Source organism: Coffea arabica, chromosome 9c, assembly GCF_036785885.1.
Source record: "Coffea arabica cultivar ET-39 chromosome 9c, Coffea Arabica ET-39 HiFi, whole genome shotgun sequence".
NCBI lineage: Eukaryota > Viridiplantae > Streptophyta > Magnoliopsida > Gentianales > Rubiaceae > Coffea > Coffea arabica.
In genome coordinates, this window is record NC_092326.1 from 37,357,380 (window position 1) to 37,480,837 (window position 123,458).

At 35.8% G+C, this 123,458-nt stretch overlaps 15 protein-coding genes and 1 long non-coding RNA gene across 24 annotated transcripts; 10 read left to right on the plus strand and 6 right to left on the minus strand.

The window, feature by feature from the left end:
* Window positions 1-4,631: 4,631 nt before the first annotated feature.
* On the plus strand, window positions 4,632-14,994 carry LOC113720815 (uncharacterized). The gene is made up of 2 exons (XM_072065149.1): window positions 4,632-5,175; window positions 11,069-14,994. The coding sequence occupies exon 2, from the start codon at window positions 11,147-11,149 to the stop codon at window positions 14,657-14,659; it is 3,513 nt and encodes a 1,170-aa protein (XP_071921250.1). The 5' UTR covers window positions 4,632-5,175; window positions 11,069-11,146; the 3' UTR covers window positions 14,660-14,994.
* On the plus strand, window positions 5,175-10,841 carry LOC113720813 (uncharacterized). The gene is made up of 2 exons (XM_072065150.1): window positions 5,175-6,546; window positions 9,294-10,841. Exon 2 carries the CDS (start codon window positions 9,294-9,296, stop codon window positions 10,794-10,796), a length of 1,503 nt encoding a protein of 500 aa, XP_071921251.1. The 5' UTR covers window positions 5,175-6,546; the 3' UTR covers window positions 10,797-10,841.
* Window positions 14,995-28,203: 13,209 nt separating the features above from the next.
* Window positions 28,204-28,828, plus strand: LOC113708625 (uncharacterized). The gene has a single exon (XM_072065092.1). It carries the CDS (start codon window positions 28,269-28,271, stop codon window positions 28,581-28,583), a length of 315 nt encoding a protein of 104 aa, XP_071921193.1. The 5' UTR covers window positions 28,204-28,268; the 3' UTR covers window positions 28,584-28,828.
* Window positions 28,829-30,554: 1,726 nt separating this feature from the next.
* On the minus strand, window positions 30,555-32,744 carry LOC113708621 (uncharacterized). Its single transcript, XR_011821090.1, has 2 exons — window positions 32,451-32,744; window positions 30,555-31,219 (listed from the first exon to the last, which is right to left on the minus strand). It is a non-coding gene; the product is annotated as an uncharacterized lncRNA (long non-coding RNA).
* An 828-nt stretch (window positions 32,745-33,572) lies between these two features.
* LOC113708620 (uncharacterized) lies at window positions 33,573-37,079 on the minus strand. Of its 2 annotated transcripts, XM_072065222.1 has the most exons (7): window positions 36,917-37,079; window positions 35,056-35,286; window positions 34,805-34,981; window positions 34,490-34,714; window positions 34,255-34,383; window positions 34,111-34,146; window positions 33,573-33,957 (listed from the first exon to the last, which is right to left on the minus strand). In XM_072065222.1, exons 2-7 carry the CDS (start codon window positions 35,266-35,268, stop codon window positions 33,733-33,735), a joined length of 1,005 nt encoding a protein of 334 aa, XP_071921323.1. In that variant the 5' UTR covers window positions 35,269-35,286; window positions 36,917-37,079; the 3' UTR covers window positions 33,573-33,732. The 2 variants fall into 2 exon arrangements, with proteins under 2 accessions (XP_071921323.1, XP_027086947.1); XM_027231146.2 differs by lacking the exon at window positions 34,111-34,146 and having other exon boundaries at window positions 36,917-37,077.
* A 4,330-nt stretch (window positions 37,080-41,409) lies between these two features.
* Window positions 41,410-45,361, minus strand: LOC113708912 (uncharacterized). Its single transcript, XM_027231628.2, has 6 exons — window positions 45,202-45,361; window positions 44,008-44,232; window positions 43,753-43,929; window positions 43,437-43,661; window positions 43,199-43,327; window positions 41,410-41,951 (listed from the first exon to the last, which is right to left on the minus strand). Exons 1-6 carry the CDS (start codon window positions 45,304-45,306, stop codon window positions 41,718-41,720), a joined length of 1,095 nt encoding a protein of 364 aa, XP_027087429.1. The 5' UTR covers window positions 45,307-45,361; the 3' UTR covers window positions 41,410-41,717.
* Window positions 45,362-46,917: 1,556 nt separating this feature from the next.
* LOC140014069 (uncharacterized) lies at window positions 46,918-51,103 on the minus strand. Of its 6 annotated transcripts, none has more exons than XM_072064414.1 (5): window positions 48,801-51,103; window positions 48,477-48,684; window positions 48,056-48,184; window positions 47,643-47,699; window positions 46,918-47,447 (listed from the first exon to the last, which is right to left on the minus strand). In XM_072064414.1, the coding sequence occupies exons 1-2, from the start codon at window positions 50,863-50,865 to the stop codon at window positions 48,668-48,670; spliced, it is 2,082 nt and encodes a 693-aa protein (XP_071920515.1). In that variant the 5' UTR covers window positions 50,866-51,103; the 3' UTR covers window positions 46,918-47,447; window positions 47,643-47,699; window positions 48,056-48,184; window positions 48,477-48,667. The 6 variants fall into 6 exon arrangements, with proteins under 6 accessions (XP_071920515.1, XP_071920513.1, XP_071920514.1 ...); XM_072064412.1 differs by having other exon boundaries at window positions 47,643-47,977; XM_072064413.1 differs by having other exon boundaries at window positions 47,848-48,184.
* Window positions 51,104-52,716: 1,613 nt separating this feature from the next.
* On the plus strand, window positions 52,717-64,789 carry LOC113708037 (protein THYLAKOID ASSEMBLY 8-like, chloroplastic). Of its 2 annotated transcripts, none has more exons than XM_072064419.1 (3): window positions 52,717-53,277; window positions 54,928-55,318; window positions 64,756-64,789. In XM_072064419.1, exons 1-2 carry the CDS (start codon window positions 52,867-52,869, stop codon window positions 55,315-55,317), a joined length of 801 nt encoding a protein of 266 aa, XP_071920520.1. In that variant the 5' UTR covers window positions 52,717-52,866; the 3' UTR covers window position 55,318; window positions 64,756-64,789. The 2 variants fall into 2 exon arrangements, with proteins under 2 accessions (XP_071920520.1, XP_027086285.1); XM_027230484.2 differs by lacking the exon at window positions 64,756-64,789 and having other exon boundaries at window positions 52,717-52,909; window positions 52,985-53,277; window positions 54,928-55,521.
* Window positions 64,790-72,423: 7,634 nt separating this feature from the next.
* On the plus strand, window positions 72,424-77,028 carry LOC113718742 (probable L-gulonolactone oxidase 6). Its single transcript, XM_027243651.2, has 4 exons — window positions 72,424-73,146; window positions 73,859-74,114; window positions 74,469-74,570; window positions 76,192-77,028. The coding sequence occupies exons 1-4, from the start codon at window positions 72,454-72,456 to the stop codon at window positions 76,905-76,907; spliced, it is 1,767 nt and encodes a 588-aa protein (XP_027099452.1). The 5' UTR covers window positions 72,424-72,453; the 3' UTR covers window positions 76,908-77,028.
* A 2,322-nt stretch (window positions 77,029-79,350) lies between these two features.
* On the plus strand, window positions 79,351-81,734 carry LOC140014071 (vacuolar iron transporter 1-like). Its single transcript, XM_072064420.1, has 4 exons — window positions 79,351-79,865; window positions 80,398-80,483; window positions 80,579-80,693; window positions 81,574-81,734. Exons 1-4 carry the CDS (start codon window positions 79,645-79,647, stop codon window positions 81,653-81,655), a joined length of 504 nt encoding a protein of 167 aa, XP_071920521.1. The 5' UTR covers window positions 79,351-79,644; the 3' UTR covers window positions 81,656-81,734.
* Window positions 81,735-81,792: 58 nt separating this feature from the next.
* LOC140014070 (protein EXORDIUM-like 7) lies at window positions 81,793-83,145 on the plus strand. The gene has a single exon (XM_072064418.1). It carries the CDS (start codon window positions 81,934-81,936, stop codon window positions 82,939-82,941), a length of 1,008 nt encoding a protein of 335 aa, XP_071920519.1. The 5' UTR covers window positions 81,793-81,933; the 3' UTR covers window positions 82,942-83,145.
* A 2,654-nt stretch (window positions 83,146-85,799) lies between these two features.
* Window positions 85,800-89,970, plus strand: LOC140014068 (uncharacterized). The gene is made up of 3 exons (XM_072064407.1): window positions 85,800-87,003; window positions 87,141-89,144; window positions 89,287-89,970. Exons 1-3 carry the CDS (start codon window positions 86,100-86,102, stop codon window positions 89,643-89,645), a joined length of 3,267 nt encoding a protein of 1,088 aa, XP_071920508.1. The 5' UTR covers window positions 85,800-86,099; the 3' UTR covers window positions 89,646-89,970.
* Window positions 89,971-91,599: 1,629 nt separating this feature from the next.
* LOC140014223 (secreted RxLR effector protein 161-like) lies at window positions 91,600-92,334 on the minus strand. Its single transcript, XM_072064651.1, has 3 exons — window positions 92,144-92,334; window positions 91,804-92,035; window positions 91,600-91,698 (listed from the first exon to the last, which is right to left on the minus strand). The coding sequence occupies exons 1-3, from the start codon at window positions 92,332-92,334 to the stop codon at window positions 91,600-91,602; spliced, it is 522 nt and encodes a 173-aa protein (XP_071920752.1).
* A 7,153-nt stretch (window positions 92,335-99,487) lies between these two features.
* On the plus strand, window positions 99,488-100,186 carry LOC140014224 (probable LRR receptor-like serine/threonine-protein kinase At3g47570). The gene is made up of 3 exons (XM_072064652.1): window positions 99,488-99,632; window positions 99,737-99,799; window positions 99,939-100,186. The coding sequence occupies exons 1-3, from the start codon at window positions 99,488-99,490 to the stop codon at window positions 100,184-100,186; spliced, it is 456 nt and encodes a 151-aa protein (XP_071920753.1).
* A 2,364-nt stretch (window positions 100,187-102,550) lies between these two features.
* LOC113708155 (uncharacterized) lies at window positions 102,551-108,683 on the plus strand. 2 transcript variants are annotated; one of them, XM_072064408.1, is made up of 4 exons: window positions 102,551-102,814; window positions 104,017-105,718; window positions 105,994-107,997; window positions 108,134-108,683. In XM_072064408.1, exons 2-4 carry the CDS (start codon window positions 104,815-104,817, stop codon window positions 108,484-108,486), a joined length of 3,261 nt encoding a protein of 1,086 aa, XP_071920509.1. In that variant the 5' UTR covers window positions 102,551-102,814; window positions 104,017-104,814; the 3' UTR covers window positions 108,487-108,683. The 2 variants fall into 2 exon arrangements, with proteins under 2 accessions (XP_071920509.1, XP_071920510.1); XM_072064409.1 differs by having other exon boundaries at window positions 102,554-102,814; window positions 104,017-105,283.
* LOC113708552 (uncharacterized protein At4g19900) lies at window positions 108,612-114,789 on the minus strand. Its single transcript, XM_027231024.2, has 5 exons — window positions 113,306-114,789; window positions 112,825-112,974; window positions 112,285-112,419; window positions 111,113-111,307; window positions 108,612-109,337 (listed from the first exon to the last, which is right to left on the minus strand). The coding sequence occupies exons 1-5, from the start codon at window positions 114,688-114,690 to the stop codon at window positions 109,151-109,153; spliced, it is 2,052 nt and encodes a 683-aa protein (XP_027086825.1). The 5' UTR covers window positions 114,691-114,789; the 3' UTR covers window positions 108,612-109,150.
* Between the last annotated feature and the right edge of the window lie 8,669 nt (window positions 114,790-123,458).

Genomic DNA, 123,458 nt, shown 5'->3' on the forward strand with positions numbered 1-123,458 from the left:
TATGCCATTCATTTCATAAAATATTGCATCTCACAATATTTCAAATAGCCATACATGATCCATTTTACATATATTAAAATAATGCATTTAATTGAGAAATTTCATATTTAACACTTTGGACCATACATATTAGGACTACAATTACTACTATCTATTTCATGACCGTTTAGAGTTTTTCATAATATAAATTCACGTCACACGTCACATGCACATTTTTTTTATTTCATGAAAATATGCCATTCATTTCATAAAATATTGCATCTCACAATATTTCAAATAGCCATACATGATCCATTTTACATATATTAAAATAATGCATTTAATTGAGAAATTTCATATTTAACACTTTGGATAACATAGGGGGGTACGAACCACCTATATCTAAAACCGCTTGATTGAAAAGATTCTTAACATGTCTATGAACTCGCTTCAAACCTATGATTAGTGACATACATATATATATATATATATGCCTTAATCAATTCATATGTCCTGTTCTTAAAATGCTTATTTCTATCTTGAATAACCTTAGAAAGTATCATTTTTTTATAAGGTATAATAATTTGGTTATCCATGAAATAAGCATTATTTATTTATTTATTTATTCATTAACTTGTAGAAACGGTCCAGTCAAGATTGGGTTGGATTTGAATTCAGACTTGGCCCTAAAGTTAAACTCATCCATATAATAGGGTTCTTCTTATTTAAACTTGAGTTGGTAAATTAATTTGGACTTTTAGAACTATTCTTGGAATTATTTGTGTGAAATTGGTTAACATAATAAGTTTGGCCATGTTTAAACTATGATCACCATAATTTGGCCATTTCTTAAAATTTTGGCCATAACAAAGATGATCCATTTCCTGAAAATGGCTTGCCAGGAAATTCACATTCTAGTAAAGCCATTTTCTAGAAAACTTTGACATTGTATTATGAGATCAGTTTATTATTTGGCCATCCTGTAAATAGCTTGAATAATTTGGGTTTATAACTCACTATAGGTAATTATGTCTTAATTTTAGTTATAAAAGGGTCTTTCACCTAACTAGCTAACATGAAAGACGTTTGGAGACTTCTTGTCTTGTCTATAAAATTTGTGAAATTGGATTGACAAAGAAAATATTAAAGAATGATAACGTTTATTGTGAGCCAATTATAATTATTCCAAAGAAAGACATACACTACGTTCACAAATCCCTCAACTTCTTCCAATGCCCAATAAACTACACGTGTCCAAATCCAACAACAAGATTACTCACTTTTCCTATAAAATTCTAACCCAACCAAAGATTGTTCCCTTTTCTTTTCTTTTCCACAAAATCCCAATGTAGTCAAAATGGATTCTAGGCCACGGTGTAACCAAACAATATATAAAGGAATCTCTAGTAAAGCTTCCCCGGGCAACAATAATCGAGTGCATGGTCTCGGTCTCAAGTATTCGACCCAGAAACGGATATGCTATTATGCAATCAAAATAGAATAACTCAAATCTTAGGCTTTGTTCATACGTGGACAAAATGGGGAAGCAGACTAGTTTTATTTTTGGATTAATCTTTCCTACACTGACAATATATATGACAGTGTGTACACTGTTAGTCTTAGATGAATGATACTACGCAAAATTTCAATTTGAAATTCAACTGTTGCACATATGTCATGAATTTAACGGTAATAGTGTATACACTGTCAGTGTATGCAAACTCTCACTCGTTCTCATTGAGACAATTAGACTGTAGAATCAATCTTTCAGAGCAAATCTCTTCTAGGATCAGTTTTCCTCTCCTCATGGTATCAGTTTCCCTTCTAATCTTCTCATCTTCTGGGATCAGTTTACTATCACCGTTGCTCACAAGAACAGTTTATTAATACCAGTCAATATGAATGATATGTTTATGAGATTGAACTCCAAACATCACCACTAGTATTGGTAGTAGTTCGGTTGAAGTTTTCTAGTATAAATAATTACAGTAGTTGGATTAAGGCAGGTCATACATACAAAGTATCTCTTGGTAGACAATAAAAATTTATTATCTTATCAATACTATATATAAGAGTTGAGAAACGGGTTTGGAGTTAACATTTATTATCGCTTTATGAACTTATAAAAACTACTTTACTTTAACTATCTATAACTACTCGTGACTATTTTTATGTTTAACTATTTAAGTGTATGTTTTCAACGTAATTACCCCTAAACATTATAACTACTGATATAAAATTATTTTATGAATAGTATTTAAAAGATTAAATATATGACCATAAATAGTATTTAAAAATTTTATTTCAAATATATGACCATAAATATTATGTATTTTTTGATTGCCATTGCACACACATTAGGTGTGTATTGAGCACCAGTACATATAGTAACTGAAAAGAGTCAGAATGGTTATAACTTCCACCCAATTACTCATCCCACAACTCCTATATTACTTCCTATTTTTGTGGCAATGCTTTCAAACTGTGGAGGATTTATATATATATATATATTTTCCTATTCGGCCAAAAGAATGTTGATTATCACATTTTCAATATATTTTTAACAAACCAAAAGTTGACAATATGAAGAACTTCCCTTTGCCTTTAGGATTAAAAGACCTGTCCCTACTCTATGTCAATTTAAATGAGATTATACACTATTAGGATAGCATATACACATAATTGTCATCAATGATAAATCTTATGATTGATTCGACCTTTTCTGTCCAATTACACCGTATTCTAATTTCTAACCTTGTCCGCTGGCCCCCGCTTCACGTTTCAATTCAACTAAATGTTTCCCTCAATCTTTCAGTCGTAGCAAAAGGATTCTATGCTATACAATATCCTGATTTTCCAATCCCAAAAGAACACAACATGACTGTTAAGTTCATTTGTGTCAACAAGATACCATCATATTTCATCATCATGCATGTCAAAAAACCGGTTTCAAATCCTCTGTACTCAAAGTAGTCTATGTTCCTTTTTTCCCTCATTTGTACAGCTGTCATGTGTCTCTAGTCTTTTGTTAATCTAAACTCAAATAAACCGATAATAATTGGTTTATAAGTTTACTCAAAATCAACTAAAACAGATAATTCAATTTTTTTATTTTCTTTTTAACAAAAAAGAGTCTTGTTGATAATAAAAAAAAAGTTTTGAGTTATCTGTTTTAATTGATTTTGAGTAAACTTATAAATCGATTATTATATGTTTATTTGAGTTTGGATTAACAAAAGACTAGAGACATGTGACAGCTGTACAAATAAGGGATAAAGGAGACAAAGATTACTTTGGGAACAGAAAATTTGAAGCCCAAAAAACCACACTGACATTTTGTCATGCACACGCCATATTTTAAGGCATGGTTATATGCATTTGTCAAAAAAGAAATTGAAAGATGTATCAAATTAAGAGCAAAAGATATTTCGTTCTAAAACTTTAAAATTGCACAGCATACAATATGCCAACAAAAAAAAAAAAAAAAGAAGAATGGATGGACAGTAGAAGTACATTTAGATGTATAGCATAATATATATTGAAAAAGCTGCTTAAAATATTCCTCACATTTTGTCAAATGAATTTTTTCATCATTCACTTTTAAAATGTTAACTTTGCGTCCCTTACAAGTTTAAGTTAACAAAATTTAGTCGTAACCTAAATTTTTGATCACTTTTTAGTTTCAAATCACCACGTGACCAACATGCAATCATTTTTTATGTACAAAAGGCCAAATCCCACTCTTTTATTGGCAAAAATGGACATGAATTAGGTCAGATATCACTTTTTTAGAGAAAATTTTGAATACAGTTTGGCAGATTTTTCTTTTTCTAGGACAAAAAATGAATACGAATCGGTCCAAAAAAAAATGAATATGAATCAGGTCATTTGTTTAACTACAAATAAGATCCAACCTTTTTGTTTTGAAAAAATGACTATGTATGGGTCACGTAATAGATTTATAATTATTAAAAATCTATGTTGGAACCAAATTTTATTGACTATATTGTAAGGGACGTAAATTACCATTTTAAAAGTAAATGATGAAAAAATTTATTTGGTGAAATGTGTGAAATGTTTTGAATAATTTTTCTATATATCTAAGAAAAACTTTGAAATGGATAGGTGGATTCATTCAAGTACAACATAAACGGGCCAATTAGAAATTGAACTATAACTTGAAGGGAGGAAATTGTAATAAAAACTAAAAGCTTTATCAAGTAGTCCATAGAAAAACTGAAAATCATGTAGGGAACTGTTTTTACCTGATATAACAGGTAAAAACACTTTTAACGACCATTTGATTATCTGTTGTACTGGTCATCTAAATAAAACAGTATCTAAAATTTTGGTTAGTAAGTTTTACATAAAAAATAGTAAGTTAACTCAATAAATTAGTAACTTTTATGTCTCAAAAAGTAAATTTGAATAAATATGGAACTTATTTTTTTTTAAGTAAATTACTACTCTGTAGACACCAAATTTTTGTCAATTTTTAATGTTTTCCTGAATTTTTATCTATTTAATAAGTTATCTATTATTATTATTATTATTAATGTGTAATTTTCTCATTTTTGCAGGTTTATTTTAGAAAAGAAAAAGAGAGAAAAAAAAAACAACAAAACAAAAACAAACAAAAAAGGGAGAAAAGTTAAAAACAAAAAAAAAATCAAAAAATCAAAAAAATCAAAAATCAAATCAAAATCAAATTATTACTAAACTTACACATTTTCATCATTTTCTCTACCAAAACCCCTATTAACCCATTCTACACTCAACTCCCACGGGCTTTTCTTTTCATTTGGCAGAAGCCATCATTTGGAAAAAAACCAAATCCATTTGACTCCTTCTTAGCCATGAGTTTTTTGCTCTGCCAACACTCAACATTTGCAGAGGAGAAAACACGCACAAAAAGCTAATTTGGCGACCCATTTTACTCACTCGGCTCTCTCTGGAAAAATCAGACAGGCCACAAAGAAAAAAAATTCCCAACTCCCTCTCAATATACATCCCTCGGCCCTTTCTTTGACTCTCACCAGAAAACACACAAGAACAAAGCTCCCCATTTTGGCCTTCCTTAAGCTCTCAACGGACAGAAAAGGATAGACGAAGGAAACTTTGGGAGCCAGGGAGATACGCTCAAGGTGTGGAAATTGTATCAAACATTTTGGTTAAGGAACTACCACCTACATTGAGGTATTTTCTAGTTTTCTTTCTACCATATTACAATCCATGTTTCAATGTCTAGTTTCTCTTGTTTTGCTGTTTTATTATTATTATTATTATTGTTGTGGTTGCATATTAATTTTTCTTGTTTGCTGGTTTGTATTGTTGTTGTTGCATTGCTGAAATTTGGGAAAAGGCATGAACTAGATGAGGGAAAAGGAAATGATGTCTGTGAATGCATATTAATTGTTTGAAAAAATGCCAAAAAGATTTTTAGGGACTGTTTTGCCTTAATGTAGTCTTTTGTTATTGTTTTCTGGTTAGTTAAAATCATAGTTGTATTGTAGAGGTTATAAGGAGTATTGTAATATATTTTTTATGATTTTTGGTGAAAGATTTGGGTGTTTTGAAAAATAAAAACTGGACTGTATTTTTGACATTTTGGCCACTTTCAGACCATCTTTTGTAAAAACTAACTCCGAAAATGGAGTCTACTCGAAAAATCGAGTGAAGGGGTGTATTTTGAGAAATTTTGATCACCGGAAAGGTCGCCGGCGGTGGCGGTCCGGTGGCGGCGGCGCCACCGGCGGCCACCATGGCTGCCAGCTGAAGCTTCTTCGGTTAGCCGAAGAAGAAGGAAAGGAAACGTATGGGGAAGAAAAGAGAAAGAAAAGAAAGAAAAGAAAAGAAAGAAAAAAAGGGGATTGGGCTAATGTTTATTTTTCGTTGGGCCAAGAGCTAGTCTTGTTAGGTTTTGGGGCTGGGCTTTGGTTGATGTTTCTTTTGGGTTTCGGTTGGGCTAGGAGGTTGGAGCCCACGTGTTTTGGCTGGGTTTGAGTGATAGAAGACGGGCTGGCCTGTGTGTTTTGGCTTGGACTTTCGGATGGGCTTAGGTAGTTTTCGGCCCAAAGAAATAAATAATGGCCCAGTGGCCTGTTTTCTTAAGAAGATCTGATAACGAATTTGCATTTTAGCCCCTGATCTTTGGAGTAGTTTCGTTTCGGCCCATAACATTTTAAATTCTTTTCAACTCGGTCCTTATAGTAATTGCACTTTGGTCCCTGATTTTTATCTTTCATTTAATTTTGACCTCTAAACTTTGAAAAATACAATTTTTGTCCCTCAAAAGTTTTCAATTTTTGCAATTCAGTCCTTGACAAATTTTGACTCTTTTTTATTGTGATTGCTTCTTTTCTTTAAAAGCTAATGATGTTACTTTTGAATATATTTAACTTGCAATTTTTAGATGTTCTTAAATTTCTTTGCGTTTGACATGTTAATGTGAATTTAGTATTTTAACATTATTATCATTTGCAATTAAAGTGGTGCCATGATTCTTTTGTTCATTGTGAGTATAAATAGGATAATTTGACTCCACTTAGTCACCACTTCAAACGGGAGGTACTCCTATTTTATTATTTCAATGTCAATTACGTGTTCTTATGTGCTCCTATGTGCTCCTATGTGTTTATATATTTTTATATGCTTTATTTATTTGATTTAAATATTCATTCAAATTTTCTTATATATGTTTTAGTTAGTTTTTATAATGATTCGAGAGGTATTTAAATACCTCAAAAATGTAATAGATAGGATAATTAAATTTGTTTTATTATATTTTCCCTTCCTAGATTGTGGTTAGGCGCTCCTCGATGTAATAGATAGGTTGCGTGTTTATGTGGCTTATGTGTTAATTGTTTTATCCGCTTTTCTTAGGATTTTGGCATCTAGATATTATGCTTACGTGTTATGTGTTACGTGCTCTTATGTGTTTATTTGTTTTAATTTATGCTTTATTTGCTTCACTATGAATTGTTAATGCATAACGTCACCACACTAGTCCAACGCTAGTTGTGGTTTCTCTCTTCGCTTACTTGCTAGTCCAACGCTAGTAAGGACTATTAGAAATGGGCTAGTCCAACGCTAGACCCTTTAGGTTGTCTTGCGCTAGATTCATCTTTGTGTGCTATTCACTACATTTTCATGCAATATTTTCATTTTTAAGATCTTTTCTCATTTGCATGATATTCCCTATTATATTATCCCTTATTCTCTATATGTGTTAATCATATCATTTAGAATTGCATTTCATTTAGGACATTGTATAATAGGTTAGTTCATTTGCTTGTGCATATTAGGAGAATTATTTTTCAAACATGGGAAATGGGTGATTATAACTTTTTAGTTCAAATACCCCATTAATCCCTGTATAAGAAAATTATGTCACGAGTTTTTGCCTCCCATACCCTTTATGTTGTATTCCCTTTTTCTTTGATCACTTATATCTATGTATATAATTTAATTTACTTTCTTTACTTTTCTTTTTTTCATCATTTGCATACTCGTGACCCTTTCAAGGAAATATTTTGGCTTTCGCAATTAATGCGATTGTTTCAATTAAACCTTTGAATGGATATTTTGACCCTTTCGATATTTTATAAATTTAAATTTGCATTCATGTAGGAAACATCCAAATATGATAAAATTAAGGGTTAGATTAGGAAGATTTTGACTAAACCTCGCGACTAGCTTAGACTAGGTTGAAAGGGTGCCTTAGGTTTGAGTCAATTGAACCTTTGCCTTCCCTTTCTTCAACCGTGACTCCCGAACCCATTTTCTCTTGTTTTCAATGACCTGGAGTTGTCAAAAAAGGTTTTGATTTATTTTATTTTTGTCAAAAAATATTTTTGGGTGACTTGGTACACCAAAACACCATACCAAGTGGCGACTCCTATTTTTTCTAAAAAGCCCTTTTAGACTGAATTTTTGGACCCAAATTGTCGCATTCTTTTAAGTCCCATTCTAGGTCCTTTTTAATTTATTATTAATAAATCACATCTTTTTATAAAACTCTTTTTCTTTTCCATCGCGAAAAATGGGGCGCGACAACTTAGCGACTCCACTGGGGACCTAAGAGAGTCCAAGCACTTGGTTTAGTCGTCTTTTTCTCTTTTTAACCCTTATATTTATCATATTTGGATGTTTTAGGTTGCATTTTTCTCTTTTAGGATATTTTGCATTTCACCCTCGTATTCGTTTATCGTTCCTCGTATATGTGATGAATGATTTATTTATTTACTTTTGTTTATTTACTTATATGTATCGCGCTTTGCATTTGGGGGTGGGGAATATTACCCTAGAGCTTCGCATTGGTTATCGATCCCTCCCCTCCAAAATGAGCACTGGCATACGTGCATACGTTTTATTTTTTATCCCTTATTTATTTTTCTTTTAGTGGCTTGTCACGCCACTCCACCCTACTAGGATTTTAGGCGACCCACTTGGACATGTGATCGTATCACGACGTGTGCGTAGCATGATCCGAGGGGTCACTCGATCTTCCGCTTCAAACTTTAGGTTGATGACCTATTAGTTTTTAGTCGAAGGTTGAGGATTCTTTTTAGATTCGCCCAGACGGGTAGCCGTAACACGACGTGTGCGTAGCAACGTCTGGGGAATCGCTCGAGCCACCGACAAGGAACCTTGGGAGTGATGACCCTTGGTTTCTAAGTCTGAAGGCTCGGGGACCTATGACTTATCGAGTCTAGATGCATTAGTGAACCCTAACCTCATGCATCCATTTTAGCTTGCCTAGGGTAGAGTCGACCTTACCCTATTAGGGACACTATTCACGAGGGGAGGGGTCCAACCCTTTTCCTCTTTTTATTGCTTTATTTCCTTGTGTTGATTCCGTTGCTACAATGTGTTATGTGTATTTATCTGTTTAAACTAACTTTTCTTGGTTTTTGTGTCCCCATTGCATTCACAAACCCTTAGCAAATAAGAGGTCTGGCATGACCTTCTTTTAGAAGCCCACCCTTGTAGATAGGTTATCGCACGTTTGAAAATTGTGATGCATTTTGTTCATAAATTCATAATGTTATACCATTTTAGGCTTACCCTGGCAAACAAAGGGCTCCTTAGGTCACGTCTCATTTCAAATCGCATTTTTCCCTGCTTTGATAAGAATGGCATCATGCATAAGCCTTAGAAAGGGAATGCCTCTTAGGGAATCCCACATTAGGGACAGGCCAACCTAAATCCCGTGGGTATTTAACCCAATTTTTGGGATTTGCACGTTTAAATTCCTGTTAACCAGAGAAATGGGACCTGTAGGTAAGGTATTTAACTCCGGTTTTGGTTTCTAGATGGAAAGCCCTCGCCGAGTGCAACAGATGTTAGTAGTGCCGCCAGAGGTACAAAGATGGCCCACGTTACTCTCACCCAATGAGGTTAACCAAATAGCCGATCGATTAGGACACATCGGGGATTTCAAGAATATTAAGTCCGATGGATATTTGGTAGAAGCTTTGGTGCATCTATGGGACCCCACTTGTTCTGCTTTTAGATTTGGAAAAAGGGAGATGACCATAACGATTGAGGAAGTCGCCGGATTTCTCAATTTGCCGATTCAAGGAACTGCCGTGGTATTGCCACTAGCATCTAATAAAGTTGAATTTTGCCGTTTCACTGGGTTAAAGGAATCAGTACTACAAGGGGCAGACCAAAATATAGAGGCGAAGTTCTTATTTGATCGATTTGCGCTAAGAGATGGTTTTGAGAGGCATCGAGGGGACTTCTCGTTTACTTCCAAGGAAACGTGGAATCGAAAGAGAGTCTGGGTATACGGTTTAGTCATGACGGGAACCTTCTTTTTTCCTAGGAAAGATAAAAAGATAGCCTTCAAGCTCACTAGAATCCTGTATGACTTGTTTCTTGGAATTAATGATAGGCCGTGTTCCATTATTCCTACCATTTTGGCCGACATCTTCATAGCCTGCACTACCTGTCAGAAAGGGAAAAAGTTTTTTTGTGGTTCAAATTTGATCTTACATATATGGGGAATGGAGCATTTCATGAGACGACCGGCTATTTCATCAAGTCTACCAATGTTCGCATACAACTGGATAATCACACATCACAAGAGGATTAATAGAGACAGTCTGCCGTGCAATGCATCTGAGTTTGTGGATTTCTTGAAGAACGTGACTGATCAAAATATTAGATGGGTGTTGGATTGGACCGATTGTACTAAACCCGTTCTTCGCACCCAGGCATCCGAATTCATTCTCTTACTGGGTACTCAAGGGATTACTGCCTACGCCCCAAAAAGGTTTCTCAGACAATTAGGGCGTACCCAAGAAATACCACCCGTGCTTGACATGAGCGAAGTCACCATTATTTTTAACTGGGGAATGTGCCCAAATCAAATCCCTATGAAAGATCGGATTATTGACGCCTGGGTGACGCTATCTGATGACGTGAGTTTTAGATACATCCCAGAGCTCAAGCAGAAGGGTTTGACGACTTCACAATACGAAGACTGGGTAGGAGGATCCGCTGCGCAAGAAATTCAAGATGAGCCATCTGAGGAGGTGAAAAGGTTGAAAGCCATTATCGAAGCAAAGGATAAGGAAATTCTGCAGTTAAGTAAGTCTGCCGAAGCATACAAAGGGATGGCCGAGCAAAGCAAGCAATTGTATGAAAATGAACGAGGAAGGCGTCAAGAGCTGAAAAGGAAATGTGCAGAATTATATGACCAAACTGAATGTGTTAGAATTTCATATGCTAGGGAAACAAAGGACTCTGTATTAGATAGGTTCAGAAGCTTTGGCAATCTTGTACGGAATCGTCTTCGTGACATGATGTAAATATTGGCAAGTTTATCAATGAAAATGATTTTTCTTCTGCTCTCATTTTGGATTATTGTCAAAAACAGGTTTGTATTACGGGTCCCATTTCGAAGGTGTTGCATCATGCTAGGCCTACCCTTGGCACAAAAAGGGCTCCCCCATAGGACATGCATCCGAATTATTTAAATATTTACTAATTCGTGTTTTTTTTCTTTTCCTTTTTCTTGAATAAATTACAGCAATTTGACAGAGAATTCAATTCTAAATCAGTTTCTTTTCTCCACTATCAGGTATTTTTCACAATTGCTACCCAAAGAAGCCCCATCATCACCAGGTCCCGAAGTAGAGCCTTGAGACAGTCTGTAAACATGAGTTCAGTTCCTGAAGCTTCGGAAAGATCTGCTATGGTTACATCACCGGACTTCACAGCATTGGGAGCTCAGTTAAGTGAGGTACTTGGCAAGTTCAATGAATTAAGTGCTGAAATAGCCGCACAGAAGCGTGTAATTGATCAGTTGGTCGCAAGCAACAATGGTGGTGGTGTCCCAAACGACCAAGAACCTATCGATAATCACCCACCTGCACAAGACTATCAACCACCCCACACATCCAATACCCAAACACCTTTCTTTCCTCCTTTCGCTAACCCCGTTGAAAATACCTTTGCCCGATTAAACTCAGACTTTTCCTATATGCATCCGAATTATGTATTGGTGAACCCAACCAGTAGTCAAATCCCTCAAACTCATCCACAAACCAATCTGAACATTCCTCCCAACCCTCAGGGACCGCACCACCACATTCCGGAGCCTTTTGTAATGGATACGGCATCTCAAGGGAAGGCGGCAATAGAAGAACAACATACACCCGTTGATAAAGACCTGTTAAGAAGGTTGGATCGATTCGATGATTTTATGAGAAAGAATCAAGGATTGAGCAGGCATGGTGGGTTAGATTACGATGAATTGTGTCTTTTCCCGGATATTCAGCTACCATTGGGATTCAAAACCCCTAAATTCAGCAAGTATGATGGAACTGGAAATCCAAAGACGCACCTCAAGATGTTTGCCAACAAGTTAGGTAAACCTGTGGATGATGAGAATTTGCCTATGCGTCTATTTCCGGAAAGCTTGGAGGGAGATGCTCTAGATTGGTATTCAAATTTGAAGTCTGGAGAAGTCAAGACCTGGTTGGATCTATCAACTGCTTTTGTGAAGCAGTATGAATTTAACTGTGAGTTGGCACCAACACGAACCACACTGGAGGGTACGAAAAGAAAGCCGTCGGAAGATCACAAGACCTACGCAAAACGGTGGAGAAAGTTAGCTGCCAAAGTGGAGCCTCCTATGACTGAGGAGGAGATTGTTCGTACTTTCATCAAGGCTCACGATCCACCCTATTTTGAAGAGATCTTCCGCATGACTGGAAGTCCATTTGCTGCTATCATTAACAAATTGGAGGAGTATGATGAATTTGTCAAAGCAGGGAAAATTGTTAATGTGTCTGCATTAAAGTTGCAATTGGATGCTCTACAGAATCAAAACAACAATGGGAAAAGGCCCCAATTCAAGAAAAAAGAAAGTGATACTGCTTTTATATGGGATCAAGGCCCGTCTTTCAGACCCAGAAACCATCCCACCTATTCCTTTCCTTACCCGTATTACACCAATCCTCAACCAGTCTACCACACCACTACCCAATTCCATCATTCCCGGCCAAATCATTTGAATACCTCGCCCTTACCTCCAACTCCACAACCTGTTTTTCAAAATCACTCTCGTCCCATTTACCATTCCAGACCAATCCTGCAAAACAATAACCCTCCTCAAAATCCTTTGCAAACCAGTGGAATTCAAACTCAGAAGCAATTTCGAGCCTTCACCAACTTGGGCCGACCTATTGATCAGTTGTATGAGCAATTAAAAGCAGCTGGGAAAATTGGCACTGTTCCTCCCAAAATCTATCCCAGAGGTCCTCCTGCCGGTTATGATCCGCATGCAATCTGTGCTTATCATTCTGGAAGTCCAGGTCATACCACTGGCAATTGTTGGGCTTTAAAACATAAGATTCAGGACATGATTGACTCTGGAGACATCCTTCTCAGAAGAAAGGGAGAGCAGGGACCGAATGTTAGTAAGAATCCTCTACCTGAGCATGGGAGCACTGTGGGGGTTATCATCGCTGATGAAGATTTTATCGACCCCAGTCAGTACATCGTAGATGAAACTGAAGTGTTTGACGTGATAGAGACTGACCATGCAGAGATGAGGAAAATGCTGTCTGTTGAAAAGTCCATAACTAAGGATAATGCTGAGGAAAAGTTAAAATCTTTTGTGTTTGAGAAAGAGGAGCCGTTTATGATAGAAGGAGGGCCTTCCGAGGCCGACAATTCTGAAGTTCCTTTTATTTTGGATCTACCCTCTTTTGAATGGGATATATCAGAGCCTGCCATTCTCGAATTTCCAGAGCAAATGCCTGTCAATAACTTGCAAGAGGTACCATGGAACTACGAGGAGCCCAGTCTATTAATTGGAGGTAAAGATTGCCTGAAGGAAGATATATCTACTATTACTAGATCTGAAAAAATTGTGGGAAACTCCGATATTGATGTTCAATCCAGGGCCAAGGTTAAATCTCCGACACCCAAGCCTCGTGTGTCTGAAAATGAAGCTGTAGATTTTCTGAAGATGCTGAAAAGAAGCGAGTACAAAATAGTAGAGCAGTTGGATAGGACGCCTGCTCAGATTTCCTTTCTGAATCTTCTCCTGACTTCTGAGCTGCACAGAGAAGCATTGCTCAAAATTCTGAACGACGCTCAAGTCCCTAAAGATATTCCGGTGGATAAATTTTCCAACATTGTGGGGAACGTACTTGCTGCTAATCATATTATCTTCTCCGATGATGATCTGACTGCAGAAGGGATCGGGCATAACAGAGCTTTGTATATATCAGTCCGTTGCAATGGAAAGCTGTTGCCGAGGGTTTTAGTGGATAATGGGTCAGCGTTGAATATCTGTCCATGGAACACTCTCACCAAGCTTGGATTTCTTGATATTAAACTCCGTCCATCTGCAACTGTGGTTCGAGGATTTGATGGTTCAAGGAGGGAATCTATGGGTGAAGCAGATCTGGTATTGGAGATAGGCCCTGCTCAATTCCAAGTTACTTGCCAAGTCATGGACTTCTCCAGTGTTTACAACATTTTACTTGGAAGACCTTGGATACATGCTTCCAATTCAGTGCCATCTTCTCTGCATCAAATGTTGAGATTTATTGTGAATGATCAGCTCATTACTGTATTTGCTGAGGATGACTGTACCATGATCATTGATGCAAAATTCAAAGGTGAAGACAGAAAAGGGACTCCAATTTCATCTCATCATGTTGCTGACATAGTCTCTGTAGGATGGGCATCTAGGGATAAGTCGTTGACTCAATCAGATTTGCCAGAGGCCAGTATTATGATGGCGAGAGAGATGATCCGAGGCGGATATGAAATAGGAAGAGGTCTTGGGCGAGAATTGCAAGGAATTTTAGAGCCGATAGAGATCCCGACGCAAAACGATACATTTGGATTGGGATTTCATCCGACTGCTAAGGATAGGAGGGAAATGCAAGCTCGAAAACAAGCTGAAAAGAAGGGCAAGCAAAATCCCTTAAATGTCCCACCGCTGTATCACACCTTTCCTCGTCCAGCAGAGATGATTATGTCAGAAACAAAGAATCCTGTGGAGGAGATTGAACTGGACCTGTCTCAATTATTTGTCGGGGCCACTTGTGAGGAGGAGCCATCAGAGAATGCAGAATTTTTGCCAATTACCGAAGGAGCTATTCAGAATTGGACTGCTGATTATCTTCCCTCTCGAAGGGAATTTCGGTAAATTTAAGGGGATTGTCTTTTGTCTAGATCATATCCAGATAGGACAGTAGTCTGGATCTTTTGTTAAAAGAAATTGCTTTCATCTTTTAAACCTTTATTCTTGTTTCAGTTAATATAGCTTGCTTTGTTCAAGGAAATTGCTGAAACGAAAATAAAGGTTTGGGTTAAATATGTCTTTAAATAGCAATCATGTCTGTATATTTATCCTTTTGTGAAGTCTCGATGCATTTTGAATTTAATGAAATGAAAGACTTCTTTGGTATTTGCTATTTATTCATTACTTATGTTCTATTTTATTTTCAGATGGCCACAAATAAAATCCTTTGACCCTTTGGATGTCACCATTTTGGAATTCGATGGCTGCAATCTCGATATCTCTCATGAATTTGAAATCATGCAATCTGAAATTCAAAACGAGAGCGATACTGAGGAAGAATTTGAGTCTATTTCAAGGGATTTAAAACAGTATGAAGAGAAACCCAAACCCAACTTAGAAGAAACAGAAATCATCAATATTGGCACTAAGACGGAGGTTAAAGAAGTTAAAGTCAGCATTCATCTGAATAGGAAACAAAAGGAGGAAATGATTGAATTCTTAATGTTTTTTCAAGATGTGTTCGCATGGTCATACGATGATATGTCAGGGATCTCTACGGACATAGTGGTTCACAGGTTGCCAACCAATCCAAATTTTTTACCTGTAAAACAGAAACCACGTAAATTCAAACCAGAAATGAGTCTCAAAATAAAGGAACAAATTGTGAAGCAGCTCAATGCTAAGATAATCATGGTGTCTCATTATCCCATCTGGTTATCGAATCCTGTGCCAGTGCCTAAGAAATCTGGGGAGGTGCGAGTGTGTGTTGATTACAGAGATCTGAATAAGGCCAGTCCGAAAGACGATTTTCCTTTGCCAAACATTCATATTCTTTTGGACAATACTGCTGGACACGAAATTGAATCTTTTGGTGATTGTTTTGCTGGGTATCATCAAATTTTGATGGCAGAAGAAGACAGAGAGAAAACCTCTTTTATCACCCCATGGGGAACATTTTGTTATAGAGTGATGCCTTTCGGGTTGAAGAACGCTGGAGCCACTTATCAGAGGACCATGACTACCCTGTTCCATGACATGATTCACAAAGAGATGGAGGTTTATGTGGATGATATCATAATTAAATCCAAGAAGGTTGAGGACCATTTGGTTGATTTAAAGAAACTGTTTGAAAGATTGAGGAAGTATAATTTGAAGTTGAACCCTGCGAAATGTGCTTTTGGAGCTCCGGCTGGTAAATTATTGGGTTTTATTGTTAGTAAAAAGGGTATAGAGATAGATCCTGCAAAAATAGAAGCAATTCGAGATATGCCCATTCCAAAAAGTCAAAAAGATGTGAAGAGTTTTCTTGGAAAGATCAATTTTATTGGCCGATTCATTGCACAGTTAACCTCTACCTGTGAGCCTTTGTTCAAACTGTTGAAAAAGAATGCGCCGATGGATTGGAATGAAGATTGTCAGCTGGCTTTTGATAAGATCAAGAATTATTTGTTAAATCCTCCGGTCTTAGTGCCACCTCAGCCAGGGAGACCTCTGATTATGTATTTGTCTGTTCTTGATGAGGCTGTCGGATGCGTTCTGGGACAGCATGACGAGTCTGGAAGAAAGGAGCAAGCCATCTACTATCTGAGCAAGAAATTTACAGCATATGAGGCCAACTATTCTTTCCTCGAGAGAAGTTGTTGTGCTTTAGCATGGGCAGCTCAGAAGTTGAGACATTATTTGCTCGGTTATACCACTTACTTGATTTCCCGTTCTGATCCTCTAAAATACCTATTGGAAAAGTCGATGCCCACGGGACGTATGGCTAAGTGGCAAATGATCCTTTCCGAGTTCGATATTGTCTTCACAACACAAAAGGCAGTCAAGGGTCAAGCCATAGCAGATCATTTGGCAGAAAATCCAAGAGATGATGATTACCAGCCGTTGCATACCTACTTTCCTGATGAAGAAATTCTGTTCGTTGGAGCAGTTGAGGACATGAGTGAGCAGTATCCTGGATGGAGGTTATTTTTCGACGGTGCGTCAAACTCTTTTGGAGCTGGAATTGGAGCAGTTTTAGTGTCGCCTGAAGGGAAACATTATCCTGCTACCGCCAAATTACAGTTTCCTTGTACCAACAACATGGCTGAGTATGAAGCCTGTATTTTTGGATTGAAAATGGCATTGGACATGGAAATCAAGGACCTGATAGCATTCAGTGATTCTGATTTACTTGTGCACCAGACGCTTAAACAGTGGGTAACTCGGGATTCAAAAATTATGTTGTATCATTGTAACTTGCTTAGTTTGGCCAGCAAATTCAGGAATTTGGAACTCAGACATATTCCCCGCACTCGTAATGCCTTTGCTGATGCTTTAGCTACTCTGTCTTCAATGATCCAACATCCAGATGAGCTGGTGATTGAACCTATACAGATCCAACTTCAGAATGGGCCAGCGCATTGTCTGGTTACAGAAAGGGTCACTGATGGTCGCTCTTGGTACAAGGATGTTAAGGAATTCATGAAAACGGGATCCTACCCTCCTGATACTGATTCTGTTGCAAAAAGTTTCTTACGCAGAATGTCATCAAGATTCTTCTTGAATGGAGAAGTGCTATACAAGAAAACATCTGATTTGGGCCTTTTGAGATGCATCAATGAAGAGGAAGCCGATTATATGATGAAAGAAGTGCATAGTGGGGTCTGTGGGCCACACATGAATGGGCATCTACTGGCTAAGAAGATCATGAGAACAGGATATTTTTGGCTTACCATGGAGCATGACTGTGTAGATTTTGTTAGAAAGTGTGTTAAATGTCAAATGCATGGTGATGTTATACGTGCTCCTCCTACGGAATTGCATAGTATGACTGCCCCATGGCCATGTTCGATCTGGGGAATGGATGTGATCGGAACTATTGATCCTCCTGCTTCAAATGGGCATCGATTCATTTTAGTGGCGATTGAATATTTCACCAAGTGGGTTGAGGCCGCGTCCTATAAGCATGTGACTAAGAAAGTGGTGGCGGATTTTTTGAGAAATAATATCATCTGTCGTTTTGGGGTACCAGAAACGTTGATCACTGATAATGCCAAAAACCTCAACAATGATATGGTGGATGGATTATGTGAACAGTTCAAGATCAAACATCGAAATTCTGCCATTTATAGGCCTCAGATGAATGGAGCCGTTGAAGCCGCAAATAAAAATTTGAAAAAGATCATTCGTAAGATGACTGAAGCACACCGGGATTGGCATGAGAAGCTGCCTTACGCATTGATGGCCTACAGAACTACCATCAGAACTTCTACTGGTGCAACTCCTTACTCTCTTATGTATGGGATGGAAGCAGTACTACCTGCAGAAGTTGAAATTCCTTCCTTGCGCATTCTGATGGAAGCTCAGATAGAAGAAGCTGAATGGGTCAGAGAACGTCAAGAGCAGTTGTCTCTGATTGATGAAAAGAGGTTGAATGCCGTGTGTCATGGACAATGTTATCAGCAACGAATGGCTCGGGCTTACAACAAAAAAGTCAAACCCCGTTTGTTTGAAGTTGGAGATAAGGTTTTGAAACGGATTCTTCCAATGCAAGATGAGGCTAAAGGGAAGTTTGCTCCCAATTGGCAAGGACCATTCATTGTTAAGAAAGTGCTATCCGGAGGAGCACTTATTCTTATGGAAATGGACGGACAAGTTTTTCCCCAACCAATCAATGCAGACATGTGCAAAAAGTTTTTCATTTGAAAAAAAAAAAAAAAAAAAGAAGAAAAAAAGAAGAAAAAAATCTCTTAAAAAAAAAAAAATACTGCGAGAGATGGATTTCAGGCATGATTCCTCTCATTTTTCCATTTCAATATACTATCCCTAATTTTCCTTCTTTCCTTTTGACTCTTCATAACCATTTTCCTTTTCGCTTGGCTGTCCCTTAAGATCACTAACCCCATATTGGGGCAATTTGTTTCTAAAAAAAAAAAAAAAAAAAAAAAAACAGAAAATAGAAAAAAATATAGAAAAAGAGAGAGAGAAAATAGAGATTCTGTCAGAATTAAACTGGGGCAAATTTTATCTCTTTCTCACCCTAGATCGGGGTAAGTTTTGAAAGAATGCTATCTCAAATGATTGCAAACCCATCATATGATCCGCTGTCAAGCCTTTCAAGCCTTAACCTTTCCTTTGCTACTCTATCCGATCCTAATCACAAGAACCAAAATTGCCGAATTTCGTCTTTTGCAGTACTTTGAAAAGAAAAAAAAAAAAAGTTTCAACTGGCAAATGATGTAAATACAAACTTTTCTGAAACATGTCAGAGAAGATTGTCTCACTGATGCTACTCATTATCAGATTATGACTGCAATGATACAGTTGGGGTTAAACTTGTCTTGTCTATGTCTCTAGGTGAAAACCTGAAAAGGCACCTTCTAAAAAAAAAAAAAAAAAAAAAGTCAAAAAAGAGGAAAAAAAAAAAGAAAAAAAAAGAAAAAAAAAAGAAAGAAAAATGAAAAGGGTGGGGGTAACCTTAGTGAAAACCCGAAAGGGCGCTGAGGTAGGGTTTTGGAATACAAGAGAATCAGCAACAGAGAAGAAGATGTTGAGGTCTGAAAGCTGGTGACTATGTTGATTTGGGTCTCTTTCATACTGTTGTTCTTTTGCCGACAATAAATTCCAAAATGGATGACTACGAAAGGGTCAAATGGAGCATTTTTCCTCAGCAAAGGCCATCCTCTAAACACGAATCCAAATTTTGATCCTTGGGCCTATATTCAAAAACTCAACAATTTTGTTTTACTATTCTATTTGCTATTTCATTTATTTATTGTGTATCATTGTTTATTTCATATTAGCATTATTGCATGATGAATACTATTTTTTGCAATTGTTTATGTTTCCCATTTATTGGGTCTCATTCAAAAGACAATCCCCTATAATTTGTCCCAAAGGGGTCCTGAGATTGAGGATCTTATGGTAACAAAGTCTGGATGACTGACATTTGACGGTTACAAAGATTCTGAAGAGGTTGTCGACCGGACCTAAAGAAGCAGTTTATCGATATTGAAACTCATGTTTACACGGCTCTCAAGGCAAAGGGATCTCATGGTGGTGGCAGTGTTTTCATCACAGTTGTTTCTTTTCCTTTCTTTTCCTTTTTGCAGGAAAGGTTATGTGACATAATACTGGTTTAGTTGAGCATGATTCACACTGGGGCAAATGGTAGAAGGATTGAGCTCCAAGTTTTGCTGCACATTTTCGAAGAAAGAAAGAAAATCATAATTCCCTTTCTTTTAAAGTTCGAAAAAAAAAATTAATCAAGAAAGTTGTAAGTCCGCCAAGTACGTTTGTCTTGTTTTATTACTACTTGAGCAACATGCATTTTAATCTTTCAGTTTGATGGTTTTGAACTTGCATTTTCATTTCTTTCAGTGTTTAATTGGGCTCGGGTCAATCCCACCAATCTGTTAAAAAAAAAAAAAAAATCAATCAAAAAGATCAATTTAAATTCCTGTTGGTGAGTCTCAGCGTCCACCGCGCACCCTTCTACCTCCCCTTCTTGACAATTTAATTTTCTGTTGGTGAGTCTCAGCGTCCAAGCGTACCCTTCTATCTCCCCTTCTTGACAATTTAATTTCCTGTTGGAGCGTAATCGCGTTCCTCCGCGCATCTTTTTCCAAAAAGATCAATTTAAATTTCTGTTGGTGAGTTTCAGCGTCCACCGCGCACCCTTCTACCTCTTTTTTTTGACAATTTAAATTCCTGTTGGTGAGTCTCAGCGTCCACCGCGCACCCTTCTACCTTCCCTTCTTGACAATTTAATTTTCTGTTGGTGAGTCTCAGCGTCCACCGCGCACCCTTCTACCTCCCCTTCTTGACAATTTAAATTCCTGTTGGTGAGTTTCAGCGTCCACCGCGCACCCTTTTATCTCCCCTTCTTGACAATTTAAATTCCTGTTGGAGCGTAATCGCGTCCCTCCGCGCATCTTTTTCTAAAAAGATAAATTTAATTTTCTGTTGGTGAGTCTCAGCGTCCACCGCGCACCCTTCTACCCCCTTTCTTGGAGCGTAACCGCGTCCCTCCGCTCATCTTTTTTCTAGTTATGACAAGTTTCTTTTCCTGATTGTTTTGATTAATAATTGTGCTTTCTCATTCATTTTGTGAAGTTCTAAGAGTTCAGACTTTTTCGACTTTGCAAAGATCATAGTTGGTCAATGCACTTGTTTCATTGTGGAGGACTGTAGATTCGAACTACGTTTGACCTGATTCCCATAGTGGGATACGTAGGCAACTCTACATGGGTTCGGTCACATTTTCTGCAATATTATCGCATCATTTTGTCCAATAATTTCAGCCAAGTGTTGGCTTGTTTATTTTGGCTCGGGTACAGCTAGAAGAGATAGGTAAATAATTTGGTGTCTACGTCTTTGTCTTGAGTTTCTTTGAAACTCTAGACAAAGAGGGGCAAGCTGTAGACACCAAATTTTTGTCAATTTTTAATGTTTTCCTGAATTTTTATCTATTTAATAAGTTATCTATTATTATTATTATTATTAATGTGTAATTTTCTCATTTTTGCAGGTTTATTTTAGAAAAGAAAAAGAGAGAAAAAAAAAACAACAAAACAAAAACAAACAAAAAAGGGAGAAAAGTTAAAAACAAAAAAAAAATCAAAAAATCAAAAAAATCAAAAATCAAATCAAAATCAAATTATTACTAAACTTACACATTTTCATCATTTTCTCTACCAAAACCCCTATTAACCCATTCTACACTCAACTCCCACGGGCTTTTCTTTTCATTTGGCAGAAGCCATCATTTGGAAAAAAACCAAACCCATTTGACTCCTTCTTAGCCATGAGTTTTTTGCTCTGCCAACACTCAACATTTGCAGAGGAGAAAACACGCACAAAAAGCTAATTTGGCGACCCATTTTACTCACTCGGCTCTCTCTGGAAAAATCAGACAGGCCACAAAGAAAAAAAATTCCCAACTCCCTCTCAATATACATCCCTCGGCCCTTTCTTTGACTCTCACCAGAAAACACACAAGAACAAAGCTCCCCATTTTGGCCTTCCTTAAGCTCTCAACGGACAGAAAAGGATAGACGAAGGAAACTTTGGGAGCCAGGGAGATACGCTCAAGGTGTGGAAATTGTATCAAACATTTTGGTTAAGGAACTACCACCTACATTGAGGTATTTTCTAGTTTTCTTTCTACCATATTACAATCCATGTTTCAATGTCTAGTTTCTCTTGTTTTGCTGTTTTATTATTATTATTATTATTGTTGTGGTTGCATATTAATTTTTCTTGTTTGCTGGTTTGTATTGTTGTTGTTGCATTGCTGAAATTTGGGAAAAGGCATGAACTAGATGAGGGAAAAGGAAATGATGTCTGTGAATGCATATTAATTGTTTGAAAAAATGCCAAAAAGATTTTTAGGGACTGTTTTGCCTTAATGTAGTCTTTTGTTATTGTTTTCTGGTTAGTTAAAATCATAGTTGTATTGTAGAGGTTATAAGGAGTATTGTAATATATTTTTTATGATTTTTGGTGAAAGATTTGGGTGTTTTGAAAAATAAAAACTGGACTGTATTTTTGACATTTTGGCCACTTTCAGACCATCTTTTGTAAAAACTAACTCCGAAAATGGAGTCTACTCGAAAAATCGAGTGAAGGGGTGTATTTTGAGAAATTTTGATCACCATGGCTGCCAGCTGAAGCTTCTTCGGTTAGCCGAAGAAGAAGGAAAGGAAACGTATGGGGAAGAAAAGAGAAAGAAAAGAAAGAAAAGAAAAGAAAGAAAAAAAGGGGATTGGGCTAATGTTTATTTTTCGTTGGGCCAAGAGCTAGTCTTGTTAGGTTTTGGGGCTGGGCTTTGGTTGATGTTTCTTTTGGGTTTCGGTTGGGCTAGGAGGTTGGAGCCCACGTGTTTTGGCTGGGTTTGAGTGATAGAAGACGGGCTGGCCTGTGTGTTTTGGCTTGGACTTTCGGATGGGCTTAGGTAGTTTTCGGCCCAAAGAAATAAATAATGGCCCAGTGGCCTGTTTTCTTAAGAAGATCTGATAACGAATTTGCATTTTAGCCCCTGATCTTTGGAGTAGTTTCGTTTCGGCCCATAACATTTTAAATTCTTTTCAACTCGGTCCTTATAGTAATTGCACTTTGGTCCCTGATTTTTATCTTTCATTTAATTTTGACCTCTAAACTTTGAAAAATACAATTTTTGTCCCTCAAAAGTTTTCAATTTTTGCAATTCAGTCCTTGACAAATTTTGACTCTTTTTTATTGTGATTGCTTCTTTTCTTTAAAAGCTAATGATGTTACTTTTGAATATATTTAACTTGCAATTTTTAGATGTTCTTAAATTTCTTTGCGTTTGACATGTTAATGTGAATTTAGTATTTTAACATTATTATCATTTGCAATTAAAGTGGTGCCATGATTCTTTTGTTCATTGTGAGTATAAATAGGATAATTTGACTCCACTTAGTCACCACTTCAAACGGGAGGTACTCCTATTTTATTATTTCAATGTCAATTACGTGTTCTTATGTGCTCCTATGTGCTCCTATGTGTTTATATATTTTTATATGCTTTATTTATTTGATTTAAATATTCATTCAAATTTTCTTATATATGTTTTAGTTAGTTTTTATAATGATTCGAGAGGTATTTAAATACCTCAAAAATGTAATAGATAGGATAATTAGATTTGTTTTATTATATTTTCCCTTCCTAGATTGTGGTTAGGCGCTCCTCGATGTAATAGATAGGTTGCGTGTTTATGTGGCTTATGTGTTAATTGTTTTATCCGCTTTTCTTAGGATTTTGGCATCTAGATATTATGCTTACGTGTTATGTGTTACGTGCTCTTATGTGTTTATTTGTTTTAATTTATGCTTTATTTGCTTCACTATGAATTGTTAATGCATAACGTCACCACACTAGTCCAACGCTAGTTGTGGCTTCTCTCTTCGCTTACTTGCTAGTCCAACGCTAGTAAGGACTATTAGAAATGGGCTAGTCCAACGCTAGACCCTTTAGGTTGTCTTGCGCTAGATTCATCTTTGTGTGCTATTCACTACATTTTCATGCAATATTTTCATTTTTAAGATCTTTTCTCATTTGCATGATATTCCCTATTATATTATCCCTTATCCTCTATATGTGTTAATCATATCATTTAGAATTGCATTTCATTTAGGACATTGTATAATAGGTTAGTTCATTTGCTTGTGCATATTAGGAGAATTATTTTTCAAACATGGGAAATGGGTGATTATAACTTTTTAGTTCAAATACCCCATTAATCCCTGTATAAGAAAATTATGTCACGAGTTTTTGCCTCCCATACCCTTTATGTTGCATTCCCTTTTTCTTTGATCACTTATATCTATGTATATAATTTAATTTACTTTCTTTACTTTTCTTTTTTTCATCATTTGCATACTCGTGACCCTTTCAAGGAAATATTTTGGCTTTCGCAATTAATGCGATTGTTTCAATTAAACCTTTGAATGGATATTTTGACCCTTTCGATATTTTATAAATTTAAATTTGCATTCATGTAGGAAACATCCAAATATGATAAAATTAAGGGTTAGATTAGGAAGATTTTGACTAAACCTCGCGACTAGCTTAGACTAGGTTGAAAGGGTGCCTTAGGTTTGAGTCAATTGAACCTTTGCCTTCCCTTTCTTCAACCGTGACTCCCGAACCCATTTTCTCTTGTTTTCAATGACCTGGAGTTGTCAAAAAAGGTTTTGATTTATTTTATTTTTGTCAAAAAATATTTTTGGGTGACTTGGTACACCAAAACACCATACCAAGTGGCGACTCCTATTTTTTCTAAAAAGCCCTTTTAGACTGAATTTTTGGACCCAAATTGTCGCATTCTTTTAAGTCCCATTCTAGGTCCTTTTTAATTTATTATTAATAAATCACATCTTTTTATAAAACTCTTTTTCTTTTCCATCGCGAAAAATGGGGCGCGACATACTCTATATCCGAAACTTACTTTTTGGAGAGTAAGTTTAGTTCAAGTAATAGTAAGTTTTTATAGATTAATAGTAAATATTGTTGATAGAATAGTAAATTTAATTAATCATCAAAACTTACTAGTTTGTGGCATAAATTTACTATTTTACTTAAAGAAACTTATATGAAACAAGTATTAGGAAGTTTATTTGAAATAATGCTAAGATTTTTTTATTAATAATTGAAGCTTAGTATTATAGTTAGTAATTACTCGTAATGTAAATGTATGATACACAATTATACGTATCATTTATAAATGTTATATGTTTTAAGCATTTTAAATATACTATGAAAACGTTTTTTTTTTTTTTGCATAAGGCCTTATAAAATATGTAAGAATAATTTGTCATATTATAAATTTTGAATTATTTTTGAATTTGTGAAAGGTTAGAAAGTTTGGATGACAGTAACAACAAATCTTTCGAGTTATATATAGAATTGTACTTATCTATACATCACAATTTTCATACATTGACACCTATGAATATAATAAAATGGTACACAATTTTCATATATTAATGCCTATGAATTTAATAAAATGGAAAATCTTAATAAATTTATTTTCTGGGTCACAAGTATAAAAATTAAAGTTGTATTAACATAGCATAATCTTTGAAAATTATAGTAAAATTACCCATATGTTAGGTTCTGTGACTTTCAAACATACTTTGTATCATTTACATTATGGATTTGTATCCATATGTTTTCTATCAAACTATTTTTTTATTGGCAAATGGTATGTAAATTATTATAAAATGTCATTTTATAATCATCATAATTTTTTATAGATGAATCTTATGTAAACTGTTAAAATTATGAATTCACAAACGACTAAATCTAACTACTTTATGGCATATATTAGTCTAAATAACTAAAAAATTACTGTAATCATGTGCGCGTTGATTGTTGAATTGAAATTTCTTTTATTACTAGTACAAGTTCTTCTAATCAAAGCAAAATAAAATCAAATATCTTTTCCTTTTGTATGCAGTAGTTATGCTTAATAGAAAATTATTAACCAATTTTTACAATATATAATTTCTCCTAAAATTAGTAACATTTTCCATGACCTCTAACCTTGTCAATAATAATAACCACCGACATGTAGATAATCTTAAAAGCAAAAACCATCAATATGACAAAAAAAAGAATATTTTCATGATGAACGAAAAAAATTGCGATTTTATATAGAATCGAAGAAATTCATCATGAATGAGAATAAATTGCAAAGTTATCACATTTCTAATTTCATATGCATCCAGAATTTCATAGCAATAAAATGCCAATCCTCAGCTCAATGGAACTTCAATTATTGTTAACTTACTATTTTAGATGAGAAACTTACTTTCTTATTTTTAAGTGTTATCCTATTTAGGTGGATAGACCTATCAAATAATCAATGGTCGCTAAAAGTAAATCAAAAATAAATCAAAAAAGGTCATATAAGTGTTATCCTATTTATGTCTCAAAAAGTAAATCGAAATAAAAATGAAAGTTACTTTTAAAAAAAATAAATTACTACTTTATATTCGAAACTTAATTTTTGGAGATAAGTTTAGTTCAAGTAAAATTTTTATAGATTAATAGTAAATCTTGTTGATAGAATAGTAAATTTTGTTAATCATCAAAACTTACTAGTTTGTGGCATAAATTTACTATTTTACTTAAAAAAACTTATATGAAAATAGTATTAGGAAGTTCATTTAAAATAATGCTAAGATTTTTTTATTAATGATTTAAACTTAATATTATAGTTAGTAATTGTTGGTAACGTAAATGTATAATACATGATTGTATGTATCCTTCATAAATGTTTTGTGTTTTAAGCATTTTAATAAATGTATGTATCATTTACAAATGTTAAGTGTTTTAATAAATTTATTTTCTAGGTCACAAGTATAAAAGTTAAAGTTGTACTAATGTAGCATAATCTTTGAAAATTATAGTAAATTTACCCATATATTAAGTTTTGTGAGTTTCAAATATATTTTGTATCATTTACAATATGGATTTATATGCACATTTTTATCAAAATTATTTTTAATTGCAAATAGTATGTAAATTATTATAAAATGCCATTTTATAATAATCATAATTTTTATAGGTAAATGGTATATAAACTGCTAAAATTGTCAATTTATAATGAGTAAATCTTACTACTTTATGGTATATATTAGTCTGATCAACTAAAAAATATTACCTTAATTAAATGTACTTTGAAAGTTGCACCCCTGTCACTATTTCATTATTACTACCACAAGTTTTTCTAATCAAAGTAAAACAAAATCAAATATCTATTTCTTTTTATATGCAGTATTTATGTTTAGTAAAAAATTAATAAACCATGATTACATTTCATAATTTCTAATGAAATTAGTAACATTTTCTAAATAAATTAGAATAATTTGTAAAATATGTTATTTTTTTACCAATATAATCAAAAGAAATTTGCACTCTTAAAAAGCAAATGGGAAGAAAGGACGATGGCATAAGTATAAATGTGAGCAACTATATGCATATCACACCATGAGTTTAAGTTTGATTTGTTCAAAACAACAGTAATTTATTTGTTAGTATATATAAAATGCATATTATTTTTCTGCATATGGAAAATACAATTTCATATATACTAACCATTAACAAGATATGTAGTTTGAACACGATCAATTGAGCTCATATTTCATTTGTTTAGTTATCATTTATTTTGTTACTTAGGTTGAATATTTACATTTGAATAGAGTATTGATATCAGAGCTTCAATTATTCCCAATAACACTAATTTTATGTTGATAAAAGTTGGTCTAGACAATTAAGTGTCAATGACAACAATTGCTAGAATATATTTTTAAATTTTTTTTTGAAAAATGACAAAAAAATTACACTTTTTTTGTGAAAATATCAAATTGTTAATTCAATTCAAATTAATTTTATAATAAAAAATATTATTCCTCAAAGTAGTTGCTTTATTTGTATCTATGCCCGTACTAGTGTCGAATGGATAACTAAAATAGGAAACTGCAATAAAAAATAATGTTACAATAAAGGTGCAAATAGGTAGGACTTTTGCTAATTTTAACCCAAAATGATAAAAAAAAAGATAGGCTTTTTTGTTGTTTTGAATTCAAAAGTGTTGTGGTTGTGATAGAATTCTTTGTTAAAATTTGAAACGGTTCAGAATTTCAGAGATAAGTGACAAGGTGATTTTTTACTTAAATATGGAAATTTTTTACTTTTAGTATTAGTAAGTTTAATTTAAACAAAAGTAAATTTTATCAAATAATAAGTAAGTTAAATTACTCAAAGTGTAAATTTCTATTTTTGACTAAAACTTATCTTTCAGGCATATACTTACTAGTTTTAATTAAAAACTTATTAAAGTTAATATTAATTAATTTAATATAATATTTAAAAAATCGTTAAAAAATTTGATCTATCACTAAAGATAATAAAAATCTATAATAATAGGTTTCGTTACCATAACTATAGGCACCGAAGCATTGTCCGTAGAAGTATCAAGTACCAATTCGGACCCACGAGAAACATGTCGAGTAGAGGAGCCGACTCCCCGTCACCAGCCGATGACATTGGCATTGCTTTCCCGGAGTGCGACCGCCTCCACCGGGCCTTATCAGATTGCCACCGGCGGATGCCGGCGGGTCCATCTCGGCAGGCGGCATGCCGCCTCCTGAATCACTCTCTAGCCCAGTGTTTAGTAGCGGTAGCTTGTCCAAATGAATCAGAAGCCGTCCGAAACCTCTGCTCCAGCGGCGGCACCGCCCTCAAGCGCCACCAGTGCCGGCAGGCTCAGCAATCTCTCGCTGTCTGCCTCTCCTCGCGTCAGCTTCAAGAATCCTAACTTCCAAATTGAACTCTGCAGAATTCTCCATCTTCCATAATCGTCTTCTTAAGGTTACTGTTATTGAGCTTTCACATTTTCTAGAATGATTTTTGAGTTGTTGGTCATTTTTATCCATTCTTGAGGAAGAATTCAGTTTGATGTATCAGGTTATACTTGCAGTTTATGGTATCTATATGACGTAGTCTACAATTAAGGGTTGTCTTTTGGCTTGCCAAGATTGTTATGGACTTTGATATTTTTGAGCTCGTGTCTTGCCAATCTTCTTTTTAGTGTTATAGTTGCCTTATTACAACAGAAACTGCATTCCTTTCTTTTTTCTGGTCATCTGCCGATGAAGTTTACCACCTAAATGGTCTACCGCTACCAGTCTATGACAAACTATTAAGGGATGATAGCTCTGTATTGATTATTGAAGTTTGAGTTTGGAACTCGAGTTTCTTTTATCGTTTACAATGAAGAACTGGTGCCAACCTCGTTAGGATTTATCTGAACCTTTGAAACTGGAAGACGAGACTGGGAAGAATGTATTTGTGGATTAAGTTTGTCACTTTTTAAATATTTTCTTATTTTTGTTACCAGAATAGTGCTCTTTAAGAATTTCCGGGATTGAAATTTACTCTTGTTGTACCTTTGGTGATAGACATTCAAGTCATCTGAGGCTTTTAGTCTTCTATATTTCAGATATGGTTAACTATGCTCTCAATTTGGCTTGGTCAAATTAGTTGTACATGTGTGAATTCTACATTTATCCAATTTCTGCTCTCATTCTTATGGGATAATAATCTACAAGTTATGTGCATATAGCGCTTGATTATGTTGGTTCAGTGACCATTTTATTTGAGTATAAACTTTTACCTCGGTTATATTTGAGAAGATGATAGGCTTTGGTGTCACAGTGTTGTCTTGCAGTAGATAGTGGCGCTTGCTGCTGCTTAGATATACCTTGTCTTGGAGCAATAGACACTGATTTAGAGAGAATCTAGTCCTGCTGCATATTTCTGCAGGACATGAGGAAACTGATTCCAGCTATGTAACTGTTTTCTTTAGAGGATGTGTGCTTGTTTCCTCCTTGATTTAGTGGGAACAAGAGTATCTAAGTAGCTATCCTACAAGTCATTAATATGTAATGGAAGCATAATTTGCTTGTAAGTACCTGTTATACTAGAGCGGTATACTGGATGATGGTTATTTTGGAAAATGTATGTTGTCAGGTGAATGGATCACCTGCAACAGAATACTTGTGTGAGATGTCTTTATGACAAAGGTTATCCTGGAAGAGTTATACTTCTTCTGAGGAATGGATGCCCTTATGTAACCATCAACACATCTATAGATTTCATCTCTTTGATTAAGCTTGTCTACCCGTCCTTCTAATGGCTTTCAGAAGAGATTAACCATTATCAAATTTGAAGTTTTGCGTTGGCATTGCCATGTTTACAGTATAACACTGCAATGGCACAACATATAAGGATCATCAGGAGCATTGCTAACAATAGTCAAATTCATGAAGAAAAACTACAAAGAAGACAAGGAAAGGGTCGAAGGAATTAAGCATCATAACATAAAGAAAAAAAAATGAGAGAGTCTAAGGAAGCATAATAGCATCATTCACCACTTAACCACGGCGAATAACACCTCAAGGCCACCTCAATTTTTATTGATCAGTTGAAGCATTGTACTAGCAGAAATAGGGGATTGCATTTAGATTGTTTTGTTTGGGTATTTTTTGAAACTTATTATTTGGAATTTTACCTGCTGAAATATTTGGGAAAAAATCGTTTCGCTTGCTTATCTTCTAATGCATCTACTGACCTCCAAGGGAGTTGTAATAAGTGATCTTTGAGGAAGACTAGGCATACTGTACCAGTAATGCCATCATTCCCCCCATTGTCTAAACTAGTCCAAAATCAACACTTAACACCATCCACAAAAACTGCAAAACAGAAGAATTTACAGTACCACCAAAAGTTAACCACACATTGAATGCAAACATCACATAGCAGCTTAGTTTCATCGGCACCATAAAAGACCAAAACAAGGATCAGAACACCTTTTTTAAGTTTACATGAACCACTAATTCACAGCCAACTAACAAAAGGGTTAAAAAGAAACTGAACAGACAGTCACTAACAGTTGGATCACAATTCACAACCATAGCCACTCATTATCTACGAGCGTCGAGCCTTGGTCCTCCGCTCATGCTCTCCCCCACCATTTTGCCCTTTCTGGGTTCTTTCATTGTGATGCTCTTGTTGGTCCTCATCTTCTCCACCTTCTTCGTCTTCCATATTATTATTGTCCACCAGCTGCTGTTGCTTGAATATTTGGTACTGCTGCCGTTGAGATTCATCCATCAGCAGTGTAAGCCCATATTCCAAACGATCCATTTTTCGATTCATTGTCTGGAATTGGCGACCAAGCTCAACATGCAACTCTTGAAGCAACTCATAAATTCTAGCAGGCATATCAGCAGGCTCGAGAGGCTGAGATGAGGTACCCGTTTGAAACTGAGTCCGCCCAGTTACACAATTTTCCTTCTTTGGTACCCGTGCCGAAGATCTACGCCCTTCACCCATACTTTTGAGTCTTTGAAAGTCACTTGATAGTCTCCTTTCTTTGCATCGATCTTAAAGCTGGCATGGGGGCACAAGAAAGTTATGCAGATCAAGGAAATTTGTTGCTAAGTTGCCAGTCGAAATACCCAAAAGGTAGAAGATATGTAGTTCTAAACACACAAGTGAATGATTCATTCATCCTTAAAATGATTCATTCATCTTTAAAAGTAGATCATGGGACTCAATGAATACGAGAAACGGGACAATCAAGCACATAAGTAACTGATCATTCGCCCTTAAGCAGGTCATGGGAGTAGATGAATAGGTGAAACGGAACAATCAAGTGCACAAGTAAATGATTGATTCATCCTTATGGGAGTCGACAAGTAAATGAATGAATGATTGATTCATTATTATGGGAGTCGACGAATAGGTGAAACGGGACAATCAAGCGCATAAGTAAATGATCATTCATCCTAAGTAGATCATTTTTATTTTTATTTTATATTTTATTTGAATTATATACGTAACATAAAAATAAGAAATTCGTTTTGTTTGCCTAATTTGAAGAATTCAATCTTTTTCTTAATAGAGACTTCTTAATTAAAAAACCAGAAATATAAGTAAAAAAGAATTATCCATAACTTTTGAATCGTTCCACAATTCGAACTTATGTCACCAAAGAAAATTTCAATCTTCTTTCCTTTGATTCCGATAAACTAACTACTCGTTTATTACAAATAACAAATAATTGTTGAACTCAGTGCTTTGTTTCGTTTTGTTTCAAATGAACAAAAGCGTGGAACTAAAATAACTCGCTAAGAACGCTTTTTTAAAAGATTAGACGGTATGAGTAAGTCAAATAAACCCTTCTAGAATAAATATATTCAACGGCTTGTGAATCTTCATGTACTATTGTTTACTTCGTGAAACTAGGCAATCAAACGGTCGAAATTGATGATGGGTTTGGTGGTACAGGAAAAAAAAAAGTGTAAGTGAGAAATTTGCTTAAAAAAAAAAAGGTAATGGGAGTACCAAGTACCAACAGCCAACAGGGGAGCTACTAGCCTTAAGATTGCAGCAATTAACTACCGTACACACAAAATGTAAACTCTGCATAAACCGGAATTCCAAATATCTTCAGCCAACAATATAAAGAACAATAATCGAACAGAAATGAAAGAAATTAAAAAACTTAAAGAATTTAAAGGGCAACCGGAGAACAGAAATTAAAGAGCTCCAATAAGACTGAACGGAGACGCCAATTCTAGTACAAAAAAGGGGGGGATGGGGGTTGGAGGAAAGATACCTAAATGGAAGAACGCGCCGCCTACAACCCTAGTGGTAGCCAAGGTCGCTGCTTCACTTGAGATTCTTGACGAGCTCCGCCTGTACTAGACGATTCATTTCTGAAAAGGGATAATTTCACAAACCTCCCCTGAGGTTTCTGACACTTGCACTGAGACCCCTCCAGGTTTTAAAAATTTCACCTAGCTCCTTTGCTTTTCAAATTTGGTAACAATTCAGCCTGATTAGGATTAAAATATTACTATCATGATAGAGATGACATTTATATTCCATGAATACCCTCTTCCTCCCTGTATTAGTACAAGATTGCTTGTTGATAAAAAGGTAGAGATGATTATGGGTATTTTATTCTGAATTATTTAATTTATGTTAAATACATAAATATTTGCAAATAAAATTCAAAAGCCGTTACACATATATTTTTACGAAAGGAAAACTAAAATGTTTTAATATAAAACTGAATGGTAATTGGAATGGACGATTAGGATTATGTCATTTGTTGGTTTCTTTTGGATTATTATCATTTTGTGCCCTAACATTTTATTTATTTTTTTAAATGTTACACTTTAGTCACTTTGTCTCCAACACTAACAATCAAACGTGATTTGAGTTATTAATTCAAATGAAAAGACGTGTTTAATCTTTAACGTTATTATCAATCTATTCCCAAAAATTATGATAACTTTATTATCAGTTTACACTCTAATATTTTCTAGACACTTTAACCTACCATTCATCTTTTTTCTTTTTTTCTGCACCCACCATGCATCCAATTTAAGATGTTGAAATATTTTAAAACAATGTATCTTCATCACTTGTATAGTTAAACAATCAAAGCTTTGAAATTGTTATTCTCATTTTTTTGCCTTTTTAATATTAAGAAAAAAAGTCAAGAGTGTTCCTCTCTCTTTTTTTTTTCCCCTTGTGCTCTTATTTATAATAGTAGTATTAGTAGTAGTACTCATAAGAAAGAGAGATAATCAGTAGCAAAAAAAGTACTACAATTTTTTTAAAAAGTAGCAAAATAGGAAATCAGTAGTAGTAGCAAAATGGGAAATCAGTAGTACTTTTTATTTTTTAAAAAGTAGTAGTAGTAGTAGTAGTAGTAGCAGCAGCAAATCAGTAGCAAAATTCTAACTATCACCCAGGCTATCATCTTATGAGTAATCAGTAGCAAATTTGCTCTTCAAAAGTAGTACATTTTCAGCTCCAGGAAACTTGGATGAATTTTACAAACATGGGCTACTGCAGTGCAGACAGAAGACAATATGCAGCTTTTACGCTTAGAATCTTGATCTGTCATGCGGAGAGGAGTAGTCGATATCTGGACCGCAGGCGATGATTCCAGAAGGATTGTTAGATGAAAGACTTCCGTAGCCCTTCTTGATGAAATCCATCTTGACAGTGGAACTGATCCCAGGTAACTGGAAAATGTCCTTGGTGTAATTGAAAAGATTTGGATATTCTCGTAGTAGCTTCTTGTTGCACTTGAAGTACACTGCATAAGCCTGTAAAATGCAAGACAATTCAATACCTTCAGAGAAGTGTCAATGAAATTTCATTTTTAAAATGGTGTTTGATTCACCGCATTTGGAAGATAATCCCAAATGCATAAATCTTCCACTTAAGATGGTTTGAGTTTCCAATGGACTCGCACAAACCGAGGAAGAGGGGATGTGATTATCCAAGATTAGTTTCTGAAAAAAGACACAGGCAAAAACAGCTAATCTTTTGTTTTTATTGAGTCGTTAAACTTCAAACATATAATTTTAGCAGCCTAGTCTTCCTTCAGATAAGGCTCATACCTCATCAAACCTTATGAGGGTGACGAACAAACGAATGTCTGCTTCAGTCACAGTTCCACCACACAAGTATCTCTGCTTGCTGAGCATCTCCTCACATTTGTCCAGGGCTTCGTATAACTTTTTCACTGCCTGCAAAAAGGTCATCAAAGGAAAACCTTCAACTTCTGCCATATACTAAATTTGAAACCAAAATGTTTATCGGGATCTAGAAGAAAAGGAAATACAAAATACTTACCTCGTCGTAAGGTTCTTGCTTCCTTGCAAACCCACACTTGTATACTCCATTATTTATTTCCTCATAAATCCACCTGTTTATCTCATCAATTTGAGATTGCAAATGGGAAGGGTAGAGGTCCAACTCTGGATTCTCAGCTAGATCATTGAACTCTGTATTCAACATCCGGATTATCTCTGCACTCTCGTTATTGACAATGGTTTTCGTTTTCTTATCCCAAAGAACCTAATAGAAAACATAACTTACTGTATGAACTGTAATATTCAAGCAGGTTAGTCTACCCAAAAAACATAACATTTCATGGTTAAAACATACAGGAACTGTATATCTTCCTGAGTAGTTTGAGCTCGCAATCTCGTACAGTTCTCTGATACTTTTAGCCCCATTTAAAGGATCAGGATCTGCACCAGGTTCTTCTGTACTTGAAGCAGGAAAAACCCATCCCATGTGCTCATCAGTATCCTTGGTCCTTGCCCAATTGATTTTAACAGCCTGATTTGTTGTCAAAAATAGAAGTTAACTCCAGGTAAAACTAGTAATAGCATAGTAATTTACAGCAACCTTACCGTAAAGCTGATGATTTTGTCCAGTCCTTTGATCTTAAAGCATGCCAGGCACCTGGATGCCCAGGGGCAACCATATGATACATATAGGTGATACCTTCCAGCCTCTGCAGGGAAAGGAGAGTTTGGATCTCGTGAGATTGCATTCCGGAAGGTTGAGGGCTTTCTCATAAATGCTCCAGATGCTGAAACATCTTCAAGAGAAGAGCCAGCCATTCTTAGGTTGTGCTAGAACTGTGTTAAACATTAGCAACAGTGCCATCAATTTTGAATCTTGAGGATGTTAAAAAAATGTAAAATGCCAAATATACAGATGCTGGGTAACTAGTGTTTGATTCTGAACATTGTAAAATTAAAATTTCAATAAAAGAAATACCGTCTCATGATACAAGAAGATGACTCATCAAAGACATAAATGTCTTGAATCATCAAATCAGAAATATTAAGTTCAAGAAAGAAACATGGGAACAATGTTGATGCCAATGAACGAAAGATTTTCTATGTAGCTCAACTCTGCAGTTCAGCACTGCAGAGATGCAGTAATCTAGGACCATGGTGCAGGTTTAGCAGTGTCTCATAGGGACGATGATCCTAAATGAGTGGATGATTGAAAGGGCGAGGAGGGAGATGGATTGTTATATTTCAACAATTATTCTACAGAAAATTATCTCCTTTCTTGATATTAAGTATCACGGCCAATTTGGAATGAAAAGTCAGCTGCTATTGAAGGAAATTCCGTATTTTGCGAGCAGACCACATCCATGAGAAAGACTTAATTCTCAAACCAAAAGACTTTCAATCTATTGATAAAACAACAGCTTCCCTTGTGGGTTTTAATTCATTTCGACACCCACCTTCCTCAGGATTACATTAATACTCCCAATCAATCTTTTTGCATTCTATATCATTGACTTAAAATTCAATAATTATAACCAAGTAAAGGAGATTGCTGAAGTTAGGATCAGCAAACTCCCTGAGAGAATATCTTCCAATGAATTTCTTGGTCACAGTACCATCGCATTCGATCTGAGCCAATCTTTCATAGTTTCTGATTTCAGGAGATCTTTCATATTTCGCATTTCAGGAGATCAGCAAACAAGTTTCTTTAATTTTTTTTCCCTTTATTCTTGAGGAACCTATAATAGTTGCAGATTATCGGAAATTGATGAAAATCATGTTTTATTTTACATATAATTACTTAAAATACAGAAACTTTACCACTAATGTTCGTAACTTCAAAATGATTTCATAGATGATTTATCAGCATAGCACAAATTTAATCCACTAATTAAGGCCCCCTTCCATTTTCTTGCTTTCTATTAACGTTTTCATCTAGTGGTTTAAACAAGCCTAATCAAACCAAACACCAAAGTGTTCAAACTTGTTTAATTATTTTAACGAACTTGAAATTTTGCAAGCTTGACTTGTTTATTTGTCTATCCAAATTTAAACGAGTCTTTTATCGAATTTGAATATTATCAAACATAAATTACTGATCAAATTTGCCTTGACTAGTAGGCGAACAAAGTTTGAACGAGTTCTTATCAAATCGAGCTCGATTCGAGTATGGAATAGTTTAGTTCATTTTTCAACCATATTTTCATCAGCCATCTACGCTATTAATCCTACTGATGCTAAAAATTCCAAGAAATCAATCATATTTCAATCTTATAACCGCGATACTATTCTCTCCATTATAGTTGACAAGATTTTAACAGAAAGGTCCTGCCAGTAATTGATCAACGAACATATCAATCACATGGATCACGAAATTCTGAAAAATATCCGTACTAACAAATGATAACAAGTGAAACAACAGAAACAAATGAATGTAAATGTAAACCACGAAAGAGGGTTGACATACCTTGAAGGGAAGTTGCAGGAGACAAAAGGGATGGCTCTGTTTTCTTCCCCTGCTGCTTAGAGAAAGTCAGAAGTTTGGAAATGGAGACATTATTTTTCTCTTTTAAAGAATAGTTGTCAGAATCACAGAATCTCCAAAAGGGGTTTATTGCCGTCTCATGACATCCTGTGTCCATACAAATAGTATTTGACCGGCAGCGGAGGCTGAACAGGGTGCCACGTGTATTCAAACCAGGCAGGTCTAGTAAGATTTAAGAATGCAATTCTTAAAAAATTTGGTGTATTTGATCACGCGCCATCCATCCAACTGTAACAGTGTATGCATTGACAGTGTGTATAAAATTTACTCTTTTTAGGATTAATTATATATATATATTATCAATATATACACTATTACAGTGATAGTGTATATAAAATTTACTCTATTTTTTAAACTAAAATTAGTGTACACAAACAAAACTTATCATTCATATCAAAGGCGTATGAATTTAAGCCAAATGGTCAATACACAAGATTGAGGTGCCAAGCGTGTTATATGTGGGAATAATATGGGAGTTAGGGCCCGTTCTAGTTTGATTATTTTATGATATCTACCTGTTGTGAGTGGTGTGTGCACTACTACTTAAGGTCCTCGACATGGCCTGAAAGTCAGCATGTCGTCTTTTGGGTTGGACCGTAGATTTCCCTTAGATAGTGTGTGCGTGTATTGTTTGCGGTTGATGAGGGCTGTTGTTTTCATTTATTTTTGTATTTGGAGTTTAAATTTTTTAATAGCCAAGTATCTAAAATCTAGAATTTTTTCTATAATCACTTTTTATATAATTAATTATCTTGTGCAAAATTTACAGCAAACCAAAAAAAGATCATTAGTGACTTATAGAGGTACTTTTCTTACTCATTAGGATTAGGTGTGTGATAATGGCTCTAGAATTTGTGTATAGGGTCGATGTGGGCTACTCAAAGGAAACTTTGGACATGTAACCAAACATTTCCTGCAGCTGCGCTCCCAGCTTGCACGAGCAAGGAAAAAAGTATTTAATTAGTAAAAAATGTAATAGATAATTTAGTACAAATGTATTAGTATAATTAATCAATAATTTGTATTAGTATAAATATATAATTATTAATATAATAATTATATTATACTTCAAATATTATAACAAATACACGAATTGGACGAACTAGATACATTATAACCGTTCGTTCTTGTCCCAAGTCCATCAAGGGCTGTGGAATATGAAGGTGTTTGTCTCTCTTCCATTTTTTTTTTCCTCCCTCTCCTCTTGAATACATAAACCAAAAGAGAAAGACAAGCCCTAATTAGCTGCAAACAAAACAAAACCGCCCAAGGCCAATCCATCCAGCAACATAAAATAAAGTTGTCTTTTTTTTCCTTTTCTTTTTTAAGGGATGACAATTGGGACGAGTGCCTGCGGAGGCTAATGGGGCGAGGGAAGGGGCCGGGGGGGGGGGGGGGGGAAGGGGCGGGGGAATTTTTTCCCCTCGTTTGGAAGCAAGGCAGGGGAGTACAACCCCGCTTCATTCTCCGCCTCACCATCCGTTAAAAAAAATTAAATAAATATATATGTATATAATTATATATATAATATTTAATTTAATTAGTTACAAACTTATAATAATGATATTATTAGTTATAAGTATTATATAATGCATATTAGTATATGTAAAATAATTGATATCATCAATTATACTAATAATTATACATATCTACTAATAGAAATTATTAATTAGTTATACTAAACTTACTAATAATTATAGATATCTATTAATATATTCATACTAAATTCCTAATTACACTTAACACAATAACACTTTTTTCTCAAAAAAAAAAAAACAATGCCTTGGTGATTATATTTGTGTCAAAAGTGAAAACTTGGCTACTTTTATTGTATTTGTTTCATCATGTTGAATTATATTCAAATAAGTTTTGTTTGATTGTTTTTATAGGTTTCAATTATGAAATTACAATGGATAATAATTTAGTGATGTGTTGATATTTTAGTATTTGATTATTTACTAAAATTTAACTATAATAAAATTATATAACAAATTTTAATTAGCCTCCTCCGACGTGGCGGGGATGGGGCAAACTACTCCCTCCCCAACATGGCTGCCTAAAAGTGTCTCACAGGGCTACTTTAGACGCATTTTTTCATTTCTCAGAACCTGATTCTGAAACAAGCACTTTCTGATCAAAAAAAGCAAGCACTTTCTCCTGGCCCTGGGAAGGAACATCTCTGATAATTATACCTTGGTTTCTCTCATCTCTTTCTACAACTATGAAACCTTCGAGCATGGGATCTCCATTTTGCATCTCTGGATCAATTGTGATAGGCGAGCTTGAGAAATAAAGCCTACTGTGCCAGAGTCCTGGGTACACCCCCCTGTCCCTAGAAATGCCAGCTTCAGAAATTGAATAAGATGTGCACTCTGCAACTTCCAGGTCAACTCCCAACTTAAATTCTTCAGATGGTAGTTGGCCTTCATTTGTCAGAATATTAAGGTGCTGAAAAGATGTTGAACTGAGGCTCCTTTCGGTACTGATGACCTAAACTCCTGGCTTTGAATCTCGGAACGACTCTGAAACGACAACCCATGTATCCTGTTCATGTGAACCAGAAGAACGATTACTGACCGTTGCATTTATCTCTGATGAGGAGTTGGCCCCCTGCATTGGTGAAAATTGGGCAGGGTTGGAACAAGGATTTTGCAGAGACTGGCGCTTGAATATAAGGAATGTAGGATCTTGATCATTGAGTTGTAATCTCCTCAGTCATTCTAGCCTGATGAATTTTTGGGTAAATTTATAACCATCAAGGACCCTGTGGGATGGTTGAACTGAATTGCTTTCTTGATGGCCTTGAAACAGAGATTCTGGGGTAGATGCATCCTGGAAAGTTCCGAAGGAGCTGGGAAAAAGCTCCTCCTGAATCCTGATCGAGGCAAAATTCAAAATCCGATCTTTCTGTGATTTCCCTGAGCCAAGGTGTTAAAAATTGCTCTAAATCTGCTTCACTTGTTATGGAACAACTATCGAAGGAGTGGTTTATAACTCCACATTTACTGCAGAAATTGAAGAGCTGCTCATCCCTACACGATACCTGAATCACACTTCCTGAGGAAAGTTTTAGACAGAAACCACTGAGAAGTGGTTTGTTGAGATGGATCCAGACTCGAACACGCAAATGGAATGGAGGATTATTACTGATATTAATCTCTTCAACAGGGCCAATGACTGAAGCAAAAATATTTCCAGAGATAACGTTAACAGATTCTGGAGGAAACCCAAACAACTGAACCCATACTAGAATTTCTGTGACAGAGACATCCCTGAGAACTGTCTCTGCTGGAACCCAACGACGTAGAACAAGCAATGCTCCATAAACAGAATAAGGCCCTTCGCCAAGAACTGACAACATATCAGCCTGATTGGGAAACCGAAACATATAGAAACGTTTATCTCTGCCTAGAACTTCCACAAGGGGATTCCAATGATGTTCAACATGTTCTTTCATCAAAGAGATGTTAAGATGGCTCTTGTCTACCAAATATCCAAAAAGACAATTAGCAAACCTGCTAATGTCTGGTTTAAGATGCCGACCATCAGCCAAAAGGACCCATTCGACGAAACCTCAAATTGTTCGGTGTAGGAGGTACACCAGATGCAGTCACTGCTTTCATCAGAGTAATTAATCACTGTCGTATTCTTAGCCACTGCTTTCTGACCAGCTACACTGATGAAAACGATCTGGATAGGCCATGGAGCAAGCCAAAAGACAAGAACCAGACTACAGAGGAATGAAAAGGACTGAATATTTTATTGGGGGCGCAAGCAGAGACAAAGACAGAGATTAACTAAGGGGGACAGCAGCTTAAATTGGAAGATGAAGCTGAAGGGAAGACAAAAGGTAACATAAAGAACTAGAGATACATTTGTTTGTTTCATGGAAATATGTTGTTTAAAGAAAAGAAGCTTGTGACTAAGAACTGGCAATGGTAGTGGCAGTGTCCCAGATGCAGCTGCTCTTCCCAGATCGAACCTGGCGATTGAGCTCATTGATCAATCTCTTCCTGTTGTTGATCTTATTTTGATCCATCGAAAGTTGTGGTAAAGGACTTTGTCTGGAACTGAACAATGAAGAATTGACTGAAGAAGTGAATGGAAAATTTTAAATGTAATGACTTGCTGGTCTATAGCTCTGATATTGCCAAAGAATCATACGCCATGCATGCAGTAGATCAACTCCGAAACGCATCAAACCAAACCTCCAATACCCCCTTGCCTCCAGCCCCCCAAAAAAAATGAGAGAAAGTTGTCTGATACCAATTTCCATAGAATGGATTTATGCAAAACAAAAAATACATACTCCCCCCTCCACTCCTCCCAAAACCACCTCCAGCTTCCCAAGGTTGATAAATTCAGAACGGAGAGCATTAAGATTTCATTTCTTCTATACCACGATTAATAACATCTTTCAAGCAAAAGACGATCTCAGCTTTTATTCGTTGCTTCGAACATACAAGCTCAATGAGAGTAGGCTATTCACAGGAAGCAGCCTCAAACCTGATACTAAGTTCAAGAGATTTATCAAAACACAAACACTTTCTTCAAAAACCTTAAAACAGTAACTTCAGCAACCGTTGTCTTCCCCGAAAAAAAAAAAGAAAGGAAACTAGCATTCGTCTATTGTAGCCGCGAACTTCCATTGCTATCTCGGACAAACTTTTATTGCTTTGGATATGCACTGCATACAGAAGTATTCGCATTTTCTTCACTTATTTTACTTGGAGAATCTTGCTCTGTCATGTGGAGATGAATAGTCAATATCTGGACCCTGGGGGATGATTCCAAACGGATTGATGGAAGGATGGCTTCCATAGTAATGCTTCTTGATGTGTTCCATGTTGACTGTGCTACTCACCCCAGGAATCTGAAAGATGTCCTTGGTGTAGTTGAAAAGATTTGGATATTCACGTAATAACTTCTTGTTGCACTTGAAATGAACTGCATAAACCTATAAAGTATACAATTTGATTTGGTTAAGTAAATCATATAGGCATGTGAATGCTCAAAAGCTTTTAATGACTGAAAGCTAAAAGGTCAACAAAAGATTTGATAACAAACATGTCTAACAACATCAGATATTCTTTCGTCCAAACTCAGGTTTGCTAGCTTTGCAAAACTTTATTTTACCTGTAATTTGTTATATACCAACAATATCATTAGTTACATGGTTGTGGCACTTGATTGTCTCAATCTGGAATAATAAAATGGTCAAGTGTACAATGGCCTCTAGTACAAGTAAACAAGTCCTGCTTCAGCCTAAACAAACTACAACGCAGCAAGGATTTGGCTTATTCCTGCAAAACCAATTTCATCCTTTCTATTGATATTCAATAGAATGGTTTAAGTTCCCTTGGAAATACAATGATTTTACAACATTACTGGTTGATTTCATGTTGTTCCAGGGATAGGTAAGCTGAATAGAGTTCTGTGGGATGTAGTGGTCATTGAACTAAACTACAGTCAGAATTGTAACTCAGCACTAAATCATTCTGTCAGAGCTTTGTTGAACAAGAAGGATTAGAGAAGTTTAAAGTAAATTGGGGATGTGTTTTTCTGTGTGAAACTGGAAATTTAGTCAAATGGTAGTTTTAGATATTAAGATTCACAGTGAATTCTAGTAGTGTACAACCTCTGATCATGTCATTTGCCAAAGGAAAAAAAAAAAGAAAAAAAAAAAGAATAGTTCCTGTGCCAAAGGTCTTACACAGGAAAAGGTACGATGCAAAATAGCTACCATTAGCTTTTTCATTTTGCCAAAACAAACAACAAATAACAAACGAATCATGACGATGACGACAACAATAATAACAATAACAGAATACCACACAAGCAGACTTTGACAATCATTTCCAAGGAAGGAAACTCAAAAGATTTGTGTCTTCTAAAGATAGAAGTGTGTTTAACTCGGTACCCTTGACAAATTGGATTCATGAATTAATGTCTAAATAAATAAGCTTTAGCATGTATACAGACTGAACCATACAAGATAAATCACAGATTGGAAGTGTAAATTTTGTGGAATGCTTTCTGACATTTGAGGTAATGTTATTCTTTCCTAAGCTTCAAAACTGCAAGCATTTGAATACAAAGATCCATACCTCATCAACCATTATTAATGTGACAAACAGATGAATATCTCAAACTGCAAGCATTTGAAGTTAGTAGGATAATCTTCTTTCATACAAAGATCCATACCTCATCAAACCTTATTAATGTGACAAACAGGCGAACATCTGCTTCAGTCACAGTCCCACCACACAGGTATCTCTGCTTATTGAGTATCTCCTCGGCTTTGTCCAAGGCTTCATATAACTTTTTCACTGCCTGCAAAGGTCATAATGGTACGCTATGAAAAAATTATCAACAGAACACATGCAGATTTTGATTTAACTAGGTTTGACACAAAATAGTTAATGGCAACTTAACAACTTACCTCATTGTAAGGTTCTTGCTTCTTTGCAAACCCACACTTATATACTCCATTATTTATATCATCATATATCCACCCATTTATCTCATTGATTTGATCTTGCAAATGAGAAGGGTAAAGGTCCAGTTCTGGATTCTCAGCCAGATGGTTGAACTCTGTATTTAACATTCGGATAATCTCCGAACTCTCATTATTCACAATTGTGTTCAGTTTCTTATCCCAAAGAACCTAATGGAAAACACAAACCTGCAGTCTGAGCTGAGATATTCAGGCAGAGAAAAACCCAGAAAGAATTTCACATTTTATAGAAAATACTTACTGGAACAGTATATTTGCCTGAGTAGTTTGTGCTTGCAATCTCATACAGCTCTCTGGCACTTTTAGCCCCGTTGAAAGGATCGGGATCAGCACCTGCTTCCTCAGAACTTGAAGCAGGAAAAACCCATCCCATGTGCTCATCAGTCTCCTTAGTCCTTTCCCATTTTGGTTTGACAGACTGATAATGGAGTAGTAAAAATATAATTACGGTTAAAACTTGAAAGTTTTTTGAAACAAGAGTTTAAACAACACTTACTGTAAAGCTGATGCATTTGTCCAGCCCTTTGATCATCAAGTACGCCAGGCATCTGGACGCCCAGGGGCAAGCGTATGATATATATAGGTGATACCTTCCAGCTTCCGCAGGGAAAGGGGAGTTTGGATCTCGTGATATCAAATTGCGGAAGGTTGAAGGAGTTCTGACAAAAGCACCAGTTGCTGACATCTCATCTAGAGCAGAGCGAGCCATCGGTATTGCGTGCTAAAATGCAATATGCTAAGACGTTAATCCCCTAGGAACTTAAACATTGTGAAATTCATATTACAGAAAAGTAAGAGCACCTCCTTATGCTGTGAGATCAATGACTCCTCAAAAACAAGTGGAAATGCCTATGCCAATGGAGTCACAAATCTCAAATTCAAGAAAGAACATATAGATAATTTTGCTGCTCCCAAAGACAAATTTTCTATATTGCTGAAACGCATCAAATGGTCAGGGGGATTAGCCAATCTATCCAACTCCGTAATAAGACAAAGTACAGAAAGCTACTCAAGTTAGGATCAGCAATCTCCCTGCTAGAATAGTTTTGAACAGATTTTATCAGCCACAACACTAAATTTTAATCGGAGGTTGAGCTGATGCAGCTATAATCTCCTGTTTAGAAAACAACTTCTTTTCTTAAAATTTGAGGGACTCAAATAATTAGGCATTGCACAATATCGAAAGTGATAGTACAGATAAGACATTTCAACTTTAAATATTGGACCAACAAAAGGAGGGAAAAAGATTGAAACTTTACTACTTAATTGAAATAGCAGTCAGCATGGCACAAAATTGATTCATCAATTACTGTTTCCTTGCTTTTTCTTCATGTATTTTACCTTTTCATGAGTACCAATAATCAAAATGATCTGTAAGAAAAAGCTAGAAATCCCAGTAGGAAGCAAATTTCATCAAGATTGCAATAACAAAAGGAAATGGTAATCTCCTCAATCTCTCATAGTTGACAATTTTTCAGTTCATATTAACAAAACCTTACCATCTCTGATCAGATCACCACAACAGCAAATACAATTCAAACTCAACAAGAGGAACAAAAGCTACAATTTTGAATGACAAATACAATAACAGAAGTAAATGGATATAAGCCAGTAAAATCTAGCATTAGAAACACAGAAAAAGGAAAGTGGAGAGGGATAAAAGATTAAAATCAAGATGGGTTTTAAGTACCTTGAAGGAAAGCTGTAGAAGACAAAATGGGCGCTGCTGTTTAGCTCCTCCAACTCCAACTGCTGAGTTCAGGAACGTTTGGAGTTTGCAAATGGAAAGAGACATAGCTGAGAAACTGCTTTTGTTGCTTTTTGACTTTTTAACAAGTATTCAAAAGAAAAACCGGATAAGTGCCGGCCTTTCTTTTCTTTTTTTAAATTTGCCAAAGAAAAAACAAATCAGTGGCGGCTTTTTCTTTCTTTCTTTTTTTTTTTTTCCAAATTGCTAATGTGGGGTTAGTTGAGATTCTTTTTGATATTGGCACTTTGATTGTGATGGCTTTTTTTGTTGAATTTTTAATTTTGTGATAAGTTATAATAGTATTACAACCAAAAAAGAAAGAAAAATAAAAGTGTATTAGTTGTAGTTGTAACGAAGAATTTGGATACTAATGATAGTGTATTTGGATAGTAAATTATTTGGAATAATTTTTTTTTTAAAAATACTGTAATACTTTTTTGATGTGATATATTTAAAATAAAAAAATGATTGAAAAATGTACTGATGATGCTAGCAAATAAATTTTAACAAATAAAAGACTGTCCAAACAATAATGTGAACTGAATTCCTTGCTGCTATTCTTGAAAGGCAAAGATTTGGCAATGAAGATAAAGCCTCAGTGTTGGAATGAGTTCATGTCTAACATGGGTGGTTGCTTCTTACAAGTTCTTTAATGTTTGATCATTTGGACTAAACCAATCTTATTCATGATTAACTACTTCCATGATCTAGCTAATTTTTTTGGAAAAGTGCTCCAATGAATTCTTATCATAGAAAGACTCAAAATCTCCACAAGTTTGAAACATATACAAAATGATATTTAGAAAGTTCAACGGATCAAATAAAGAAAATCAATTGTGACAATATGAATGGAATCAAGAGGATTATTAAAAAAGAACCAAAAATAAAGGGTACTTTCATGCTTTTGTCTATTATTCTTTAGTCATTATTTAAGCAAATTGCATTTGATTCTCATATAATGTTAGAACGGAATTAAAGTCAACATGATACTACTAATTCATGTCTTCATATTATTTGAACAGCAGCATGCAGCATGCTAGTATTTCATATGCATATAAATCTTATACACACTAATAATGTAATTCACTCACATCTTTTCAAATCCAAAATCAAATTAGGAGTCAAGCATCCAAGATTGACGTTAGATACATTGTCAGTCTAAAAAATTAGACCCTACTCGAGGTTGTTGTGGTTTATAAAGAATACTTTTCACATAAGCGTTTCTAATAAAAGTGCTTTTAGATTGCCAAAAGTTGAGCCTCTTAAGTTACGAAAAATTGGTTACCAAACACTTTAAAAGTACTTTTAATACTTAAAAGCGTTTTTTTTTTTTTTTTTGTAAACGGGTCTAATTCAATTTTATTACATTTTTAAAAAATTTCAAAGTGTAGATGCCCCTTGATATCTAGTCTAGTTGTAAATTGAGCTTTCAATTCCATCACTCAAATACTCTAAACCACTGATTTGTCTTGCGTTAGCCCAACCATAAGATGGTGAGTAAACGAACCTTTGCTTTGGTTGGAAGGATCAAGGGAGAAAAAGATGCTTGCAACATTAGAAGAAACGAAGAAAGAAAAAATGATCGCCTTTAATCAAAGTCGAGGCTTAAGATTTCATGTTATGTCTGTTCGAATATGCAAACTGCAGACACTAATGTGAACCAACTTTAGTAATATTTATTTCTATTAGTATTTGCTTAAATAAATTATCAATTGCAGGTCTCATCCTCTGATCTTTGCTACAGCAATTATGTTTCCAGATACAATACTAAAATAATCCTCGAGTGCAGACTTCAGATTGTTCTTCATGTAAATTGTTGCCACTAGACCTTGGAGATTATGCAGTAGCAACACTAACTTCCATTTGTGAACATGATACCAGTCATTACTTCGACTGAGCATCTTTTTGCAAGTTTCTCATTCCAATTATCCTGCCTAAAACCGAAACATGATTCCAAGCAAACTCAGCATCGTCAACCAATTTCAAAGGGTACTGAAATATTTCCATAGATATGAAATTGACGCAGGAACTTTTGTGGCAAACTGATGCTGCGTCTTCATTTTCCACTGCATCCATCTCTCAAGATTCAAGCCGTAACATTCGCATGTCAAGAACTACGGTTGTAGTCCTTTTGAGGATCTTAAACTTAAAGCAGTATGACTCTTGGTATGTAGGGGCTCAAATTCCTGCTTATCAAAGTTAAGCCGATAAATGTCAGACAAACATTGAAGGTAACAGCACAACCAAGAAGGGAAAGTGTTTTAATCCGTCAGTCAGGTAGAATAACTCAATTTGAGACACGCTTACGAAGTACATCAAATTATGTTAAACCTTTCTTAGAAAGATTTCGAGAAATTAGCAACAAAGTGGAAAGGGCAAACCTCATATTTCTGGTCCATCAATCTGACATCAGTTGATCAAATAATAACATCTTCAGCCTGCATAGAACGAGGATTTCAAGTCTCAATATTATGAGTGGGTCTGTCTGAAACTTGGATTAACTCAAAATAAAAAACGAGAAGACTTGAAACCCTGATATTTACAAGAAAAGTGCCTGCAATAGATACTTAGTGGTTAATTACTAACTTAGACATCTGTTTTGCACAATCAACTACAATGAATGAAGCATTGTTGAATGTACAACAAAAATCTTGTGAAGCACCAAGGAGCCATTACAGTCCTCATAAAGCAGGACGCCTCGATGGGAAAAGTTAACCTGGGAGAATGGCATTTTTATTTAGGATGGACACAAGATACAAGGAACAGAGAGAGAGAGAGGGAGGGAGAGAGGAACCTTAACTTCATGTGAGCGTAAACTTTTTAAAAGTACACACGATAATTTGATTCAATTCAAGTATTTGAAAAAACTGAATTGAACTCTTCAATCAAGCTTCTTAGTTACTAGCACTGTCTCCCAATTTTCCTGTAACCACAAAAATTAGAGAATTTAACCACCTGCAGAGTAATCAGGTTTATCACAGACAGCCTCTATTATGTCCTATTTATCCATAGAACTAGAAGAAAGACAAGAGATGAAATCGAAATTACATCAAAATCAGATTAGTCACGACTAGATTGAACATGGCACTAACTTTTAAAGTTCCACAACCAGGTTTCACAGGCTTCAAAATGAAGGAAATATCAGAAAGTTCATACCGCATCAATCGATGCAATCATAGAATGAAAGGTTCAAAGAACTTATGGATGTTGCTTACATTTTCCAGTCATCCAAAAGGTGTCTGGCATCCAAAAACTCCAGTATGTAGTTTCAGTCCCTCTAAGGAAAGCAGAAGCTTTCATGCTGGATATTCCAATCCATGGCTAGAGAAAGCAACAGCTCAATCGAAAAAACCACTTTTGACTTTTTCACCGTTTTGCTGTTCTTAATTGCCAGAGATGGGTAACATCATCTAATAGATTCTCCTGCAATAAGTTTGAGTAAACCATCTTCAGACACACATGTTACAATGAACAAGCAATCCGAAATGCAAAACAATGAAAATCATCTTAATTAAATGCTGCAAATATAAACAAGTAACCTTTTTGCTTCGATATCTTGTCAGAGACATTTGCAACTAGGGCATAATTGTTGCTATTATAACAAGCAGTCATGAATGCCGCAAGAGTTACACGGTCCACATTCTGGTGTTTATTCAATAACTTGTCAAAAAACTGCACAGCTATATCCACCTTCTTTTCACCACATAGCTTTCTGACTAAGGTGCTCACAGTGCGAACCCATAGCTTTTTTTCTAGTTTGTCCAATAGGGCCATAGCAACAGACGATTCATCCTTCATGCAAAATTCATAAGCCATCGTCAGCCGAGTAACTTCACATGGGGAAAGCCCCATATCTATCATTGTCTCATATAGCCTTCTAGCCTCATCCAATTTGGACTCCTTGCAAAGTCCACTTATCATGGCACCATAAGTAAGACTATCAGGAGCACAGCCATGTTCATTCATATTTTGAAAACATTTCAAGGCCATGCTAGCATTTTTATCTCTGAAATATCCAGATATCATAGTTGTATAAGTTTGTTTAGTCGGAACCAGGCCAAGCTTGATGAAAGCATCATCGAAAAGCTTTTCACTTTCTGCCATTCTGTTTTCTTTGCAGAGAGCACAAATCAAGGTAGTGTACACATGCGCATCAGGCATTATACCTGCTTTTACCATCTTATTAAACAGTGCTAATGCTTGCCTTAAGTCTGCTTGCTTGCAACTTTCTGAAATGAGAATAGTATATGTAACTATATCAGCAGAAAGTCCATTTCTGAAACCTCTTTTGAGCAATTTATGAGCCTTACTAACCTTTCCCTTCTTAATAAGACAATTGATAACTGTATTATAGGTGCAAATATTAGGAGCTAGACCAGCTCTACGAATTGTGTTCATCAACTCATACGCACGGCCTATATTCCCCATCTTACAGTATCCATCAATAAGAGTGGAGTATGTATTGACATTAGGAGTTAATCCCTGCTCTTGCATTCTGCTCAACAGCATCTCAGCTCGGTTTAACTTTTCTTCTTTGCAGTACCCCGCAATCATAGCTGTATAAGTATGCACATTTGGCTTGTAATTATCGCTTCTAACAAGCTTCAAGAAAAGCCTAAATGCTTTATCAGTCCATCCCTTTTTACAAAGACCATCAATCAAAATACTATGGGTATATACATTTGGTTTCCAACCCTTTCGAACCATTTCCTCCAAAAATTCAAATGCTTGCCTAATACTGCCCCTCTTGCATAATCCATTGATCAAACTAGTAAAATTTATCAGATTTGGAGCAAATCCTACATCAACCAACTTATTAAAAATCCACAGTGCTCTACTCACATAACCCTTTTCACAGAACACACTCGTAATCAAAGTACAAGTTGCATTGTCCACAAGACAACCCCTGTCCAGCATTGAAACCAGCCACCTATTCGCTTCCAGAACTCTGCCCATCCTGCAATAACCAACAACCATGGTTTCAAAAGTGCAAGCATTCGGACAAACCCCTCTTTCAGACATTTCATCAAACACATCCTCAGCCACATCATCGCACCCCATCTCAACAGCAACACCTAGGACACAATTCAGAGTATGAACACTGAGAACCAAGCCTTGATTTTGCATCTCAAGCACCATGTCGACAGCCTCCTTTAGCATCCCGATCTCACCAAAATTCTTGACCATACAATGCATCACTTCATTGGCTCTCACAAAGTTCCCATTTTTCATCAAACACATAGCTAAAACAATGTAAAACCTCATAAAATGCCTGAATTTCGAGAAACCAATTGCCCAGTAAAAGAAACTCAGTGCAACCATTGAGCCTGACTCATTAGCCAAAGATGCAGCTATAGTAATGGCCTCTTCTTGGGTTAAAGATTCGGGACTTATAGGCATGTTAAGGTTGGCAAGTACTGGCCCGAAATGGGATTTTTGCTTCTGTTGAAAAAATGATTCCTGGACTAACGAGCTGACTGTTTTCACAACTGGCTGGGAATTCGAAATGGGATCGGTGGCAGATTGGCAGAAGTGTCTTAATTTGAGTAAAGAATAGAGGGGTTTGGTGAGGAAAGCACGATATCTCCACCACCGGGGAGACATTGCCGCCACCGCCACCACCACAGTTGGATAGTACACAGCCACCTCACACCACCAACGAAAATTGAACTAGTCTAATAATGGAGGTTTTAGACTGAAAATAAACATGCTTTCTACCAAAACTCTCTTTTTTTTTTTGTGATAAAATCAAAATGAAAATTTTCAAACCAGTGGTGTATATATTGGAGGGAGTTTTGTAATGTTATTCTAGTTTCTCCTCAGTCCCCTCTACAAAAGAAAGGAGTAATTCTAATTTAGTCATCCAAATTAATAGAAAATCTCAATTGAGTACCCCAAAGCCAAAAAATGTATCAATCTAGTGGAGTACTTCAAAGTGGCAAAACCATTCTAATTCAGTCGTCAACTTCACCGTGTTGACTAATGGTGGTAACTAATTTTCGAGGGACATTTGAGCACATAAAACACTCTAATTTATGTTAATCAAGCTTGATTGAATTCAATTACATTATATGAGATCAAATACGAACTCAAGTTCTCCTAACCTAAATATAAATCAAGTTCAAACTCAATTATTTTAGTTCAAGTGAAGTTCAAGTAGCACTCAAACTCCCGAAGTCTTTTCTCTCCTCTTTCCCCACTCAAAATTAACCACTTCAAGTCCTAATCTAACAGGATCACGAGCACCCGCTTCTCTCGAGTGCCTTTTTTTGAATTTATATTATTCTCTAGGCTCCAAATTCAATAACCATTTCCTTTGTCCAATTGAACCTTGCATTTATGAACCTCAATTGATACTGGCTAATCTCTCTCCATCGCTATCACTTTTGTGTCTAAGAGGCCCAATCCTATTATTCCCTTACACTCTAATTTTGTGAACTGTCTATGTTATTAAGAATTTCTATTTTTGTTTGCTACATATAAGTTTTTGCCTTGGTTTGGTATTGGTTTTACAATATGATAAGGTTATGTTATAGGTTTTGCAAATTTAACATTTGTTGTAAATTTATAAGATGTATTCTCAATTTCTTGCATAGGTTTATGATGGTTTCCAACTTTGATACAAATAATGATTTTGCTCCATTACCATATAAGTTAGTTATGATTTTTTTCTTCTTCTTTTTGTGTAGTTCAATGGTAGTTGTCATGGTGCAATACTACTCACTAGAGGTGAATGATGGTTCATAATTGAAGTAGAAAAAATCGAGAATAAGATAAAAAGAGAAAGCATTAAAAGGCATTGTAGGTAATTAGGGTTGCAACACGAGCGGCTCGAATCCGAGTTTTAATGAACATCCAGCTCAAATTGAATTCGAACTGGTCAAGTCGAATTCGATCTCAAAAATACTAAACTTGTTAGCTCGCGAGCTATCTCGAATTCAATTATATATATATTTTTTATTTTTCAATAATAAAATTACATATATATCCATAATATTTTATTATTTGTTTAAAATTTATTATTTTATTCATTTTTAAAAAATTAAAAAATTATTTTTTTTATCGAGCTCGAACTTGACATTCTGAGCTCGTCGAACTCATGCTCTCGAGGTCGAGCTCGAGTTTCATAAAATTATGTTGAGATTCGACTCGATTAAGTCAAAACTTGACTCGACTTGGATCGTTTGCAACTTGGAGGTAACACATATCATTATTTGTAGGGTTATCATTGTCCTTCCAATCAAAAACTACTTGTCATATTAATTTAAATTGGATTGATGTGCCAAAAATTGCTGCATAACCACATGAGGTAGTGAATTGCGACAATTGATAATATGGGGGGCAAATCACTAACCGAACATAGTTTCGAGGTGCATTTTGCATTTAACCTAAACATAATTTGAATTCTACAAAAATATATATTGTTATTAGTTGCTCACACAAAAATATAAATAATGAAAATTTGTGAGATTTTAGTCAGACAAATTGCTCTTTCGCATCAGTGTACACAACCTTCGCTGCCACATTTCCCTCTAGCGTGGCCGGAGAAATCTTGTCACGTTTTCAGCGGTGAAATTTGCTTCTGTTCCGCTCCATCTCCCGGCCATGTGTCTTTCTAAAATGGCGGCTATGGCAGCCATAGTTTCAGGTGCAAAAACACACTCAATATCACCACTTCTAAGAAGGCACCTCTCGTCCCTTTTTCACCCTCTTTCTCCTGCAGCTCCGCTACTATCGCAACGGCAGATGTTTCTGGGCGGGGTCAGGAGAACCCAGATGGCCCAGCAATTTGTAAGGTTCACCCATGACGGTAGGCCAAGAGGGTCTCTTTGGAGAGGCAAGAAAATGATCGGCAAAGAAGCTCTGTTTGTGATATTGGGCTTGAAGAAATTCAAAGAGGACGATGAAAAGCTTGAAAAGTTCGTCAAAAATCACGTCCTGAGGCTTCTGAAGATGGACATGGTCGCTGTTCTCAATGAACTTGAACGCCAGCAAGAGGTCTCTCTAGCAATCAAGGTATTTGATTAATTGCTCCAATGTAGTTTGTAACGTTAATTTGGAATTCTGAATATACATTGCAATGCTGCCTTTTTGGAACTAAGTTTGTGTAGTGGTGGTACTTGTTGCTTTAGCAGCTGTACATTGCAGCTTTCCTTCAGGATTGTAGTTTCCCAAATCACGAGCAGTGGTTGACTGTTTTGGTTATTCGGATAATATCTCTCCAAATTTGATTGGTGGTGTTTTGCTGATTTTTGTCCGCAGTAAAGAATATATAGGTCATTAAGCTGAAGTGGTAAAAGTTTACATGACTTGTGTACTTTGGCTTATTCTTGGAAAACAATCAAACAGTATACTTGAAATGGTGGAAGAAAGATGTGATTTGTCAAAATCATCTGAGATAGATGTTCGTTAAGAGTGATTGTATAGCAACCTTGAATACCGTTAAGATATTTTTTAAAATATTGAAGCATTTTAGTAAGTAAAAGCAGATTTGGATTTGAAGGTGACTATATACCTTAAGAGAATAGATACATTAAAGCGAGAGGTTGAAAAGCTTATTCTCAAATGTTGTATCAATAAGAAACGTGCTTTGGGATCGATTATCCATTCGGTGCTTAAGTTGAGAAAATTCACCAAATATTTCACATCTGCAGCCTGCAATACATGTGCTCGCATATTCCTCAGCCGTCCATAGTTGCCATGCTTCTGCATTGGAGTGTTTCATGGAGTAGAACCCATTTCATGTTATCGCAAAGGGTTTTGGAATTGCATGCATTGTCTTGCTGCACACAAATTGTTTTGCATGGCTATCACACTTTGAGATTAACTTCCTCACCAAGGTTGCACAAATTCAAATCACTTGTAGTATGAAAGATTGATTATTTATTTAAAGATTTTCTCACCCTAAATAAAACTAATTAACTTTCATTGCAGATATCAAAAACCATCCAAAAGCTTTTAGATTCTTTTTCGACTACAAGTATGTCCTTGGTTTTAGCAGTAAGGTTTTGACCTAGATTTTGTGAAACTTTTATTTGGAAATCATTCATTTGATTCACCTAATTGTTCTTGCATGCATATTGCAGCTGTACAATGCATGTGTGGACAGGAATAAATATGGTTTTCTGCACATTGAGCTTCTCTTAAATTGCTTTGACCACATGAATTTTTAATATGATACCGCCTTGGTCTCATTCTTTCTGTTGGTCCAAGTCTGCAAAGTAGTGAGTCATGCAATGGTGGCAAAAATCTTTAAGGAATATGAAACAAAACGATGCTAAGAGACAAACAAAGTTATTAATCTTTGGGGTTAAAGTGGTTTTTAAAGATTCAAAGAAAAACTGAGAGCATTTGACACCTAATAGTATTTTGGTCAATATTTCTTCTAAGGATGACTCTTAGAATTTTGGGACCAGGGAGTGTCATAAATAAGAAACCCACTGCACATTGTGTTTTATCAGCTACCTGTTTTGGGTAGAAAAGCTTTAATTGCTTTTTTATAAAGGAAAAAGAAATTGATTTTCCTCATAATTGATCCTGGTTTTATCATTTAGTGGTGAAAGCATGAGAAACTGTTTCAGCTAAATGCAGTCTTGGGCATTTTTCTGAATGCTTGCTTGTTATATTTGTCAAATATGATTAAATATGATCCATACCATTTTTCAGATATTTAGGGTGATTCAGAAGCAAGACTGGTATAAGCCTGATGTCTATCTGTACAAGGATTTAATCATTGCATTGGCTAGAAGCAGAAAGATGGAAGAAGCAATGGAGCTATGGGAAAGCATGAGAAAGGAGGACCTGTTTCCTGATTCTCAGACATACACTGAAGTCATTCGAGGTTTCTTGAGATATGGATCTCCTGCTGATGCAATGAACATTTATGAGGACATGAAGAAGTCTCCAGAGCCACCAGAAGAATTGCCTTTCAGGATTTTGTTGAAAGGGCTGCTGCCGCATCCCCTCTTGCGGAACAGAGTCAAGCAAGATTTTGAGGAAATATTTCCTGACAGACATATTTATGATCCTCCTGAAGAGATATTTGGACTTCGTTGAGGTTTGTACTTAAACTTCTTTTGGTGCATTTTTCCTTTGCTTTTAACAGTTTTCACTTGTTTCATATATAGATGTACAGATTTGTATATTTAAGTATATGTATGAAAATTTAGCATAATGTATGGAAGCTGTGAAGCTTCTTTTTTTTCACTGTCCTTGAAACAAATGTCAGAGCTGAAATCAGAAATGAGATGCTTCTCCAGATGTCCTTGTAACTACCTCTTCTTGTCTTGTTTGTGGTTGTGTTCGTCATATGAAGTCATCATAGATTCATTACTTATTGAATCTTTAATGATTCAACTGTAGTAGCATTCTAGTTGGCCAAGAAAAATGGTTTTTGTCATCTCTAGCTTATTGAAACAGTCACCTGAGCTTCTGATTGTTTTCATTTCTGGTTATCAAATTATTCTTCAATGGATCATGTGTGATATATATGTGGGATCACACACACAGATGTATCCATATACTTTGATGCCAGTGCACACACATGATCAGTGATTTAAAGGGCATTCTAAGGCATGTCTAGAGGCAAGGCGTGAAAATGCCTCAGGGTGTTGGGGTAGCATAAGAATTGCTATGGGAGTACATTAGAAAATTCATCTTCTTTATGCATGGGATCAACTACTGTGGTGTGATCTCTCTAATTTATGGTTGTCATTCCTGGTCAGTCAATGCCAGAGTGCGTATATTGAGACATTTAGGCTAAAGATAGTTTTGACAGGTGAAGTTTGAATGATTGACCCCCCATGTTTTGACAAGTTTTCTCATTTTTACTGTATCTAATTTTTTTCTGTTGTGATCTGTAGCTTGTTTTCAATATTGCCAAAAATTTGAACTCCCCTCATGCTTGGAAATCTTGAGTAATTAAGGTTCCTTTAAGTTTAGTTACTTTTTTATTCTGTAAGTATATTAAGATTTTGCACTTTTAGCGGGTCTTGATTACATATCATACTGTCTAATGTAATATACATTTATTAGATCAACGAAGAAATCATTTAAACTTCATGGACCTGATGCCCCAAATTGCAGGGTTTTCGCCTTGACCAACAACCTCTGCCTCTTAAAACATTGGATATAACTCTTAAATGGAGGTCTAGATTAATGTCACTCGACTAATAAGATTGTATGGCTAATCTTATGCATGTGGCATATAACTATTCACTTTTGTATGTAAAAAATTACACGTGGTCATCAAATGTGCATATAGCCATTGCAAGAAGGTATAGTTTGATGTCATATCATCAATAATAAGCTTCTAAGATTTTCTGAGCCAAAATAAGTAAATAAATAAATAAAACTCCTTAGTGATCTTTATACACGTGGATTGAATTTGATTCATGACAGGTTGTCGAAGCCTGTGCAATAATAAAACCTGCTCAAACTAAAAGTGATTTTTGTAGATAGCAGTAAGCAGGGTCGAATCCACAGGGACTGGGAGTACTTATTTCTTTTCAAGTTCACAGTGACAAGGGGGTGTTTTTATGCAGAAGATGGCAAATAAAGAAAATCTAAGAAGCTACTAAAAATTAAATAACAATCTACCAAAATCAAATGAGTGAGAATTAAGGATCTAGCCAAGAGGTAACTTCAGCAATGGTTCACCTAATTGATCATCGATAAGCAGAGGCAATTCCAATTATTTACTAATAAATAGGTTATAACTGCCAAACAAGCGATGACAATCAACCCCTCCTTACTGTGTCGATGATTAAGGTACGCCCGTTAATCACTACTCTAATTGAGAAATAATCCTAGGTACGCCCATAGAATTTAATTCCCCAATTGCCTTACGTATTAGAGGAGCCCTATTCTAATCAAATAACGCACTACCAGGGTTATTTTAGATTAGCCCGCGTATCCCCCTGACACGAATCTAATCGTGCCAGTTGTCACTATTTTGAGGTAATTAAACAATTACGGATTTAATACCCCAGTTGACAATAGATTACCCAACCAATTAATTATCCGGATCCAAGACAACCAATTAATTAAACAATCATAAGCATAGCAAACAGGGAATAAGCGGATACCAATAAATAAAAGGGAAAAATTAAATTAAAACGATCTCACAATTTTAGGTGAATCAAAGCATCCGTTGTCCTTTGACTAGAGTTGGGGAATTAGTTCATGTTGGATGAACTAAACCCATACAAAACTGCAGAGAAAGCTGCGGCCATTGTTTGCATTTCTAGAAGCCGCAATTCGTCGAACACTTGAAAGGCAAAATGAAAGCTAAAGGAAAAACTACTGAAATCCTAAGCTAGTGCTCATTGTTTGCATATCGTTTCCACCGTGGAGAATGCCTCAGAAGGCCCCAGAAGAAAAGTCAAAGAGTGCGGCTGGACTCCAAGACCCTAAAGCTCCCCAGGTTCTTGTGCCTGCCATGCGCAGGATTCAACATAGATGAAGAAAAGTCAACACAAAGCTAACAAAATGCTTTTCTCTTATCATCCGTGAGTTTCTAAAGCTAAGAGTAGGTCCCAGCCAAAAGTTAAGAATTTCTCCTAAGCTAAAAATGAAAAAACTAAGAGGACCAGCCAGCCCTCTGCTGTGCGGCGGTTCCCCCTGCGGAGAGGACCTCCTGTGCGGCGCTCCCCCTCCGGAGACGAAGAAGAAGACCCCTGCCTTCAGCCCTTCGTTGCTCCTTTTAATGCTTTTGTCTTCGGCAATTACTAAAATGGGCATAAGCTTGCCTTTGCCAACAATGCCCCTGGGGTGAGCTCTGTGCCTTAGACTCCTTTTTTGTCAAATTAGCACTTGTTATCATATTTTCGTTCTACTCCCTGGAATATATGCAAAACACTAAAAATGAGTAGAATCCAGCAATTAATCCACATCGGGTCAAGTAATAGGGAAAATTAATAATAAAATAAATGATAAAATTACACCCTATCAATTCCCCCCACACCTAGACCATGCTTGTCCTCAAGCATGAGAACAGCAAATAAGTACCAATATTTGACAATGGTCATTGCTCCATCTACCATATTGCCAAAATACCAAGAAAAATATATATCAAGCATGGGTGACCAAGATCCAAGAAACATCACTTCGGTTAGCTTCTAAACCACAAACTCCTCTAATTTCAGGTTAACTAATCTAAGAAAAATGAATGACGCATAACATTTATCAGCAAATGGTCCAACTATTAACCAAAATCTCAACATTAAATCCATAATTCGGCAAGCTGACTTTTATTACACACTAACACAACCTTCACTTTTTTTCACATTTTTCTTCTTCTTTTTTTTTTCTTTTCTCTTTTTTTTTCTCTTTTTTTTTTTTCTTTTTTCAATAGTAACAAAAGACTTAGTCGCTAGCCATTGGAGCCTTTTGACGCGAACTCCAACATTGGCCAGATGAAAGAGCTCGGTTACTCAGCTTCTATCGCCACGTGACCACGTACTCATAGGAATGACTACCTTTTGACGCGAGAATCAACACTTTTAGGTGCAAATCCCCGGTTACTCAGTAGTAAAGACTAGCGGAGTACAGTCAACTCTTATTCACAGCTAATAACACAAAAACTCAATATAAAACAAAAATCAAAAGAAAATTTGCATCAGCTAGCCTCATTTTCAAACATGGAGAACTAAAGTTAATAATCGGACCAATTCACATGAAAATGCCAATAATCATTCCCTATGCCTAGGAAAGTTAACCAAAAATTATAAGAGTAAAACAATCATCGATATTCACCAAAGAGATGTTTTTGGATTCAACCACATTAACTTGATACCCTTTTATTATTAAAATTGGCAATAGTAGAAATAGAGGCAATAATCCAACATCAAACCTTGGCATGCACTTACGAGCCAATCACTAAAAAGAAAAAAAAAATGAATGAAAGACACTAGCACCATAACTGATCCCCCCACACCTAAATCCTACATTGTCCTCAATGGAGGTAATAAAGTAATGAAAGCGAAGAGAACAATGAAACTTCCCTGTTGAACAGCTAAGGCATAGGAGGGAACAGTGGAGGCCATCGATGGGGGAGGCGCAGAAGAAGAGGGCTCGGGTCTTACCATTTTCTCCAAATGTCATTTCAATCAACAAGAGACAAAAATTGCCCACAGGTAATGTAAACAGCAAATTCAAAGCAATAACAATTTAATAGCCACCGATGCCTCCCAAATATCAATAGAAAGCGACACCACTCGCCCACTCAAAATCTCTCTAAATATCTCCAATTGTACAAGAACAACTCAGTCACACATGCCTAGCAGTCAATCAAGTATCCAACCAAGTAGAACTGACACATGCAAGGGGAAATATTCCAACCAGTATCATTAGTGCACAAAAGATGAATAAATTATAAGCCAAACACCTCAACCAGTACCACTGGTGCACATGCAGAAAAGAAGTAAATCACGCGGCCAAACCAAACAGTAAAATGCACACCTAAGGCACCCAAAGGCCGTAAAGGTACCCCAATGAACTAAGTAATTGAGATGAACAAGACAAAATACTCCCACACAAGGCAATTAGAGGCAACTCACTTCAATAAGCAAATGCAAAGTCACATTCATATCCTAATTCAGCAAATGGACGCAGAAAAGGACCCACCATACCCGAGCACAGCTCCCAACAATGCAACAAAACAACAACTCGAACCACGAAGAGCGGTGCTAGTGGCTAATCAAAATAACAAATTCAGCAATTGGACACAACTCCACCCAAAATCTCAACAACTGTCTCCAATTGGACAGTCAATTACATAGTTCAACCGACTAAAAACAACAAATGACCCAAGAGAGGGGGAATTCCAGCAATCACAATGCAGAATTCGGGCAACACTTTAAGCACAAAAGCCCAGTAGTCAATTAGGCAGTCAAGCACTTAAAATTAAGAAATTTGAGGCCAACTACTGCTACCAGTACCACTGGTAAATGCTCAAGGAAAAAGTAAATCAACTGGCCAACCAAAGCCACTAAAAAATACAAACAGCACCAGACAATACTCCAAGAGCCTAAACAACCGGCAGTTATATCAGACTAGGCAAATCAGCTGCAGGACATAACCCAACCCACTGGCTCCAGTAACACAGATGCAATCCAAACAAATTTACTCAATGAAATCGCAATCATCAAAATCCCATCAACATCAAGAAATTGGAATCGGGGACCAGAAAATTAATAAAGAAAAACCTGGCACCAGGGAGGTTGGGCTGTTGGCGTGCGGCGGTGGTTGAAAGGGTGGCAAGCTGGTGGTGCTCGCGTGGTGGTGGCAGGCGAGGGAGGCGTGAGGTGAGAGCGTGTGCAGCGAGGTGGAGGCTGCTGCTGCGGAGGTGGCGTGCGGTTGAGCGAGGGAGATGAGCACGGAGCTGTGGTGGCTACGAGCGAGAGGCTATGGCCGGTGGTCGGCGGACAGTAGCGGGGGCAGCGGAGCTCAGCAGAGCTAGAGGAAGATGGAAGGAAGCCGCGCAGTGGGCGGCGGATCGAGCTTCAGCGGCGAACAAGCTGGAGTGGAGGCGGCGTGGGTTGCTCGGCCACGGTCTCGTGAAGAGAGAGAGAGAGAGAGATGGGAGGGGCGCGCCTCGTGCGTTGAAGCGGCAGTGGCTGCGCAGAGGGCAGCAGCTTGCGATGGCGCGCGATGGTAGCTCGCGGTGAAGATGGTGGCGGCGCGACTGTGGAGACCGAGGAGGAAGAGAGCCACGTAGTGGCGGCGCGCGGCGAAGAGATTCGGGCAACAGAGAGGGAGCAGGGGAGGAAGAAAGAAGAAGAAGAAAGAAAGAAAAAAGAAAGAAAAGAAAGAAAAGGAAAGAAAGAAAAAAGAAATTTTTTTTTTTTTTAGTGAGAAATATTTGCTACGGTTGAAATTTTTTTTTTTTTTTTTTTTTAATCCTTACCTTTCCCGTGAACTTGACGCGGGCACGTCAAGAGAGCAAGAGAGCTCCCAGAAGTTTCAGAAGTTTCTGATCGTGAGCCTCCTGCACATCACCACGCGGGCACCTCATGAGGGCAAGAGAGCTCCCAGAAGTTTCAGAACTTTCTGATCGGGAGCGTCCTGCACATCACCACGCGGGCGCGTCATGACTGAAGGGCACCTCTAAATCAGAAAAAACGAAAATTAACACCCAAAATCAGTCAAATTCAAGGAAGACAGATTTAAACTAACAAATAAAATCAAACAAACAACTAAAAGAAATTGGGTTGCCTCCCAATGAGCGCCTTTCTTTAATGTCTTTGGCTAGACATTATCATGTTTTGCTCATGGAGGATAAAATCTTGTGGCTCGCTTCAATGCTTCATCTTCAACGTGATCCTGGTAACCCTCATAGATGGAGTAATTCTTGGGCACACGAGTTACGGGCTTCCATGGACTAGTAAATGGTGCTAAACAAGTCAACAATGATCTGCATTCTCCACTCACTTCTCCATCACACGCATTCATTGGTTCAAGATATTTTGCCATCTCCACTCTTAACTTATTCCTGTCATGAAATTTTAAATTTTCTGGTATAATAAAATCAATTTCAGTAACAGGAGTTGAAGAATAGGAGTCAGGAAAATATTGATTAAGGAGTGGAGAAGATGTCACCGCATTTGGAGATTGTTCACTGGAATCGTTCACTTGAATGAGTTGATCCTGGAGTCTCATTTCTTGCACTTCAGCTTCCTTTTCAACTGCATCTTTAAATCCGTTTTCTTGAAACTCTTGCAGTTCCATGTCATTTGGCCGGACAATTGCACTCTCATCTTCCTCAAGATTGATATTGGTTTGTGCGGGCAATTCTTCCATTTGAGAAGCCAATCGATCTATCCTGGATGTCAATTGACGCATTTGATCCGCCAGGTCGCGAAGGCTCGCTTGTGTCTTCTGATGATATCGATTTAGGCTCGCTTGTGTCTCCTGATGAAATCGATTTGAATTAGCAATTAGTAAACCTATCATTTCTTCAAGAGACATACCTGACACGGAGGACGATTGCTGAGACTCTTGCTGTTGAAAATCCATTGGCCCCGTCGCATAATCAAAATTGGAATTATCCCACCATTCTTGATCATACCCGTTTGAATAAGGGTCATACTGCGTTTGATATTGGGGTGGAAAATCTCCAAAAGTATCAAGTGGAGTACTTAAATTATCTTGAAATACGGGGCATGTGTCAGTTGAATAACCTGAGTCAAAATAAGTTCCACAATTTGCAACAGCCCATTGATCATTAGGAAAAACATGAGTCTCATAACCCCATTCAGGAACAAAGTCCAGTCTATCATCAAAATATGGAATGTTAGCAGTCATAAAAAAAATAAAAAAATAAAAAAGAGAAAAATAAATTAAAAATGAAAACAAAGTGAACTCAAAAAGAAACAAATTAATCTGACACCAGTCCCCGGCAGCGGCGCCAAAAACTGACAGGTTGTCGAAGCCTGTGCAATAATAAAACCTGCTCAAACTAAAAGTGATTTCTGTAGATAGCAGTAAGCAGGGTCGAATCCACAGGGACTGGGAGTACTTATTTCTTTTCAAGTTCACAGTGACAAGGGGGTGTTTTTATGCAGAAGATGGCAAACAAAGAAAATCTAAGAAGCTACTAAAAATTAAATAACAATCTACCAAAATCAAATGAGTGAGAATTAAGGATCTAGCCAAGAGGTAACTTCAGCAATGGTTCACCTAATTGATCATCGATAAGCAGAGGCAATTCCAATTATTTACTAATAAATAGGTTATAACTGCCAAACAAGCGATGACAATCAACCCCTCCTTACTGTGTCGATGATTAAGGTACGCCCGTTAATCACTGCTCTAATTGAGAAATAATCCTAGGTACGCCCATAGAATTTAATTCCCCAATTGCCTTACGTATTAGAGGAGCCCTATTCTAATCAAATAACGCACTACCAGGGTTATTTTAGATTAGCCCGCGTATCCCCCTGACACGAATCTAATCGTGCCAGTTGTCACTATTTTGAGGTAATTAAACAATTACGGATTTAATACCCCAGTTGATAATAGATTACCCAACCAATTAATTATCCGGATCCAAGACAACCAATTAATTAAACAATCATAAGCATAGCAAACAGGGAATAAGCGGATACCAATAAATAAAAGGGAAAAATTAAATTAAAACGATCTCACAATTTTAGGTGAATCAAAGCATCCGTTGTCCTTTGACTAGAGTTGGGGAATTAGTTCATGTTGGATGAACTAAACCCATACAAAACTGCAGAGAAAGCTGCGGCCATTGTTTGCATTTCTAGAAGCCGCAATTCGTCGAACACTTGAAAGGCAAAATGAAAGCTAAAGGAAAAACTACTGAAATCCTAAGCTAGTGCTCATTGTTTGCATATCGTTTCCACCGTGGAGAATGCCTCAGAAGGCCCCAGAAGAAAAGTCAAAGAGTGCGGCTGGACTCCAAGACCCTAAAGCTCCCCAGGTTCTTGTGCCTGCCATGCGCAGGATTCAACATAGATGAAGAAAAGTCAACACAAAGCTAACAAAATGCTTTTCTCTTATCATCCGTGAGTTTCTAAAGCTAAGAGTAGGTCCCAGCCAAAAGTTAAGAATTTCTCCTAAGCTAAAAATGAAAAAACTAAGAGGACCAGCCAGCCCTCTGCTGTGCGGCGGTTCCCCCTGCGGAGAGGACCTCCTGTGCGGCGCTCCCCCTCCGGAGACGAAGAAGAAGACCCCTGCCTTCAGCCCTTCGTTGCTCCTTTTAATGCTTTTGTCTTCGGCAATTACTAAAATGGGCATAAGCTTGCCTTTGCCAACAATGCCCCTGGGGTGAGCTCTGTGCCTTAGACTCCTTTTTTGTCAAATTAGCACTTGTTATCATATTTTCGTTCTACTCCCTGGAATATATGCAAAACACTAAAAATGAGTAGAATCCAGCAATTAATCCACATCGGGTCAAGTAATAGGGAAAATTAATAATAAAATAAATGATAAAATTACACCCTATCAATTCACTTGTGCAAGTAAAAATTATAGTGACAGTAAGAAGTTTTGAATCCTCAATGTCTCAGTCCCTGTAGGGCTGATCATTTGAGTGAATCCAGCTCGTTTATGCTTGTTTTATCCTGACAAAACAACAAAACCTGATGAAGGTAGTGAACTGCACCCGCTTGAAACCTGTTGAAAGCATGTGTAATACAAATCATCGGACCTCATCATGAAATCTGCATCAGATGACCATAGCTACCACTGATTAAACCCTAGTCAATAAAATGTTGAGAATCTTGAAGATCACGCTTTGATTCTTTTGAGGTATTCTGCTTGCTGCAAAACATCTTCATTAGATATTTTGCAGAAGTGAACGGTGAGTTACTGGTCAGCATTTTCAAATTTAGAAAGATTGTAGTTTGCATGAAGCAACATGGAAAGAGTTAAAGCTTTTAAGTTCTTCATTCGATGTGTAGACGCTTGTCAGCAACAGCGGACTTGCATTTTGTATGTTCATTAATCATATAAACTATTTGATTTTAGGGCTTATGATCATTTTCTCAGTTCACAAGGAAAAGATGGAACTGCTGAGAATTGGGCTGTACCATTTCGTCTGAATTGAGGATAAGAAGCTGTCTTATGATTTGGAAACCAGTTCACATCATTAGCTTTACCATAAGAACAGGGCTTAATCTACAAAATACCACATCATTGTTTTGAAGAGCATCACTGTTTCGTGCCAAGTTGATTCTTCTTTGGCAGCACCTCTTTAGTGTTTTAAGAGACGATTCACATTTATGATGATGGTGAAGCACCTGCATGGCTGCATACCGCTCCAGCACCAACATTATGGGTCTGATTGTTATAGACAGCGGATATGTAGAATGACTGCCCATATTGCGGACAAAATGAGAAGCTTTCACTGAAGAACTAGATAGGAATCGGATATATATATATATATTTTGTAGTTTGTGCTTCTCAGATTTCAGAATTCAGATCAGCAAGTTAATTGTTCCACTAGAATTTCGGTAGTCTACGCCTCTTTGTTTTGTTCTCAATGGCAGGATCTATAGTTGAATTAATATGGCTTTGGCACGAACCCAATACATTTTAAGTCAACTGATGATGCTCAGGCACAGAAAAATACTGATTCCTGAAAACCTATTGCAGAAAAGCAACTGATGATGGCAATCCCGAAACTTATGATAGCACTTGTTATCTTTTTCTATTATCGACTGACTTTATTACCTTCTGCCCATTCTATCGTCGACTGATTTTATTACCTTCCGCCCATTCTTTTGCCCACTTCTCATGCTTCAACCTTTGCCAGATTATCTCTTTATCTCTGGCAAAGAATCTGCACCAAGACATCTTCATCTTTTCTTCAGCAACGAATGGTTCGCAGTTTGGAGATTGACAATACAGAGACAACCCTCGAATCAAAGATTCCCTCACAAAAAATTAAGCAAGTTGTGTCACCTAATAAGCACAAAAAATGTTGAAGATTTCCGCACTTGATCAAGTATTTAAATTCCTTATAGCCTGGCTATGGAAAGTTTATTGGCATCCTCGGTTGCAGGGGTGTCAAATGTGCTCTTTGTCTCCACTAAAATTGAAAATAGAGCAGGGAAATATAAAGTAAAATCAAATGGGACAGCCCGACAGGTAATCCTGCTTCAATAATGGAATCAACAATTAGCAGGTAACCGAATTCCGATTGTTCTTTTTTCAACAATGTACAGAGTTGATATTCTGCTGATCCGATGGTAGTTCAATCCCCGTCAATTTTTCAATAGGCCCAATTGGACCCTCTCCTTAGAATAAGTTAGAATAGGAGTAAGAGTAAGTGTTGGATAGATAAGTGCTGATTGACAAAAAAAAAAAAAAATCAATATACAAATATTCTTCTGATCCGATGGTAGTTCAATCCCTGCCAGTTTTTCAATAGGCCCAATTGGACCCTCTCCTTAAAATAAGTTAGAGTAGAAATAGGAGTAAATGTAGGATAGATAAGTGCCGATTGACAAAAAAAAAAAAAATTGTATACAGAGTTGATATTCTTCTGTTTAGTTAGATTATTAACTTAAAATCTTGTAATCTGCAAACCCTTTCTCAGTAATCTAAGGCCACTTGAGTTATGCTATATTGATTCTCGTCTTTGCATGTGAACCGTGAACATTGTGTTTACTTGAAAGATTAGAATCTTGTGATTGATTAACTAACTCGTTTAGGTTAACATTAGCTCATTAGATCTTTCTCAAGAGCTATTCAACTGCCTCGATTCTTTATGTCGGAAAGAGACACAAAAAGTGCATTAAGCACTAGCACATAATAGTATAAAACTTGCATAATAGAAACAGAGACTGTATCACATATATTATCCTTCCTGCTCATTATCAATAATCTCTATTTGTACTTAAGCATGAAAGATTCTAAGAATTTGGTCAAGAGGAAGTTTGTAGTTTCTTTCTTAAACTTTTTGTATTATCCGTGGGGTAAACTATGTCGTTAGCTATCAAAACTTTCGTTCCATGTTTCACATTATCCTTAGCTTCACACGCAACTTAATGCTATCAACATTTACGGATCCGGGGCTGGAACGGTTGTCAAAGCAACTGTTCCGAAAGGTATAACACCATTTACACACGGTGTAATATCATCTGTATAAGGTATAATAATAGAACAACAGTGAGTAACACTAGAACAACATTTTTGTGGGTCCCACGCGACATGAAAATCGAGTTACAAGGAGTGATTTGAACGGCACAAATTTTTTTGGCTTAATCATGGCCATGAACCTTCCGGAACGGTTGCCAGAGACAATCATTCCAACCCCTCCCTAGTTGAACTATATTTTGATTAAACATGTGGCACAAATCTATTGATACATATACTTCACGCAATAAGGCCAATTTCAGAAGTCATGTTAAGCCAATTTCAGAAGTCCACGTACATGTAACTTTGAAACTTTGATTATCTGAAGTAATCCCTTTGAGTTAACCTTGAACATTTGTGTCGATCGTTTTTAACCTTTGTTTTGTTCAACATTCACAATTTTTTTTTTATTTGTCCTTCTATCCTTCCACATTCTTCTCATCTCTAACTGTCAGACACAAGATTCGAATCTTGAACCTGAGAATGAAAAAGATCCAAACAGTCTTCTCTTAATCACTAGGTTGATTTCAGTGGTTCAACATTCACAGATTAAGTAAGCTTTGAACAGAAAAGTATTCGTAACTTGTAAGTGTCAACTTCCAATATATTAGTCCACGGATTAATGTGAATAGGACTTTAATCAATGAAGAGACGTGGGAATAGTCAAAGATCTTGAAAAGGGCCTTAATTGCAGCAAAAAGTTGGTGGATTAATTGCAAAAAGGATGTCATCCATCATTATTTGGATATTACAACATGATTTTGACCACACTTTTCCAAAATTAACCATCATTATGTAATTTGCTTTAGTTTTGTCTTGGCTAGTTTAGGCTTTTTTTTTTTGTAACTTGTTCAGTTCTTAGAAAGTTGAAAAAGAAAAAGAAAAAGAATAGTCTAGCTAGCTCAAAGCAATTGACTTGGATATTACCCTTTGAGAGCTAATGGGCTACAGCATGGTAAGTTAATCATATGATTCTCCTGTGACACAATTAAGCACTGTGCCTTGCCATCTGCAAGAGATAATGACCCAACTTTGCTCATCTTTGCCAACGGTGAAAAATGAAAATGGTTGAAAGGAATGATGGTCCTGATCCAACCATCGAAGTATAAAAGGGAACCCAAGAAACCTATAAAAAGGCAAATTAAAAGTCTGCATGCCTCTTCTATCATTACTGCAAAGGCAAAAAGATGCTAGTGTCATGAGGAAAGTGAAAATTTTCTTGTCATGCTCTTAATAGAACCCTTATAAATATTTTGTAGATAAAGCAACTATTTAATTAAGAGTAAATTTTATATATATTAACAGTATATATACTATTACGGTTGAATGCACGACACATATATAAAATTTGGATTTCAAATTCAAATTCGAATCATGTGTCATGCATCCAATGATAAAAGTATATACACTGTCTGTCGGTGTACGGAAAATTAATTATTTAAGTAGTACACATTCAAGTCATGTTTTGCACATAGAGCAACTATGCCATGCTCTTCATCTACTCACTTACAAATTAATGTAAACAAACAAAATGTATATCTAAGTAACTTTTAGGTAAATATACAAAATGAGAGAAACAAATGCAATGTAGTTAATTACAATTTGTCAAGCTACTAATACGTTCAGTTAATGCTTTTAATTTTTTTTTAGGGATTTTTTTTTACCTTTATCCATGGGGCAGAAATCAAATGAATCTAAATAAGAAAGTTCAATGTACAAGTGCTATGTCAATGTCTACCAAAAGTTTTTTCTTTTTTCAACTAATCAAAGTCTTGAGCCAACGTTTGTCTTTTACAACCACTAAAACTCTACTTTCTTGTAAACTTTACACATACCACCCGTTAAATCAGTTACTTGGCTTGATTTGCTCTGTCTTTGTTTCTTCCAGTAGACTTCACGGGTTCTACTTCTAGTCTTCTACAGTTCTACCTTTATCAAGAGATGGATACTGCTCAAATTTGAACAGGAAAGTCGGCCGACAACATAACTTATTTGGGGGAGAAAGTCATTTGGGACTTTGGACTAGAAAATAACTACAGTGTTTCTCGGCGAAATCGACGGTGTCATAGAACTTGCGGTGGCACAAAATACATCAGAAGATTAGTTAGACTAAGGTCCATAGTTTACTGCTATGTTTTCAGAACCGGACCGGATAGCGACTCGGCCGAGGTCAGGGGTCAGGGGTCAATGGGTTCGACCGGGGGTCGATAGGGGTCGAACCGGATGACGTCATAAATAAAAATTATTTTAAAATTAAAATGTTATATATATAATATCTAATAATATATTGATATTAATAAAGGCATATTCATATATATTTGATGTTTCAAATATATTTAACAAGAAAATACAAAGAAATTAGAACAATCAAGTAGCAATTTATATTATTTAATAAATATTAACAAGTTTAGAATTAAAATTATGAATTTAATTGAAAAATAACATCAAATTTTAGGACAATATTTATAAAGTATCAAATATTTGAGGTATATCAATAAGTTTTAACAATTTAGGGGGTCAAAACATAATATTAAAAAGTTTGAATTTTTTTTTTAAAAAAATACTGTTGAACCGGAAAAACCGGTTTTTTCCCGGTCAAACCCGGTCAAACCCGGTTTTTGACCGGCTTTGACCGGGTTTTAAATTTCCGGTTTTCTAATGTGACTCGGACCGGCTACCTGGCCGGTTCCCGGTTCAACCGGTTCGACCGGCCGGTCCGGTCCGAGTTTGAAAACAGAGAATTTAAGAGGTCTTTTTTTTTTATCCGTCCCAAATTATAGTTCATTTTCAATTGAAGAATATAGATAACTTTAAATTTCTTTAAAATATCTTTATTTAATGCAAGTTAGTATTGAATATAACCTAACTATTTAATGCAAAACTAATTAGTCATATTCCATTTAATGTAAGGATATTTTAGAAAGATAGTAAGCTAAATTTATTTTTTCAATAAGGTTAATTAACTTTTCTTAAATTGTATGGAAAAAAAAGGATTATTAAAATGGGATGGAGGAAGTGTATGCTTTTTTTGTTTATGGGTTTTTCAATTCGAGGCATGCATCCTAAGGGCACTACCTAAAATTTGGGCTCTATATATTCTTGTCTTCTTCATTTTTTTTTTTGACGCAACATTCTTATAATCTAATATATTTTAGAATAGAGAGAGGGGGAATTTAAAAAAACTGTGTAAAGGATTAGCAGGTATACAGATCTAATTAGACCAAAAGGATGCTCTAACACCTCTTTTAGATTTTGTTTACTATAGATGAGATTCGAATCTCCGACCAACAGTTCAAAGAGAGATTTAATCCTTTTTTTGTGGCCATTGAATCAAAACAAGGTGGTTGTATATTCTTGTCTTCAGGCGATGGAGAAAAGATTGAAATTTTACGATGGACCCCACCAGTTTTGTGTGCTTATTTTGTACTCTAATGGCATGGAATATTTTTAAAAGAAAATGTTGTAGGCAGATTTTCCACTTTTATTAATCAAAAGATTCAAACCTCGGGTACATCAGGGGCTACCATGTCCATTCTATCAAGACCATCACTAGATCCCAACTCTAGTGCTCGTCACCGCCCTAAATCTAGTAATATTGGCATAAATGTCAGAAGAGGGTTTGTGGGATTTCAGCAGTGGAACGTGATAAAAGTTTATAGACGATATGGTATGAGCAGGATGAAGTGTTACATTCTCCCATGCCCACACCAGAATTCCACCTTCTTGCAGAGTTAGGCATGCCTGTAATTAACACATGTACAAGTATAGTTGGAAGAATTTCTTGCTTCTTCTATCATCATTCCAGCTGTTGTTGCCGACTCCATTTGTATATATTTTGCTTCCACTTTACATAAGAAACTAAGATGCATTCTTATTATTCGTCCTACCATCTGCAGTCATTAGTTGTAGTCCACTCAAAGATGTGATGATTTTGCTTCATGTGATGCACGGTTGACGCGGCTGGCCAGGGGTCGACAGCCCATGAATTTTTGCATGAAAATTTCTTTGGTACTACAACCTTTAGCGTAATATCAGATGATGAATTCGTGAAAGTTGAAATAAAACCAACAGGCAAGGAGAAGAACGGAATGTGCAATTATTACTAACATCTATGAAGTCAAGTCTATGAAATCAACAGTATTGCTTAAAACAAAGAACTTGGGGTAATTTTCTTGACAAAATTTTGAAGACTCATGGAAGACTTTGACCCAAAAAACGAAAATAGCAAAAAGTGATCTTTCCCAAGTTGTTTCGTGTATTGTCTGTGGGGTTTTAGTTGGGCTGCAAAACACGTTATATGTTGATTAGAAGCACTACTAAATAAGGGTTGACGTGAATACACCTATATGCATATACATAAAATAGGTATTAGTGTTATGTGTGTATATATTCAATCTTACTATATTAGTAGTATCTGCACTAATAAGTCTGAATTAATTTATCTTTTTTAAATATAAATACATTTCCAATGTTGTCAAGTTTTAGGTCAATAGTCCTTGGCATGGTTTTTCTAACTAATTTATAGTAGATAACAATTTTGAAATTGCTCCTTTTGACTCATCTTAACTTTGTAACCTTTGTCAATTGAGTTGAAAACAAGGAATTGTTTTTAACCAGTTCTCCCGCTTGGTAATAATGTGCTAGCTACAATTCTTGACAAAGTGATAATTTGGCTGACGAAAACCAAATGTTTATGCTGCTGTCCTTACTTCCAAATTATTTCAGGATAAAATGGTTATTTCAAAATTTTTTTATATTATATTCAATTTATTTACAACTTATCTAAATTTATTTACACCCTATTCAACCGTATTTACACCTTAAGGATAAATTAATTTGAAATGGTACTCGTGAGGTCCCATCCAACTACCTCCAAAGCCAATGACTTTACGCTTTTGATGTCAAATTCTACAAGTATTATTTCCTTTCAAGTTTACTCAATTTTCGATCTCTACTTGGAAGAAAAATAATAAAACAAAAAAAATTCACTAATAAATTTTAGCACTAGATGAAAATGAGCTCAGAACTTACTTTCTGATTCGTATGAACATCAAGATTCTCAAAAATGCATCAATCGAATGGATGATTAATCAAGGTCAAGTTCGGAAAACGAAAGGGGAAAATACTCGTGATGTCGTCTCCAGACATTATGATAACATGTGTTGCGCTTTTCGTGGATCGAAAATCCTGGATTTCTGTACCACTATCCTTGCCGACCTAGTAAATTCATGAATACCTCCAAAGTCAACGAGTTATTTTCAAGAATTAATAAAGGCCCCCTATTTTTGCTATTTTTCTTGTCACAATCCATCATTTGTTGAAGGAAAATATTAATCACATTTTACTTTTTATTAATCAGACTTTCAATACTTATCTTATCATACAATGAAAGTCATATGATAAAAATGATAGTGAAAATATGATTAACAAAAAGTGGAATACGATAAATATTTCTCTTTATTCAATGTGTAATTTATCAAGCTTGGTAAGTACTCCTTCAATACGCCTATAAATTTGCCTAATACAAAGCTTTTGTTTCATCACCCTCAAGTCTTCCCCTTCTCCTCACTCGTAGGACCTGAAAACATGTCCAAACTATATTCTGATAAGACCATTTTCATGAAAATTGGGATATCAAACATTATTTTGTCAATCCTTATTTTCACGGCCGAAAGTAGCCCACCTCAAGATCCAATAAGATGTTCAAATAAAACCTTCAACTGCACCGTAATCAACACTTATGGGTCCTTCCCTGATCGGACCATTTGTCGAGCAGCCGAAGTTGTCTACCCTTCAACAGAAGCTGAGCTAGTCTCAATAGTAGCAAATGCAGCTTTACTAAACAGAAAAATGAAGGTGGCGACTTCAACTTCCCACAGTATTCCCAAGTTGGCGTGTCCTGATGGCGAGAATGGCCTTCTGATAAGCACGAAAAACCTTGATCAAACCATTAATGTCGCTAAATCGAGCATGACGATGACTGTTGGAAGTGGGATGACTCTCAGGGAGCTGATTAGCAAGGCGGCCGAGGTGGGGCTGGCCTTGCCTTATGCACCGTACTGGTGGGGCTTAACAGTTGGTGGAATGTTGGGCACGGGGGCTCATGGCAGCTCTTTATGGGGTTTGGGCAGTGCTGTCCATGACTATGTTGTTCAGCTTCGGATTGTCACACCCGCTGGACCTGAGGAAGGTTATGCAAAAGTGAGGATACTTGAGAGTGATAATCCTGAGCTCAATGCAGCAAAAGTTTCTCTCGGAGTTCTTGGAGTAATTTCACAGGTACTTAGGTTGGTACTAGTTTTCATTTTTGTCTGCATCTTTGTTTCTCCTCCCTGCAAGTGACTGCATTTAAGGTAACACCTTGTTTGGATTGCATTTTTCTAAATTTTTTATAGAAAATTTATTATAGCGATTTGATTCGTATGAAGTAAAAAAGTGATTGAAAAATATGTTTTCAAAAAAGGCTTTAGGGATTGGAGGGGCCATCATCATGTGTAGGGCTTTTGATATAGGGGGTAGAGGTTAGAAACAAAATCATACTTGTTTGGTAAATCACAAGTGAAGTGTGACCTCTCATCCAAGACAAGTAGTGCAAGACTCATTTCGGAAATGGATATCCATTCAACTATGAACCTGTTGAAGCCACTAGTTATATGAACCTATGGCTCGATGAAAGGAACATCATGGTAGTAAGAATCAATTACTACTAATTTGAACTTTGTGGAAACGTTGCAAATTAAGGCATTGTTATTTAATGATATGCAAAAAGTCTATGCGCTTTTTGTAATGCTTATAGTCTTGATTCGAATCAAGTACGGTTATGAATTGGTATAATTTTGGACCAGTAAAATTTTAGATTTTTGATGCAACAGTACGAGAATAGCTTATGTTACTAGTAAAATAATTCATCCTATCTGGAAACAAGAACGAGTGTTACTTTAAGTTATTAGTTTAATAATAATGGTGCTTAAAAAAATTATTGCAATTGCAGGTAACTTTGAAGCTTCAACCAATGTTCAAACGATCTATCACCTTCATGGAGAAGAATGATTCAAGTCTTGGAGATCAAGCATCAAGCTTTGGATATCAGCATGAATTTGCAGATGTTAGTTGGCATCCAAGTCAAAAAAAGGTGATTTATAGGGTTGATGACCGAGTTGCCACCAACGCCCTGGGAAATGGCCTTAATGATTTCACTGGCTTTCGCTCCACTCCTTCACTTGTTGTCGCAGCAGTTAGATCCACAGGTCCAGCCAAACTTTTCTTTGAATAATTCATTTATTATTTCTCTACCCTTTTATTTTCTATACATTTTTTGAAGGAAAAAAAAAATAAAGAATCCAATAATTTTCAGGGAAGTTGATAATTATATACTTTTTCTGAAAAAAATAAAGCAATTTTCAGGGATTAGGTTTAGGAGTGTAAAAGATTTTAGTCAAATCGGATACCGTAGTGTTCAAGGTTATTTGATTATTCTAGTAAATTTGAAATTTTATTTAAATTTGACTTATTTATTTATCAAAACGAGCTTTTACTGATGTTGAAAATGATCTATTGTTCAATGTTATCCGTTGTTATACTAGTGAACTTTAACCATGCAGAGGAGATTCAAGAATCAACAAATGATGCAAATGGGATATGCTTAAATGCGGCAACAACAATATTTACATTAAAAGCGACTGCATATGGGTACACCAACGATGGTATTTATTCTTCTCAAACTGTTCATCTATGTGGTTGTCTTTCATCTGGAATTTAATGGGAAAGTGACTTCACAGCTCAAACATGTTCCCCCTGCACCAACTTTATTACATGTACAAAACTAGCAGATTGCCATGTTGAAATATGGTCTAATCACATCTCATAATTAATGCAATTCAGTATCATTGCATGCAGATAAATCATGTTTAATAGTGGCTAATAGTAAAATTTTTCAGCTGTCTCTGTTTGGATTGCTGAGTTTTTCAAAAATTAGTTTTTTAAATACTATTAAAATTTTTAAAAAGTATTTTAAAAGGTATTCTAAAAAGTAATCTAAATTTTTTTAATATTTAAAAAATATCTCAAAATATATTCTAAAAATTCTTCTACTCTTAAATATTTCAAAATATTTTTAAAAATATTTCAAAATATATTATAAAAACTCTGTTGCAGAAAATTTTTTCTAAAACACCCAAAAAAAAAGCTAATCAAAACGCACCTGTCTTCCCAAATTTCTTTGTCATAAAATTAATAATTTGATTATGTCTATGTCTACAAATTTCAAGTCACAACCATGTTAAGTTTACAATTGGTTTCTGTTTAGGTTCTGTTTTCTGTTGGTTTGTGTGTGTATGACTATGCTTGACTTGACTGTATTTGTATGTCAATCTGTCACCTGACCCATGCAATTGCTTTCGGCAGTAAGTTACATGAATACACCGACAAAGTGATAATGGTTTTCCTTTTGCTAAAAACCTGATGTCACATTGGTTTTTTTCTTCTTTGTTTTCGTCAGAGTTGTTGATTTCTTGAAACTTATGTTTTGTTGACCTCTTCATTTCCGGACAAAATATGCTAGTTCATAGGGGTACATGCCTTTTAGAATAAATCCAACAGGAAAAAAAAAAAGTTTAGAAGAGTACATATTAAACAATCACTCTCAAACTTTATACTTTTTTTGGATTTCGATTTAAGATCAAATAGGAAGGTTTAGAGCTTTTGTCCCATTCATGAAATTGCAGCCCACATCAATAGCCCCAAGACAAGAAATACCAACCACCGTAGTACCCAGTTCATAAATACGTAAGCTAACACTCTATGGAGTGCAGAATTTGGCTAGCCTGAATTGGTCAACATGTCAGAGATCCTTAGTAAATTCCAATCTACTCAATGTAAATGTTTTAGTACCATCAGCCTACAAATAAACTATCATCCGAGTATTATATAGTGTTTAAAATAAACTAATTAATCAACTAGAGAGAAAAGTATATGCATTACAAATTTAATGGGATTGCCATTTCAGTTGGTGACATAATAATTATGATTATAATTAAGCAAAATACTTAACAAAATGGATTAATCTTTCCTATACTGTCAGTAGTGCATATATTGACGAGTTTAAATGCATGTCATATTATTTGTATTTAAATTTAAACACTAAATTTTACATATATAACATATATTTAAACCCTCAAGTGTATAAACTGTCAATATATAAAAGATTTAGTCAAACGAAATATGTCAATACGTTATTTTCTTACAATGCTTGTATCTTTGCTTCATGTTCACAAAAAATAAAATAAAATCCAGCATTGACCAATGACTTTCTGATACATATGCTAGGTATTATATTCAAGGGATATCCAATAGTTGGATATCAAAATCGTCTGCAGGCATCAGGCAGCTGTCTTAATGGAATTCAAGATGCATTGATCACAGCTTGTCCATGGGACCCTAGAGTTAAAGGCTTATTTTTTCACCAAACAACATTTAGTATAGGGTTCTCAAAAGTCAAGGGTTTCATTGAAGACGTACAAAATCTAGTCAATTTGGTGCCTAAGGCCTTGTGTGGCATAGACATTTACAATGGCATCTTAATGAGGTATGTCAAAGCTTCAAGTGCTCATTTGGGAAAACAGGAAGATGGGATAGACTTTGATATCACATACTACAGAAGCAAAGATCCAAACAAGCCTAGGCTTTATGAAGACATTCTTGAAGAGATAGAGCAAATTGCTATGTTCAAGTATGGAGGGTTGCCACACTGGGGAAAGAATAGAAATGTTGCTTTTCTTGGGGCAATCAAGAAATATAGAAATGTCACTGAATTCATGAAGGTCAAAGAAAATTATGACCCAAATGGGCTGTTTTCTAGTGAATGGACAGACCAAGTTCTTGGGTTGAAAAATGGGATCACCATAGACAAGGATGGCTGTGCTTTGGAGGGCCTTTGCATTTGTTCTCAAGATAATCATTGTGCCCCAAGATTGGGCTATTTTTGTAGACCGGGAAAAATTTACAAGGATGCTAGGGTATGTACCCTATCAGCAAAAAGGTGAAGAAAATACTTAAAGTCACAAAAAGATCTATACGTAGAATTTTGGACTTTCTAGGAAATAAATTATTTTTGTAACGTCATATAACTAATGGAATTTTCCAATAAAGTCGACCTTATGCGCATGAGGCCTTTGTGTGTGAAACAAACGTATGAGCTAGGGTAGATGTGAAAATGGGCTCATATCTCCTACTGGCATATCCAATGGTGAGCCCATATCTACCCAAGGCACGTCAGGCCCATTCCAAACTCAGCTATCCCGAAACTAAATCAACCTTAGCCAATCCTTTCACACAAAATAAATAAATTTTTTACTAAAAAAAAAATGGACAAATTTATCGAGTAATAAAATTTTAATTTGATAAACTCAAGTAGAGGTTAGTGAATTCTTACGTGGTATCTCTATAAACTCATATGCTTAGTAATTTAAACTTTTGCTGGTTATATCATTGGACTTGAATAATAATAATCCTTCCTTCTTCATTTTTTTTCCTTTGTTATTTTAGATGAATAAAATGGGACAAAGATAGTTTCTTCATCCATTAAATCCTCCCTTCACATCCAAATATACCAATCCAGTATATCCAACCTTGGAATCTTTGTGCTCCCACCAAAAAAAAAAAAAAAAGAAGAAGCCCATAGAATCTTCTCATTATCAAAATGAATTACATAGCTAATAATATTCCGTGTCCTTTTCCCCTTCAATGAAAGGCATCCTTTTCCTATTATACACATTTTGGACATCCCAAAATTGAGGCCACCAGGGTAAAGGGACATCCCATGAGGAAGCATTCAGAGAAAAGACGAAACTTACAATGGATTTTTCTGCTTTGTTTAGTGAGCCAAGAAGTGGAATACAAAAATTTGATCACGCTATAGATTCCTTGTAGAGTTAATTACATTGAAACCCTAAATACTTTGGGATATTATTACATTACTCTCTTGAGTTTCAAAAGTATACACTTCGCCCTCTCTGAAAAGACCAATCAAACATCTCGACTACCAAGTCCTTTAGAAAAAGAGAACAAAATGAGCTAACTGCCCTTGAATTACTATTACAATTTACATGCTTTGCTTTATCTTGGTAGCTAGCTGTTGGCCAATTGTTTCATCTCTTCTTATTATGCTTTCTACAAACTTTTTCATGTTTAAATCTCGCCCTTCACTTTTATTTTAAGGTTATATTATCCTAAGGTGCTATTAAATAGATAGATTTTGTCAAATTCCATGAATGATATATCATAGATCGGACAAACCTTTTAAGCGAAAAAAAGCAATTCAGACACTAATTGAGGATTACTTGTCAAAATTTATTTGCTTACATCATCATTACAATTTCTAACACACCTTTTTATCTTCCCAATTACCTTTTTATCTCACATACATTACATCACAAAAAGTGCTACAGTAAAAATATCTCAAATAATTTATCCATCATTTCTTTTATTCTAAATTTCTCTTCTAATATTGGAACCTAAATCTTTGAAGAGGTGGATCCAAAGCTTCTATTTTTTGATTTATTATTAGAAAAGCAACATGAACTCACGAGGCTTTTTTTAATTTATCTTTTAATAGATAAGTTATTCCAAATTGAAAACATATGTTTATGTGTTGAACAAAGACTTCAATTAACTTTGCCTGTGATTTGCAAGGAAATTCATAAATACATAAATAACAGTCTAAAAATTACCTATTGTTTAAATTCAGCAAATGAAACATATTATGGCCAAAGATGCTTTCGGCAATATATCTTCCTGGAATTAAGAGTTCAAACCTCGCAAGACGGATGGGGCACACACATTGCATATTTTAAAAATCTAAGGTAGTAAAGTATGACTATCCCCAAACTAGAGGGCCCTAAAGCGAAATTGAGTTCGTATATGAGTACTATTTATTAGTACTTGCAAATTGTTAAGTACTAACTTTTGCGTTGTCAAAAGGTGGGTAAGGCGTGTGGTGGGTGTGCGCCTAGTGTGTGAACTGTGTGAAGCTTTCTGTGCCGTTCTTGAACCAACTTTGGACGTACCTCAATTGGACCTATCCGCGCCGTTCGCAGGAGACCATAGTTTTTTTCATCACGATACCAAACCATAGATTTCAGCATGAAGAATATAGCATAGAATAGTTAAAAAGCTAAATCCAAAAGCAGCAATTTATGCTCATTTCCAGTAATGCTATAAAATACGACTCCTCAAATAAGAATATTCCAATTCTTTTAAGCATGTGAGAGTCACTAAAACTCATGTATTCTATGCCTTTTAATGTTCCTATCAATCTGAATCTCAAAGGGGAAAAATGGGATGGGATAAAAAAATTTAATATCAAAATAAAGACAGAAAAAAAGGAAAGAATAAATAAATTGCAAGATTTATCTTCTCTCATTTTTTTTTCTTTTGTTTAAAAGTGGCAAAACCTTGTATTGCTTGGATGAAAGGTAAAAGGGATGAGACAAACAAGAAAAGCAAAGAGGAAAACTTTCTAAACTTGAGAACGCAAACTTTCACTTTTATGGAATCGGGGCATTCTATCTTAATGTGGAAACAAAACTAAACAGCCAGGACTTCTTCTTTCTTCCTACATAGTACTACCTAAGAAGTACCAAGACAATATATGTATATATATATATACCATTAACTTCATTTCTTCTTGTCTTGCTCTCATCAATTTCTTGTTTCTTTCTCATAAAGAGAAAATATTTCTTGGGTTTTTTTGGTCCTTTTCACGAAAAACTAGTGCAATAAATGGCTGGAGAACAAGAGAAATTATTGCTGGATGAACACAAGGAGAACCATTTCACAGCTGGAGAAATTGTTCGTGACATGATTATTGGTGTTTCTGATGGCCTAACAGTCCCTTTTGCTCTGGCTGCTGGATTGTCTGGTGCTAATGCTTCATCATCCATCATTCTCACTGCTGGCATTGCTGAGGTTGCTGCTGGAGCCATTTCCATGGGACTAGGAGGGTGATTTCTATTTCCTTTTTCGATTCTTGATTTGTTTCCACATCTAATTTCCTCACAAAATAAAGTTTGGTCCAAATAGTAACGAAAATTATGCTGCAGAAACAGTCAAATAGGACTGATTCTTACATGCATAGGCTCGTATATTGGTAGACCAATAAGATGCAATGGATGCACTGAATATTTTCCTGTCAGTTAGGTACTGTTCTAGGATGGACTGAGAATATTTCGTCCTTCTTTCTTCATTTCTCTTTCTTTTTATGTATAATTCTTGGGTTTTTCTTTTCCTTTACATATTAATGAAAAACATTTATAAAAAAAAAAAAAGCATGTAATCCCTACCCAACTGGGCTGGCCATTGGCATAGGGCATGAAGAATATGGCCAAAGATGTATACCAATTTCAACAGGTGCATCATGCATTTAGATACACAACACACAGATGGATATGAAACTTGTATATAGTTTGGTGTCAATTTTATGCAATTTTTACCACATAACTTCAATTGAAGTGCTAATTTTTCATATGTATTTAGTTATCTTGCTGCAAAAAGTGAGGCTGACCACTACATGAGAGAACTCAAAAGGGAAGAGGAAGAGATCATTGCTGTACCAGATACAGGTTTGAGTTTTGATTTTTTTTTTTGAATGGATTTTTACTCTTAATCAACCAACGATATTTACTGTCTCCATTTCATGGATAAATCAACAATGCAGAAGCAGCAGAGGTCGCAGAGATATTGTCCAGGTATGGAATTGAGCCCCATGAATATAAGCCAGTGGTGAACGCTCTGAGGAAGAACCCACAAGCCTGGCTTGATTTCATGATGAAGTAAGTTTAACTTTGACATGCATGACATAAAAGCGCCACATGTTACAAGGATAACCACCAAAAAAAAAATCATCAATTTCTCATATATTTTTGTCAGAATTTTTTACAAGATAAAAAAGAAACAAATTTGTTCATGAAATGTTACAGGGCTAACATTTTCCTACAAGTAGAATGAATCCATAATGTGACAAAATAAATAAATAAATAGAGTCCAATGTGATTTGCATAAACCAAACCGCAGATCAAAAATTGAGACTAACACCAAAACAATTTTCTTGACAATTTCTCAAATATAAGAGGATTCGAATGGTGCATGTCACAACTATAGGGAATAATTTACTTTAACTTTGCAATTTAAGAACTAAAATGTTTTTTGGTTTTGTTGTTATTTAGTGGCAATCAACTCTATTCTTCCTGAGTATAACAATTCCGAGAAACAATTTGTTTGAAAGAGCAACAAAGAAACTAAGTAGAACCTAGTCCATTAATGTCCCTTTCTGTTTCACCACTAGATAAGTTTCTTGAATTGACTAGGTTAAGGATTTTGTTTTTGTTTTTGTTTTTGTTTTTTTTTGGGGTCAAATGGAGGTCGATATACTCGAAACCATATTATATAGAGACATTTTGGAGGTATGGTAACCACCCATATTAGGCACCAAGACTGAGTTTGAGAAAACACAATAGTTTTACTTTTTAATGAGGTGAATTAACCATTTAGAGTAACAAACACTTGTCTAAACAGAAGTATGACTTTCCTAAGCACGGGTACACTTTTTTCTTTAAGGGTATTATTTCTGCGTTCAAGATTCTTGCTTTTATTCTCCAAGAATTTGATTGGCGTTTTACGAGTCAAGCTATTAAAATTTCAAGCAAAATGCAGATTTGAACTCGGATTGGAGAAGCCAGATCCAAGAAGAGCACTGCAAAGCGCATTTACCACTTTACTGCAACAAATGCAATAAAGAAAAAAGAGGGAACATGGCTCATCAATTCAAAGCCACGTAATGATGAAAATCAATCATGTTAACATGCTGGCCTTAGTCCCACCATCCAAAAAGCAAGAATGGAAGAATCCAAGCCTTTTTTTTTTTTTTTGGGTCCAATCCATCCTACTCCATAACTCCCATTACTCTCTCCTATATGGTATCTGTTTATATTACTGTGTCTTTTTGTGTGAAAATTTATAGTATATATATGGTTCTTTCACAGTCTACAACAAAAGCAATTTTTCAGTCTCAAAATGCAGAATCTACACTTGGCTTTTCTCTTGCTCACTTCACTTTGCTTTGGTTCACTGGCATTTTCATTCAGCCAAGACCAGCAAGATTTTAACCAAGCCAAGAACTTTGAAGGATCTTCTAACCTTGTGAACCTTCAATATCACATGGGACCTGTCCTAACCTCACCGATCAATCTCTACGTTATATGGTATGGCCATTGGAATCCAGCCCATCAAGCCACCATCAGGGATTTCCTCTATTCCTTCTCTTCTCCAGCTCCATCCCCTTCTGTAGCAGACTGGTGGCGAGTTGTCCAGCTATACACCGACCAAACCGGCTCAAATATCACAAGCAACATCATCCTCAAAGGAGAATTTTTCGACTGGAAATACTCTCACGGTACGTACTTGACTCGCTTGTCAATGCAATCCATCATCAAAACAGCATTATCCTCTCGTCCCAATGCACTGCCACTGAATTACAATAACGGGCTTTATTTGATCTTAACATCTTCAAATGTTAAAGTCCAAGAATTCTGTAGAGCTGTTTGTGGCTTTCACTACTTCACATTCCCATCCATTGTTGGAGTCACTGTGCCTTATGCATGGGTAGGGTACAGTGGCACGCAATGTCCAGGCATGTGTGCTTACCCTTTTGCATGGCCTGAATACTCCGGCAAGCCGCCGCCGAGCGGCAACGGAGGGAACGACCTGATGAAAGCACCAAATGGGGATGCTGGTGTTGATGGGATGATCAGTGTGATTGCTCATGAGCTAGCTGAGGTCTCGAGTAATCCTCTGGTGAATGCTTGGTATGCTGGGGATGATCCAACTGCCCCTACTGAAATTGCTGATTTGTGCTTGGGAGTTTATGGGACCGGTGCTGGTGGTGGATTTGTGGGAGCTGTGTATAAGGATTCATGGGGGAATGGATTCAATGTCAATGGAGTCAAAGGCAGGAAATTTCTTGTGCAGTGGGTTTGGAATCCTGTCAGGAGAAGATGCTTTGGTCCCAACGCCTTGGATTAATTAATTAATTAATTAAGCAAGTATGGGGTTGTCATTATTCTATCATGTACATATTTTTAATCTCTAGTGATTTGATAATAAACATGGCATGCTTTTAAATTTTTTTTTATTGTTTTTTTTTCCTAGAATGTTGTACTAAAAAATTTCATTGATTATGGAATACAGTTAGTTTTTTTTTTTTTTTTTTTTTTTTTTTTTGAAGTGAAGGAATTGAAATCAACCTCACAACTTGCAGGCACTCTAATTGGTTCACTGGTGCTATCACCTTTACAATAATAAAGTCTGTGTAGGTACTTAGTTTGGTGTTAATTTATGTGTTTACAAATTTACGCTTATCTCTATTATCAACCAACACACAAATCCTACTCAACCAAAACTACCTTCCTCTAGTTCTCACGTTCTCCCTAATTAACGATTTTTTACTTCCTAGATTATCTTCTAAAAGTCTCCATTCATCTCAAGCTGATCAACCTTTTCTCCCAAATTTTAATGCTACTTCATATGGCACATTGGACATATTTCTGTATAATACACTTTTGATTATATATTACATAAAATGGTTATATTCACTTGCACTATTTATGTGGTTAATTTTTCAATTAAAAGTAATTTTTTTTTGACAAATTACACATGCATCGAGTGTCTCGATAGCTCGTGAAGTTGAATGCTTGGAGGGTACATTTCATGATTTTTATAGAAGTTTTGAGGGGCAAAGCTAATTTTAATAGGATTTTAACTGTAAAAATCTAGAATTGAATTAAGGAAAAAACGTTATGGTAATATCATACAGTAACTTTTTTTGACTAGGAGACCATCTTCGCATTAAGACTGCTTTTGCTTTAGCAGTATTAAACATTAACTCGACAAGATATGATGATATTTTTCCCTGGTCAATTCGTAGCTTGTCTCTGAACTGTGGAGATAAACAAAAAAGTTGAAGAAAAATCAGAAAGAAAGAGAGACAAAAGAACGAACGAACGAAGGACTCTGAACAATTCCATCAGAAATTAGAATTAAAGCTTAAAAGAGCCACGTTTACGGGGTTAGGTGGGAAAGAATCTTATGTTTTATTCGTGTTTAAAAAGCCTAACACAGCCCTTTTTTTTTATACACCGTCAGTCAGTCAGTGTAGATATTTTTTTTTACACTGTAAATTTAGATTATGTTACATAATATGAATTTAAAATTAAAATTCAAAACACGTACATGTGACATATATTCAAAATTGTTAGTCTGAAAAAATCATTACGCTGTCAGTGTATAAAACAAAAATTAATTTTTATAATAATTTGAGAACTTGGTCCTAGGTTAATTTACCTGTGCATGGTTGTAGATTGCAACTCTTCTTTCGTTAAATATACCTTGTTTTCTTTTGATTTTGGAGGGAAAAAAAAAATTCAGAAGATGGGTACTTTATTACTTAGCCGGGCCAAAGATGCCGTAGAAGGACGTCCAATTCTGTCCGTCCAAAAACCAAAAAAAAAAAGGCTTAACTGAAGTGTCCATAAAGTAAAGCAATAGGCCCCCAAAAATCTATTTTCCTAGAAAGCCCAAATTTTAAGACAGATTAAACAGTCTACGGACGCTGGAGCTGCTCGATCCACGACCCTTACGGCTCGATTCTCTCTCTCTCTCTCTATTGACCAGTACCTTTATCCATATTAGTCAAACTCATCTCTATTCTCATAACCTCTATAGTTAGATTCTCAAATTTTTTCCTCGTAAAGTTGAAAAGTTGAACAATGTTACGGTGTCAATAATTATGATAGCGATATAATGTTACCGTGGGTGTCAACAGAAAGAAAAGATCAATTCTAATAGAAAAAAAAGATCAATTCTGATCTTTTATGTCAAATTTCTTTCTAGTGCTGTCCACAGTAGAAAGAAAAGGTCAATTCCACAGTAGAAAGTTTCATAAAAGGATTTCCCAATCATGAGATTGAGAAAATGACTACCGAATTCAGTGAAAGTAACCTGCTTGGAACCCGGAGTTACAGCTTCGTTTACAAAAGGTAATGATCATGCAATAGTGCAATGTGTGTCATCGTAGCCTACATCTACCTCTGAAAATTGTGGAGGCCTGATATCCCACCTCATGCCCTGAAAATGATCCGTCATTTCGCACCTGGACCACCACCCTGTAGGCGGTGACCGAGTCCATACAGCGGCAGAACCATGGTTCAAAGACTCGGCCGAGTCCGAGACAACTTAACTGAGTCATCACCGTTTCGAGCCTTTCCGATACGATACCCGACGATACGATTCTGAGATACTTGACTCACCGAGACGTCACCGTGAAGGTTTGAAATGGCCGAGTCACACCAAATCATTTTGAATCATCCCGAGTCAACTTGAATTATTATTATTTGCACTAATTTTTTAATTATTTTTGTTTATCATATTTTTTTTAAATAAATTTTAGAATATTAAATATTTCAAAAATTCGTGTCTCGCCGCAACCGCGACTAATATACCGAAATCGATGTGAAACGGTTCGGATCGCGACCGTAGCTGCGACCACGACTTTGAACCATGGGCAGAACTGGACACCATTGACTCTGGGTATATTCTTCCCGTATTAATTTCTTCAGGATGCCAACTTTGTTAGCATTAAATGCTGTGCAATTGGCTTTCCATCCTCCTGCATTCTTTCTTCGGTTTCACAGTTGTTGGCCAAGTCACCGTTGCCATCATACTTAATAGCTCTACCCTGCATGTCTTCCTTCTTTCTTGGTCAGGATGAATGGCCTGTGAAGCCATTTTCACGTACTAGTCTTTAACTATTTAGTACTTGATTACGTTATGCATTTGTTAGTCAGACTTCACGGCATTTCTATCTTTCACGCTGTACAAAAATGCGCAGCTGGAATTGCCTATAAATAGAGGCATTTGCAGAGGCTTAGCGTCACCCATAGCCACTAGAGACATAAATTCATTTGGGGAATTCTCTCCCTTTTGTATAGCATTTTCTTATTCCTAAATTTTGTGTTCTTCTTCGTTACGGTGGGTTTTGCTCACCTTCTCCTGTAAATCTTTGTGTCATTGTCTTTCATTATTTTGCTCCGTATTTTATTATAGCCTTCGTTATTACTACTTTTGTGGGCTGTCAAAACAAACTTTTAGCGAGTCAAAAATCTATTTTGAACCAAAATTTGGGGATGGATAGAGCTTGCATCCTTTATTCTGTTTTGTTCTTGTCTCTTCACTATGCTACTACATCTGCATTATCAAACAATTCTGATCACTCTGCGCTTCTTGAGTTTAAGTCGCATATTTCATTTAGCTCTGAAAATGTTTTCCTTGAGAAGAACTGGTCTGCATCGTCCTCCGTCTGCAGCTGGATGGGAATCACTTGCAATCCACGCCACAATAGAGTTGCAGCCTTAAACATTTCTGGCATGGGCCTAGATGGTGTCATCCCTCCGCACATAGGAAATCTCTCTTTCCTCATTTCCCTCGATCTTAGTGACAACAGTTTCCATGGTAATCTGCCCAAAGAGCTAGCTCAGTTGCGCAGATTGAGGCTACTTGATTTAAGGCAGAATAATTTCACTGGGCCGATTCCAACAACTTTTGGTTCCTTGGCCAAACTCCATTTCTTGTACCTATCTTACAACCAACTTTCAGGTGGGATTCCATCCTCACTTTCCAATATATCCAGATTAGAGAAGCTAGATTTGCGGATGAATTTCCTACAGGGGAGCATTCCAGAAGAATTAGGTGATCTTCGTTACTTGACATCGTTAATCCTGGAAATTAACCAGCTTACAGGTCCAATACCAGCAAGTATCTTCAACATGAGGTCGCTGGAAGTCATTGCTTTTACAAACAATAAACTGTCTGGTAGTCTTCCGACAGATATCTGCTCCAACCTTCCTAAGCTCAAAGGGCTTTATCTTTCCATTGGTGAGCTAGTTGGCCGAATTCCTCCAAGTATAGGGAAATGTTCACAGCTTCAAGTTTTGTCCTTGACGGCTAATAGACTTAGCGGAACCATACCAAGAGAAATTGGGAACTTAACTCAGATTCAACAGTTGTTTCTTGGTGGTCCTGGATTCGAAGGTACACACTCCTGCAGCAGGAGGATGTTACATAATTTTGCATACTTATTTGGTGTTGGAACTCACTGACTTTGCCCAGGAATTCAAATGAGATATATCATATTAATAACAGATTTAATCTTTGTGACAATTTTGCAGGTTCAATACCAAATGAGATTGGAAATCTTCAGAGATTGGCAGTGTTTGGATTAGATTCGGGCAGATTAAGTGGCTCTATTCCTGCAAGCATTTTTAACATTTCAACACTCCGAATCTTTACATGTGTGGAGAATCTTCTAAGTGGTAACCTTCCCTCAACAATGGGCAAAGGGATGCCAAATCTTGAAGAAATCTACATTGGAACCAATAACCTCAGTGGAAATATACCTGCTTCAATCTCAAATGCTACAAAGCTCACTGTTTTAGACCTTTCTCATAACAATTTCAATGGTCCTATACCCAGTTCAGTTGCAAATTTAGTATCCCTAAGCATCCTGAACCTAGCAGTTAACAGTTTGGTACTTGAATCTTCATCTTCATTATCTAAATTCCTCACTTCTTTGACAAATAGCAGAAACCTTAAAGAACTTTCAGTTTCTGGTAATCCTTTAGGTGGTACAATTCCAGCTTCCGTTGCTAATTTCTCAAACTCTCTCCAGAGTTTTTCAGCACGTAGGTGCAATATCAGTGGCAAGATTCCAGAAGAAATAGGCAACCTCAGTAGTCTTGCCCTGATAAACCTATCTGAAAATGACTTGACTGGATTCATTCCAACAACAGTTGATGGTTTACAGAGCCTTCAACGGTTGTATCTGGACAACAACAAAGTAAGTGGATCACTCCCAAACAATATATGCAACTTGCCAAAGCTTGGTGAAATGGAACTGAGCAGAAATCAAATCTCAGGTTCTGTCCCTTCCTGCATAGGTTACCTCACTTCTATGCAGAATCTGTTTCTATCTTCCAACAATTTCAGCTCCAATTTACCTCCAAGCTTATGGACCATGAAAAATCTTCTGAGGTTTGAGGCATTTTCAAATTCACTTAGTGGCCTTCTACCTCCTGAACTAGGAAATCTAAAGGCTATAACACTGATTGATTTGTCGCGTAATAATTTTTCAGGAAATATTCCAAGCTCTGTTGACGGTCTGGAAAACTTGATTGACCTTTCCTTAGCTCATAATGCTCTAGAAGGGCCTATTCCAGATTCATTTGGCAAATTGATAAGCTTGGAAGCACTAGATTTGTCTCATAATAGGCTAAGTGGAGTGATTCCCCAGTCGCTAGAGTCTCTGGTGTACCTCAAACAATTTAACGTCTCCTTCAACCAACTAAGTGGACAAATTCCCAACAATGACCCTTTCCTGAACTTCTCAGAGCAATCCTTTATGTCTAATGCTGCACTATGTGGTGATCCTCGATTTCAAGTGCTCCCATGCCCCATAACTAATTCTTCCCACAGAAGAAAGAAAAGATCACTTCTACTCCTTTGCATTCTTCTTGGCATGTCATCACTAATTCTTGCATCAGCTCTTGGATTTGTATTCATAAGATGGCGAAAGAAAAAGGAAGTTACAGTTCAAACTGATCCATCACCTGTGGTAACATATGAAAGGATTTCATATGAGGAGCTGGAAAATGCAACTAATGGATTCAGCGAAAGCAACCTGCTTGGTGTTGGGAGCTACAGCTCTGTCTATGAAGGCATACTCCCCGGTGGCACTCTCGTGGCAGTGAAAGTGTTTAACTCAAAATTTACTGGAGGATTGAAAAGTTTTGATACAGAATGTGAAGTACTTCGTAATGTTCGTCACCGGAATCTAACAAAAATCATCACTACTTGCTCCAACATGGCCATGGACTTCAGAGCCTTAGTACTGGAGCACATGCCTAATGGCAGCCTCGAGAAATGGTTGTATTCTCACAACTACTTTCTAGACATCCTGCAGAGGTTAGATATAATGGTAGATGTGGCATATGCATTGGATTATCTCCATACCGATTATACTGCAACAGTGGTGCATTGTGATGTGAAACCTAGCAACGTCTTGCTTGATGAAAATATGGTCGGACATCTCTGTGATTTTGGCATTGCGAAATTACTAGGTGTAGGAGGAGTTGCAGAGACAAAAACCCTGGCGACAATTGGTTATATTGCACCAGGTAATGCCATCACCTCCACTTTTAATTTGCCTTCTGCCTTCTCCAATTTGGAAAACCTTTTATTGACCCCTAAATGTTTAGCATCAATTCTTGGCTCTAAGGCTACACGTTGTTTTAAAAATTTTTGGATTTACTGGTGCAGAGTTTGGATCGGAAGGAGTAGTTACCACAAAGTGTGATGTTTATAGCTATGGCATTATGTTGATGGAAACTTTCACCAGAAGGAGACCTACAGATGATGTTTTCTCTGGAGACATGACTCTCAGGCATTGGATTAAGTCATCATTTCCAAGTGCAATTATGCAGATTGCAGACTCTAATTTGCTAAAACCAGAGGAAAAATATCTTGATGCAAAGGAGGAATGTTTGTCATCTATCATGGAGCTAGCATTGGACTGTACAGCAACATCACCAGACGCAAGAATTGACATGCAAGATGTTCTTTCAGCACTCAAAAAAGTCAGAATCCAGTTTCTAAGAGGCTGTGGCGGGAGTTGTTGAATTCTATGCAGTAAGAGACAATTTTGACATCCACATCATATATTATTTGTATTACAGTGATGGGGCCTCCCAAGTTCCATTTGAAACAAATTTGCCATGTAGTAAATGAGTAGAAATGGGGCGTAAATACGTTATAAGTAGAATACAAGAAGAGTATAAATAAGAGATTTCAGGGTCGAAACTTTCAATTTATGTATATAAAAAAAATTATAAGTAGAATATAAATAAATTACAGTGTGATGTAAAAGAAATTGAAATGATCATTTTATCCCCGAAATGGAACTTGGGAGGCCCACATGCTATATCCCAAATTCACTTCACCTTCCGCCCCTCCCCCCCAAACCCCATCCAGCCACCCAAAACTATATTTATTGATTGTTGACCTATGGCTTAAGGTTCATCATTACACAATTATGGTCAAAAGGATGAAAAAGATAGACCGGGAGATAATGAGGAAAAATTAACGTTGTAGTAGGAACTTGTACTTCAAAGTTGGAAAGTAAACGGGCAAAATGAACCAACATACTGTTAAGAAAACAATCCAAATAGCTAAGAGATATGATGCGAGCTGGTCTTGGCTTAATCGGTACTATCCTTAGGGGCCAATGTATCGAACTCTCTCCTATGTTCAATTTCTTGAAATTTTTTTCTATCTTCTAACAACTTTATTTCTTTCCATAGATTTCAATTGAAATTTTTCCATACAGGGTAAATTTACTTAGTGAACGCAAATTTGCTAACTTTGTTCAAGATTAAGTATCTTTTATGAGAAAATGAATTATTGTGTTCTTTTTTTGTGCAATTAAAAACAAACACGTAATTTTAAGTGTATAGGGTTGCGATCTATGATTCTAGAGACATACTTTGACTTGTGATGGTGATCGGAATCGAATCTATCCAAAGCTTTTCCTACCATGTAATTTATGACCACATGAGGTAACCAAGTTCCAGCCTTCTTGAAGCAATGTGGAAACAAAAGCTGGGGCGGCAGAGGAAAGCTGGTAGGTGGGTGTATTTAGGTGAAATGAAGCAACTAGTTTGACAGTTTTCAACAATTAATACATCTACATGCAATCAATATCTATTTTCTCCCACAACATGAGATGCCCTAAAATAATTTTCTCCACATAAGTTGGTTCGTGGATTCCTACTTTAGAGTGGAAAATCAAGCGGGGCAAAGTCTCAAGACTAGAAAGCTACTGGGGATTCCGCGTAAAACTTGTCTTTGTTTATTGGAGAAGTCGAAGGATATTCGATGTTTATAATAAGTAAAGATACTGGATAATATAGCTAGAGGACAAACTGCTAAATTTCGAAGAGCATCAAGATTGACCCTATCTAGTTTTTTGGTTCTTGTCCTGCATTCCTGTCCTCTCTGATCATACATGGATGGCTAGTCGTCCCAGTAAGAACGTTGATAGCTGCTTAACTATTTGATTTTGATAAGGTTTGCAAGGATGATTGCTGACTAAACATTTCATATCAGAAGAACAGAAGTTTGTAGTAGAAAATCTGCTAGAAAATGCCTAGTAGATGAAGATAGTAGCATCTAGTTTTTGGTTCTTGTCGTGCATTTCTATTCTCTTCGATCATTCTTGAAAAGCTTTTCGTCCCATAGGAACACGACAGCCGCTTCTTAATTATTGTTCAAGTTCTGTTGGTTATTTGAAGCATAAACAAAGATATTAAGACTATATTGAGGGTTGAAAAAGGAGTTTGATTTCTTCATTCATCAACACCCTATTTATAGTGCTTACAAAGAAATAAACTAAAATAATTTCAGCTAACAATTCTCTAGAAAATCTCAACAACACCTACTTGATAACATGATCTTCTACCTAGCAAATCTTAGCAAAAATATTTGATCCTAACAATAAGACTTATTCTTCTACCAATTGAATGATTCTGATATCAAACTTAATCTAATAAAATCTGTAGGAAAAGTTGGCATATCTCAACACTCCTCCTTGGCACTTTTACTGCAGATCCCCAACTGTCTTCTTAGGCATTCAAACCTTGTTTTGGACAAGGCCTTCGTAAAAATATCTACAATCTGATAATCAGTTTTGCAATGAACTAGAACAATTTCTTCATTCTTTTGAACTTCTCGAAGAAAATAATATTTAATTTTGAAGTGCTTAGTCTTCCCATAAAACACTGGATTGTTGGAAATAGCTATAGCAGCTTCATTATCAACAGAAATTTGAGTAGCTTCTTGTTGAACTTGATTTAGATCAGCTAACAATTTCCTAAGCCATAAGGCTTGATTAACAGCGGCCGTAGCAGCAACATATTCTGCCTCAGCGGTAGATTGAATTACCACATCTTGCTCCTTAGAATTCCATGAGAAACATCCAGAACCCAGGTTGAACAAGTATCCAGAAGTGCTCCTCATATCATCATATGAACCAGCTCAGTCACTATCTGAATAGTCATGTAACTCTAATTTTTTTCATTTTTTGAAACAAACTCCAAAGTCAGCAGTGCCTTTGACATACCTGAGTACTTTTTTTGCAGCTTTGAAGTGCAACTCACTTGCACAATGCATAAATCTAGACAGTAAACTCACAGCATACATAATATCAGGCCTTGTTGCTGTAAGATACATCAAACAACCTACAAGACTTCTGTATAGGCCTTTATCAAATTTGGCAGCTCCATCATCTTTACTAAGCTTCTCGTTCTCCATCAATGGAGTGCTAATTGATTTGCAACTTTCCATATTAAACTTTTTCAACATATCTCTTGCATATTTGTGCTGACTTACGAAGATTCTTGTTGAGATTGAATAACCTCCATGCCAGAAAATAGAACATCTCTCCCAAGTCTGTTATTTCAAAGGCTTGCTTCATCTGCTCCTTAAATTGATTTACCAAGATTGGCTTACTTCCTGTGACAAGCAAATCATCAACGTATAGTGAAATAACAATTATATCATCATTGACAATTTTTACATAAAGAGTTGATTCACTCAAACTCTTCTTAAATCCAATCTTCAGAAGATGATTATCAATCCTACTGTACCAGGCTATTGGTGCCTGTTTTAGGCCATATAGCGCCTTGTGAAGTGTGTACACCTTGTCTTCTTGACCTTTCACTGCAAATCCTTGAGGTTGCTCCACAAAGATCTCCTCCTCTAAGTAGTCATTTAGAAATGCTGACTTGACGTCAAGTTGGTAAACTCTCTAGTCCTTTTGAACTGCAAGTGCTAGGATCAATCTGATGGTGTCAAATCTTGCTACTAGTGCAAATGTATCCGAGAAGTCCACTCCAAATTGTTGAGCATATCCCTTGACGACCAACCTTGCCTTGTGCTTGTTGATGGAACCATCAACATTTAATTTGGTTCTAAAAACCCACTTTACACTAATGGGTTTCTTGTGAATTGGTCTGTCCACAACCGCCCAAGTCTGGTTCTTTTCAATCATTCTCAACTCCTTCTTCATTGCCTCGATCCACTTAAGTCTTTGGCAGCTTCTTCATAATCTGCAGGTTCAAGAACTGCAACATTACATTTGTTATAAATGTCAGAGAGTAATTTGGTACCTCTAATTGGAATATGATCTATTGATTCATCAATATTCTTCTCCTGCAATTCTTTAGATTCTGATCCCTTGAAATGTTCAACTTTGGAATTGATCCAGTCCCATGTTGCGTATTCATCAAAATGGATGTCTCTACTAACTACCACTTTTGCAGTCAAAGGTTGATAAACTTTATAACCTTTGGTACTGCTGCAATAGCCAATTAGAATCCCAACTTCTGCCTTTTCGTCAAGCTTGCCTCTCTTTACATCAGGAATATGTGTGTAGCAAATGGAGCCGAACACCTTCAAGTTTTGTACTGAAGGTTTATATCCAAACCAAGTTTGAAACGAGATTCTACCATTCAATAATTTTGTAGACAACCTGTTTAAAAGATACACTGCAGTATTGACAGCTTCTGCCCAAAACTTCTTTGGCAATTTTTCTCAAACAACAAACACCTGGCCATCTCCATGATTGTCATGTTCTTTCTTTCACTTACTCTATTTTGTTGTGGAGTATAAGTGACAGTTAATTGATGTTCAATTCCTGCATCTTCACAAAATTTGTTGAACTGATTAGAAGTATATTTTGTTCCATTATTTGACCGAATCACTTTAATCATCTTGCCACTTTGATTTTCAATCCAATTTTTAAACTTCAAAAAAATAGTAGCAACCTCCTGTTGCCATTTAATGAAGTAGTTCTCATTGGACCACATACATCTGTGTCAACAAGTTGAAGCCTTTCTGAAGCTCTCCAAGATTTGTTGTGAGGAAATGACAATCTGCTTTGTTTTCCCAACTGACAAACTTCACAAACTCTACCTTTATCTTCTATAAAAGACAAGTCCTGCACAAGACTATTCTTATGCATGTAGTTAAGTGCAAAATAGTGATAGTGACCCAATCATTTATGCCATAATTCAGCTTGATCCATTAAACTTGGGTATGCACTTGAACCTGCTTTCAACCAATTTAGAGAAAAACTTTTTCCATTCATTTTTACTGAAAAAAGTTCACCTCCATTTTGATCATAAATGACGCAACTCCTATTTTTGAAGACAACGGAATAATTTTTCTCAAGCAGCTGCCAAACACTCAACAGGTTTTGATTAATTTCAAGTACATATAAAACATCATAAATTATTTTAGTACCTGAACCATAATCAATAACCACATTTTTTTTGCCTTTCACCCCAATACAATCTCCATTTTCAATTTTAACTTTGAAAATATATGATTTATCCAATTCTTTGAATATGGACTCATCATATGCCATGAGATGAGTACAGGCACTATCAATTAGCCAAACTTCACTGGAGGTCTTGCTTGCAAAGCAAGTGACCACAAATAATTACTCCTCCTCTTGTTGGTCAGCTACTTGAGCATGTTGGTCTCTTCTGTTATTTTTGCATACCTTTTCGACATGTCCCTTCTGATTGCATGACCTACATTGGATGTCAGGTCTCCACCAGCAATATTGTTGCAGATAGGAAGTCTTTTTGCAATATGGGCATTGAGGAAAGTTTCCTCTTCTTCCTTCATCTCTGTTAGACCCACCTTCTTTCTTGCTTTTCTTGCTCCACTGCTACTTCTTTTCTTTGCCACCTTGTTGATTTTGAATTTTGTCTTTCACCTGAAAAGCATCTTCTACTGCTTCCTCCTTTCGGATAGCTCTTCTCTGCTCTTGTGCTTGTAATGCATTGATTAGTTCTGGCAAAGTGATTTGAGACAAATCCCTTGAATCTTCAAGGGAGGAAATCTTGGTCTCAAACCTTTCAGGTAAGCTTACCAAGACTTTCTCTATAACTCTGCTATCTGGTAATTATTCTCCAATCAATCTAATTTTATTCACAACATCTAAGAGTTTGTCAGAGTACTCTTTGATGTTTTCTGTGTCTTTCATCCTAAGGAGCTCAAACTCTCTCCTAAGGTTCAAAATCTGCATTTGTCTTGTTCTGTCATTGCCTTGAAAAGCCACTTTGAGAGTATTCCAAGCTTCCTTTGCAGTTTCACAAGTCATAATTTTTGTGAATATTGCATCAGAAACTGCTGAATGAATGCACGTCATAGCTTTTGATCTCCTTTCGACTGCATCTCTATGGGCTCTCATTTCTGCAATAGTTGAATCTTCCGATAATTCAGGAACATGATCTGTCTCTACCACATCCCAAAGATCATTAGCATCTAATAGGACTTCATTTTGACAGCCCAGATTTAGTAGTTTTCACCAGTAAAATTTGGAGGATTGGACAAGAAGTTATTTCCTGGCATTTTGATGTTGAAAGTTTAAGTGTATAATTTTATAGTGAAAAGGGTTTCTCACCAAGTTCACTCACTCTAAAAAAAACAGGCCCTTAAGATTTAGGCTCTTGATACCACTTTGTTGGTTATTTGAAGCATAAACAAAGATATCAAGACTATATTGAGGGCTGAAAAAGGAGCTTGATTTCTTCATTCATCAACACCCTATTTATAGTGCTTACAAAGAAACAAACTAAAATAATTTCAGCTAACAATTCTCTAGAAAATCTCAACAATAACTACTTGATAACATGATTTTCTACCTAACAAATCTTAGCAAAAATATTTGATTCTAACAATAAGACTTATTCTTCTACCAATTGAATGATTCTGATATCAAATTTAATCTAATAAAATCTGTAGGAAAAGTTGGCATATCTCAACAAGTTCGCTAACTAAATATTTCACATCAGAAGAACAAAAGTTTAAAGGGATGCCAAATGGTAAGAACCTACAGATTGGCACTCTTCCATTTTTCTTGAATGGGAAGCAAATATGTGCCCTTTTAAGTGAATTTATCAGAAAGCACCCCACAATCCAAAACAATGAGAAATTTCCCTTGTTCCTCATCTGTACTTTTGCCATTTGCTCATGCAATTTCAGTTGAAGGAGTACACCCGATATATGAATATTGATGGTGTAATTAACCCTTTAAATACTTGTCTTGGTTTGATGGAAATATCGAAGGGCAATTTTTTTTAAGAGTATAATAATTGTGGGCATTTGATAATGTAGCTAAACTGTTAAAAAAATGCCAAGAGGAACAGATAAACACATCTATTTTGGTTCTTGTTGTGCATTAATTCCTGTTCTCTTCGATCACATATGAAAATCCAATCGTCCCATAAAAACATTCCAAGGTCTGCAAGGACGCTAGCTAAACATTGTCTATCAGAAGAACAAAGATTTGTAGAAGTGCCAAATGGTGATCAGAAGAACCAACTGTAATTGGTTAATTTCATGCTACAAATTGGCATTCTTGCTCCATTTTCTTTGAATGGGAAGGAAATGAGTGTCATTTTTAGTAATTTATCAGAAGATGCCCGTAAACTTCTTTTATCAACACTTCTTTCAAAATCCTAAACAATGAGCAATCTCAACTTGTTTTCCTTGTCTTTGCTTTTGCCATTTCCTCATGCAATTTCAGTTATAGGAGCAAGGATCCAACTGTTATCCCAATTTGTTGACATTGAGGGCAAATGCTTGCATTTTCCAATCCAAGACAATGAAAATATAAAGATAGAGTCCTTGTCTTTGCAAACTTGGCTACTTGTTTGTCCACTTACCTACTTTGTTAGGGACACATATTGTATATTCAACAAAGAATTTCAATGGATGGAAAGTGTGTCTACATTGCTGCATTATTGTTTGTTCACTGTCTTACATCTGCTTTAGCAGACACTGCTGATCAACAGCTCTTTTCACACTTAAGTCTGACATTTCTTTCAGCTCTAATAACTTTTTAATTAGAGAAAAACTGGTCCGCAGCACCATCGGTTTGCAGCTGGATGGGTGTGCTTTGCAGTTCTGGCAATAATAGAGTCGTAGCCTTGGATATTTCCGACATGAGCCTTACCGATAGCATCCCTTCACACTTGGGAAATCTCGCATTTCTATTTCTCTCAATATCAGTAACAACCAATTTTACGGAATCTGCCTGAAGATCTAGCTCAATTGAGCAGATTGAAGTGACTTGATTTGTCACAGAACAACTTTACTGGGAAAATTCCACCAGCAATCTTCAGTTCCATACTAGAACTCAAGTTTTTGTACCTTTTCACTGAACACGTTTTCAGGTAGCATTCCACCCTCTCTTTCCAATATGTCCAAACTGCAGGAGCTAGCTTTGGACCTGAATTCCCCAGAAGGAAGCATTCCAAGGGAAATAGGTAATCTTCGTTTTTTAACCTTGCTAAACGAGCAAGCTAACCAGCTTGCAGGTCCTATACCACACAGTATCTTCAACCTTTTTTCGTTGCAGTATATCGCATTGACAGGCAATCACCTATCTGGAAATCTTCCAGAAGATGTATGTTTTAATCTTCCAGAGCTTAAAGGCTTTATCTTTCCAAAAATGCATTATATGGCCTAATCCCCCTAGGCTTAGAAAAATGTACACAACTTCAAGTTCTATCCTTGTCTTTAAATGGATTTTTTGGAGGCATACCAAGAGAACTTGGGAACTTAACTCAGCTAACGCAGTTATTACTTGGTACCAACAATTTGGAAGGTACATTTCCTTCCCTAAAAGGAAACTGACGTCTGTTGTGTACTTAATTGTTGTTTTCTGTATTTTTTTTAAATATTTTTTGACAAGAAAAATGAAGATCAGTTATGGCTGAATAGTTCAACTAATCACAATTAGAATGTGCCCATTAGTTTCCACGAATATTTTGAACTTGATCCGGGTATTTGGTCTGTGCCATAGTCTTTAATAATTCTTTTTGTGCATTGTGACAATCGTGTAGGTTCAGTCCCAAATGAGATTGGGAATCTTCGCAGATTGGAAGTATTTGGAATCCATGACAGCAGGTTAAGTGGTTCCATTCCCAAAAGTATCTTTAACATTTCAACACTGCAACTGTTTTCAGGAGCTCAGAATCTTCTATCAGGAGGTCTTCCTTTCAACATCGGTCAAGGGGTGCCAAATCTTGAAGCCCTTTACTTAGGAAATAATGCTCTTAGTGGAAATATCCCATATTCTATCTCAAATGCATCAGAAGTTACTATATTAGACCTTTCTTATAACAGTTCGGTGGTCCAATACCCAATTCACTTGGAAATTTAGGATCCCTTGAAATAGTGAGCCTACGTGACAACAGTTTGGTGGTTGAATCTTCATCTTCAGAATTCAGGTTCCTCGCTTCTTTGACAAAATGCAGAAATCTAGCAAAAATTTATATCGGCGAGAATCCTTTAAACGGTATACTTCCAGCTTCCATTGGTAACTTGACCTCTCTCATGATATTTGATGCAATCAAATGTAAAATCAGTGGCTATATTCCAGAAGAAATTGGAAACTTAAGTAAACTTGTCGATCTAAGTTTAACTGACAATGACTTGACCGGATTCATACCCAAGACGGCTGAAGGTTTACAAAGCCTCCAGAGGTTGCACTTTAGCAGCAAGAAGATAAGTGGATCACTCCCAGACAACATCTGCAATTTGCAAAACCTTGGTGATCTGAATTTGACAGGGAGTCAAATTTCTGGTCCTGTTCCATCCTGCATAGGAAACATTACTTCCCTGAGAAATCTTTACCTAGGTTCCAACAATTTCAGCTCCAGTTTACCATCTAGCTTATGGGGGTTGAAAGATCTTCTGAGATTTGATGCATCCTCGAACATGTTACTTGGCCATGTACCTCCTGAAATTGGAAATCTGAAAGCTGCAATATTGATTGATCTCTCCAAAAATAACTTTTCTGGAATAATGCTATCTCTATAGATGGTTTGCAGAACCTGATTAATCTTTCCTTAGCCCAAAATGAACTAGAGAAGCCTATTCCACCGTCATTTGGCCAGTTGCTAAGTTTGGAGTCACTGGATTTGTCACCTAATGCTGCACTATGTTGTGCTGCTCAATTTCAAATGCCCCCATGCCCTATTGTTCCTCCCCACAGAAGAAAGAAAAGTTTGCTTTTGGTCGCGTTTATTCTTCTTGGGATTTCCTCCCTAGTTCTTGTATCTGCTATGGGATATTTTTGATACGATGGAAAATGAGAAGGCGAACTACACTTCAAACTGTGCCAATTCCTTCAATAAATCATGGAACGAACTCCTACAATGAACTTGAGAAAATAACGCAGGGATTCAGTAAGAGCAACTTGCTTGGCATTGGGAGCTATAGCTTGGTTTACAAAGGTATTCTCAGAGATGGACTGTTTCGGCTGTAAATGTGTTCAACCTGAAACTAGGAGAAGCTCTTAAAACTTTTGAAACAGAATGTGAAGTATTAGGCCATCTTTGCCACCGGAACCTATCCAAAGTCATTACTAGTTGCTCCACCCGACATGAAGTTTGGAGCAGTGGTGATGGAATACATGCAAAATGGAAGCCTCCAAAAATGGTTATATTTGGAAGACCACTTCCTAGACATCTTGCAAAGGCTAGATATAATGATAGATGTAGCTTCTGCATTGGATTATCTTCACAACGGTTATGATGCACCAGTGGTGCATTGCGATATGACGCCTAGCAACGTCCTGCTTGATGAAGATATGGTAGTGCATGTCTATGATTTGGTACTGCCAAATTATTAGGTGCAGAACCAGATGGAACTGCACATGCAAAAACTCTGGCCACAATGGGTTATATGGCACCAGGTAATACCTTCCCTCACTTCCAACTTCCCATTGCCTTCTCAGCTTTGAAAAATCTTTCGCTGTCTTCCATAGGTTTAGCATTATTCCTGGGCTATAAGGTTATAAATTGTCTGAAGAAAACTCGAAATCATTAATGCAGAGTTTGGATTAGAAGGACTGATTTCCACCAAATGTGATGTTTATAGCTATGGAATCATGTTGATGGAAACTTTCACCAGAAGGGGGCCACCTAGTGATGACATTTTTTCTGGAGACATGGCCCTCAGGCATTGGATTAAGTCATCATTTCCAAGTGCAATTATGCAGGTTGTAGACTCCAATTTGCTGAAACCAGAAGATGCTGGAGTGTGTGATATATATGATGAAGCTAGCATTGGCCTGCACTAACATGCAAGATGTCGTTTCTGCGCTCAAAAAAATAAGAATCCAGTTTAAAAGAAGTTGTGGTAGGAGTTTGAAGTAGGAAAAATTGTTGCATCCTGAGGTATCTTCCATGCCACAGACAATTCCACGCACTAATGAAGCTTTTCTAGAAACATTTTGACAGTGACTGATTTTGCATACTTTCATTCCTTTTTGTAATTTTTTTTTCCATTGAGTACTAGTTTCAAAGTTAGTTTTCATAGATCAATCTAAAGAGGGTTGGAGGGCGAATTTTGAGATATTGCATTGTAACTTCTACAATTTTATAAAGGGAACTGATATTCGCATTTTTTAATTAGATTCTGTCACTCCAATTCCTTCAATAAATAATATGCCCTCAACTAGAGGCTAATTAGGGAGTGCAAATATCAATTCCGTCATATGAGAAATTACTTTAACTCCTTATCTTGCCTCAGCTCTAGAAATTTTTATCCCCCACCCCTCTCCTGACTTTTCCATCACAAATTATAGTTCTTTCTACTCTTCATATTTATTTTTGATTGAATTATATGGTTCTTTGTGATATTACTTTGTCCATATGTAAGATTAATTTCCTCTTTTAACCATGCATATCATTATGCCAAAACCTTTTTACTTTTTGTCCTTTGTGCTTGGATACAATTGATGCAATTATTTTTCCACTTGTAGTAATTATAACAGGGGCTTTTACGTCTTAATCAACATTCTTCTTAGTTTAGTGGTCAGGAGACGTTGTACATCAGTATCAATCACCCAATACCAATTAATATGGGTTAATTTCAGAAACCTCCCTTGAGGTTTTTGACAATTTCACTCGGCTCCCTCCAGGTTTAGAAAATTACATTGACGTCCCTTGGAGTAGTAAAATGACTACAATGTCCTTTACTTGACAAGTAATTCACACCATATAAAAAACAAATCCTATAGAAAAGGAAAAGATGCCGCTACAAACCTACAACATGTCTTTCTCTTTACTCATGCCTCAACCACCAACCCTTATCTCCTTATTTCTCTCTCTTATTCTCTTCTATCTCTTATCTCATTCTTCCCATAATCCCACACTATCAATCACCATTGCTTCCCGGCCACCAACCACACCACCATGCAAACCTATCAGAATAGTGTTTATTTTCAATCTTATTTTCTCTTTCCTTTTTATTATACTATTAGCCCCATTAGTTTTTTCAATTCTTATTATCCTTCACTCATAATAGAGAACTGAAATTGCCAAAATCACAAATTAAGCAAGCGGATTTCCTTTGTTAAACTAGATGTAGATGAAGAAGATAATAGTGATAAATGAAAAAAATTGAAGTTGATTGCTGAGAGGATGGATGAGGGTATGCTATCATATCTATTGTGCACAAAAATATTAACATCTTCATGTTGATATTTTTTTGATTTGCAATTTTTTGGTGTTGGTTTGCATACAGACTAATGGCTCTCTGTTTCTAGGCATGGCTAGAGTTTAGGGTTGCTCTTAGTGTTCGTATAAGTAGTTGAGGGCTAGCTTTTTTTTATTAGGTAGGTTGCGGACATTTGGTTCAAAGTAAGCTTTTAGGAGCACTTGAGGTGGTGGTATCTTGGTTTATAGTTGATTTGTAATGAAAGGGGCAAAATTAGGGATTTTGGGGCTGCAAAAATTGGTGGAATATAGGAATCAAAATTAGGGCTACCAAAGTTGACCAAGTTTGCTTCATCAATTTGGTAATGTCAAACATGATGAATTTGGTAAGGTTCTAATTTTCAAGCAAGGCGAAGAATTGATGAGTAAAAATTTTTGCTTTACCTTTTCTATATATACCATATAATTTTACAAAAGGGTACTCTAGGATATTTGAAGGTAGTTTTGGTCTATTGGGTCTAGATTGTTACTAAAATAGTAAAAAGAAGGGAGGTTAGGAGAATTTTCTACACTTAAGGGGAGCTGAGTGAAATTGTCAGAAACCTCAGGGGAGGTTTCTGAAATTATCCCAATTAATATCGATGGACCATTTTTTGTCTTGTCTAATAAATGTTAGAAAAGAAGTGGTCCACCACATTATTTAGTGGGTTTTGATTGATGTTAGTATTTTGCCACATGGTGGTGTAGATGATTTAGCTAATATTTTTCTCCTTTATATTCTTGATTGTCTAAAGTTTTTGCTTTTCCTAAAAAACTATAATCAATTCACTTCAATATTTAGCCTTTAGTGATAACTGTATAAAAATTTGTACATCTAATACCTAAATTAATTTTAAATTCTCATGGAGGTCCCTCAAGTTTTATTTTAAAATTTCTTAATTTGGATCCTAAACTAAATTGTCATAGTCTCATGGAAATCCCTCAAACTTTATTGTAAACTCCATTGTCTCAAAACATTTTTCTTTATACCAAAGTAGTCCTACTGCTAGTTGATGTATCAATTAAAACTTCTGTTTTAATAATTTAAGAACATTGCTAGTTGTTACCTAAAGATTAGCCCCTCTATATTATACTACCATGCCCATGCGCATGCATTTGTAGATTGTGTGGAACGGTGGACCAAAACTTCTTGCTAAGGATAAAGCCAAAAGTGACAAAGATTAGGTATTAATCCAACTAGCATTCTGCAATGGGAAAATTGCACAAAGGTACTTATACTTTTGAGTTTGTCCTTTTTTTTTTTTTACTTCCCCATGCATAACATAATGCATTTTGATTCTCAACATATCCAAAATAAAATAATTTTCTCCCAAAATGAACATATAATGTACATTTGTGCCTTTTCTTAGAAATTACATGTATTTTACATGACAACTTATTAGCACATAATGTATGCATGATCTTTTCTAGGGAAAAAAAATATAGGGATAATTTCAAAAACCTCCTTTGAAGTTCCTGGTTATTGTAACCACCTCTTCTGAGATTTGAAAAATTACTGAAACCTCCCTTAGAAAGTATTTCTTGTTAACAGTTGATGGTGTAAGCAAAAAAAATCCAATGAATATCCAACATTGCTCCTCTCTCATATGTAACACAAATTAAATGTTAAAAAGTCAACTGTCACCATTATCCTTTAGGTGAAAATTTCAAGTTAGTTTTTTGTAGGAAAATTTAAGCTATGTTTTGAAAGCATTCTTTTTGGCACTTTGGAAACATTTTTTGGTTAAGTAATTTTTTATGATACTTATTTTAACAAATACCTCCCTAATTGGTTGGTCAAAATTTTATACATTGATTAATAACTCTAGTTAGAAAAATTGAGAACAAAGCATAATGTACTAGATTAGATGACGATAGAGTTTTAGGATAAAGAAGTATTACCAAAAAAGAATTTTCACTTTTCTCATGTAAACTCATTTTCACTTAAAATTTGTGAAGGCTATCATAATTTTTTCATGGCATCAACGGAGGTAAGTGTAAATTTTCAAACCAAGAGGAGGTGGTCACAATCGTCAAAAGCCTCAAGAAAGGTTTTTGAAATTATCCCAAAAAAAAAAAAAAGAAAAAGACTGGTAAATATGGGACCAAACTTAATGTAGCAGTACGCCTGGGGTATGGATTCCAATGTTATAAGTTATCACCGGCATTGACCATACACAATAAGACTGGCAGCTTATGAAGCACGAAACAGAAAACTTTGACATCACAATGAAAACGAAGCATAACAAGTTGAAAGACATTTGATAACTCAATGATTGTGTGCAAAGAGGACCAACAGCTACCTTATAAATATTAATCGGATTAAGATGACCTCATGGCTTTGGTTTTAAGATTCCTGTCCATTTGTTAAAAGCCAAATGCTTTATCATGATTATACCCTGGTAAACTTGTTTACTATCAACTTGTGCAGCCTCAGTGGACTGAGATTGGAGGAGGGATATGATCACTGATTTTTTGGAGAACTAGAAGTGCAGAACAACGCAGCTTGTACACTTTTAGAAGCAAAATGGTGAAATATATTGTCTTTAAGCATACCTGCAAAGTTGCATATGGTTAAAACCAATCTGTTTTAGATGGTACTTCTCATAGAAATTAGTGTACCCTTATATATTTTGTAATATTTCTTATGAGATTCAGTATATAAAAATATTATTCTGGCACATAACAAAGTGATATAAATAAACACTGGATTATGTAACAAATACAACTGCATTCAACTGAACCGTGCCTGCCTGTGGACATGTATTTTGATTTTTTATGCTTTAATCTACTTGTCTACGTAGTTATGGATGAATTCGCCTCTTTCGCCTCAAATTCGTGGGAAATTTGGTGAAAACATTAACATGCATGGTCTCTTTCAATGCCAATGCATAAGTTTTGTTAAAAGAGTTTGAAGATTAAACTTTATCCAAAGGTTGCTTCTTTAATGTACGTACCTCTGCAGGCGGCCGCCCCTTCGGGGAGGGGTGGGGGCCTGTGGTGGGCGGGATGGGGAAGCAATCTTGTTTCAAGAATGGACTTTCACTACAAAGGACAAAGCTGATGAGCTAAATATCCACGAAACAAATCCCAGAAAAGCAAATTTATTATACTACAAGACAATAAAGAATGACTATTGATTCAGAGTTTCTTCATTTCCCATTCATATTTCTGTCATGCCCACTTTGTTAGGTTTAGAGAAACCGCACATTCCAACAAAAAATCTTCAATGGGTAGAGCCAGAATCCTCTTGTTTGCTGCATTCTTGTCTGTTCATTGTGTTACATCTGCTTTAACAAATACCACTGATCAATCTGCACTTCTGGTGTTAAAATCGCATATTTCTTTTAGCTCTAACAATGTTTTCCTAGAGAAAAACTGGTCTGCAGCATCATCTGTCTGCAGCTGGATTGGTGTCACTTGCGGTTCAAGGCATTCCAGAGTCACATCCCTGGATATTTCCAACATGGGCCTCACTGGAAGCATCCCCGCAGACCTGGGAAACCTCTCTTTTCTCAGTTATCTTGATCTCAGTAACAACAGTTTTTCGGGAAATCTGCCTGGACAGCTAGCTTTGTTGCGCAGGTTGAAGCTTCTTGATTTAAGGCGTAACAATTTTAGTGGGAAGATTCCACCATCTGTCTTCAGTTCCTTGCCTGAACTTCAACTCTTGCACCTCTCGCGTAACAGCTTTTCAGGTAGCATACCAGCCTCACTCTCTAATCTAACTAAAATTGAGGAGCTAGCCTTGAACAGGAATTTCCTACAGGGGAGCATTCCAGAAGAAATAGGTGATCTTCATTCCTTAACATTTTTAAACCTGGAAGGTAACCAGTTTACAGGTCCCATACCACCACATGTGTTCAATCTTTCCTTGCTGCAAATCATTGCCCTTTCGGGCAATGATCTGTCCAGTGATCTTCCGGTAGATATTTGCTATAATCTTCCAAAGCTTGAAAGGCTTTATCTTTCAAGCAATGAACTAGAAGGCCTAATACCCCCTAGTATAGGAAAATGTTCACAGCTTCAACTTCTATCACTGTCCCGCAATGAATTTAGTGGAACCATACCAAGAGAAATTGGGAATTTAACTCTGCTGACACTGTTACATCTTGGGGGTAACAATTTGGAAGGTAATTTTGCTTCCCCCCTGCCCGACTTCAGTTTGCGAACTTTGCATGCTTGAAAGTTTTCACTTTCTCCTCATGTAATCGTTTCTTTTATATAGTTTTCTTACTCTATTTAAGAGCTAATTCTTGATGTGAGTAGTCAGATAAAGAATTATGACGATATATCACTCTGGGACAGCTTTATTTTACTAGCATTATCCATTTTTTCTTGGTCTTGGAGTTTGAACAATTTCAGAGTAGTTAATTATTTCTGTTTATGCACTGTGATAATCTGGCAGGTACAATACCAACAGAGATTGGTAACCTTCAAAGACTAGAAGTGTTTGGATTAGATGGGGATAGTTTAAGTGGTTCCATTCCGGCAAGTGTCTTCAACATTTCAACACTTAGGGACTTCACATGTGTGGCAAATTCCCTATCTGGTAATCTGCCTTCAGATATGGGCAAAAAAGTGCCAAATCTTGAAACACTTCACTTTGGAATGAATAACCTTAGTGGAAATATACCTGTTTCCATCTCAAATGCTTCAAAGCTCACCATTTTGGACATCTCAAATAACGGTTTCAGTGGTCCTATACCCAATGCACTTGGAAATTTAGGATCCCTTGTACTTCTGAACTTGGGGGGTAACAATTTGATCATTGAATCTTCATCTTCAGAACTCATATTTCTTACTTCTTTGACAAAATGCAGAAATCTGACAGAACTTGATATTGGTGGGAATCCTTTAAATGGTACACTTCCAGCCTCCATTGGTAATTTTTCTACCTCTCTCCAAATTTTTGATTCCTCTGGATGTAATATCAGGGGTACTATTCCAGACCAAATCGGTAATCTGACTAGTGTTTCCTTGTTAAGTCTTTTTGACAACAATTTGATTGGTACCATTCCGAGCACCATTGATGGTTTACAAAGCCTTCAACAGTTGTATTTAGACAACAACAAGATAACAGGATCAGTGCCAAACAATATCTGCAGCTTACAAAAGCTTGGCGCAATAGGTCTCAGAGGGAATCAGATCTCCGGTGCTGTGCCATCCTGTATAGGAAATATTTCTTCCTTGAGACACCTTATTCTAGCTTCTAACAGTTTCAGCTCAAGTTTGCCTCCAAGCTTATGGAGGCTGAAAGATCTTCTGAGATTTGATGCATCCTCAAATTCACTTAGCGGATTTCTAACTCCTGAAATTGGAAATTTAAAGGTTGTAGTAGAAATTGATTTGTCCAGCAATAACTTCTCTGGAAATATTCCACAATCTATAGATGGCCTTCAGAACCTGATCAATCTCTCCTTAGCCCAGAATAACCTGGAAGGGCCTATTCCAAATACACTAGGCAAGGTGGTAAGCTTGGAAACATTAGATTTGTCTCATAATAAGCTTACTGGAATGATTCCCCAGTCACTCGAGGATCTCAAGTACCTCAGACAATTTAATGTCTCCTTCAATCAATTAAGTGGACAAATTCCTACTGGTGGTCCTTTCCAAAACTTCACAAATCAATCTTTTTTGTCCAATGGTGCACTATGTGGTGCTCCTCAGTTTCAAGTGCTTCCCTGCCCTACGATTTCTGCCCACAGGAGAAGGAAAAGATTCTTTTCAATCATATACATTATCCTTGGGATTTCATCTCTAATTCTTGTTTCAGCTCTGGGATTTCTAATTGCAAGATGGCAAAAGAAAAAGGAAAAAGCAGTTGAAACTGATCCATCACCTGCAACAGCACATCAAAGGATTTCCTATTATGAACTCGAAAAAGTTACTGACGGATTCAGTGAAAGCAACCTGCTTGGTATTGGGGGTTACAGCACTGTCTACAAAGGTACACTACCTGATGGTACTCCTGTGGCTGTAAAAGTATTTGACATGAAACTAGCAGGAGCACTCAAGACCTTTGATACAGAATGTGAAGTAGTACGCAACATTCGTCACCGAAATTTAACAAAAGTCATCACTAGTTGCTCCAACCAGGACATGGACTTCAAAGCCCTAGTGCTGGAGTACATGCCTAATGGCAGCCTTGAAAAATGGTTGTATTCTCACAACTACTTCCTAGACATCTTTCAGAGGCTAGATATAATGATAGATGTGGCATCTGCATTGGATTACCTCCATAATGGTTATTCTACCTCAGTGGTGCACTGTGATGTGAAGCCTAGCAATGTTTTGCTTGATGAAGAAATGGTAGGACATGTATGTGATTTTGGTATTGCAAAATTATTGGGTGCAGAAGATGGAATTACACATACCAAAACAATCGCGACAATAGGATACATTGCACCGGGTAAAATCTTTTTTTTTCGATTCATCTTCTTCCGGGCATTCCTTTGACAAAAATCTTTTCTTCTTTGCTCAGAGCATGACATTCTTGACAAAAAGATTATATATTTGCTCTTAACATTGAAATTGGTTTTTTGCAGAGCATGGATTGGAAGGGTTAGTGTCCACTAAATGTGATGTTTATAGTTACGGTATCATGTTGATGGAGACTTTCACTCGAGTAAAACCTAGTGATGACATGTTTGCTGGAGCTATAACCCTGAGGCAATGGATCATAGATTCTTTTCCAAGTGGACTTTTGCAGGTTTTAGACTCTAATTTGCTAAAACCAGAAGAAGAAAATTTTGAGGCTAAGATGCGTTCTGTGTCATCACTTATGGAGCTGGCTTTGGACTGCACAGAAACATCACCCAATGCTAGAAAGAACATGCAAGATGTTCTTTCCACGCTCAAAAGAATTAGGATGCAGCTTCAAAGTTCTCATGGCAAATAAGTGGGAAAGTAAGCACTTAATTTGGCACTTTTCCTTGGTTATTATAGCATGAGAATTGATGAGACCAACTGTATTTAGGTCCCTTCGTTGTATGTTTGTGTAACAAACTACATCACATTCCGTCGTAATCAGCACCTTCATGTTTAGACTTCCTACTTTATTTGCAAAAGAATATCAAGATATCAACTTTCCTGCCATCTGGAGGTCAGAGGACCATTTGAGTATAATGAAAAAGAAAAATGACTAACATGCAGAGCCAACCAATTGTTTCTAATTTAAAAGAATAAATGAGGCATTCCTCGTACCACAAGCCCTTAGGCGCTCGGATCTGCATGCATGGCTTCTGTATATCTTAACCAAGAAACTGCAATAAAAAACTGCATGCCCTCTGAAGCTCAACAGTGAGAAATTTCTGATTCCTAGTAGAGATGCGCGTTCTTCAATCTTCAAAATCAATCTGCAGTATAAGCTTGTGACCCAGTCCGTACCCATAGCAGCAAGCAACCCCAATGCACAATCAAATGCATAATCTCATTGATCAAACTCTTCTCGGTTCCTCCATTTTCCATGTAAAGAGAGGGTCAGCAAGTGCAGAACTAAGCTTCTCCATATTAGTTTCAGTTGGGAGGGCAGTTCTTGGAAACATGTGATCTTGAATATAAAACTATAATACATCGGAGCAACGGATGCAAGGCTGATTAATTAGCCTGGAAACAAGGCTCTCAGGCTCTGGAATCAGAGAAGAAGTCAAACTATTCCAATAATGTACTGTAACTGACTTGTTCAAAATCTTGTTCAACAGAAAATCTTGTTCAGTTCTTTCCGTATCTGTTGCTGGAGCAGAAAAGTACCTATTCAAGAAAAGTTACAATAAATATGGTTTTAGAATCTACACAGACCTTACCTTGAAGAAGAAAGAGTTAGACTGTCTATTGTTAAGTTTCAGACAATGAAAGCAGAAAAGAGAAAAGTGGGGGCAATGAAAAAGAATAGATTAAGAAAGTGATTTGGATCTGGCAATCAGCAGATTTTCCTGAAAGATGACTTTCAGGGTACCATATACAGTGCCCACAAATTTGACTGGTAGTAGTGAGACAATTGACTGGTAATTCCAATTCAGGTCAACTTCTCAGAGATTAATTTCCAGGATTCTCCTGCCACCATTTGAGGGGGTGGAAATATCCCATGAATCCATCATTTGTAGGCCATATACAATAGCTATAGTCTATAGACATCATCACTCAGATATTAGTAAAGTAACAAGACCCCAAGACAGACCGTTGAACCTCTAATACTTAAATATTTGCGGGAGATCATCATCATATTATTTAACAATAAATAGCTCACCAAATTTTACTTCTTTTGTTCCAAAAAAATATCAGTAACTGGAAATCCATCATATAAAGTAGCAGATCATTATTTATGAATAGCATTTCCAGCCTTTTCGCTTGATTTGGATGGGAAGAAAAATAAAGATTTAAAGAGAAAAATAAAACTTATTTTGAGTTTTAGATGAACTACAAAAGGAAAGAAATGGAGACATCTAAAACCATCAACTACTTCTTATGCTCCTTCCCTTCCCTTCACATGAGAGGGAGGGGAAATAAACGAGACCTTCTTCTGTTTACACATTTGGCCAAAATACAAATATCAAGATTTTGTGGATTTTGAGGGTAAAAGGCACATTTGAAAAAAAAATCCCTATCTATTTCTCAACATAACAGAAAGGTATCATCTCTTCTCTTTTATTTTTTCCTTTTTTCCCCTTCTCATTACCTGGGTTTTCTCTTCTTTCCTTTTTTCTTGAGAAGATTACTGGTATGCTGATAATTTTATCACAATAGTGTTAGTTATCAGATCGACATGTAGAATGGAGTTTAACTGGTATAAAATACTAGACTCACACTCGGCTGAATTTTGACTTTGCTATTGAAAGTATTTACTTGCAAAAACACTTTCAAATCTCATTAATATCAGCTGATTATATAAACTTACATAACTTACAAGTGGCAAATGTTTAGATATGCATGCATATACTCTGGTGGTCACAGCAAAACCAAATCCCTCATTTTAAGTGTTTAAGATAATTCCAATTCCCCTCAAGGTACTAAATTCAACTTAGCGATTAAGCATCAAGATCCTTTAAACCCACAAAACTTTAAAAGAAACACATCTGTTCTTGATCTTGCTTGCTTAAGCAACCTCAAAGCCACCTAAAAAAATATTCCCCTATAAAAGTTTTAAAAGCCAAAAGCTGCTTTAAAAGCACCTTTAGGGCTGCTTATTTCAGCTTAGAATCATGACAAATAGAAGTCAACAGTCAAATTAAAAACCCTCTAGCTTAGAAAGAGCTAAAATCAGCTCATTTTAAGCAATAAGAAAGAGGCCCTGAATCTTCAAGTTGAAATCCAAGCACAAAAGGATAGGTTTGCAAATTGATTGTAAGAGAATTGCACTAAAAAAGGTGTACCCTAAACAGTCTAGCACAACTTGGCATGAGTGCTTCAAAAACAAATTGGCAAGATATGATGCCCGAACCACCAGAGTACTCTGAGCAATGATATTTCAAATGAAAGACAGGTTACTTGCAAACGTAACAAGCATAGAGCTTTTCATAAATTTTTACCTTGAAATGTTACTTCGACTGATAGGAAAGAAAACAAAAGAAGGTAGCACACTGAGCTCCATCCTTTTATCAAAGGGATTCTTGTTACTAGAAAAGTTGAGAGCAACTCTAGTTAAAAGATCAACTCCATTCCATCTCAACTGGGTATCATCATATGATGCATAGAACTCTGTCAAGCACTCCATTATAAATGGACTGCAAAAAAGCACAAAATCAAAAGAAACAAAGAGAGTCAACACTAAAACAGGATACACAGAAAATTATAGAAATGTAAATTTTCTAACATCCACAACATGCAAAGATATAATGTCAAAGCATTCCAAGTTCACATCCAAATAGACATAAATCAAATGTAACTTCTATGAGATATACAAGTCAGATTTATAAGAAACTACGCAAACTAAGTCCTAGAAACTCATGATAAGTCATTTTCTTCCAAGTCTACCTTTGTACTCGAGCACTCTTTGGTCCTCACATCAACATTCTAAATTAAGGTATAAAATCATATATAAGGTGATCATCTTTAATATCATTCTCCAAGTTTGAAAAAAGACTTCTTAATTGTGTACTCCAATGGTATTTCATGCCAAACAACATTGAGCTACTAATAAAAAACAATTTTCCTGGCAATCAGTTTTCTGCTAACTTCAGAGTTCTCCCAATACCAGTATTCAAACAAGCATCTTTATCCACCTTAGCCCATAAACAGATTGCCTTCAGTGGGACAATAAATACATGGAGTGATTTCTTTGAAGCTCTACGCAGTTTATCTAAGACTTACTACATGCCTACTGATTATATACCAAAAAGATTTCAATTACTTTCTTCCTTCATCTTTCTACACATCAATACTCAATCCTGGATCAGAAAGTGCAACCCTGTATAAGTGAGTCCTAGCTAGTTCTGAGACAGAGTTTATGGAATCAAGATAGCAAATGTTCTTAATAGTTTCCTTCCAGCTTATTAAGCACTGTAGGAGCACAAAATCTAACTATTGAACATCCACAGGCTAAGAAGGAAAACTTTATGAATGGTATTTTTTTTAAAACCTAGATGCACATAGTTATATTTATAATTGCTACAAAAAAATTTCCTTAAAAGATGCCATATAGTTTAAAAAAAACTATATCATTAAAAATGTAGTAAAAAGCTTTGTAATAATACTGATGTACCTGTGCTTTCTGAAGGCCATTACTGCACCACTCAAAGTGTTCTCCTTTTGCTCGTCTTCGAGGCCAACAGTACAATTAAGTAATGATAACTTTTTCAGCACTATAACATCAGAGTCAAGATAAATACCACCATACCTGCAATACACAAAGGTTGAATTAGAGAAACTTTACACTAATAGAAAATTGTCAGTGTATTATGTAAAAGCAATCACAAAGATAAATTTCCTGTTCCATTTTGCAGAGGTCAAACTTTCTGCCACTTTGATTGTACGCTCACTGATGCTTTAGCACAGTTAATTTTCCAAAAAAGATTAAAATTTCATAGTTTAGAATATAGTCAGTGTATCAGATTAACTTCACTGGATGTTTCTCTTTCTGAATTTCCTTAAATTCAGACCAAACTTTCTTACCTGTAACACTTGTCATGAGTTATTCTCCAATCAATTCTTGTTTTTTAAAAAATTTGGTTCCAGAATAAGTATTTCAAATGATTCATACTGCTTTGGCCTTGAAAAGATTCTGCTACTAAATTTTGCTTACTTGTACAGAGCAGCAAGCCTGATGAGTTCACTGTAATGTATAGGATAATATTTTGTCTTCTTCCATTCATACCAGACAGAGGCAAATATATGTGTTGGTGTATCTTGAAGTAGCTCATCAAGATTTGGCATGACGACAGCCACCTTGAAACTGCAAAGCAGGGGATAGCAAAGTTGTCAAGCAAATTTTGTTTTCACCTCAAATGGTACAAGGCATATGACAAATGTGCACCAAAACAAAATCTTTGAAAACCAAGAGCAATCATGACGCAACAAAATATGCTTTATAGAGTCATATAATCAAGTGTGTTCTCTAAAAACTACAAAGAACATAAAAAAAAAAGGACAAAACATGGTTAACCAGAGCTGCAAAAGAAAGAGGCCTGTCAAAAACCAAGCAAATGAACTGATTCTTCCAATTAGAGAACAAAAGCAACATCCTCATCCCACTAAAGGAAAAAGAGAAAACAAAAAAGACTTACCCATCCTCCACAAAGCTATTGAAGAAATTCAACTCAAGCGTCTCAGAAAACACTACCACGCATGCATCTGGATGATGATACAAAACGCTCTCAAGCCCCCTCTGGTAACGTACACTAAACATCCAAGGGGGAGAATTCCATACCATAAAAACTCTCAAATTACACTTCCCTTTCCTAAAAAAGGCATCCATAAAATTATTAAACGACAATCTAGAATCCAACCCCGGATAGTACCCCCATCTTCTTCCATCCGCAAACACCAGCCCTGAAAACTCATTTTTCACATTCTTTCCCTCCCTCTCCTCACCGTTCCCATTCAAATCCTTCCTATTATCAACTTTTTTCACAATGTAACCATGATTACCGCTACCATTATTCTTAATCTCGTTCTTCCGTGTATAACTACTCTGACTATTAGCATTATCCAAAGTTTTTCGCTTGTTCATCTTGATTTTCTTCATTTCATCTTTCTGTACCTCAACATTCTCGTCTTTCTCAACGGTCTGCTTGTTCTCAAATGCCAATGGCTTCTTAACCAAAAATGGCACTTTTTTGAACTCATTCAACATACCCTTCTGTACAAGCTTATCCCCTCTAGTTAACACTGTTACCCCTGGCATATCCGGGTCCTGCAAAATCGGATTATTCATCGGATTTACGGCCTCCAAATTTGACTTAAACATCCGATCCCTCCTCAAGAAATCACTCTTTTTATCAAACCATTCACCCCACCCTTCCCTCAACTTTGAGCCCTTCAACAATAATGCATCCTCAATTCCCTTAACCTCAGTTAACTTTTTCCTCGTTTTTTCATCAACAGGAATATCATCCGATCCAAATGCAGTCTTAGATCCCCGATTACTAAACCCTAATTCTAACCCCAGCTTAGATTCAAAACTAACATAATCTTCCCATTCCTCAATTGATTTCTTATTAAATCCTCTCCTAACGACGCCGTTCTGATGATCAAAATAGTAAAGCGAAGATGAAGAAGAAGAAGAAGAAGACTTAGACTTATCATTTTGACCTGAAACGACGTCGTCGTCCTCGTCCTCCACATCTTCTTCCGATTCTCCACCTAAGAGGAAATCATCACCATTACTGTTGCTATATTTGGTGTTCAAAACGGCGTCATCCTGCTCGTCGATGAGGTCGTCAGAATTCGAGGCATGATCAAGAGAGTCGGTGGAATCTTCGACGAGGGGGTTGTCGGTTAGCGAGACGCCGTCGTACTGGGAATAGGAGTGCTGGTGTGGACCAGTGGAGTGGGACTGGAAGAAGTTGATCCGACTGTAGAGGAGAGTGACGGAGAGGAGGAGAAGGACGGCAGCTAATAAGGCACAAATGTGGGCACCGTAGCGGTGGCGCCGCCGTTGGCGGAGCATGTGACTCTGCTGGTGGCGGCAGTGGTGATGAAATGCAATGTTGAATTTCAGTTATAAGTAACGGTTCAAAAAACTGCTAAAAAAGCAACTGAGCACTGAAAATTATATGTGTTTAATTTGTCTTGAATATTGTCAAAAAATAAAAAATAATTCAAATTGCAAAAGAGAGAAAGAGCTAATAATTAAAAAAAAAGTATGAAAGTCAATATAGAAGTTACTATGATGGCTTAATTTTTTTCTAAATATTGTCAAAAAATAAAAATAATTCAAATTGCAAAGGAGACAAAGAATTAATAATTAAAACAGTATGAAAGTCAATATAGAAGTTACTATGAATTTACGGTTTAATTTTGTTACATTATATTGTTATGAGAAGTATTTCATGACGATAGAAATTAAGGTTTCGTTTGGATTAACTGTTTTTTAAGGTGTTTTTGAAATATTTTACTGGAATAATATAATTGAAAAATTTTTATTATAGATGTTTTTAATGGGGGTTTTGAGGTGTGTTAGAAAATATATTATGAGATATTTTTAAAATTAAAAATTTTATAAAATCTTACAACCATCCATCATTACCCACCATCCCTTCTCTCCTCCCTCCTCGCCACCCTCTTCCACCACCCTCCCTTTAATCCTCTCTAATCGTGAGTCGCAACCAGAAGATGGACGCCGCCCGCGACCAAATTTGGTCGCGATGGGAGAGGGGGGGGGATAGCGAGAGACACATGGAGAGGAAGGAGGAGGGGAGGGGAGGAAAAGGGAAGAGAAGGGTGGAGGAAGAAAGAGAGGAAAAAGGGAAGGAGATGAGGGAAGATGAGGAAGAAAGAAAGAGGGGGAAGGGGCGGCGGGTAGTGGTGTGCTTTTGGTGGTTGGTGATGGTGGTGGTGGTGATATATATTTTTTTGTATATTTGGAATTATTTTTGATATATTGTATGGACGTGGTGTTTTTAGATTGTTTTTATTTATGTATTACTGTAACATTATATATAAAAAACTTGTTTTTGAAAAAATGAGGAATTCAAAAAATTTTAAAAAATGACATCATAAATAACAAAAAAAAATTGTGTCCCATTTTACACAGGGTAGAAAACAAAGGCAAAATAGTGTGTTACTTTTCAAATTTTCTCAATTTTTTCCAATTTTGTAGAAAAATAGTAATGTTTCCTTTTATCATAGTAGAAAAAGTATACACATAGTGGGAATACTCTGACAGTCTAACTCCATGACTACCTCTACGAACACCAACTCTAATCTCAGCATTAAAACGAAAAAAAAAAAAAAACTCTAGTAAAATATACAACGAAAGAAAGAAATTTTCCTCTGTGTATATTTCTTAAATTTTGAACTTTCTTTATTACCCGTACTACAAAAGATAAATTGGTACAATCTTCTTAACCAAAAAAAAAATAAAAAATAAAAAAAAAACCCAATTTTTTTTATTGATAAGAAAATCCGCAGCCACTATCTAAAAATACGCACTAGATAAATTTCGTCTCATGGAATAGCCCGTCAAGCACATGGACGACGAAGGATAACTGAACCCAACTTTATACTGGTAACGCTTCTAGACAAAATGGGTAATGGTAGAAGGAGAAGTTTTGTAGTGGTGACGGCCAATAAAGATGGTGATTGAGAAGGCGTTGGTGATGGTGGTCGGTGTGTGGGTGGCTGCGAGCGGCAAAGTGACAAGGGCAAAAAGAAGGCTAAGGTTGTGTTTGGATTACATTTTCCATGATTTTTTATGGAAAAATTACTGTAGCGATTTGATGTATGTGAGGGAAAAAGGTAATAGGAAAATGTAATTACGGAAAATAACGTATTTTTTTGACGAAAAACAACAATCCAAACAAGGCCTAAATTTTGATCATATGTTAGATGATGTATCTAATAGGTTGAAACACTAATTATCTAATCCTAAACTTGTAAAATAACAATTACACCCATGTTCACAAACGTTCGTTTAAGTTTGCAAACAAGGTTTGAGATCGCTCTATAGCTTGTCGAGACAAATTATTTGTTTAAACTTGACTTATGTAAAATCTCGAATGATTCTGAGTCGAGCTATCGAATCGTTCTAGTTATACCTATAAAATAAAATTTTTACGTAGATCTATTTTTATAAATCAACATGTATTAAATGGTTCGACTTTTTCAGAATTTACAAATAGAAATGCAAATAAACTGATCGCCTTAAAACACATTATTATCTACAAGACCTGTTATCTACTAACTAGCATTTGTTAGTGCAAATAATCTAAATCTGTCATTCCTTCATCAGCCGGTCACTCTACTTTCGCAGCATCTCCTCCTGGCACTGCTTGATCATATCATGAGATAGCCTGTATGAAATGAACAAGGGCAGGGCGCTCCTGTTCAAACTGAAAAGTACCGCGTATGAGGTTTCTTTTTGCAGATTGATTGAATGGCTCGGCAACATGGTAGCATCTAAGGCCCCTTGAAGCAGCAGCAGCAGCAGCAGCAATTCTTGAAACTAGCCAGGTGACAACTATTGAACCAAGGGATTTTGAAGTTGGCTCAATCATACGATGTTCATTGCCCATACGAAGACTACAAATCGTGCCACTCCCACCGCATTGACAATATCTTCTCCGCAGTTGATAGCATGTTTGAGAGAATTGAGGCACTACAAGCCTGTTAGGATTGCAAGTTTTTGAAGTTTGCATAAAATTTTATACTATAGTAATGCGATGTATGTGAGATAAAAAAGTAATTAAAAAATATGCATAAGAAAATCTCTCTACGAAAACACGTGATTAAAAAATACGTTTGAGTAAAAACTTGGAAAAATGTTCAGGCTCCAAGAAATAGACATCCACTTTTATTAGAAAATATTCCTTGAGAGACAATCATATTCATATGGTTTTAGAAGGCCAAGAAAAGACACCTTGTAGGTAAATTGCATGTGGGAAAACACCACATATGATGGCATATAATAGTGCCCAAACCCTTTTCTCCCCTTGATTTCTTTTATGATTACAAGTAACTTAAGAGTGGTGGAATGAAAGTATTCATATTACAATTCAACAACCTTGCAACTTAATTATAAACCACAGATAATATAGTAACAAGCTCAAAATATATACTTATGATCTAGTGATGGAACAATAATGCAATTTCAAATTAGCCCATTATGCTTCTGATAATGTAATAACATGTTTCAATAACAAATCTTGCATCAAGAAGAAGAGCAGATCCAACATGAGAGAAAAGAGACCCTCTGGATAGCCAAGGGGACTGCCTAACAAAAACACCCAAAAAAAAAAAAAAAAAGTCCCACACGTACACCAAGCTAATAATTGTTAGACTTAGAACCCCTATATTCTATGCACAATCTTTGAAAAGATTACTAATAATCTAAACATAACTTGTGATATCCTACTACTTTTTTCATGATGTGACGGATGCATGGAATAATTCCTCAAAAAGATGGTCAAAAATAATAAGTAATTTGTAGCCACATTTGTATTTCTATCACCTCATTTAGGATTGAAAAGGAGAGAGATTAACTACTTGACCTATAGGATACTATGACGTTGAAAAAATTCCATCTCTTTTTAACTACTTATCATATCTTTTTAAAAATTCCATAAATATTTTTTAAAAGATGAATAGAGAGGGGAGGCAACTCTATCTTGACACTGAAAAATAAGTTTAATAATAAAGCAAAGGACTTTTTTTGACCCTCTTTTTTTTTTTTTTTTTTGTAAACAAAAGATTTTAAATATAATATATCTTACTTACAATTTTTTTCACCTTACCATCCTTCTCAACCCAACTCTACCTGGATGATTAAACAAAGGACTAAAAACCCTTTTGTCAGGGGAAAAAAAAAACAAAAGAAGGACTAGAAACCCTTTGGTGAGCCTGCAGGCAAGTCATCCTTGGCTACCAAACAAGACTCTTTATCTTCATGTAAGACCTCTTTCTTCTAAAAAAAATGAATTCTACAATTTAAACTTAGGTCTTTACATGCCTACATTGAGCTATCCGGACACCTACATATATATAGCCGCGGAGTCTTCTAGCTACATATTGATTAGATTCTAGGCATAATTTTAGAAACCTCCCTTGAGGTTTCTTACTATTTCACTTAATTCCCTTGATGTTTTAAAAATTATACTTACCTCCCTTGATTTGACACTTTGGTAACCAAACTTTAAAATAGAGTAAAATTTAATGAATATCCTAAAATGCCCTTATCTTACAAAATTCAATTTATTCATCTAAACAAAAAGAGTATCAAGTTTTTCATACTAATATTTGTTATTTAATAATTAACTATAACAATAAATCTTTTACTATAATAGGGTATTTTTCATAGTACTTTATTGGAAATATAAATTCTTTTTAAGATAGAGAAGACAGTGCTATTTTGTTTCTTTTAAAGTTTATAATAAAAATTTAGGGACTAGTTTAGTGGTAGAACTATCATAATTTGGTAATGATTTTGGGCCATTTGTTTTTAATTATTGTTGACTTATCCTTGGTTTTGATACCCAAAAAAAAAAAAAAAAGGAGCTACAAAAAAAAATAGGAGGATATTAAAAGTTACAAAAAAAAAATTACTAGTTTAACGTTTAATTTGGATAGATATTAGGGACAATATTGATAGTTCTTCTATACTCCTAATGAAATACTATAAGAGAAATGAATAAGAAGGAAAATGGTAAAAAAAATTATAAAATCCATCCTTTGCATAATCATGGCGACAAGAGAGTTTTATTAAAAATATTAAGATTGGTATTGCCATTTTAAATGGACAAAGGAGGTATATGCAATTTTTCAAATTTCAGGGAAATTCAGGGGAATTCAGTGAAATTGTCAGAAACCTCTGAGGAGAGGTTTCGGAAATTATCCCTAGATTCTATAGCCATTTGAAAATGCACCTCCATCAAGATCCATGCACCAAACTCATATGCAAGGTGCTTGTCAAGGAACTTATTCCACCCACTTTCTAGCCTGACCAAGGGACATACCAAGTCAATTTGGAGCGTCTCCCGGACCTAAAGATGATGATGTGTATGCAAGAATTCCATGTCAAGAAAACGGAAAGTAAATTTGCATGCTTGCGTATCGATCTTTAGTTGATATTCAATCTGTTTGTTTGGTAGGGCAATTCGACACGGGTATAAATCCCATTTGGCCCCTTGTATCGCCGAAAGGGTACTTTTCATCTTTTCTGCAAAATGATGCAACGCTCTGGCTTGTCATTTTCCCGGGAGCAATTTAACTATGATTGATCAGAAACACCAAAGTTAAGAATGGTATCACTCAAGATCCGATAATTTTCTGCACTCTGAGTTTGAATGCTAATTATACTTGAATAAGAACACAGCAATTTTTTTGCCATTAGCTACAACAAGAAAAGCAGAAGTTCAAATGTTAAAGATATTTACTCGTTATCTTTTCTTATTTTCTTGTCAATACAGGAAGTATCCCAGTTTTTTGCTGGACTAATCTTCCTGTGCCTGTGTACCCAACCCCTCAAGGATACATAAGCGGCAGAGAGGGGACTCAAACACGCGACTTCAGGATCTAGCTAAGCTGTTTCGAGACCATCCGAACCAACTCCAAGGGGCTATATGTTCACTCGTTATCATCTTAGTGAATTTTTTTTTTCTTCCTTGAATCCCACTCCAAATCTGTCCCGAATGCAAGTCATTTGGGCTCCGTTTGGATTAGCTGTTTTTGGGGTTGTTTTTCAAAAACAGCACTGTAGCATTTTGTTTTCGAAATACAAGTCTGTTTGGATTAGTTGTTTTTGGAGTTGTTTTTCAAAAACTATATGAAAAACTTTTACTAGAGATTTTTTTGGATTATTTTTAGAGGTATTTTTAAAACATATTTTTGGATATTTTTATAATTTACAATTTATATTTTTATATACATTTATACATTTATAATACATTTATAAATAATATATATTTATATATTCTCTAAAAAATATATAAATGTATTATAAATGTATTATATCATATATAATACATAATATAAATATATTTATAAATATGTAAGTGTATATTATTATAAATGTATAAATTATAAATGTATAAATTACAATTTATAATTTTTATATTTTTATATAAATATACATTTATGCATTTATAATACATTTATAAATATAATTACATATTTATATAAAATATATAAATTTATTATAAATTTATTATATTATATATAATACATAATATAAATATATTTATAAATGTATAAGTGTATATTATTGTAAATGTATAAATTATAAATTATAATTTGTAATTTATATATTTTTATATAAATATACATTTATGCATTTATAATACACTTATAAATATTTATAAATAAATATATTTTTGTATTTATATAAAAATATATACATGTATTATATTATATATAATACATAATATAAATATATTTATAAACGTATAAGTCTATATTATTATAAATGTATAAATTACAAATGAATATTATATAAATGTATAAATTATAATTTTATTAATATATATTAATATTAAGTATAAATGTATTAATATAATTAATATAAATGTACAAATGTATTAATATTATGTATAAATATAAAATTAATATTATGTATATTAATATAAATGTATAAATATATTATAAATGTATTATATTATATATAATACATAATATAAATGTATATTATAAATATACATTAATATATATATTATGTATAAATGTACATTTATATAAATGTATAATATATATAATATATAATATATGTTATATTATATATAATTTATATAATATATAATATTCATATAAATATATAAAAATATTTATAATATGTATAAATAAATATATAAATATTTAATATAAATAATATACATTAATATTAATTATAAATATTATAATATTATAAATATGGTGTTTATATAATATTTCAATTTGTAATATTTATTGTATATTCCATTATATAAATATTCATATAATATATAATATATAAATATATAATATATAATTTTCAATTTGCATAATATACATAATATTGTATATATATATAATATAATATACATAATATACATTATTACATTATTACATATTATGTATATTATATATTATACATAACATTATTATACACAATACTGTACATAATAATATTATACATTAATAATGTATATATTATAATATAATGTACATAATATATTATGTATAAATATTTACACATTTATGTATACAATATTACATATTATGTATTCTATATTATATTATGTATAATATACAATATTATGTATAATATTAATTTATATAAATATTTATATAATATATAATATATATATAATTTTCAATTTGTATATTTCAATTTATATTAATATAATATAATATATATATATAATATACATATGTAGTTGTTTTTGATATAATGTTTGGATATGGTGTTTTTGGAGTTGTTTTAGAAATACACATTTACTGTAGCATTTGGAATGTGAAAAACAGTTTTTCAAAAACAGTCCAAAAAACAAGGGATCCAAACACACCCTTGAACTTTGCACAAATCACTAAAGTGCTGCACATGGTATTGCTGGATAGCTGTAAATCAAACTCTCTGTCTAGAAAATCAAGTTAATTTGTGGCATGCTCCTTTTGGTACAGGAAACTTTGACCTCACCATCAAATGTAGGAGAATAACGCTATCCCTGAAGAATTTCGTGGCACTCCTATGTATCTTCCTTGATGGGATTGCCTCTGCGTGCGCGCCACCTCTCCCTTCATTGCCTTTTTATTTCGTCCCTTTAAAATGTCAATATTCCATTCCATCGACAATTGAAACACATCCCAACCCCCACGTCCACTCACAAAAATCAAGTTGTCCACAGCACTAGGCAGACCATGCCAAATGGTGCTTGATTGGCTCTACGGATGCGCTTCTGTCACTCGACAATTGGCCCAATTGTTGCCAACTTCGGCTCTGACTAGCGCCTGCCTTTTCTTGGACCAAAGGCACAAATAATTGTCGGTAAAACAAACAAACGATATAACATTTTTTGAATAAGATAGAATTCTACGTGAATTATTTGTAAAATTTATTAATAACAGAGAGCAATTATTATACATGGGATCAATATGAACAGTAATAAAATATCACATCTTTGTTATAAAAATACATAAGAAATTTATATATAGTTACGAGACGTTTAAAAAATATTACATTGTTCAGGTGACACGGTTGGATATTGAAAGTTGTTTATTTGGCGGGGGAGTTCAACAAATATGAAACAAGAAGAAAGCAATCAAAATGGCTAAGCCCAGCAAACTTTGCCAAGTGCTGCTTGATTGGCTCTTCGGATGCACTTCTGTCAATCAACAATTGGCCTAAAAGTTGCCAAGATTTGCTTTGACTTGCGTCTGCTTTTCAACTCAACTCTCGAAGGCAATCAAAATGGCTAACTCCACTTGGCAGCCAATCTTGCAAGGACCAAGCATAACCGACGGGAATTTTGTCCACTTGTGAATGGAATTTTGTATCCCAAAGCGATCGTCCAAAGGTTGATCCCTTCTCCCGTCTTCATGAAAATCGCATAATTTTTGCTACTTGTACTATTAGTTCTACGTACAGTGCTTAGAAATATCGACTGAAAAACAGAAAGCCATACGTGATGCACAAGCTGGCATTATTGCTAGCAAATAAATATCAATGTTTTCAAATTCGGACCGTTAATTGAACCGATGAAGTGTTTGAGTCAAAATTCAATCGATCGGACTGACTCAACTCTGGTTCAATGAATTTTTTAAAAAATAATT

Coding starts and splice junctions, on each gene's coding strand:
- LOC113720813 (XM_072065150.1), top strand. CDS start 9,294: ATGGAAAGCCCTCGCCGAGTGCAACAGATGTTAGTAGTGCCGCCAGAG.
- LOC113720815 (XM_072065149.1), top strand. CDS start 11,147: ATGAGTTCAGTTCCTGAAGCTTCGGAAAGATCTGCTATGGTTACATCA.
- LOC113708625 (XM_072065092.1), top strand. CDS start 28,269: ATGTCGAGTAGAGGAGCCGACTCCCCGTCACCAGCCGATGACATTGGC.
- LOC113708620 (XM_072065222.1), bottom strand. CDS start 35,268: ATGGCTGGCTCTTCTCTTGAAGATGTTTCAGCATCTGGAGCATTTATG. Junction 34,982..35,055: donor ACAAAATCATCAGCTTTACG/GTAAGGTTGCTG, acceptor ACAACAAATCAG/GCTGTTAAAATCAATTGGGC. Junction 34,715..34,804: donor CAGGAAGATATACAGTTCCT/GTATGTTTTAAC, acceptor GTTTTCTATTAG/GTTCTTTGGGATAAGAAAAC.
- LOC113708912 (XM_027231628.2), bottom strand. CDS start 45,306: ATGTCTCTTTCCATTTGCAAACTCCAAACGTTCCTGAACTCAGCAGTT. Junction 44,233..45,201: donor TTCTACAGCTTTCCTTCAAG/GTACTTAAAACC, acceptor ATTGCATTTTAG/CACGCAATACCGATGGCTCG. Junction 43,930..44,007: donor ACAAATGCATCAGCTTTACA/GTAAGTGTTGTT, acceptor CTCCATTATCAG/TCTGTCAAACCAAAATGGGA.
- LOC140014069 (XM_072064415.1), bottom strand. CDS start 50,865: ATGTCTCCCCGGTGGTGGAGATATCGTGCTTTCCTCACCAAACCCCTC.
- LOC113708037 (XM_072064419.1), top strand. CDS start 52,867: ATGTGTCTTTCTAAAATGGCGGCTATGGCAGCCATAGTTTCAGGTGCA. Junction 53,278..54,927: donor AGGTCTCTCTAGCAATCAAG/GTATTTGATTAA, acceptor ACCATTTTTCAG/ATATTTAGGGTGATTCAGAA.
- LOC113718742 (XM_027243651.2), top strand. CDS start 72,454: ATGTCCAAACTATATTCTGATAAGACCATTTTCATGAAAATTGGGATA. Junction 73,147..73,858: donor TTCTTGGAGTAATTTCACAG/GTACTTAGGTTG, acceptor TTGCAATTGCAG/GTAACTTTGAAGCTTCAACC. Junction 74,115..74,468: donor CGCAGCAGTTAGATCCACAG/GTCCAGCCAAAC, acceptor TTAACCATGCAG/AGGAGATTCAAGAATCAACA.
- LOC140014071 (XM_072064420.1), top strand. CDS start 79,645: ATGGCTGGAGAACAAGAGAAATTATTGCTGGATGAACACAAGGAGAAC. Junction 79,866..80,397: donor ATTTCCATGGGACTAGGAGG/GTGATTTCTATT, acceptor ATATGTATTTAG/TTATCTTGCTGCAAAAAGTG. Junction 80,484..80,578: donor CATTGCTGTACCAGATACAG/GTTTGAGTTTTG, acceptor TCAACAATGCAG/AAGCAGCAGAGGTCGCAGAG.
- LOC140014070 (XM_072064418.1), top strand. CDS start 81,934: ATGCAGAATCTACACTTGGCTTTTCTCTTGCTCACTTCACTTTGCTTT.
- LOC140014068 (XM_072064407.1), top strand. CDS start 86,100: ATGGATAGAGCTTGCATCCTTTATTCTGTTTTGTTCTTGTCTCTTCAC. Junction 87,004..87,140: donor TGGTGGTCCTGGATTCGAAG/GTACACACTCCT, acceptor ACAATTTTGCAG/GTTCAATACCAAATGAGATT. Junction 89,145..89,286: donor AATTGGTTATATTGCACCAG/GTAATGCCATCA, acceptor TTACTGGTGCAG/AGTTTGGATCGGAAGGAGTA.
- LOC140014223 (XM_072064651.1), bottom strand. CDS start 92,334: ATGGAGAACGAGAAGCTTAGTAAAGATGATGGAGCTGCCAAATTTGAT. Junction 92,036..92,143: donor GCTGCAAAAAAAGTACTCAG/GTATGTCAAAGG, acceptor TGATGATATGAG/GAGCACTTCTGGATACTTGT. Junction 91,699..91,803: donor TAGCTATTTCCAACAATCCA/GTGTTTTATGGG, acceptor ACTGATTATCAG/ATTGTAGATATTTTTACGAA.
- LOC140014224 (XM_072064652.1), top strand. CDS start 99,488: ATGAAGTTTGGAGCAGTGGTGATGGAATACATGCAAAATGGAAGCCTC. Junction 99,633..99,736: donor ATTGGATTATCTTCACAACG/GTTATGATGCAC, acceptor CCAAATTATTAG/GTGCAGAACCAGATGGAACT. Junction 99,800..99,938: donor AATGGGTTATATGGCACCAG/GTAATACCTTCC, acceptor TCATTAATGCAG/AGTTTGGATTAGAAGGACTG.
- LOC113708155 (XM_072064408.1), top strand. CDS start 104,815: ATGGGTAGAGCCAGAATCCTCTTGTTTGCTGCATTCTTGTCTGTTCAT. Junction 105,719..105,993: donor TGGGGGTAACAATTTGGAAG/GTAATTTTGCTT, acceptor ATAATCTGGCAG/GTACAATACCAACAGAGATT. Junction 107,998..108,133: donor AATAGGATACATTGCACCGG/GTAAAATCTTTT, acceptor GGTTTTTTGCAG/AGCATGGATTGGAAGGGTTA.
- LOC113708552 (XM_027231024.2), bottom strand. CDS start 114,690: ATGCTCCGCCAACGGCGGCGCCACCGCTACGGTGCCCACATTTGTGCC. Junction 112,975..113,305: donor AATAGCTTTGTGGAGGATGG/GTAAGTCTTTTT, acceptor CCTGCTTTGCAG/TTTCAAGGTGGCTGTCGTCA. Junction 109,338..111,112: donor AGTCGAAGTAACATTTCAAG/GTAAAAATTTAT, acceptor TTTCTTGAATAG/GTACTTTTCTGCTCCAGCAA.